Here is a 125,393-nt window from a genome sequence, read left to right as displayed (position 1 = left end):
ATCTCCCTCATGACGAAAACTGATTTAAGAAAAAAAAAAATCAAAACCTTGACCACTCCATCGATTCAAAACAGCTTACAGTATTTTATTTTTCTTTAACCCTTAACACAGATCATTTTGGCTGCTTTTTTTATTATTTTTTTAAAAATTATTATTAAGATTACTTTGTTAAAACATATACTGTGTATAAATAAATACAATTAGAGAGTGTCTTATATCCCTTTTTTTCAACACAACCTATAGGCAATCTGATGAAAAACTCCACCAGCTATATAAACACACCTCTGCAAAAAGTACAAAAAATGTTTAAAAACTGCATTGAACTTGTGACATTTGGAAATACGTCACAGTTCAAAGTTCACTTGGCTCGTTTTTATGAAGAAAAAGAAAAGAAAAACACGTCTATTTTGGGACTTCTGCACAATTACTGCTACTTTATATCACTACTAAAAATGAGACATAAAATGAATCATAACTTTGACTCAACAACACATCAGATGATGAAACCCAACCCCAGCACTTTTGAAAGCCAGAATATGTGACTTGTAAACACACACACACCCAGAATGTCCATATGAGGAGTTCTGTATTATTCCCACAGCTATTCACCATGGGTGCACCTGCGGCACAGATCTGTGCCGTGTGAGCAATAAGGGTTTAATCATTTAATCAATATAGAGAGAAAAACAAGAAAGCAGAGGTAAATCAAGGCATATGTGACTGTGAACTGGTTTGTATTTCCAGAGAGGAAGAGGAAGGTACTAAACAAACGAAAACCAAACCACGAATGTCTGAGACAAATGCCATTGTTCTCCATCGAATATTGCAGAAATCTTTCACTCTGGAGCAGAGTTGAACCGATCGTTCTGCCACGACTACAACAAGGCCACTAGCATGGCTAAATGTCGGATGAGAACAGAGAGGAATAGAGCTTCAAACAGTGCAGAGAGAGGAAGAAACGGGGAAAATGAGAGTGAGGCCCTTCTTCATTGTGCAACAGAGACCTGTTTTAATAACAGCAATCAATCAGCGGTTGAGCCCTGCGTGGATACAGAGATACAGAAATGATGGCGGGAACATAAGACAGATTAAAGGAAATAACAGCACAAGGGGTGTAAACACAGGAGTCATGTCACAGCACAGTTTTAAAATGCCTCCGTTTTACTGCTGCCAGATGCTCAAACAGGCTCCAGAATACAAACAAAACAAAAGCGTAATTTATTGTGGCCACGGCCTTAAGTATTTACTTCATCAAAATAACAATCAAACGCACAGACTCCATGTGTTGGTGTATTACAGCCAAATGTGTATGTCACAGCTAAAAAGCATTACAAATTGCACATCTCATAATAGTCTAATTAACAGAGAGTAAGCAAGTGCCTCTGGAGGAGACAATGCATTTCCATACATCATTTGTGCTCAGCCCTTGTTTAATTGAATGAATAGTGCTCGTCAGCGCCGTTATGATGAATGAGCAGTAGCAGCGGACGTCCTGCAGATGGCAGCAAAGGCATTTGAGAAGAGCCTGTGGTGTCACTTCTTGGGGAGAAGCAGGTGTTCGTCAAAACTGAAGATTTACAGTGTAATGATATTGTAAAAATGATTTTCACTAGCTAGGATCTTGTGTTTTCAAATGGTTTAAATGTGTATAGTTTATCTGTCCATTTATCCTTCGATCTATTTTTTTTTTTTTTGCTTGCCTTTGCCCATCAGCGTTTCACCAGCGTTTTACGTCCCGCGCTTGAGTCATGGTAGTGACATTCAGTGATAATGATTTGACGGGTAGATGGAGTAGATCCATCACTTTTACTTGGAAAATAACCTAAAGGTAAGAACAGATCCTGTTGTCCTGACATTTTATTTATTTATTTATTTATTTATTTATTTATTTATTTATTTATTTATTTATTACAGCTCCTCTGCTGCTTATTTACAACATGATGATCTCAAGTCAGAGAGCGGCGCCCTCCTCTTGTGAATCAGTAGGCATGTGGTGTCGTGGTGCCCCCCCCCCCCCCTCGACACCTTTACTATTCTGGCAGGAGTTCAAATGTCAGTAAATCTCTTATTAAAAAAGATGGTCATAAACACCTAATGGTCTGTCATGAATATTTTAGAGCCATGAATATCCAACAGGAATGACCTCTGGAAAAACCACAACCTTAACAAGGCACATCTCAGACGGATAACCTCCACAGCCCCACCGAGGCCCATTCTCTCTGGTTCTTTCTTTTGGGCTTCTTTGTGGCATGATTGGACTGATTTGTCATTTTGCAACTGAAAGAGCTTGGCTATGGGGCTGTGAATAATCCAATTTATCGCTTTGCCATTTATTACACATTTCTGTGGCTTTTGGGTCCACTGTCACATTGATTCGATGATTGCTTGCTTAGCTGGGTCCTAATGAGCTGATGTCTGAATCACTGTATAATCACCGCTCTAATTCACTTCCTTGCCTTCCCCCTTATAGTCACTTTGCCGGCGCGCCACGATTACAAAAGAATGGACTGAATCCTTGAAACAGATCGTCACTCTTGCTGTATTAACCTGAATAAATGATGGTCATCTTGCAACTTGGTGGGGACTTTTTAACATAACATGCTCGTATCACCTGAAGCTGCTTTTTAGTGTCAAAATTTCTATTCTTTAAAGGGTATTGAATGTCCGTTACGTTCAAGCCATCGCCAAATGTATTGTATAAATGTAAGATTTCACTGCTAAAAAAAAACCTGGTTGTTCAGCAGATGAAATAAAACCTTAAAAGAAGAACACGACCAATGTCAAAGACAATGTGAATAACCCAACCTTACTACTCTTGTTGGGTACACACTGCAGCTTGAAGCCAAGGTTGATCTTAAAATCTTAAATTTGATAAATAAAAAAATACTGCTTTATGTTACAGCCTGTAACTACACCACAACCACAATAAAACCAATTCATTTTACAGTCTTCTGCTTTGTCTTAATTGTTGTATAACGTGACATTAAAGGAGTCATATTATACCCTATTTCTCCAAGTTAACCTAGTTCCCTGGTGTCCTAATGAACATGTCTGTGACATGATTTGGTCAAAATACCATAAGGATGAAGCACCACAGCAGTTCAATCACCCTGTTAAAACAGCCCTGTTCAAAATGCTCTGTTTAGTAGTATCTCTTTAGGTCCAACTTAAAAAAAAAGTAAAACAAAAGATAAGGGACAGGAAATGACATCAGCCACAGAGGCTACTGGGAGCTAACAGCAGTTAGCATTTGGAAAAGTGATCATTTGCAGGCTCTAGCAGGCACATTGCCGTATATATCATATATAACATGTATCCACTGGACAGATAAATCATCTGAGGCTGGAAGTTTGTGTAGGACTCTGTGCTGCACTGTGGAGCCAAGAATAGAACTTTTTGCAGACTTCGTGGACTTCTGGTTTTCGGATACGTGGCCCTCGCCAACACTCTTGTGTGTTTTATGGACAAAGGGAAGCTCCGTGAGACAACAATTCCAGGAATTTAGCGCATTGTATCATCCCTATGAGTGCGGAAGTCAACATTGCATGTATTATCTCCTGTACTTAGACTGAGGAGGACCACAAAAACATGAGTGAGTCATCTTTTTTCACACTTTTCCGACTGATAGGACCTCCAAGAGTCCCAGATATAAGGATTTAAGATTCAAGATTTAATCATTCTTTAAATGATTAAAGAGTTGATTTTGCATAATATCACCCCTTTCACAGCCGCTGACCTACTAGATTTCCTCATATAGGCTTTTCAGGGACAAGAAAATCTCCTTTCTTCCTGGTATACCTGCAAGACAAATACAGCAAGCATTTAAGTTTTAAATTATAAGTTGTCTAGGCAGCACTGGTTGAGGATGATAGACAAGAGAGCAAATGCCACCAGGTGAAGGTTTGCCTCTCCACCAATGCGGACACGTGGGTGGCATTTATCAAGCTCAAGGAGGGCTTAAGGACACACTGGGATGTGTTTGTTAGGAGGTCGGTGGATAAATAAACGGTGAGGGTAATCAAGGCATCCATCAACAAAAGGAGTGCACCATTAGTGCGCTTCAGGCTCTTGAGACACACGAGCGGCGCCTCTGAATGATCACACCTTGAGAACTCTCGCCAGCAGCAAGAATCACAGGCAAAATGACTTTCAGACAACATTTCTTTAATACAAAGTCAACATATCTACATACACAGTGGCTTTAAACCAATTATTGTTTCAGTTTAGAATGACCAGTTTGAAAGTGATATCGCTTGGCCCTCATACAAAGGAAAAACTGTTTTGCTGAGTTTGGATTCTTTTTCATTTTGTATGTATGTACTGTATATGTTTTTCTTTTTTTTCCCCCCATCATTTTTTTGTTAGCGATGTTTTTTTTTTGTTAGTCCCACCCCTCCCCACCCCCCGAATATTCGGCATCATATTCCAGTAAAATTGGCTGCTGTTTTCAAAATTATAACATCTTTACATGAAGTCAAAAGAGTAACACATTGCACAAGCTTCCAAAGACTTCCTTGGTTTCAGTTTTGGCTGTGGGTCAACAGTCTTTCAGAATTGAGTTCCAGAAGTCCTTGGTTCAGGATTTCAGTTCATTCTGAAACAGTTCCCCACTGTTCAGAAGTGATGTGCTGAAAATGTGATTCTGCAGCAAGTTTTTGTTGTGTGTTTTTTTTTTTGTCGTAGTTTTTTTTTTTTTTGGTTGTATCGGTCTTTCCTTGGTTGCACCACACTACTGTATTTCATTGAGTCCCCATTTCTTTCTGCATCCCAAAAATGAAACATGGTTGAACAAAAACACAGAGTATGAGTCTATACAACTGCAAATGAGCTACTTCTGGCTTTTAGCATAACTGCATTTGTCCATCAGCCATTGATATATTCATGGATAACACCTTGGCATATTAGGCAGTTGAGCAGCTGGGCATCTATAAGGGTTTTTCAGGGAACACCCATGGGTGCTGTTGTTTCTCACAGTAGTGGGGGGATTACACACCCTTGTAGTTATTTTTAAAGGAATTTGGAAGTGTCATTTTTGAAACACAACCGCCTTTTAGACCAGTCTGATTACATTAGTCCCGTTGTGCAGAAAACTTAAGTCTATATTTATATATCTATATTGTATATATATATAGACTCATGCCAATGCCAGGGCAGGAAAACGTTACTGTCCCCACTGAGACTGAGAACTCAACAGAACCTTCAATTGATGTTTGATTAGCAACAAAAAATTATTAGTTGGTCGACTGATGTCTCAGCAGATCACTGATTCGAAGCCTGTACGGAGGCTATAGGTGTCTCCTAGTTTAACTGCAAATAAGTTAAATTAAAGGCAGTAATACAAGCCAATGGTAAATGTAAAAATCCAGGGAACAGGGCTGGAGAAAGGAGGAGGAAAAAACAGGGCTTTACAAACATCAGGAGGTCAGATCGGAGCAGAACCTCAATCTTTGTAGATCTTTACCCACTACAAGTACAAGATCTTGAGGGTCAAATGATACAAATACATATAATCTATATATTTGTTTATTTACAGGTATGTTCTAGATCATAGTGTACATTGAACAAAATGAATGAATGAATGACCACATTATGTCTGAAACGAATAAAGTAAACAAAAATATAAAAGAACCTAAGAGTTTCTTTAAAAGCTGCGAGGGTCATAGTCTGCATGTGATCACTCAAGGTGCAGTACGGTTAAAAAAATGGTCAGTTATGAAATGTATGACTGATAATGTATAACTGCTGGAGATCAGTTTATGAAAAGTCAAAAAAACAATACTAATGCCTACAAGCTAATGATAATAAAGAATCTCAACAAGGTTTAAAAATGTCATCTCCTCATCGGCACATGAGATCTACCTGAGGGTAGAAGAAATTTACAAGGTTTATAACGAGGATTACAAAAAATAAACTCACAAACTAAAGAAAATAACAAAAAAAAAAACATTCTATTTTTAAACATGAGCACTGGCTGGTATAAAAAGAAAGATGATGAGGATAAAACTTGAATTATACTAAGTGTTTGGATATATTTTATATTCTGCTTTTAAATATATATGCATGTGTGAGTGCACATTTATATATCTATGCATACGGCGATGCATACATACAGTACATATATGTGCACACGGACACACGCAGACACGTTATACTTAACATTTCTACAGTGAAAAAATAGAATGTCTTTTAACGTAATATGAACAAATAAGCATTTCTCTTTTCCTGCTAAATTTTAAAAAAATGCGATATAACGTCTCTGTTAAAAAACTAAATGAAAAAGAAAATAAAAGGTCAATTATGTAATGTAAATTAAGTTGTCATAATACAACATTAATGTTTAATAATGTTACAGTAACAATAAGGCTTTTTTGGAAATAAGAAAAGATTACACACAGTTCTGTCCATTGCTCTGGTTTTTGTGCAAACCCACTGGAAACCTTTCACAGAATCCGCACACGTCTTTAAACCAAAGCACTGATTCCAAAATAAAAACTTTTTTTTTTTTTCTTTTTAAATTCAGACATATCCTGTAGTGCGTCAACCTGCAGTTGTTTGGGGGGGGGGAGTATTTGTTTCAAGTTTGTTATGTTTTTTTTTTTACTTAGGGATGTGCAAGTAAAAGTAATCTGTACCAAAGAGTTTCATTATCACATCATGGCATTGAGATCCAACATGGCTGCCTGGTATGACTGTGTCACCCACAGAGACATCAACCTAAAAAACAGAGGACAAAAACTAAAGCATCTACTTTGTTTCTCCAACTGTTACCAAACAAATACGTTAGAACTAAAGGCCAATTTTCTTAATCACATGAAATGTAAAGCTTTGTAACTGCAACAGGCTTTTGCCACTCTTCAGTGTCTTTTACAATGAAATAGATGATTATAGAGGAGGCTGGAAAAAAAAAGAAAAAAAGGAGGGTTGGAAAAGACCGGTGGACAATGATGGCATGATTTGATGCATTTGTAGTCATGTCCATCTGGTGGTGAGCAGGGTTTAGCAGAGCTGGCGTCTTTTTTCCTTCCGTCATTTTCCTCACCCTCGAGAGTCACATGTACAGCATACACAAGAGAAGCAGCATGTTTGGTTTTTGACAGTAAAGAAAACAAAAGAATTCCTCATGGGACAAAAAAGTTCTGAACAATGATGAGCATTGGTCACTGTACACAAGGAAGGCTCCGAGTATTCAGCAATCCTTGTTTGGTTGTTCCATTTCTTCCAAGGCTTTTCGTCCACCAGGTTTTCTCTCACTCATTACGGTGGTTGTTTAAGCCCCATGATGCAATGGTGCCAGAGAGAAAAAAAAAAAAAAAAATCATGGGACACGGTTGCCATTTCTTACACGATGACTCGATCACAACTTCTTGCAAAAGGCCAGATTTTTCTCCCAAATTCTCTGGTGAGTTTTACTCGTACATAATGTTTCACTATGGTACAACATCGCTGTGGCTTCCTTTGTAGCTTGAGATACTGATTCTGCTCACAATTCCGTTCACAATTCATGGCAATAACTAATCTTAAGATATGTGTTGCCGCTTCCTTCCCAGCAACTACTAAGAGTGCCTCCTCCAGACGTCTTGCTGCTTGGGAACAGATGGCTATGTGATGTAGACTTTCAGTAGTTGAGTCTCTTTCCACACGTGCTACGCATATCATTAGTGGAACAGTATAAAACTTTCAGATTTAGTCGATGCCAGATGGGAGCATTCTCAAGCTAGTTTTGTTTTGTTTTTTTCTTGTCCTGTCCTTGATTTTGGGTGACCAGAGTTTGGGGAGAGGCGTTTGTGTTCACCAAGCAAACCATCATTTGGTAATTTCTCTGGGTATCAGTCACAAAATATGTTGGTAGAAATACTTTGAACTCCTTTTACATCCAGTCTTATATAAAAAAAAAAAAAATACACGAGAAAGTCACCCCATCTTGGCTGCATCCATTTGCCTCTCATTGGTTTTTTTTCCCCCATTGCCTTCTCCTTCATCATCTGTTGCTTGTTACCATTGTATCACTTAGATATTTTTGAAGAAGAGAAATGTCCACGAATGTTTACAGTGTCCTCCACATTGAAACACTTGAGGTAAGGTAAGCAGTCTGACACTTTGATCGGTTCCCGCCCCACAGCTTGAGCCACAGCTTCTGGTTCCTCTCCTGATGAGGACGTTCTTTTTCTTGATGATGGGAAATTTTCCTCGTTTCCTCATGAAGGGTCTTTTTTTTTGTATCGAATTGGAATTAAAATCTATCCTATATATTTGGGGCGTGGTGTACGATCGGATCCGGTTGGTGAGGGAATGAGCAGTGGTGTTATCATTGTCTGCTGTCGTCGTCGTCGTTTTTCAAATTGCAAAAGTTACTATGGCTCAGGAGACTGTTGGCAGGGGGTGGGGGGAACAGGGGGGGAAACGGGGGGGCGACGAGATTCTGGGGATAAGAGATGGCTTTTTACGTTGCATAGTGATCAAAGCTTCCTAAATACTCCAGAGCCGCGTGATAGCAAAATTGGTACTCATCCTGCAGGGGAGAGAATGGACAAAAATGTGTTAGAATGACTCTCCGTTTAAAGAGTTTGTGGAATTTATTAAAAAACAAATGACAGTACCTCAGATCAAATGATATTCACAGATGCAAAGATCTAACTGCTAGGTACAACATTCACTACACAAATGTAACTTAATATAGAAGTGATTTTGTGTCTGTGTGACTTCTGACCTCTGTCTGGACCATGGCTGGCCTCTGTGTTCGGAGCATCTTCACAGTCTGGAAGATATCAACCACACCTTCATAGCGCATTCTCTCCAGGACGATACTGAGGGTGATGAAGACTCCAGTCCTGCCGACGCCAGCACTAGAAAGACAGAATCCTAAATTGAGCATGTCTCGTTGGTATACAATGTCTATATAGTGTCTCCCACCACCAATATTGTTCTGTTTTTCTCACCAGTCACCAACCAGCAACTTCCCACACAGGCAGAAAGAAGACTGAATCGGTTTAAAATGTGAATAGAAACTGGTTACAATGGTGTGGACAGAGTCTGCATGTGAAAACTCTGTGAATCCACTTTAAAATGCACCCACATTCTCACACACAGACACTCTACATATTGTGCACACAAACACCCAAGCAAACATTTTGTTTCATTAAGCCCCACCTCCCATGTGTTTAAAAAAAAAAAAAAAAAAACTCAGCCTGCTGCTACTCACCAGAAATAGTCTGAGTCTTAACTTTGATCCTGAAATACTTGAGAGCTGCCTTCCTAAGCTGCTTTGCTGGGAAATGATTTCCACTTCAGCAATGGAACAATAATTGATATGACAACAGATTTATTTAGGCTTCTTGCAGCCTCTGACGCTGTGCTGAATGAAGAGTGAAAGTGATGGCTGCTCGCCGAGACTGTTGAGTTCACGCGCGAGCGTGCCTACAAGTGTGAGAGTGTGTGTGGAGGACAAAAGATTTCCTTTATCGCTGGAAAATAAATTAAATGACATCAAATACAATGTTGGTGAGTCTAATCATGCAGAACATACAATCAACCCAGATACACATTCTGAACACCCACAAGACCACCCACAATCAACCCCCCCCCCCCCATGTAGCCGTATCTCTCAGCCCACCCAAAGCCTCTTCCTGAGAGTCGGTCACAGCTTGTCACTTAAACTCCCTCAGAGCTCCCAGCTCTCTCTATCTGTATTTTCTTTCTTTCTCTCTCTCTCTCTCTCTGCAAGAAGATAGACTCTCCAAGTCTGAAGGCTTGCCGGGCTGCTGCTGCCGACTGAGAGGATTTGGTGTCCCCATTCACAGGACGTAATCAGGCAATTAATGACATAAAACATGTGGGTCTATTAGATAGTGGCTGAGGTGGAGAGTGGAGGAGGAGGAGGAAGAAAAGAGGGTGGGCATAGAAGAAAAGAGGGCTGAGAGGATGATGGATAAAAAGCTGTAGAGGAAAAGAGGCAGAAGTGGAGAGAGAGAGAGAGAGAGAGAGAGAGAGAAAGGTTTATGAAATAGACAGATGGATGACAGATGGGAAAGGCTTGACAGAAGACGAAAGAGTAAGAGAAAAGGAAGACATAAGCTCTCAACTCGTAGATGACAAAGTCTGGAGGAGGAAGGAAGAACGAGAAGGAGGAGGAGAGGGAGGAGTGGGAGGTGACTCGGATTCTGCAGTTACAGACAAATTGAAACCAACATAAAAAGTAAACCATTGAAAATGACAGATGACTTTCTAACACAGGTTTTAGTGATCAATTTTAAAGATCAACCTATGTTTTTGGCTAATGAATTTTAATGAATCTGAATGTCATTTTGATTTATTGTTTTAATGCCCCCTTTTGTTCATTATTTCAGGACTGCTAAACCAGACTAATAAGAAATGGAGGGCGCCCAATATGGATTCATCTATGGCCAATGCCGATGTTAAGAAATCAGGGCAGCAAATGGCAGAAATATGACGCTGATTATTGTTGGCAGATACGTTTGGCCGATTTTCTTTTTTCTTTTCCCAACCACCTAACAAAATAAAGTAGGTTTATCTTACGATCAGCTTCTACCAATATGCCTTCTTTTGGCATGATTACATCACATGGTAATCAAAAAGTTTTTTTTTAGTTTTGTTCTTAGACTTGTCCCTCTCCAGGGGTCACCACAGAGGATGAATTGCAAATTTGATTTGGTTGAGATTTCACACCTGGTTCCTGAGGCAACCTTCTCATTTATCCGTGCATGGGACTGGTACAAGGTGGCCCACTGTGGCTGGGGTCAATTTAGAGGGTCCAATTAACATTGAGAAATGGGGATTGGGTACCTTGCTCAGGGGTACCACAGCCCTTGACCTGGCGGGGACTGGAACCAGCAACAAGACAAGGCCAAGTTCCCTTTCTGCTTGGCTATTGACTGCCCACATAGTAATTTTGAGAACAAAATGTGTACACTTACATAAGTGAATTCATCAGCCAAGTGGTTAAATAATAATTGGCTGATGCCAATTTTGTAAAAAAAAAAAAAAAGATTGTAAAAATCATCCTGACTGTCTCCCTCCTGTTTTTTTCACTCTCACTGATTTGGTTTCCTCTTCCTTCTGAGACAAGTTGCACCAGGTTCAACCATTACTCTAAACTGGGTCAGGTATGACAACAGCATGGCAGTGGTAGTGTATTTCTCCAATGAACAAACATTTGCATTTAGCATTTACGGTGTCTATTGATGTGTCACACATCATATTCCGTTGCTCTGACTTGGTGAAGATCTATCCCAGTATTTCTCAGTCCCACTGCCCTGCATGTTTTAGATGCTGCCCTGCTCCAAAACACCTTCAAATTCGAATGAATGTGTCATTATCAGGCCTTTGCAGAGCTTGATGAAGAGCTGACCATTTGAATCAGGTGTGTTGGAGCAGCGAAACATGTATAACAGGGGTATTTTGGCATGTGACCACTGATAAAAACCCAAAAATGAGTGGTGAGGTTAAAGAACAATTTGCTAATGCCAGTTGGTCTGGTGATGCCAGGCTATTCTTCACTTTAAGTCACATCTCTTGACCTCGAATAATGGCCTCATAGAAAGGAGGAATAACTCAATCTTATTGGAGCTTCCCCGACACGTCTTTAAACTCCCAGAGGGCCATTTGATGGCTGGTGACATCATTGCTCTTTAATACAGGAGAGGTGGTGTCATGTTTGATGATGTAATGGCGCCTATGGGATAGAAATGTGGGGGGAAAAGTGGCTTTGTTGTTAAAGGAAAAACATGTTTGTGAGACACAGTAAATTATTCACTGTGTGAGCACCTTTTGCTTGTTAACACAGTCACGCTCAAAGGTGCAATCGCATTTTTAGAGGTTTTTCCTCAGTGCTAATCAAACCATGATAATGATATATGCGGGATCACATACAGGTAAGTGTCTTCTTTTTTTTTTTTTGGATGTGCAGCTGAAACAACGGAGCCATGAATGATGTCCACTGTGTGGCTACAAAAGGTAACAACTCATTCAGATGGATCTCACTCAAGGTCTGTCCATGAATAATTACCCAAGGTCTTTAGTGGCTACCACTGCCAAATATCAGTTTCTACTTGAGTCCAGCATGTCGAGTTAATGAAGGTTACCTTGGAAGCTACACCCACGGTGATAAAAATGCATCACAGAGCGATCATAAAAATCAAAAAGAATGACTGTATCAGTTCATGTGCCTCCTCTCTGCAAATGCCAAGCTGCATCTCAGCTTTATCAATTATGAAGGAGATGGGTCTGTGGAGATACAGAGGGAGTGTGCCTCGGTGGCAAAAAGGAGAGGAGGGATCATTTCTGATAATGCTGTTAGAGATGCACCACAGGAGGAGCTGTGCCTCAAAACAATAACCACCTTAGAGGAGATATAATCTCATCTTGACACTTAAAGCCTTATATCTCTTTCAGAAGGAAAGTGTGTCTTTAGAGTGCAGTTTGGGGTGAAACACCAGGCAGTCACTTTTAATACATCACGTCCCTCTCGTTCAAGGCGTCGTTTATTAAAATACGCGTACGTGATGTGTTTAGGTGGATTTTGGACCTTGGTTATTTAATTGCAGCAAAGAAAACATGGTGCAAAATGACATTAGGATGCCTTACCTGCAGTGAACAGAGATTGGTCCATCTTGTCCAAACTGCTCCTTGGTTTTATGGACCTGGCCAATAAAATCAATGAATCCCTCTCCAGATTTGGGCACGCCTTGCTCTGGCCAGTCAGTAAACTGGAACTGCCTTACTGTCCTGGACTGGCCGTCCTGCAAACACAGAGGCGAAGATGTTGAGAACAAAGGATAGAGACAGTAGCTTGGTTAAGAGGTGGAAAACTATGAGCAAAACAAAGCATCATCTGTCTGTTTGGGGTTTCACTTCCACCAAAGCTGTCCACACTGTTAACAAAGCAACATAAATAAGATCTTTAAGGGACTAAAACATTATTAATTGTTCATCAACCTGCTGGTGCTTTGTCTGCCCGATGTCAATAGGATAGATACACAGACTAATATAACACATGTCCCCACTGAAGGACAGTGTGTCCTTCACTCTCACACCCCAATCCTCTACCGAGTGTCTCTATTTTCAATCCTGTCATTTATTTAGTGTGTGCGCGCTTGTTTGTGTGTGTGTGCGTGGCATGGGCAGGTCCTACTTAAACCTAATCAATAGTGTATCTGCCATGAAAAGCGTCTTCTCCAGGACACCATGTTGAATAGGATAATCCTGCCACGCGATCAATAACGCGACCTGATGGATGAGCAGCGCAAGGGAGGCGAAGAAGTGAGAACGGAGGACACATGAAGCAGGAGGCAGGATAAGACGACACAAACTCAAAGGAAAACCTCTCACACTTTGAAATGCCTGCTACACAAAATGTCAGTAACAATTTAATTTCACATTGATTCTCATAATCTTGTAGAAGAGGTGGGAGCTTTAAGATTACTGAACTTGCTTCCACATTTTTTCCACAACTGGGTGGAATCACAGCAGGTCGGGGGTGTATGAGTGGATTTTCCGAGTGCAAAAAAAAAAAACGGCACTGTCGACGCTTATGTCTCGTTTGAGAGCACATTTCTCATGAAAGTGAGCCATGAGGAGCATTTCTGCATTTTGAGACTGGCTGTCCGCTCAATACCAACAGTAATGAAGAGAGCCAGGTGTTCATTTCTCCAGATGACTCTCATCTCAGACTTCAGTTAAGACACCAAAGTGTCATTCTTACACATTCACTTCCCATTTCATCATACAGCACAGGCACAATTAAATGACGACTTGGTTGGTAAGTTACTTGTGAGTAGGGAGTAGCTGATAATGATTTGGAAAAAAAATAAAAAATATGTACAAAGTGACTGGTTAAGAATGACTGGAAACTGTGCATTGTATAAAGGGCTAGATGCAAGCAACCGTTCCTAATTCTAGTTTGTCTCTGCAATTGGATTATTTCAAACGTCGAGCAAATGGAAGAGCTATTCTGCACTTAAGAATTAATCATGCTACTGATTATCACAGACTGCCCACTGCGACTGAGTAAACACCGCTAATATTGTTCCATTGTGGCCGGTCCTCACACATTTGGTAATTAGTGATAAATACACGTAATGTCCTCACTCCTTTAATAGGGCAGTGGTAATGGTAATGCATCAATTATACTGTATAACGTATTAAAACTGAAAACATACTTCAGGCATCGTCTCTGTTGTGGCTTATCAAAAATAACACTCATCATACTGAGACAGGTAGTAGTATTTGTATTCATGTAAACAAACACCTACGGGTCTGTATCCATCATGGATGAAGGCTGGGTTGTCATGGTGGCAGCGCTACATTAACGTTCATTCATTGCCATGAGCTAACCATCCCCCCTTCTACCGCTAACAGGCCAAATGCAGATAGTGACTAAAGACTGAATGTTACAGCATGGCGCTATTATATTTTTTATATATATACTGAGTATAATCTGTCGATGATATGAATCTGCATCGCTGCAGCCAAGACGTATTCTTGCACTTTTATTTTATTTGACAAATACAGTGATTTGGATTGCAGTAAATTAAGCTCTTTTTGTACAACATATCACGTCTCTTCCCTTACTTCGTAACGCTTTGCATATTTTCTTTCTTTCTTTGCCTTTGTTTTTCATCTGAAAAACATTGCGCCTCAGCAGGGAGATTAAAAATGAAAGAGGGGCAAAGGCAACAAAACAATAAACCAGGCACACTAGAGAAAGAGGGAAAGAAGGAAAAAAAAGAAAAAGGGAAGAGAAGGAAAATTTAACACACAACCTGAGGGCCCACGCAGCGTGTCAAATTGTGTGATTAAATACGTGACTGGCTCAATAGATGCGAGTGTTGAGGCGTGGAGTCTGTGCTATAACTGTGCAGAGTCAGGCGACACGCACACATGCATGAATGAATGCAAGTGCGCGCAACACAACATGCATATACATCGAGTCGACTGTGTGACACGTGGGGTAAAACCTAGTTTACACATCCCCTCACATGCATACATCAGCCGCAAAATGGGTTTAAAACCTACACATCTATACACACATGCATATACTAATATAAACATTGACATGACTCGGCTTGGCACAACTTGGTTTGGTATCAGGAACCTCGTTTTCCATTACTATAGTACCTCCTCAATGTGGACGGGGGTCGTCATAGCATGGCTGCACGAAACTGCTGTGACAACATTTCATATGTGACACAAGCACAGTGTTTTCGGTGTACTGAATCATTGGAATCAGCTAATTTAAAAGATTAGGACAGTACGTCTTGCAAGAACGAAGCACAGACTCCGTTTGACACAATCACTAAAATAAAGAACGACTGAATGGGTCGTGATTCGGTTCATGGTTTTGACCGAGACTCCACTGTTAAATATTGAGATTTTACGGCTGCCCTTGCTAAATGTTGAAGATAAACGCATGTTTTCAGGATTAATCCTGTGTTGAACGTTGCCCTCATAGTAGAGTCGATCTGAGTCGTGCTCGAAGTGTAGAGTGGAAAAGCTATTACTAGACTTCTACTTTTACTCATTAAGCACGCAGCGTTTTCATGGTGTGTATACTGTGTTATTATTGTCTCTCCGCTTCGCTTTCTTGGCACTGATATGATCCGACGATCAGTCTGCTTGCCACAATCGTGTGCCTTGATGAGTCAGTTTCCGCACAGTGCACTGGCCAAACATGCAAGATTATTATTTGTCCTTGTGTGTTACAGCATTAAAAACCGATGTAAAAAGGGAGAAATGTGTCTCTTCGCATGCAAATAGTCTTTCAGAAAGACTTTTTGCTCATAATGCACTAGGTTATGAATGTGTGTTTGTATGTGTTGGATGATGTCATTATAGCTTTATATCCGACTTCCATAGAGTGGATTGTGTGTGTCTTGTGTTTTGATACGAGTATGTGTGTATATATATATTTCTGTGGAAGTTGTTTTTCTTTCATATCAACAGTGTAACTTGCTCACGGGCTGCCACACCGTCTGGGGAATTGGTTGAATATGTTCGCCTGTCTGGCAAAAAGAAGGATGCAGTTTTTAAGTTTTGAGTGTTTTCCCTGCGCTGTTTCTGCTGCTACTTAAAAATTGTTCAAGCCTAATTGGGCAAAAACAGAAATCCTGGGATTCTGGGAATCTGTAAAATCACTCTTTTATATTTAGAATCTGACGGACTGAAGTCAAAACAGTGCAGATAACAATTTTTAAATTTCATTACTGTTTACCGGTACCAGACAGCCAAAAGGTGGCAATAAAACACTCGCAGCAGGCATCTCAAAATATCTCTTACCCTGGCATCTGTAACCTTGAACTCTCGGAGGATGTACTGGGGCATGTTGTACTCTGCCATGGGATCCACTACAAAGTACTGATACCTGGCAGACCGCTCCGCAGGCCAATACTGGTGACATTTTTCCTGTTTGAGCAAAAGAAGGAGATATAATGTGGAATTACTACTTTATTAATCATTTACTCACCAATTCCAATCATTTTATTTTGACTTCCTTTGTATCTTTATGTATGTGTTTAAGTCTTACCCGTCCCATCTCTCTCAGTTTGGTCAACATGACTACAATGGTCGAGTTGTTCTCCCAGAGCATTCTCCAGAAGTCTTCTGTGGTCTCTGCCAGAGGTCCCTGTGTGGCGATGTAGGCTTTCTGTTGCCTGCATACACAGTGGAATCACATCAAAAACCCTGTTTGGCTTGCATGATTAAACAAAACCATTTTAACACCACCGATGCCAAAAAAAAAAACGTTAAAAGTTTGCAGACGTGCTGAAAGTCGCTCTCCCATTCCCTCCTCCCACAAAGCTGTTTCCCATTTTAAAAAGAGAGAATGAGAAGCGTTCCATTGCCACGCTCAGGAGCTAGAAGTTCAACCACAGTTCTAAATTTGAAAATGTATAGCAGTTGGAGTGTGAATCACTTTTACATAAAAAGCAAACAGCAAAAATCACCTTGTGTTGGTGTATTCTTCTTACCTGTATCCATCAATGAAACTCGAATTGATGTAGTCAGATCCTTCCAGGCCTCTGATTGGCTGCAGGCAGACACGCGTGGTCTCGTAGGGCATGATGTTGACCAGCCGATTCTTGAACTTGTTGCAGGGAAGGTTGGCACTGATGAAGCGTGACGTGTGGGCTTTGGAGTTGGCCAAACGCTGAGGGGGGGAAAGGCAGAGAGATTAATGGATGCAAGGTAGGAGGGAGGGGAAGAATGGCACAGAAAAGGGATTTTTTTTTCTTTTTTTTTTTACAAACTAAAGTTTTGAAATAAAAGGAGGATAAAGAAAGATGACAAGAAGACAAGCACCAAGTACATAGGTGAGGGGAACAAGAAAGGAATTGACGATGGTAGTTCCAAACAGGAATGAAAATGAGGAGAAACAATGAGAAAACAGAAGAGGATGACCAAAAGAGGAAAGGAGGAGGGAGGCAGGGCGGGTGCAAGATAGATAGATAGATTAAGAGAGGAGACTGTCAGTGACAGAAAGTAATAAAGTGCACCCAATCTTATCTGATCTTTCACACAGGTTTAGCGATGATGCCAAGACTTCAAAGGGACAATACATATCAAGAATATTTATCGGGTATTAACTCAATAACTTTATCTCTTTTTGCTACTTGTGGGGTCCTGCAGGGTCAGAAGCAATGATGGAAAATGTGCCGCACACTCCGGATAACAAGCTTCTGGATTACGACTGAGCAAAACAGAAAACTTGCTTAAAAGTGGGTCACCAGAGCCTTTGATAATAGCAGTGTGCATGGAACACAGACTCACTCAGAGATGTTCAGAAAGACAAACGTACACACACACACACACACACACACACATAGCGCATAATAATCAAAATGAAAAGCTGTACTGCTGGATCATCTCATCATTGTCAGTGGGAGTTTGTGGGTCAGCAAGTCTTACAATCTGTTGGCTTCAATGCCTCAACAAAGACGTTTGTATGTGTGTGTGTGTGTGTGTGTAGGCTTGCTTGTTAGCATTTGCCGGCAAATGGAAAACACCCAGGTCTGACCATCAAGGACTCTTTCTGACTGAGAAAACCATGATGCACTGACACTTGATACATCGCGAAAGGCAAGAGAGCGCAAGATGAGCGGCCAATTACGCAAGGAATGAATTGTGTGGGAATGAGAGTTTTATTTCCTGAAACTTCTCGTCTCTCAACAGTTGTCAAAAGCCCTTCACCTTGCACCTCCACGATCTCCTATTCCCCATTAGTCTAATCTCAATCTCTGGCTACTTGGCGCCTACCAAGCCCGTGTCATCGTCCTCCTCTTTCTTCCTCCCTTGCCACCGTCCTCCCTTTGATCCGTGTTATACAACAGTGCCTGGAAAGGCTTGAGCTGGCCTGGCACTGCTAAAGAGGCCCTGAGCTCCACCACCAAACACCACAGAAGGTTCACAGAACAAAGCAAATCCAAGCAACCCGTCATCCAGAGGCACCGACAGTATCTCTGCTCACGCCTGCTGCCACTTTCTTCCCATTTATATTAAACCGTATTATCTCTTCAGCTGGAAGATGCATCACATACTTTAGTTGTGTTCCACCACAGCGAAGATTATCATTTACGGCGCTGTAGTCAGGAACAATGGCTTAACAGCAGGAGATGCCAACTTAGTGGAAAGACACAGGAACAAAAATGTGTTTATCTTGTATGCCTCGACTTTCAAACTAACTGCATCAATACATCATTAAACAAATATTTGAAATCACATCATTATTCATAGTTTTCGCAGAAGGCATTGTGTTGTCAGCATCACATAATATTTGACTTAATTAATCATGTTTTTTTAAGGCTGTTATTTAACAGAATGGCTTGAAAACTTCCTAAAACTAAAGAATTATTCATCCTATAACTCTGTAAACCAGTCACAAATGTTTAGTTCATTGTTCATTTGTCAATTAATAGATTACCGAATTAATCGTCAACTATTTTGACGATCGAGTCATTGGTCTGAGTGTTTTTTTCAGATTCTTCAGCTACATAAATGTGCTCAGTGTAACAAAGAAATCATTAAAACTGAATCATTCTGGTTGGTGTTCAAAACACGACATTTGAGAAAATCATTTCCAGGTTTGAAGAACACTACTGAACATTTTATGGACTGAACGATTACTCGAGAAAATAATCAATTATAAAAATGAGTTGCAGCCCTATTGTTGGTTGGTTTCATGCATGAATAAGAAAAACACTTGTCTGACTCCAGGTCCGTCTCGTTCTTCTTGGTTCACACTGCAAGTATGAATCCCTCGAGTCACAACTTAACTCACGATGAGACCGTTTCCAACCTGCAGACAATGGTGTCCCACCACCATTCCTATCACGCTGCATTCTGTCCAGTCACTTACTTTGTGCCAAGTTAGCATACAGTCGTTCCTTTGTTCATTAGCCAAACATTCCTCCCTCTACTTGCCCTGCCATCCACCTTCATTTGTCATCATCAAGTATTAATTACTGAGCTCCCCCCTCTTCACAGACACCTCTCTTCTCTATCCTGACTGTAGTGTGGACATTATTAATTCCTGATTGACTCCTGGCGCCAGCTCAGCACTATCCCCGTTACAGATGGCCGTGGTGATTTCATCACCATTGTGCTCCAGTGAGGAGGGGGGAGGGGGGGAGTCAAACACACCAGCACAGTTATTGTTTCTCGTTGGGAGTTGATGAATGACGAAGGGAAGATGACCGATGATACGAGTGTGAGCGTGTCTGCGATCCAAGGTCACCAGATAGTGATGCACAGCGGCCCGAGGTAAGTTTAGAAACTTGATGATTCTTGAGATCTTTAATGGAGATCTATGTAAACACGTCATCAGATTGTCTGCTCTGTCGTGAATCTCTCTTAAAATCATCAATTCACTCTCTCTCTCTCTCTCAAACCTACACTGCAGGTCTGTGCTGCAGCCAAACATCCTTTGTCTTACGGCATGGAAGATTTTGCAAATTCTCAAAAAACAACTCCACCAAAGCAGTGGGCATTTCATTTTAGTGGCTTAATAAATTGTGTGAAAGTGGAAGAGATTAAATTACTGAAGTAAGCCTTTGCTTTTTGGTCCATCTTAGATCCAGCATATAAACAGACAAACAGCTGCCTTTTAATAAAGGCAGGTTTAATCTTTATTCTACTTACCTTGGGTTGAAAGGTAGTACACCTTTATCTAAAATGCTGAACTCTGTGTGTTCATTTAGTGTTTCCATTATGTGTTTATGAGCAACAAACTGAAAGAGACACCTGAGCTGCCTCCTGCCTCATACAAATTCAGTCTGTTTGGTTAGGTCTAAGGAGTTTCTTTAAATCACATCGTAACTCCGATAACATTCCGATCTCACTTTCTTCAACCACCTTCCATAATCATCTATTTTGCATCTTCCTCTGTCCCCTCATTATGCTTCATAGTTTGTTGCCAGAAACATTTCCTGGTCAAGAGCTATGAAATGCATGATTACAAATTAAAAAAAAAAGAAGTAATTACCGCATCTCACCGTTAAATACTCTACAACTAGATAATGACGGTAGAAAATACGTTAAAGGCAAATTAATTAAGTGTGCTAATTCATATTAATTTAAAAAAAGGTTTATAGCTGCTTAACGGGAGGTGAAATAACCCTTAGAACCTAGCATTTATGCCTTAATTATTTATTTATGGTTAATCTAATCTGATCCGATCTAATTAGCATGTTGTTTTTAAACATCCGCTGCTTCAGATGAGTTCAGTCCGTCAGGTACGCTTTCGGAGAGCTGTCATTTCCAGTTTTAATGAATGCCTTTATCAGTCAAAACACAAAATGGGGTCATCTACAAAGTACCACAGGCGAGTGAGTTCTATAATTTACACGTGAGACCGCAGAAGAACACACAAACACTAAGTTCCTTTCAAACACTTTGTCACACACTGTCAGGGTTTATTAACAAAAGGAAGAAGCAGGACTTAAACTCTGCCCAAAGCCCTGTCATATGAATTATAACAATGTACCCGTTTATTTATATATTTGTTTACCTTAAACTCCAGCTCCATGCCAGTGACGTGCTCGCCACTCTCCACCTGGGCCAGCTTCTGGATGTAGGAGTAGAGGCTCCGAGCCGCGACCTCAGTGTTGCCGCAGGCCACTGCCTCCAGCAACGCGTCGTGAATGAAGCTGTACTGGTCCTCCGTCTGCACCATGTAGTTCCGCTGCGACCGCATCAGCGTCACGTGGCCGTAAATGTCCACCGTCTTCTCGTGCTTGATGCGCTCAAGCATGGCATCGATGACGATGAAGCAGCCCGTCCGCCCGACACCCGCACTATAGGAGGATTAAGAAAGAACATGATGCGTTTTCGTCATTGTTCTTATTTCTAGGTTGTTTTCATTGTGCTGCTGCAAGGAATAATTGTTGGCCAAATATTAAGCCCTTATCAAATTTATGTTGTAGGGCTTTACATTTAATTCACAGTTCCCCTGCTAAAATATTTAAGCACAAGTTGATTATGTATGTCCAGTAATGCTTGTAAATTTGTTGTGGCATTATGGTTTAAATAATTGAGTAGGCGAGCACAACAGAGAGATATACTGATCGCTCGAGTGAGAATAGAGAACAAACACAGAAAGATGCATAAAGAAACAGGACAGAGAGAAGAGAGAGTGAGCTTTTATTCTGCAGTGCTTTGCGCTCACGTGTCTCCTTATCCCGGAAAAATGGAAGGTTTCAATTTGAATAAGCCATTTTAGAAAATATCACTTGTAAAAAGAGGAGGCGTTGAAGAGCAAAGAGGGAAACGGCGGGGGGAAAGAAAGGGAAGGGATTACCGAGAGATATTTTATGAAGGGGGTTAAAGAGGCAGGTGGAGGGAACAGAAGAAGGAAAAAAAAGAAGAGTGCCTTTAAAGAGAATTAAGATGTGACCAGAGGAGACCAAAAAAATTAAAAAGATGGAGGTTGGGTGAGAGAAAGCGAGAGAGATGTGTTTGTATCGTGTGTGTGTGTTATGTAATGTATAATAGGAGATACACAGAAAAAGACCTCTACCATTCTGTTTGCTCATGAGTGTGTGTGTACACACGAGTTGAAACAAAAACGGATTACCATGGGGAAAATTATGTGAGAGCAAGAAACTGGGCAAAAACAGTTCCAAATTTAACATTTATAATCACCTGCAGTGGGCTATGATGGGTCCAGCATCAGGAGGGTTGCAGGTCTTCACTCTACGGAGGAAGGCCAGGAAAGGTGTCGGGTACTCTGGTACGCCATGGTCAGGCCACGCCGTGAACTGGAACTGACGAACCTCCCGCTTCTCGCTGGAGCCATTCTGGGGAAAACGAGATCGAGGGAAAGAGGAATGAATAGGACACAGTTGGGACTCATTTGTGTCACTGAATACAGCAGGTAACCTGCTATTCTCATTTACAGACACAATCACTTTCCAGCACTGCACTTAGTTATTTACACTACAGTTTGGGGTCACTTAGAAATGTCCTTATTTCTGAAGGAAAATCTTTTTTTTTTTTTTCAATGAAAATAACATTTAATGAATCAGAAATGCACTCTATTCGTTGTTAATGTGGTAAACGACTATTCTAGCTGAAAAAGTCTGATTTTTAATGGAATACGTACATAGGTGTATAGAGGCCCCATCTCCAGCAACCATCTCTCAAGTGTTCTCATGGTACATTATGTTTGCTAATCACGTTAGAAGGTTATTGGATCATTAGAAAACCCTTGAAAACCCTTGCGCAGTTATGTTAGCACAGCTGAAAACAGTTTTGCTGGTTCTTTGACGAAAGCAAAGTTTGAAGGGCAAAATTATTATTTTGAATAAAAATCATTATTTCTAATCTTGTCAATGTCTCGACTATATGTTCTATTCATTTTGCAACTCTTTTGATGAACAAAAGTGTTACTTTTAATGGAAAACAATTTTTTTTTTTATTGGTGACCCCAATCTTTTGAACGGTGGTAGTATGATTTAGGCAGTGACTGGGCTATTGTGACTCATAATTCCAGCCTCCTTACCCGGGAAGTCACACTGCTCTGCATTAAAAATAAATGCAGATTTGGTGCAGTATCGCTAAAGATAGGGTGTAGTTTTGCTTTGAGAAACACTTGCAGCTGATCAGATAGAAAGATAATTTCTATACAGCGCAGGTGCTTATATCTTCGTGTTCACACGCTCCTGCTGTTCCATGTCCTAAAGACGCATGCAGCAAACCCCCCTGCTCCCTCCAGCCGCTCTGAAGTCATACACAGCACTCAAAGCATCAGCCGTACAAGCTGAGATTCAGAGGACGGTTTTGAGGCGGAAGGGGAGGAAGAAAGGAAAAAAACGTTTCCTTGCATAAGTCGTTCCTCTCCTCTCAGAAGAAGCTCTAATGGAGGTAGTGTTTGCATTTCAATGCAGTGCTTCTGCTTCCCCAGCAGAAGGGAATGTTTTCCTTGCTGAATAAATGAATAAATGAGTGCGGTAATTAAAAGTAAACTGACCCACTTCTTCCCCCTCCCTTTGTTTTTTTCTTTTCTTTTTGGACATTGCCTGTTTTTGCTTGTGGGAGGTTGTGTGGACTATTGCGTGTTTCGGTTGCTTTCTTGAAATTTGATTCTTCTTCATTTTTGGCGAAAGGACTCATTAGCACACAGGGTGCAAACTTCATACAAATCCAACGGAATAATTTTTCTTTGAGATATGAAGTGAAAACAGCTCAGTGAGACATCAGAGCGCAGACTGCAGTCATAAGGAGGAGGGGAGAGGATAGAGATAGTAAAAAGAATCATATCAGTGCGTCTGATGAGGGCTGAGAGCTGCAGAATGTAAATGGCCCTGAATGTCAAACCGGGCTCACTTTCAAGCACCTCATAGCTGCTGGTATTGTGGTATCTTCACCATCACTGCTTTCCTTTGTTGTTCCTTGCTTTGCTGGCACATCGACTAAAAAGTCACGGGTGACTTTAAAGTGGTGCTAGCAGGTTAACAGGAAAATTCTGGCAACATCTTATTGATCCCGTGGCTGTTTATGTGCTGCGTCCTCTCACAGCTCATATTATCACTTCTGTTTGCTGTGAGGAGTGTGATTCAGTGACTGACACTGCTGTGCTGCGTCTGTGTGTCTGCATTTACATGCACTTTAATCACGTTGTATATCTGTGTGACATCATATTTATGCATCTGTGCCATGGTATGTAAATACATGTATTGGATTTTTTTTTATGTGCACGTGAGCTTGCATACATACAAGCAAAAAGCTTCCTTTTATGAATATTTCATCTCTGTGTGTGTGTGTCATGAAAAGCAGTCTGCCAATTATGTATATTGAGTTTCTCTTCTGCTCAATTTAACTAAGAGTTCTAATTTGGCAGACGCACATAAAGAGATGATCTACTGAAGAGTTGAGGGATGGACAGGAAGGACAATAACGACAAGATCTACACATATTTTTATATCAAACGGTTAAACTGCACAACTCATTTCATAATTTTTGTTGCTTTTTTCTGGCTTGTTAAAAGCTCTATACAATTACACGTTACTCGAGTGTTTTATTTGAATTTTTTTGAACATGTTTGTGATACTAAATACCAGAAGCTACCCGAGTATAGTTTTAGAGCTCTTCTCTCATGCCTCCCACTGGCATTTTACATCAGCGAGCTTCTGATTTTCTTGGTGTCGCACAACACAAAGTCAACAACAATTTAATGGAGTGTGTCCCACTACTCCAGCTTTGTAAACCTAATACAAATCAATGCAAATGTCAACAGTCAATCATGTCAACTGCAATAAGCCAGATGATAAAGGTCTAAATGGCTTTGTATTTTTGAATAAAACAATTCTCTAATAATAAAAAAAAATGGGCTGTTGGTTTCCTGACATCAAACAACTGAGCAGCGTTTCCTTGACTTCTCTCTTGCAGGTTTCTTGCTAAGCCACATATCGACCACTGTGTTGTGTTGTTGATGAAGCAAAACATAAGATTGGATTGTGGATCTGAGCAAGACATGCTAAAGGCAAATAAAGACATTTCTCAATATGGGGCCGTGCGGACAACATGAAAATCTCCCATTTAACATCATGGGATCTACAGACAGTATTTTATTCGGGAAAAATCATCCTACCTTGTGCAAGGAGAATGTGCGGACGCAGAAAGTGGCCAGTTCTATTGTGTCCAGCAGTGTTACTTGGGTCATTCCATAGGTTTCCGTGGCACGACTGGGCCAGTACTGGTCACACTTAATCTGAGATGGAGCAAGTGAGAGAAACAGAGAAAGACAGACAGAAGGACAGATTTAGGTATTAGCTGCGGCACATTATATTCTACTAACTGGTATCTCATCTTGTGAACACAATCATGCATATAAATGAGGAAGTGCAAACCGTGCTTTCCTTCCACGCAGAATATATTGTGCTCATGTGCTGCTCATAAAAGCTAACCCTCCTGTGGATTTAAACACCAGGTGGTGTTGACAGAAAAACCAGGGTGGCATTTCTTTATTTCACATCTGAGAAACAACACGGTGAGCAGACTGTCGAGAATTCAACAGCGAATCCACCATTATAGCCTAACTCCATCAACCTGAAACAAATCCTGTCTGCAGCCTTTCCTAAATCAAAAAAAAGTTTATGTAAAAAATACAGCATGTATCAGCTATACTTGGAATTTAAGAAACATAATCACAAGACAATCAATTTTTAATTCAGTAGCGGTCACAACAAAAGCTTTATATACACCATATATTGTATTATATATTATATTACCATTATAAGATCTCACACAAACAATCTCCCATTCCTCTGAAGAATGGATTTTTTCAGAAACATTTTCATTGCACCCGCTTCCCCCACCAGCCCACCCCTTCCCGCGCACATAATAAAGATTTGTTCAATATGGGGTGGGACTTGCCAGCACACGGCTGATGAAATGTGACAGCCAAAGAAGGAGATGAACTGCATCTGCAGCTTTCTCTTCCATTTCCTGCTCAAGCTGACACTCAAGTTCTCCCAGCCGATAATCCTGATCACGTTGAACATCACACGTCAGGACGGGCGGACGGGTAAACAAGTGGAACGGGAGAGAGTGAAAATGAGCGGAGACACCTGGGGTGAATGTGCCTGATGTTGACACGGGTTTCAGTTGACAGGACGAAACATCGGAGCCGGTTTCTTGACATTTAAGTCCACTCCTTGAAAGCAAACCATACTTTCCCCAGTAGGTGTATCCGAAGCGTGCACGCCATTTCACTTTTTCTCTCTCGATAAAACTTGTCTCAATGTTAATCTTACTGAGAAATATGTATGACAGGTAGCTGAGTATCCTACTGTTCTTTCTTAGAGTTAGTTGTGCGTGGAAATCACAATATAAGACATATATTACAACCTTTTTTTATTACGATAGGACTATTGAAGCCGATCATTTCCACCTTAATGGGGAGCCCCTCGGAGACAATACCCTTCCAGCATGTGTGCACTCTAACTTTCAAAAGATGTAAATGTATAAAAAGACACACACACACAAAGAGAGGTAGCATAATTACAGCCTGACATCTCAGTCTTTCCTCTGGAAATTCAGTATTCTCTTTTCCTCTACCTTCCAGAAGAACTGGTTTCAGGTGCAGGAAAAACTCGACACAACTCTGTCAGCTTATACTTAATTTTAGCTTCCTGCACTGTGTAGTCTGAGTTTTTTTTTTTTTTTTTAAGCTCACAGTGAGAACATGCACCGGCTCAAAGTTTCCACTGCAAATAAAAAGAGAAAGCCAAGCCGACTGTGCTGCCAATGACATTTAGGTATGCAACTGGGGAAATCAATAAAAAGGATGTGCCAATTTTAGCAGCTGGTTATTAGACTAAGTCTCGTGAAACAGTGGTTTTATTTTTTGAGGTTGTTTTAAAGCCAATGTTTAAAAAAGCAGTTTGTGAGGTCACGGGGGAGAAAGCTTTGAAAAGATACTGTCTTACCCGTGATTTCTCCTCAAGCCTGGTCATCATGACCACAGTGGCTGCTCTCTGTTCCCACACCATCCTCCAGAAGTCCCCAAACGTCTCTGGTAATGGACCTTGGGTGGCAATGTAGGCGTTCTGCTTCCTGTAGCCGTCAATGTAGTTGGCGTTGATATAGTCACTACCTGTGATACCTAGATACAGACAACAGGAAAAAAAGAGGACAATGTGGAACAAATTATGATTCGTGGCTTACGTCCTCTTTTGATTCTGCCTTGATTCATTACTTTTTCATTATTTGACTAGACTCATTATTCAAACCCTTTTGGTTTTGTGCCATCTGCCTCAATAATGCAGAGTTTGCATAAAAAAACTCACACTGACCCCATTTTCCAAACAAATATTGGATTCAGAGCAAGCAACTTACTCATGTAATGAGTCTTCACACTTGTTTGTGATAACTAGCTGAGATCAGGTCAAATTTAACAAGTTTCAGGAGCTATAATCTTTCAACTCAACTTTAATTAAAAAAAATATTACAGGTATTCTTCTTTTACAATGTTTGTAAGATATTGTTTTTAGAGAGGAAAGACAACACAACATTACATTAAAGGTCCCATATTATACCCCATTTCTCCAAGTTAAACTAGTTCCCTGGTGTCCTAATGAACATGTCTGTGACATGCTTTGGTCAAAATACCATAAGGATGAAGCACCACAGCAGTTCAATCACCCTGTTAAAACAGCCCTGTTCAGAACGCTCAGTTTAGTAGTATCTCTTTAAAAAAAAAAGAAAAAGAAAAAAAAAAAGAAACTTAAGGGACAGGAAATGAGCCACAGAGGCTACTGAGCAGGGCGCTAACAGCAGTTAGCATTTGGAAAAGTGATCATTTGCAGGCTCTAGCAGGCACATTGCCGTCATATATAACATGTATCCACTGGACAGATAAATCCTCTGAGGCTGGAAGTTTGTGTAGAACTCTGTGCTGCACTGTGGAGCCAAGAATAGAACTTTTCTCGGACTTACGGTTTTCACCGTTCACCGGTTTACAACGCACTCTCGCGTGTTTTACAGACAAAGCGGAGCTCCGCGAGACAACAATTCCAGGAATTTAGCACATTGTGACGTCCAAGTGAGTGCGGAAGTCAACCCTGCGTGTTTTATCCCCTGTACTTAGACTGAGGAGGACCACAAAAACAGGAGTGAGTGATCCGTTTTCACACTTTGCCGACTGATAGGGTCTCCAGAGACCCACATATACGGATTTAAATTATTAAAAAGTTGATTTTGCATAATATGGGACCTTTAAAGGAGGAAAGACAACACACAATCTAATTATACATTAAGGTTTCATTTGAATCCATTCAAATTGAACTTTCTCTGCTGCACCTTTATCATTTCCTTTTTGCACCTTTGTGGCCGGGATTTCTGCAGATATGGTTTAACCTCAGTCTGATTTACCACCACCAATGCCGGAGTGTGATGAAGGAAGATGGAGGATGGTGGGGAGTATATCAGCCACTCAGGCCCTGTAGCCGTGAGGTAACTCTGGCTACCATCCCTCTGAGCATGCCACCATGCTCTGTTACACATTGGTTCTGCTAAATCTAGCCATAAGGAAACCCGCTGCATTGCTGCATAGACGGATGTGTGCTGGCAAAATTTTAATGCGAGGGATGGTATATCGTTCTCGTGTATAGCTCGAGAGCAGAATCCAGCTTCCACATGAGTGCGAGTAGCCGTCAAAGTGTTCTGTAGCATCCTTTCATTTGTCTAGAAGAATAAAATAACACTTCAAAGATAAGATGTGTTGTTAAATAAAGTGCTGTCTTAGTCTCACCATGTATAGTAAGAACACCGTTATTATGCTCAGATCTGTGAGAATCAGTGTGTGGCAGAGTGCATTATTCTTTTTAAAGTCTGTGTTAAGCATGAAAAAGATCATTTGAGAATGTCGAACACATGATGTGATATAACAAAACATCACACTTCTTAGTTCTACCATGGTGTCAGTTAAAAACAGACCCCGGAGTGACGGCATCTTTGTTGAAGAGTCACATCACTCTCTCTGAAATGGCGTCGTCTTCACTCAAGCAAAACAACACAACACTTGACTGGATTCATTTAAGAGGTGAGGGGCACTACGAGGGTATACAGGAAGAATAGGATGAAAAAGGAGGTAAAATAATTAAAAGAGAGAATTACACACAGTGAGCTACAATGAAGAAAGAGAGCGCAAACTAAAATGAATAAAAGAACAGAAAAGAAAAGGTGGTTAAAACGCAAATGTCATTAAAACGGATACCACATAGCACAATCTGACAGTACTTGGCTTTAGTCATAGCCAAGTGAACAGAGAGCGTGCATGAATTGTTCTACTGCTGCAACTAATGGCAAAATCACTGCAGTGTAAAATAGAAATTTCAGACTTGATTAATTTATGTATTTATGGACGAGGCGTTTTTTCCCCGGGATAATTTTGTTATGCATATTGTTGTACCCTCAAATTGGCCTGACTATTACGAGATGGAGGAAGCCAGTAGGAGCCGTTTGCTCGCACAAAAGGACAATTACTGTGTGGAGTTTGTGACGAGTCGGGTAGATGTTCTGGTGATGGAACACTGGAACAATGTCAGCAGTGAAGAGTAAGTACCTCTGACAATGTCCCGTGGATTTTTCAGGCCACTCTGAGTGTGGGATATAGCTGAAACAAGTCCAATTCACCTCCCCAAAAAAACGTTTTTTCTATAAATACACAATTTCCTGGCAATCAAAACAAGCTAAACTCACTCACATAATCTAAACAGTAAGTATAGCGCTTTTCACAGATAAAAATCAAGTGCTGTGCAATCATAAATAAAATACTAAATCAATAATTGATTTGGATTTGTTTCTATGTGTTGACTCACAATATTATTATGAAATCAAACCTAGAAGCTTTGAAGCTTGTTCTTGCATTTTCCATGATCTAGTCCAGTCTAGTTCATACAGCTGAGATATTGAATTTCTGTTTTAGATTGGTCTTCGCTGTCTCGTCCCATCTGGTGTAGTGTATCTCTGTTCAGTACACAATTGTAATTACTCAAATTAACTTGGTAATTACAAGGATTTCCCAAATGACCCATGGAAAAAGCTGAGCTGCACTCAGAGGTTGTGAAGGGGCAGACTGTGAGGTTTGGGCGAGCCTTACCGTCGATGGGAGCCAAGATGACACGGGAGTGGTCGTAGGCGATGACGTTGGCGTAACGATTTTTGGGCTTGTTCACCTCCAGGTTGGAGTGCTCCCAGGTGAACTGCTGGCCAGGATCGATGGACTGATGTGGGCAGAGACGGACGGAACACGCACACATAAAGAAGAAATCAGAAGAGCTGTGAGACGAGCTGAGCAATAACAAAACAAACTGAATGTTATCATAGGAAAAAGGGAAAGGGGGAGTGGGGGAGGAAGAGGAGATTGAGTGGGTGATTTTCCCCAAAGGAAAAACACCATGAAAAAAATATCATGAAAATCTGCTCGCTGATTCTCAGCTGCACATAATCCTTGATCAAGATCATTATTGTAGTGGGTCTATAATGACAAATAACAATAATGATGAAGGAGGCAGCTCTTTCCCTTGAGGGGGGAGTGGAGCGAGGCCTGACACGAGACAAATTCAGCAGCCTCTTTATAATACAAGACTTCCAGATAAGTATTCTGTTCCCTTATCGACATAATTAAATATTCCATTACGATTTGTTGTTTGCTCAGAAATGTCAGGCACGCTGCTGGTGTGGGGACAAAGGCTTGAAGAATACGTGTATGGGTGGGGGCTTTAAACAGAGACAGAAGTCCCAACTGAAAATATGATATGATACCCCCTCTTCACTATTCCTCCTTTTGTCCCCATTATTTCCTTATCTGCATCTCTCAATCTTCAAAGTCTGGCACATTCTTTTTTTTTTTTTTTTTAATCCATATTTCTTTTTCCTCTTAATAGCATTCTCCATCTCCCATCTTCCCTCTGATGTTTACAGTTCCTCTCCGTCACCCACCTTCTACCTTACCATTCTTTCTAGATTACCTTAAGGCTAAGAATGTGTGTGCATATAAAGATTGGGGTCATTTCCCAGAAATATCCCTTTTTTCAAAAATTGAAAACCACATCAAATGATTTTTTTTTTTTCTTAAGTGGACTGAATAATAATAATAATTTCAACTATTTCTGCACCAACTCTCTGCCTTCTCCTCCCTCCTGTGATCCACCATGATATTTTTGAAGAAGAATGACAGCTCCTGTCATGAGGACTGGGTTTCCGGACATGGCTGCTCACTGCCTCAGAACAGAAAAGGCTTCACTATCGTCAGGTACAACTCTGACTACTTTTTTATAGCCGTTTGTATGTCGGATTATCTCCTCTTCATTTTCGCTCTCCAGCTGTGATGCTCTGTGCTCTCTCCTCTCACTGAATCCTCATCATTAACCAAGGCTCCCCACCACCATCTCTCTCCTCTTGGCCCTTTTCCTTCCATTTTTCCTCCTCCTGCTCTCTCTCACATCCTGCCTGGCTAAAAACCAATCAGTCATCAAGCCCCGTAGAGCAGTGCTTGGCAAGGTGGGGTCCCCGGATGAGCAGCCATTCATCAAGAAAATAACAAAATTAAAATTACACTTCTCCCATTTAATTTGGTCATTTATTTTTCCCGTGAGGGTGGTTTTGTGAGGGGACGAGGGGGACACGGACAGAAATGAAAAAAAAAGCGAGAGAAAAGATGAGCGGGCAGTTTAATGCTCTCTCAAAGCCAAGTAATTAGAAGTTGTAGTTGTAGCACAGCATCAACTCTGGTGTCACGGCTCTTGCCTCTCTCTCTCTCCCTCCGCACTAAATTGAACAAGCTTGTCCATTTGGTACACAGCCCGGATGTGGATTTATGAATAATAGATACCCAAGAAATACTGGATCGCTATGAGAAGTCATTATCCACCAACATCCACCAGCAGGCATGATGACGGCAATCTTTGCTGGTGTACCCGTTTTCCCACCTTAGCCTGGCGTGCATCGAGGCGACAGGCACAGTGATTTAGGGACGGCGAGGAAGGGATATTGCTTGTATGCAAACGAGAGCTGATTCAGCGCTCCTGATTTCTAATCAACTCTGGTGTCATTTATAACCACTGCAGTCTCAGAGCTCAGACAGCTCAGTTACTCCTTCCACACACACACACACACGCGCGCACACACAGACACACACACACACACACACTGATGTAATATGTTGAAGCCAGTGAGCTATTCCCCAAAAACACATTAGTGGAGTTGTGCTTCAAAACAACAAACTATATCTCAATTGTTGAACAAAGTTCTGCATTGTAATACTTATTTATCCCCTGCTGAGCCATTTATTGTATTTTTGGATGTAAATATATACATATTTTTTAAAAGCCTCCAATCTGTAATTTAGTTTTGGGTAGAAATAATGAACTTCTTTCCCCCCCCCCCCCCCATCTACTGTATGTTCACTAATCTGAGGAAGTTGCATTAGGGAGTTTTAACAAACTCACTGTGATTAATCGTTAATTGCAGAGCCTCCCATTGTTGATATGTCATAATTGCAAAAACACCAGCAGCAGCTTGTCAAAGAGCAAGAAAGACAAACAGCAATTTTCCTGGAGGAAAGAAGGGACTCGAGCGTCCCTTTACAATGAAAACACAATCAGACATACATCGATATGCCGAAGAAACTTTGAGCTTTGAACCTTTGGCCAACTCACCTCATATTCCTGCGAGAGCTTGAGGTTGTCATTTGCTTTTAGGAGCTCTGTGTGTTCAGCCAGCTCTGAGATAGGAATGGGAGGGTGATTCATCATACCTGTTTGCAAAAGACGGAGAGAAATGTTCACAAGAGAGGAAAAAAGCGAAGAGCTGGTAGAGCTCAAAATTGAAACTTAAATGGCACAAAACATTTGTGCGTGAGGGCAAAATCTTGCTTACACGACAATGGGAGGAGGGTTTTAGTGGTGAGGAAGCTTGTGCAGAACGTGGTGAAAATCACAAAGAGCAAAATGTATTGACTGGTGAAGTTTTGGGCACTCAATTGGACCAGGTCAGAGCTCACAAATAGCTAAGTTTGTCAAGCATGACTGATTGAGCATTTTGCCAAAGAAGCCATTAGTTTACGCCCACAGACCAAACAGTATTTTTGGTTGTCAGGATGCTGACAGATACAGATGGTGGACCAATGGCACCAAACACAGAGAAAAACACAGAGCAATTATGACTCAAACATTCAGAGGCGTGAATTATTTTGAATAGCTTGGTAAGTGAGTTAAACATGACAAAAGATGACAAATTTAAGGTTTTTACGGTGACATAATAATAGACGAGAAACATGGCCCTTTTTCACTATCTGAATAAATGGAATCGTTATGTCATCAAAAGCAATGTTTTCTTTATTAAATTAGTATTTAGGGATAATGCAACATTAACTTAATCCAACCCAAATCTGCTTTTACACACATCTTTTATCTAAAATGCTCGTCTTGGGGCTGTGTTTTGACTACGCAAAGTTTGACCAACTTTTACTGTTGCCTCGAAAAAAAAAAAAAAAAAGACCTTAAACGGAGCCCTGACCTGGGGGATCATGTGAAGGGAGGTGGGAGGGGGATAAGGAGGTTTAGGAGTGTGAGTGATGCCGAGTGACACAGTAAGCTGCTCCATTCCAGCCAGCCGGTGCAAAGCACGCAATCTGCCATTTCTACGCTTTATTCTCTCCAAATCAGTCAAAGTCGACTCTGGAGACAAACACTTCTTACCAGAAAAAAACAATAATAATTAAAAAAAAATAATAATAAACATTCTCAGTTGCAGGTCCAATATGTTCTACTACCAAATCCTTCTGCCATTTTATCTAAAGACGTTCCCAGGAAGAATTAGCCCTACTGTGCACTCTGTTTAAATGTTTGCTGAATTAACATTATCATGTTTTTAAAGTCAAGGTGCATTTTTCAACTCACTATCATGATAAACTAAAACTTTAGGTAACAGTAAGTATTTCAACAACAAGGTTTATTTTACATCGAATTAATAAAGCATGCATATTGCAGTGGCTCCACTTGGAGTAGAAGTTATTAATCACTTTGAGTAGGGGAAATTCATCATGAAAAAAAGAGGAAATATTGAAAAGTCAATTTGGTTTCCAGTTTGCTCGCCTTCAAATTGGAAGGGAAAAGGTATCAGAAGCTGCAAGCAAAATAAGTAAATGTGTATGCAAATGAAGGGCTCTAACTTAAGAGAGTAAGAGCGGGAGATCAAAGAACGTTTGTGAGTGCAAGCGTGCGTGTGTATTTAAGAGTGTGTGTGAAATACAAATGTACTCAAACTCTATCAGTTCCCTGCAGTTTGTGTTTACTGACCACGTTCCAGAGCGCATATTTAAAAACCTGCTACGGTTAGAGAGACATATCAGGTGTTTACATGTACAGCCAAATAAATCATAACGCATGATGGGGCTGAAGGTCACACAAACCAATATTTTGCAGAATGATTTGGGAAAACGTGGATGAAAACAATTTGAGTTACATGAAATAGTAAATAATTAAATCTCACTTTAGCCTCTGTAAGCACAAGCTATGTGCTTTTCCATCCTCACTCGATTGTTGTGTTATTTAAGGCCGACTTGTTGTCATATTCATCTGAGATTCATAGCGTTGATTCAAGAAAACACTGAATTTTCAAAACTAGACTTTGCCATGACCCTTGCAAAACCACTGAAGGACAAATTGGTGTTATCCTTAAACCCCCAATTCCTAAGCTCACATTTAAACCAAATGCCCCTCACATAGAACATTCTTCCTATCTGTGGACAGGCTCTTCCTTTCCCCCCCGCAATCAATCAACAGTGTGATCAATGAACACAGAAAAAATAAACTAGCCTCTAATTACACATTTCTGTCTGATGCGTGTGAGAAACATAACGATTCTTTCAAATAAGTCAAAGCAGTCTGTCATCAAAAGCTGATTTATAGTCATGTATTTCCACATAAAAGGGAAGATGTTCGTCTCTGGGCAAGCAAAGAAAGTAAAGGGGGGGGAAATGGGCTAGGTGAGATCCAGAAAGTTTGCCTTTTCTTTCTTTTGATCGTTTTGAAGGGAGCAGGGTCGGGGGGGGAGGGAGGGTGATCTAATGTTGAGCCGTTGTTTGCCACAGCTTTAATTAATTCTGCTTGTTACTGTTGAGCATGGAGAAGAACCTCTTAGATCAGAATGGAAATGGAGCAGTGGTGGTAAAGGAAGAGAAGAGACAGGGGAGGGAAGAACAACAACAAGGTGGTGAGGATGGGAAAGGAGAGAAATGGGGATAACAGACATTGTTCCGCTGGAAAAAAAAACAACAAAAAACCGAAACACTTCTCAACCATCCCTACATCAGCAGAAGTGATCAAACAGGTTATTTATGCGTGGTGGATTAATGCATAGCCAACAGCCCAAGTGAATATCGTGACTGACATCCAATTAAAAGAAAAAAGGAAACCAACATCAAATTAATTAGAGCTAAATTTTGCTGCATCATGTGAAAAAACAAACAAATGCAAATGATGTATTTGTAAATGGAGGCAAGCGGTGCTGGGAAGAAGAAAAATAAATAAAGAGAGCTGGTACGCAAATGCTAAAAGCATAGAGACTAACTTTCATAGTCAAAATCTGCTTCACTCTGAGGACTGCTTAGACCAGAATCTGTAAAGAACAGCAAACAAAAAAGGAAAATGGTTTCAAGAGGCTTTGATGCGACAGAGAAGGTCCTGTGAGAAGGAAAAAATAAATGAAATAAACAAAAACATGCAAATTATAAAGGACCAAAAAAAAAAAACAGGAACAAGACATACCTCCACCAAGGACACAATATCCTATACATGTCTGTGTAGCCAACAGAAAGAAGTCGTCTGATAATCTGCACTATTTTAAACATTCAAATCCATACATGATGAAAATTTAGTTTGGGTGTCCTGCTAAAAAAACAAACAAATGTATATTGGGTAAAAAAAACAAACAAAGAAGCCTAATTTATAGAAGCAAAACAGAAAAAAGGCTGCATTCATCATATAATCACAGTCTTCCTTGGATCAGACTGATGTATGTCACTTCTTGCTGCCATAACGTCTTTTTACCAAGATCATCAACAGTCTTAAGTTACCACCAAGGATAATTCCAGAGCGACACAGTGTAGCCAACCAACCAATAAATAAAATAATAAATTCAGAAAATGCAAGAGGAGGGACGCAAGCCAGTAAACACTGCTGAGCACAGACATTATTTGTTTTAAAAAAAAGAAAAAGAACAAGCATTGAAGCCACAATCTCTATTATGATACAAATTGACAAATTCTCTGTCGACCAATCAACAGACTGCAGTGTCTCGCTCCACCCTGAAGGTGTTAACCCCAACGCGATGGTGCCAAAAAAAAGTAGAATTGTAAGGATCAATAATTGTTGGCAATCTAAAAAGAAAAGAAAAGACCAAACTGAAACAAGCTGCTGTACCAAACCGCTTGGTGGAAATGTGGCTATACTGTAAAGATTCTTTAAGCTTTCATGAACACCAGTTTGAAGACTCCTTTTGCAGGAGTGACAAAGAGAAAAAGAAATGAAAAAAACAGCTTATGTTTCCCAGTGAAAACCGACTGAATGAATTCTTTGTGACATGGGGCTGAGGCATTGGGAGCGAGAGGTGTGGGGAAAAAAAAAAGCATCCACATTCCCGGCTGACGGCTGCGGAGACGGAGTTGATGGGAGTCAGAGGTCTGAGTGCTGCGGCGATGGCTCAGCGTCTTATCAGCTACACAAGAGAAGTCCTCTGAGGCCGCCGCCAAGCGATGTTACGTCCAGGTAGATTCAGGTCTCTTTAACAGTTCATGCAGAAATGAGCCATCTGCGGCAGCAGTAACTGGCCATAGAGCTAAGAAATGCGAAGGGAAATAAAGAAATCACAAACTATAATGTGATGTTGTTCAAGCCTGCTGATTTAAGATCTACTGTATGTCATCATTAAGACATCTCAAGGCTTTTTACTGTTGTTTTACAGATGTCTCCACGAGAGGACATCAGGCCAGAGGCACCAAATAAGTGATGAGAGATGAAGACATGGAGCATCACCCCCCCCTCTTCCTAATTGATTCGTGACAATGACTAATTAAACCTAGCAGGGGGTGCTCTGATCCACTGTTTCTAAATGTCATTCATCACAGCAGGTGGGACGCACGAGCATGTCGGATTGCGTTTACGGGCACGGGTGTGCTGCATGTTTTTGATAGAGCCTGTTCCTGAGGAGGAGGGCACAGTTGTTACAGTCGCTGTTGTCATCTGGAAAAACAAGGAGGCCGCCCACCCATGCGGCTGCCTGGTTGTCCGTGGGTTTGTGCAAGTTGTTCTCTGCCGTGAGATAACATTTACTTTTCCTTTGGACACGTGAGAGACATTTCTCACAGAATTGTGGAGGTGTAAGTGGCATATGTAACACCGCTCCGGAGAGACAAAGATCGAGATAGCGTGAATATAAATCGCATGTTTTAACGGAGAACCCAGTTCTGGCTAATGACATAAATTCATATTGCTTGGCACAGCGGGAAATTTCAAACTAATGATGATAATGTGAAGATAGAGTACGCTGTAGTGCTGTATCATTTTGATGATGACCAGCAATAGTTCCCCAACTTTTTAGCTATGATATAAGAGAATTAGTAAGAAAACACACTTACTAAGAAAATTAGTAAGTGTGATAAAGATAAAGGGAACACAGTGAATAAAAAGCTGAGAGAAAAAGAGGCCCTTTGGCGGCGGGTTTTGAGGGGGGTGATAGACAGCAGATATCCACTGAGTCGTGCAGCTTCATTACTTTGGCCCCATTTGCCAGTTTAACCCCAGGCACCAATGAAGAAAATGACAAAACGGACCACTCTGACACACGCACACACTCATTTTTTTTTTTTATAGATCCTTTTTTTTAATATATCCAAATTTATTAGTGGCAATTACACTTAAGCAAAGACCCAAAATTCACCCTGGACATTCCTGGATGTGCCAATCTGAAATTATTAGCCATATTAGCCAGTCAAAATCCCATTTTCTGTTGCCCAGCAATAGGGGTCACTGAGCATACGTTGCCAATATGCTCTGTTAGATTGCATATGCCTGGGAGTATGCTCATTTGAACAATGGCTGCTATTAGCTAATGGGGGATTTTCTCAAATGCTCACCGGTCCACTTAATTGGGCTAAAATGTCCATTCAAATTAAATTCCCTGGGCGCGGAGATAAGAGAATCGCTTAGTTCAGTGAACAACAGCATTGCTGTCAAATGAGAATGCTTGCCATATATATATATATATAAAAAAAGGCGCAATGTGTATTGGTAAACGTAAAAGAGAGCAAGAGATTGTAACATGAACTTTTCTTATTAAAGGAAGTCAGAGAGACAAATTGCGAGAATGGCCATTACAGCCTTGTCATTACAGAGGCACTGATGGGGCTCTGAATGCCATGGAAGATAAAGAAGAGGACAGTAAATTGAACTTCCGCATTTCTGTATCCGCTTTCATCCTAGTATCTCTCGCTCTCTTCTCCTCTGATGTAAAGACGACAGTTCTTTGCAAGATACAGACTAAAGGCAGCATGCCCATGCTCCCAAAGAAGCTGAAGATAAATGCTCCATTTTGAAATGTGAGCCCTTTTGACAGAGCCGAAACAGGTCGTGGATGACAGATGGATGCCTGAGAGACGCCCAGGCATGAAAACAGAAAGGTGGGAAACAAAAAAGGAGAAAAAAAAAATAGAGCATACTGAAGCAATGGTGGTGTTTATTCCTCCTTGGGAGAATGAACTTGAATGTGACGCTCACATGGCCACATTTTTCCATTCATACTAATGAGGATTTGTGTCAGCTAAGTGTTCCACATGTTTACTCAGTCTCACATTCCATTTCTGCAGGTGATTATTATTATTATTATTATTACTATTTAAAAATGATTTTTAAAACGAGAAGCAGAGCCATCGGGGGTAAAATAACAAGCAGAGCTCTTGTGTTTGTAGAATTTTGGCTGACAACAAAAGTGAAGGACAAAAACATGAAGGACGCGTGGCCACTCGATGAGAATAGGACTGAGACTGGGAACACAGTACACAGCAAACGCCCATGGTTATCATCTTCATTGTCGCCATTTTCTACGACCAATGCAACACAGCCTGGGAAGGGTTAAATGAAGTAAAATCCTGAGCTGATCTGAGTGTCTGCACATGATCAGTATATAGCATCAAGGACACGGGCAGACAATGACATCTTCGTCATAGTTTATAATAGTAGACCTCAGCGGAGTCGTAATTTGCCAAGTATGAATCGGCAGAAGAGAACAATGTCATTTAACTATATATATATAGTGAAAGTCAAAGAAGGCTTCTTTTACAAGGTTAAATGTAGTTGAAATAAAAAAAAAGGTTTTAAACTAGGCACTTAATTAAAACAAATACAGAAAGAGCCAAGGAGTAAACGTGGATTCATTATTCAAATTAAAGCACATCCGAGATCACCAACTGTAGATGTCATAATAACTTAAATCACAGGAGACTGGATAACAGAAAGGCAGCCGAGTGATAATGGATTTGAAAAGGAGGAAGGAGGAAGATGCCAGACAAGGTTTAGATGGAGAAGCCTTAGAGAATGAGTGTAGGATCAAATGTGCTCTGTTGTTAACACCAGGCTTTAGTTTGGATGAACACCAGAACAAAAGTAAGACAAAAGTGGAAGCAGGTAAAAATCCTGGAGAACTTTAAAACAGGATTTGTTTCCGAAATAAAAACACTGAATGTTAACAGCAGGTTTGGAATTTTTCTTTTAAAATCAAAGTATGTACAATGTATAATTGTTAAGGATTAGGGTTGCAAATAATGCAATAAAGAAATATTATATATATATATATATCTTGTTTTCCTGGTGTGCTGCGAGTCGTTTCTGTACCTGGAGTTTGGAAATTGATGCGTCTCATCTCCACGGGGTCTGTAGGGTGGTGGGGCGTAATGTCTGCGTTGTTCAGCATACACTTTGTGCGTGGCTCGGACTCTTTTCTTTTGCGGCTGCAGAGAAACACAGACGCAGAGTAGAAAAGATAGGAAGATGTACAACAAAACAAAACAACAGATTAATGTTTTTGTGTACTCTCCCGCCAGAAAAAACACTCCCCCCACTTCCACTAATGACATTTCCTCATCTCAGCTCCAACTGACACATGGGCTGGGAACGCAAGGGTGAAACCACGCATGTGCATCAGGTACACAAATCTCCCCCATTCACCCCCATACTAATTAAAGGCATCAGTTTTGCTGTGGCTGGCTATTTTGCTTTCCCCCTACAAAATGCAATAAAGTACGGCTGAGCCTTACCTGTCAGGTTTGCTGCTTCCAGAGAAAGCAATAGGAGTCAAATAAATATATAAAGATGGTGAAAACACAACACACAAGGAGAGGAGGAGAGGGGGAGGCAAGAAGAGAGATAAATCAATAGAGAGCAGTATAAATTCACAGGGGTCGCTGCTGGGCTCGCAAAAAGGCGAGATGAAGCTGATCAGCATTTGGAGAGGATGTGTGCAAATGTATCATTGCATATTCGATGAAATGTGGTTGTGTAAGCGTGTTTGTGAGCCTGTGTCTGTGTGTGTGTGTGTTGTTATGTGTGTTCACAAAGGCCACGATACAGAGGGGAGGGGGGGCGGGGGTTGGTAGGGAATGTCAAGGCCAAGGGCAGACTTGGGAAACACTATTCACCAGGGTAAGATGGAGATGGAGCTGGGAGAATAAGGTGGACAGAAAGAGTAGAGAGAGAAAAAAGAGAGATCCAAGGAGAGATGTTACTCTCCCTAACCACCAAGACGAGAGGTCAGGCAAGGTAGGGATCATCTGACAGTACGAAGCTAAACTTTATGTTGCTTCCACCAGCCCTGCCCTGCTTCTTAGATAATACAGGGATCTTCCCTGGAACGTCAGGGAACCTTTTACACCCAAGTTCAGTTGGGACATACAGTCACTGTGTTTAATTTCATTTATTTGTACTATTTGTGCTGCTATCTTGACCAGGACTCCCTGGAAGAAGAGATCTTGTATCTCAGTGGGACCTCACTGGCTAAATAATAAAAGCTATTGCAGAACAGGGGGAAATATTGATTATAATATAATGATCCAAAGATCCAGGGACAATGAGTGTTCAGGCATAAAAAGCTTGATGTATGATAACCCCAAACTGCAAAATAATTAATAGCATTCATTTCAAACTAATAATTAATATTAAGGCACAAGAATAGCATTAGAACCCTATAGTCTTCTTTATATTCTAATACATATACAGTATCGCTTCATTGACAGCTAGCCAGGTCATTGAGCGCCATCTCATCCTCTCTTCTTTTTCCAGCCCTCTCACTTCCCACAACCACCTTTTACAGGAGAAAAACTCTGTCATAGTTACATGCAACAATGTTGCTGGGTGTTTGAATATTACGATGCTTTCTCCATGCAATTAGTTCTCGAAAGCCCGATTCCCCAGTTACATTGCAAACAATAAATTCAACCTCAAATGACAAATAAAATCAAAATAAACGAGTTGATACTACTTGATAATACTTGAGACATAAAAAGAGAAATGTATTTTACCCTAATTCCTCTAAAAGCACAGATCACTATTCTTTCATCATTTGAGGTTGAATGTACAAACCTACGTCCAACTGCATTCACCACAAAAACTGCCATGCTCAAGCCAACTCACTTTTTATAGAGTAGAATCGCGATGACGATGCAGATGATGAAGACCACAGCCAGGACTGGGCCTACCACCCATATTAGTCCATCACCATCTATTGGTAGGGGGTCCACCACTGGCTCAGGAGGAGTCATAACTGTGTCAGTATAAGGGCTGGTGGCAAATAGTTTCTGAGCAGAAAAAACACAGAAGGCAGAATTTAAACATAGTTTAGTTTTTTTTTTAAAAGTGAATACATAGACAGCATCTACACTTGGGTGCCTTCACTTACCAGTGCAAACTGATTAAAAAAAGTATATATTGAGTGAACTCATCCAAAAAGAATCATATTATATTCAGTAGGCCTGAAGTGTATTAGCTTCAGATGAACAAGTGTGAAGTCAAGCGCAGTTACGTGAACAGAGCTAAATTAGGAAACCCACTCTATCAAAAAGAGCAAAAAAAAGAAACTGTGCTGAACTGGTAACTCACCCCAGTGGTGGCATTGAGCTCAGCCAGCAGGAAGAAGACATACTCCTGGCCTGGTTCAAGAGGCTTGTTCTCACAGCTGCTGTGGCCGTGATCAGATCCCACTGTGAAGCTGGACGGCAGCTGCCTAAAGCAGGCTGTGATGAAGGGCTTCCTCTGGTCAAGCTGTGCCAACTGACGGCGTGAGCGTCGCTTTGGGGTCACCTCCCGTAACAGCTGAATTTAAGGAGAAGGGCATTCGTTTACTTTTGCTGTTCCTTTTTAACTTTTCCTCAGATGTAATACCTATTTTTTTAGTGGCTGTCAAAGATTTGTTTATGATGCAGGGTGAGTTAAAAAGCTTCAGAGATGACATTAAGGATAAGTATTTTATTATTGAGTTGTCAGAACACTGTGGGTGTTTAAATGATTGGTGAATGCTACAACATATGTAAGCATAAGAATGCAATGGCGCACACATACAACCAAATTAAATGAAGTCAGTGCTGGACAGGATTGACAAACTTAAATAGCAAAAAGTGTCCACACACCAGCTCTGGCTCCGAACATAATGTTTTGTTTTTTTATGAAAACAAAATGTTAAATATATATTGTATATTATTTATTTTTCAAAAAATAACTTATAAAAGAAAATGTGAAATCAAAATGTGTATTTATTTTATAAAAACAACTACTGAGAACTTAATATAACCTTAGTTTATTTAAAACCCCACAAACCTGTGGGATGACCTGTCTCAAAAAGAAGTAGTCATACTTTGCACATGTCAGAGTACGCACAAATTGGGTAATGACAATTCCCACACAACCTGAATATTTATCTTGTGCTTGATTAAGCCTGTGCCACTCATGAATTTGTTAAAAGATCTTACCTCATCCATGTCTGTTTCATCAGGGTTATTCAGGTTTTTAACAGTCCCAGACGTCCTCTTCAGTGGTACTACCACAACATAGATATTCCTGAAATCATAGCAGCAAAAGTGGCTTTTTGTTGATATTGCGTGACTGAATACTTTCAAGACCTGAGATGAGACCTCGACTCCCATTTCAACACATGTCAAGACATCTTGAGATCTCTAAACCCTTAAATAATCCAACCCCGACCCATGTGCCAGACTCACTTGACGAGATGACCGTCAATCGGTGGGAAGGACATGGTGAGCATGTTGTCGGGCTCAGCAAAAATGTCCAGCTTGGGTTTCTTGACCAGGACAAGTGGCGCGGTTCTGGCTACCACGCGATGCCTTGGCCCACCGTCCATGCTTTCTTGGCAGGTCACCTTAAACTCATAAGTGGTGTTGTGCCTTAGTCCAGTGATGACGACCCTCATTTGCCTGGCATCCACATCCATCTTCTGGCGGCTGTATTCAATCTAGAATTTAATAAATGATAAAGTAGTTGAATTGAAAACAGGTAAAGGCAATAGGTGGAAGTGTAATTAATCTAATAAGTCAACAGGTTGTTGGCTGAATATACATGGAGGGAAAGGGATTGATTACAAAAAAGGAAAGGAGTTATTATTTTCGAATGAGTGCGATTGGGAAATTAATTAAACCACTGAAATATGCAGATAACAAATACATAAATACTGCAGCCATGCAGTTATTTTCAATGCACAGCTGAAAGATTTTGTGTCGCTGACTTACCGTGCATTTGTATGGAGATCTGCTTTCAGAAAACTTCCATGCAAGAGCCACTGTGGACTTGGTGGCCCACTTGACAGTGAAATTCTTTGGGACGTCTGTTGGGCGGACACATTGAAGAAACAAAGACGACAACAACAAAAAGTGTATGTTCAGTGACTGAAACATGAATAGAGACCAAGAAAGGAAAAGCAAAACCTTTAGTCCAAAAACCAAAACAAAAACACTGCTGTTTCTCTGGAGCATTCCTCTGGGTTGGAGAGTGAGTGAAACGGTGAGCTGTGATTTGCTGTGAGAAGGGCAACACCATTGGTTAAGACACACATCACGTAAGACTCATGGATGACAAACCCACGGAGCACAAGGGTGCGCCAGCTGGCTAGCTATCGTAGGTAGTGCCAACCCTGCCCACTTCTGTCTTTAAACCCATGACCACTTTGAGATTAACAACTGAACCATGTAGTCACAACTGTTCACACACCTCTCTATTGAGTGTGGGTTGGCACTCCCAACAAGCCGCCGAGCAGGCATACAGACAGACCCAAAACACATCATGCCAACAATCCTCAGCAGTGCATCTGGAGGATGCCATGCTACAAGCTGTCCCCTTAAGAGACAGAGGAAGAGGGGACGGAGGAACTGGGAGATGAAGGGGGTTAGGAAGGGAGGTATATCTTAAAATAACAATAAAATAAAAATAAAGAACCAAAATCAGCTTTACTCTAAAAAAAAGTCCAAACATAATCTTGGTGTGACGGGGTTTGGTTGAGGTCCTACCTTGTTTGAAAACTGGGGATGTGAGATGACATTAGCTGCGTGAGTATGCTTGGCACATGGCTGCAAAGGTGACTGATAGGAGTGTCTGATCGAACGGCACTTACCTTGAAATTACATGCTGATCCCCTCTTTCTCAAAATGACTGACTATAACTTACTGACTTACTTTTTTTACCCTAATTGGGTTAATGAAGTGAGTGTCCCAGGGCAAACAATTTTCTATTATTTTTTCTCTCTTTCTTGAGCACAGGTGAAGCTGGTTGAGGGAGGGGGTGTGGCTGTTTTCATTGTTGTGTTGTTGCACATAGTTTTTTTTTTCAAATTCCAACCCCCTGTCAACTGGGCTGGGAAAGAAACAGGCGAGTCCTACCTGCTGGATCAAAGGCCACGGTCCGATACTGGATAGGAGGGCTGTAGGGCCCTGGACCTACACTGGTGTGTGCACGAATTTTCACATCGTATGCTGAGTTCGGTTTGAGGCTGTTGAGCACGTGGCTGGACAGGTTGGGGGGCAAGTGCAGCTCCTGTGGTGCTCCTTTGGCACCAGTTTCTTTATAGGCCAACGTATATTCTGTGATTACGCCATTCCTCTCTGCCAGCACTGGTGGAGACCAGGACAGCTGCACAGAGCAGCATGTCACATTGGAGCCCTCGTTCATTTGAGGGTATCCCCCTGGCATATTCTCAGGCACGTTGAGTTCCACAACAGCCTCTTCCCCAAAGCCCCCCTTGCTTTTGGCTGAGATTTTGAAGAGATATGTGGCACCCTGGTGAATGTTGCCCACAGAATACTGCCGCTCTTGGGGAGCAAATTCCAGTGTGGCCAAAGGAGAAACATCTCTGCGGCCAAACTGGAGCCGGTAACCCTGCAGGTCCATGCCATTGATCAGGTCTGGAGGGTCCCAGCGGACAATGGCTGATGTCTCCAAGTCCTGAGCCACTGACAAGTAGGGTGGACCAGGCACTGTACAGAGAGGGACATAAAACGAATCTTAAGTTTCTGTGCTTTTCCAGTTAAATGAGAACATTTTAATGTTTAACACAAAAATCTTGGTCACAAAGTGAACGAATACCATGGCCCCTTTCAAACAATCCATAATGTAATTTAATTGAACCAACAGCATGTTAATGAAAAGGATTTTATTTAAAGGTGCATTATGTAATAAACCTAAAGCAACTGATCATAAAATCCTCCTAATATGTCACAGAGACTCAGGAATAATGTTCATATAACACAATGAACTCACAAACGACAACAGTACAGCCAAAATATTTGCATTAAAAAATATTTTGCAGACTGCAAATCTTGTTTATGTTTTGAAATCATGTTTTGGCATGTGGCGCCACCTACTGCCGTCTACCTATCATTGTAGTTAGTAGAGTCTCAGCTGCCGAGCAACCACGGATTGCCAGTTACAGTACGTCTAAGCTACAATGGCAGAGAAAACGAAACCTAAAAGACCTCGGTATTTTGAATTTGAGTGTAGTAACTGTTTTTGGCCACATTCTTACATATGGTGCCTTTAAAAATCATGAAATGTAGTCTTTGTTCCTTCTAATGTTACAGGAAATACTGAAATGTAGCTCAGAGACAAATATGTTTAGAAATAAGTTTAAGAAATACTGCAGTGACTTCATGTATACAATTTAAATGGTCTTTAGAAAAAACACAAACATGGTTTGAAGCACTGACTGACTATTGCTACTGTTGCATAGAGCCTATAGTCTACCGCTGAAACACTAATCTGTAAAACAGATACCTTTAGCATACCTGTCCTATTTTATTGCATGGTAAAAATTAACTATTTCAAAAGTATCATATGGATAATATTGGCAGTTCATAGGAAACGCACTCATACTTATAGTTTAATTTTAGCCATTAATCAGTTAACATCGTTATAAGAAGAGCGTCAGGTTGTGTTGGATGGACTTTTATGTGGAGGACCTTCAGAGCCTCTAAATTATTCAGTGATCGCTATACCCAGTTAAAATCATTTATGTACTGCAAGACGTCACTAAAACTTCAAACATACAACAGTTCCTCTTTTGGCCGTTTAGAGTCACTTCTTGTTGTAAAATAAATGGTCTACACTTCTGGTCTAGACACCATTTTTCAGATTGGCCCACTTTTGCTTGTCTTACTGATGACATACATTTCAACTTAACCCTCATTTTAAGGCCTCATCGGTGTGACAGAGGCAGCAGCAGCAGCAGATACTGGATATCTTCACTTCTAAAATCAAGTCCCTTCTGTCTGGAGCGAGATTAAATCTTGACTGACTTCATTCTCAGAAATACAGGGCACCGGCAGGAAAGTGGTAAAAACAAATGAGTTGACATATTCAAATTTATAACATAAATGCATGTGTACTAAATCAAAAATCCCCATGTTATTGTTGTTATTTTTAACTGTTTAACTTGATGAAAAATGTAGCTAATACAACAGTAAAGTTTCTGGTACCAACAAAAGTCCCATTTTAGTCAGACAATAATTCAGTTTTCTTAATGTCATGTAAACATGTTAGTCCGACTAAAAATCAGGTCGTCTTAGTCGGACTAACCTGGATAATGTGACACATAGTCTGACTACTCCTGCATGTATACTCTTTGTCAAACTGGAGTTGGAATTGGCGTTCTGCGCATGCACCAAACTATCCATTCCGGTCTTTGACCCGGAAAATGAACGAGACGACATAATGTATTGACTGCGGTCACATTAACATAACATACAGAAACATAGAACCACACCACGATCCATCTCACCGTCTTGCCGTTCGTTTCTCTGTGACGTAAAGGTCAACAGGAAACTGATTCAATACGCACTAGGTTATAGAGACCTGCAGTGACCTATAACGGAGGTGGAGTGACCCGTACACCGCCAATAAATCAATTTTCGCCTCCACATGTATAGTCAGGCTCGGCAAATCGCCCAGTTGCCCGTCTTAGTTGGACTACAGCCTTTGCTCGATTCAACTGTGCATGTAAATGTACTGACTCACTGATCTCTGATTTCCATAAGAAAAAAGAATATCTTGCAGGCTGGTCGGCATCAAATTGGAAATTTTTCTCGGCGTGAATCAAAACTCCTGGAACAAGCTCAATGCAAATCATTACCCATTTACTGTGCAACTCTAGTTTTCTGTGCATTTACCTTCTTTGTGTCTTTACAGGAACATTCAAAGTTTGAAAAATGTTTTTGTAACATAGTGTTTTACATATACTGTGTGTGTGTGTGTGTGTGGACCTAATGGACGGACATGCATGTGATTACAGTAATGCTATGGTGCTCTTGCAGCCAGTCCCAGCTCCTACATCACAATTCCAGCTGCACACAGAGCTGTTTGGCTTGTTGCCCAGTATGGACTTAAAGTAATTTGGAGAATGCTAACATTAGTCTAAAGCAACAGTACTCCCTCTTGGTGGAATAGTATAATTGCGCATGTGTGCATTTTTTTTGTACATGTTCCAACACATGGGATACATTTTTTTTTTTTTTTCCCAGACGCAAGTCTTTTTACACACAAAACAGAAAAACACACACACACAAGGCAATCCACTCTACACAGCCTCACTCCTCTGCACATATTATTCATCCCTGTCTGCTTAATGGTTCTTTCTGACGACTGTTGCTGGAGGAAGACGGGGGTGGCTGGCTAGATGGTGGCCAGTCAGCTGAGCCTTTGTCGGTAATAAAAAGGCAGGGTGGGGGTTAGTATGAGACGAATGCTCCTCACTTACATACTATAGCTCAGCTTGGTGTCATTTAAAAAAAAAAAACCCACTCTGCTTTTATATTCACCACTAATCAAGGAAACATAGTCAGCTACAATGTGCCAGTGATGCCTCTGGAACAGCGTTTCCAGAAGTTCCACCGAATGTTACAACCTTTGTATTCACGAAATTGCACGATGTACATGGAAGAAAAAAAAGTGGCCTACTGCACTCTGGGGAGGGGGTAACATGACAATTGCTCCAGCAGATTGATGATGGAAGGAGGTGGGACACGGGGCTTCATGGCGTGCACAGCATGTGCGTACGTGCTTCTGAGGGGTGTGTTCAGAAAATGAGGGCATGTGAATGAGGGATGATGAAGGTGACGGGGGACAAGGAGCAATCTGCCACAGAAAGTGTGAAAGAAATGTGTATCTGAGTGTGTACGTGTGAGACACACACACAGAGAGACTCTGAGGTTCTTGTGCACCCTGATCGTTCCTCTCACCCTTGTTCTTTCTTTCACATCTCTCCAACTTTTTTCTTTGTGCCTCCTCAATAACCCCCCCCCCCCCACACACACACCCAAACTACTCCCCTCCCCCTCTCTATGTCCATTTCAGGGTCGATCCCAGCTCAATCCCTCATTCTGGGTCCCCTAGCACGCTTCCCATCAGGCTACAGTATTAAAAGCCTCCTGTTGACACTCAGCCTGATTGAGAAGGGGCAATCAAGTTACCTTCTCATTTCCTTCCTCTCTTGTGCATGCCAGGCATGTGTACACACACCAGCATGCATACAAATAAACACATTACATCTGTATTATCCGCATGAAACGAGGTGGATTTACAGTATATATGTGCACTTTCAGATTAGATTTCAGCATGGATATAAGGTTCTCTACTCTACTACCATGGTTTTGACGACAATAAAGATCTACCGATTCACTCGTGGCTGCAGCTAGATAATGAATAATTAAATATTTAAGGAAACGGGTGCAATAGGTTTTTTTGTTTTGTTTGTTTTATCTTTCACTGTGATGAAATCACGCCTGTAATTGGTACGGCAGAAAATGTCATGGAGTCAAATCTAAGAAATTTTACATGTTTAATTTGGGAGGCAAGAGCAATTAAAAGAGCACACATTAGAAGGAGAGAGAGAGTGAAAGAAGGAGAGAGATTGAGAGCGAGTAGAAGAGAGAGGACCATTACATCAATGTTTTATTGCAGGATCAAAACCCTGATAAGGAAGTTACTTATCATGCACCTGCGGGGATTGGGGCCGATGTTTCAAGCCAGTCGTCTGCATTCAGCATAGAAATAAGTACCTGACCATTTGGAACACACAAGCATGCATTATCCGTCATCCTTTTACAGGATGCAGCAATCCCAATAAAATGCTATGTGGACGGTGATGTGTGTTTTCAAGCTGACACGATGCTGCAAGGGTAAGGCATAGTGCACTAATATCTACAATGCTAATTTGAGAAGAGCGCGTCTTGAGTTCATTTAAAGTGTAAACACGGACTTGCAATACCAGTCAACTAATAATTCAACCACCTTAACATAGGTGCACAAACCTCCCTCCACATTTAACTTCACCTAACCACCAATCACCTGCAATCATTGCATCAATACCTAACAGGACAAGTGATAGACAGTATAACGGACGTCTCTCTTCATGACCTTCCATTTTTCTAAGCTCTCCTTCTCCCGAGTCACAGGTTAGTTGTGGTAGATGCTACAGCACCTATATCATGTCATAGTTTGTTGAAGTTAGCTTTGCTTATAGATTTGGAAAACTTTGTCATAATACAGAGCTCATACATTTCTCACCTAAAGCAACCTTGAGCAATAAAAGACAATCATACGTTTATGGATTGCTTCACCTTTTAGCCATTTGAAAAACTTTTTCGAGGGGCCAATTACAAAGTAGAACAACACTTGCAGACAGAAACATTTGAATCTTTTGTCAAAAAACCTTACTTTAGGCCCTCTCACATACAGTACTTTCCCTCTCAATGGTCATGTTTGTTCCTCAAAGAAAGAGTTTGGAAAGTATGAAGAAAGGCACTTTTTAAACCTGGCTTCCATTCAGTAAACAAACAGTTCCAGCTAAAGAATAAAAGTTGTTTGTCACTGACTTACAAATAGGTGTGCAAAAATCTATCCTGAGATGAATTCTTCTGGCTGCTCTCGGGTATCCCCAAACAACCAGAAAGACTTGTTAGAATGTCTGTGATAAGAATAGACATGGCCACTGACGTGAACTGAAAACATCTTTTGTTGTGATGCTCTTTATTTATGTCACTATTCAGTTCTTCATGTTTTCAAAAAGGGTTATGATGTCACAAGGCTCATAAGGCTGAAGGTAGTTGTTGCCTTTGAATGTGTTTTTTTTTTGGTGCTTCTTAAAAGTAAATAGATGAATTAATGTGGCTGAATATGTCTTTCATGTTTGTTTGCATGTTTAAAACTGTGTTAAATGATGGGATCCATCGGGATATAATAATGATGATGTACGAATGATCAAAATTGGCAAGAAATGTTAGAGGAGCTAATAGTCAAAAATGGTCAATACTATTCCGATTCCTAATTCCTATTCCTTGGGGACTGTTTCTCTGTGTAATCCAGCTTCCTCCCACAATCCAAAAACATTCAGATTAGTATCTGAGTATCTGAATGAATAAAAACTACGAGTTGCAAATTTTTGGCCGGTACACTAATAGCAGTACCATACATAAGACTGGTGTGTGATCTATGTGACACTGTTTTCAGTAGAAAACAAATAAAAAATTAAAGAATTGTTTTATAAAAACACTTCACTCCGTTCACTGCCAAAAACAGATCTCAGGAAATTCATTACTTCATAACTAAAGAGACCTGTAGGCTACCCTGACATCTCATAGAGCGAAGGCAACTGTTTTACCTCTAGGAAAAAAAAAATGCTGCTGTTTACCTTCACCCCACCCCAACCCTTTGCTATTTATCTTTCCCCTATGGCACCAACCATTTCTTTACACTTCAATAACAAAAAAAAGAGGAGGCTTTCCATCCGAGGGGCAGACTGAATGAAATAGACTGGCATATCAGTCAGCTGTGCCTGACAGGAGGATGGAGAGTGACAGCATTCACTCAAGCCCCTTTGGCAGTGTCACACTACCTGACACACATCTGTGAGAGGGACGGGAGTAGACGAGGAACCCACAAGCAAGGTCCTAGTATACACTGCCTTTATTGCAACACGGACAACATCTATCATGTGTTCTTGCACTGACCTGCTCCTTTTGTCACCACCAGCTTGGGTTTGCTCCGGGCTCCATCACCTTTGGTGGTGTACGCTGCCACCGTGATGGAGTACATGGTGTCAGGCTTGAGTCCTCCAATGACCATTTCCTGTGAAAAACAGGGAATCGACAGAAAAGGCAAAATGTGACTTACATTTTTTGACAAGTTGACCCCATTTAATGCAGCTCAAACTGCCGTATGCAGAATGTTAATCAGAGTGAAACGTCGCCCGGTTCCCATTATTAATTCCAATGGGCCTGACAGGAGGATGGAGAGTGGGAGGGAGGAGGGACATTATAGATGTAAATGGAAAGTCTCTCCCCCGTCTAATTTCTTTAGCAATATTCCAATCAACAACTTAACTTTGTGATAAATGTATGTTGAATACATTCTAAGCATTTGCTGGTGGTTTCTAACCTCAGCCATTAAGTTACCTTGAGTCCTCTTCAAAGAGAGGCTTCCAATCAATTCTAATGAATCTTTCAAAGGAGCAGGTTTGAATGAACGCAGAATGTGGTTTTTAACAGGCTGGTTGGCAGAGTGATGGGAGAGGTCAATAAAGGTAAATGAGGCATAAGTACTGTTTTGCACTTGAGATGGAATTCACGTAATGCAGACAGACTGAAGTTTCACATCTGGGTTCAGAATGAGAGCACTCTTAGTTGAAAAAAAAAACAACAACAAAAAAACACCCAACAACGAAACAAAAAAACAAAAGAAACAAAACAGTTATGAAAGACCATAAGAATGAGATGAAGGTTTGTCCAAAATATCCAGGATCATAATCATTTCAGCTACTGCCTCAGAATCTTCAACCACACAGAAAAAGTCAAAACAAAGCCATGGCATAACAGTAATTCTAAGGTACCACACGGAAAAATAAATACAAAGATTTAAAAATCACACACGCATACAAAAAAAAAAAAACAACCACCACCACAAGACAAAACATACTATATCAGCACACAGCACGACAAAAGGAGAATTTTCATTCCAAGCACATTGCTGCCCAGTGGATATTGCATCAGGCCTAAATATGTAGAAGCTGGATGGGGATGAAATTTGTCAAGATTTTTTTCTTAGTGGTAAGGTAGAATCGAGGTTAGCCGGCCAGACAGCTGAGGTGAAACCCTCGAAGCCACTCTGCTCTGCTGAATAAAGACTGGAGGGTCTGCATAAACTGTCAATCCAACCAGGTTGATGCAATGCCCGCTGTGCAGGCTTTCAGATACACAAAGCACTCGGGTGAAAACTTCGTACTCACATATTCAGCGGTATCGTCCGTTTCCCACTAACCCCCCCGCCAAAGAGGAGAGCGCAGGAGAGAAAGCAATGTTTTTTTTTTTAAAGAAACAGAGAGAGAGAGAGAGAGAAAAGGAAAGAAATAGGATTGTGAGAGAAAGAGAGGCATCAGAGGTTCAGGAGCAGAGCGTTGCTATCAGAAATAGGTCAGTGGTTTGGTGAGGTAAGGAGAAAGAGTAGCTGCTGAAGTTATAAGGAGCAGTTGAAACAAGGCTGAGAGATGTAAAGGACTGGCTGTGGGGCCTGGATGTTACAAACCCTGTCACTATGCAGATAATCATAAGTTATCTCAGTATTAACTCATAGACGGTTACTCGTCGTGACATTCTTGGGTTCAAGATGAATTGCTTTTTCAAAAACACGAACACAATAGACAACTTAAATGATATTTTGCCTGGCACTCTTAGATGCATAGCAGATTTGGATCTTATAATTAAGCATCCAAAATAACTTGGACCTTACAATGCCAGTTGTTTATGCTCACTCTATACTTGACTCTGTGCGTCAGCTGAATGCCAACAATGTAAACGTGATGCTGGTGGCGTTTTTGTCCTGAACGCCTCCTTTATTCACTCGCAAAAAATAGATTTTTTATTCATTCTCCCAAAATGAAGCACTGCATTTGATTTTTTTTCCACTTCTTTCTATTTTTTTTCCCTGTGTTGTTTACCCTATTGCTTCAAGGCTATAATATAATGATTGCTGCTGTGCACAACAGTCCCACTTTGGCAGGATTCATCTACCACTGTGTTGTCAGTTTTGCAAGTTGTGTAAAAAAGAAAAGAAAGAAAGAAGGCCATTATAGAGGGCTCCATTACAATTCCAGCTGTCAGCGGGGGATGATTTTTGGTGAAATGTTTTCATGCCAATTTTACTTTACAAGCCCCAGGCACAGAAAACTATAATCAGCGTTTTCTTTGAATATCTGCATTTTATACAAGCAGAGAATCAGACATTTCATGGTGGATGTTGCCATAAAGCAGTGGTCTACAGGGTTTTAATAAAAGCGAAGGAGGAAGAAAAGGGAGGTCTCGATGATTGAAGGTTTGATTACAGTTTTTGTTGTGTGCTGAGAGGAGAGGAAATGACAGCAATACTGCAATATTTGCACAGCCACAGCAGGGTAGGCTGTTTCTATCATTCTTTCTTACTTTTTTCATTTTGAATCATTACATGCATTCTGCTTAATGAGCGAATTAGACTCAAGGGCTGATGGGGACAACATGTGATTTAATGTAGGCTAAATCTGGCTCTGGCTCTGTGGTCGGGTTTGCATTTTCTGATGAATGAGTAAACTGTGAGATCCTCATACCTGGGCATCAGCCAGCATGACGTCCTTGATGAGGGGCAGGCCCCTTGACTCGCCATTTTCCACCCGCACATAGTGAACCTGGTAGCCACGGATCTGACCGTGCTGCTTGCCTGGCGTCAAGGAGCGCCACATCACCTTTAGCGCCGTGGAGTTGAGGACCTCCACCTCCACCCGCCTTGGAGGAGCCCCCGGAACTATGGGTAACAAGACAAGAGACTTAAAATCCAGAATTAAAACTTGCACATCATCGTCTGGCAAACACAAAAATAGATGCACAAAAAACAAAATGTCATGGCATTATTAACGTCCTGACACAGAATCAATGATAAACTGAAAAAAGGCTGGAATTGTAACATATTCTAGCTTCACAGACACACACACCAATACCATTTCCCCCATCTGCTCTACCTTTTTTTTTTTTTAAATATGTGTCAGCCACGTCAGTCTGTCATCACTGGCAATCTCATCTCTCAGTCGTGATGACAGGTCTTTGCCTTCAGGCCTTTTTGATGTGCCATGAACTGGCTTTGTCAAAGAAAGATGTGCCAGTAATAAAACCCTTCCACTTAACAGGCCCCCACTTGCTCCTACACAAACACTTCAACCCCGTCCTCCCTAAATCAGAACCCCATTTCCCCAGGATCATCACCAATCTTGTTTACAGCCAAAATCGTGCCTGCCTTTTAGCCATTGCTCTTATTTCTTTATCTACACGTTTTTATCACCATGACGGCAGGAAATTTACTATAGCTTTACGGTGCCTTTTAAATGAGGAATAGCGAAAATTTAAGCTCATTGTACATCAGTGGCAACGAAAGCATAAAATGGCACCGCAACCCGCCGATGACTCAGATGTTCTGTGCCATTCTCACATCTTTACTCGTCACTTTATGCATTTTACTGTTCAACTTATTCTGCTGTCCAATATTTTTCTTTTTTTAGAATGTTCTTTCACATGTTGGCCTTTTTGTCTCTTGGCAATTTTGTTGTGTCAAGCTTGTTAACAGTTGTAGCACACCCAGAGGAATGACGAGCTTAAAATGGAACCTAAGATCTATTTATGGGTATATTCATGAGAAATTAGTGCATTGTCTTTTTCCAGATTGGCAGTGAGCGACACCCGTTACTAGTTTCACTAGTTCTGGATCAACACAGAGTAGTTAAGCCACTAAGTGGATATAGACTTGCATTTTAAACTTCCTCCCATTTCCAGGAGTGGCCTTGCAGCGTACAGCATCCCTACTTGTGAACCTCAGCTGAGCGATGGGATCCTGTTAAAAGCATTCAGATAGTGGCAGGATATGATATGAGATAGCTATTATGAATTTGGCTTGTTAATTTTTTTTTTTTTTACATTGTGCAATTGATATCTCAAGTGCATTATGATTTAATGTTTGACTTTAATGTGGTTTACACAGCTTTGAGTGGTCACTGAAGTTGGCACATCTATGAAACCGTACAAATATAAAAACGTTTTGAATACTGACTAAAGTGTGACGCATATTTTTTGTAAGGTGGCCACAAACAATAATGTAATTAAGTTTAACTTCAAACAAAATGGGGATTCATGTACCGTCTTCATCTGTACGACAGATCAGGGACTCGCTCTCAGGGCCTGTCCCAACCACTGTGAAAGCGGATACGGTGATCTGGTACTGGGTCCACTTCTCCAACCGCTGCAGCAGCACCTGCTCTTCAGTGGCAGGAACTGTCGGCTCCTCCATGGCTTCCATGTCATCACTGCCACTTTCTGATGGGCCCACAACCTGGTAGCGCACCCTATACCCTGCCAGGACACCGTTCTGACTCTTCAAAGGCGGGGGGCGCCAACTTACCAGCAGGGTGGTGGAGCTGGTGCTGCTGCACTTTATGTCTTGAGGGGGGTCTGAGGGCTCTGGTGAGGTGGAAAGGATAGGAAGGGAAGGGGGGTCGAGGATGAGGAAGTCAGGGGAGGAAGGGTTGAAAAACAAAAAAAAATAAAATAAAAAGATGGGAGAGATAAAGAAAATGATAAAATGAAAATTCAAAACTCAAATGAAAACAAGAATAATTCCAACAAAAAAAATTGCAAAAACAAAAACGGAGGCAAATGTGTTTAAAGAAAAATGAAATTATCAAGCTAATGTTAACAAAAATTGTGTAAATGGACACTGACTCAAGCTTGTGTAATAATGAGCCTGGTTTATGGTCTCAAGTTCTAGTTTGTGGTAAGTTTCAGTTATTACTGCTACAGAGGAGTTCTGTGTTAAACTGTTTCTGACTTTGTTTAGACATTAAAGTGTGAATGAAAAAAGTAATTTACACTATAAACAAATGTTGTATAAGTGTTATCACTGAGAGGCTGTTGAGGGTGGTGTGGCACCATGCAGTAGGTGGGGATGTGAGACAAGTGAAGATAACTTGCTCATGTCGTTCTAGTAAAAGCCTTTAGGTAATACCCTAAATCCAACGTTATTCGTTACCTACAATCAATACTGCAGTGCCATGTTGACAGAGATAAACGTATCCGTTGAAATATAACACTGAGAGCTGAGGTTGAAGTCATTAACCAATCTGGCACTCAGGTAAACATGGCAGTCCTGAGCACTAAACCCCTAATTTTCCCCATAAATGTCTCTGCAATTATTGCCATCCTTTGTTTCTTTCTCCTTAGCTTTTTTTTTTTGTTCCTTGTTTCTGAAGTGTGCTCCCAAAACACATTAAAACCTACACATTTGTAAACTTTCAAAACTAAACTCAATGCCTTGCACGTCTAATATGTGCCAAGCTCCGGCAAGGAGCGATAAAACGATTTTATTAAAAGATTTTTAAAAGAGTTTTAATATTCCATGTCAGGTATTTCTGATAATTCAGCTAATATTAATCGTTTCCTCTACTTTAAGTGTGTACAAAGCCAGTTCATTATTACATCTTTGTAAAAGAATGTGTCTGAGATGACAAAATGAGGCAAAAATTGGACCAAATTAAACAGCACCAGCAAAAAAGGCATGCTTATCCACAGAAAATTAGGAAAAGAACTCAAATGAAAAGAAAGAAAGTTATGAGGGAGGGTATACTAGGGAAATTAATTTCTCTGTAACCCGTGTGACTTGAAAGAAAGAACCACGACATCAGTCTTGGTTCAAAAAAAACAACAACACATGAGTAAAACACACTTAGCAAAAACTGAAAATATGAACATACAATACAAAGAAAAAAAAAAAAAACACAACTGAAAAACATACAAAAACAAAATCACAAGTATTCTCTGCATCATACGTACCTTGCTCCCATATATATCACATTTTTAAGACTTTCTTACCGCCAGCACCTGACTACAGAGTGTGCTTACTCTTAAGTCAGTGAACTGCAACACTTTTCCTCCCAGAAATGATGAGATCCCATTTGTAATTATTAAATCAATGATTGTTCATATTACCAATTTAGATCACTTTGAGTTTTGGACCCGTGCAATGGTTACTGGGAGGTGAAAGAGTTGGCTCTGTGCTGTAGCCAGGGCTGTATAATACTCGTGTCTTTTGGCCGGAGGGTCCACAAGGTTGTGAGAGGGAAAACTACAGGGGCGAAAAATTGCTCTACCAATTTATGATATTCTTCTGCACTTGGCCACATACACAAAGATCTCCCTTTGGTAACAATATATCCAGATGAATCCCATTTCATAACTCTCATAGCCCTGTGTGCCTGTGTGTCTTCATAAAAAATATGATTTGCAAAACCTGTATTTCTGAACTCATAAAATGTATGTATAATGTATACTGGGTAATGTATTCTACTGTTCTGACAGAGGTCTCACTTTGGCTAGAACAAAAATAAAAGAAACAACAGGAGTTTTGACTATCAGAGAGGCCTCCTTTCAGTAAAGACAGAATGTTCCAGGACACAAACAAATAGAACAGAACCTCTGCCACAGTTTCCAAAACCCCTCTCTGTGTCCAATGGGCTTATTTACTTATGGTCTTATTGAATTTCCTTTCAGCCTTTCAGCTTCTTTCCTCCGCTCCTATTGTATTTGCAAACTCTCGATGTCAACAGTGAACGCTCAGTACTCAGTACTCAATCTTTGCCGTGCAGAAAAGGACAGTGGATCTGACAGCGGCCAGGCTATCACAGTGCTCAGGCATCCTCATGCCTGATAACAGTTCAAGAATGAGCACATCCCATGAAGGCCAGTGGTAGGATTATGGATACTAGAACTATACAACCACAAAAGAGAAAATTCAGCTAATGCTTCACTTGAGGTTCTTTTGAAGCCTGAAACCCGAAAGGGTTCTCAAAATGCTTTCTGACAAATAATTAGTCATGTCTCTGTTCATATCCTTCTCTCCGGCTTTAAAGTCAGTTGTGATATGACTCGGAGCCCTGAGAACAAAGTCTGCAATGTCAAGCACTGGTGGCACACCTAATCACTCTGACTTCCCTCAGATTAAAAATGCTTTTAGCGTGGCATCTTTTGTGAATATACATTACACACAGTTAAGCTATACAGGTCATTACTCAATGCCTGTTGTCAACAGCGCCAATGCTTTTGCTGTCAGAATGTAAACGCGTGTCATGATTCAAAATGTTTTTTTTTTCATCAGAGGCCTCCAATGATGGGATGTTCGCATTTGCAGATCATTATGGAATTAATCCCGATGCCAAATGGCCATGCTGTGGCTCACACAAACACACCAATACATCTAAAAACCTCCCGCAATTACAGAAAGTGGGGGGCTAAACTGCTTGTTTAGCTAAATACAGAGGATTTAGAATCTGCCACTTTAATTTGAGAGATAGCACTTGAATGATCACTGGCAGGTTCTAGGTATAATCTAAACGTGTAACAAAGCCTGACAATCCCGGGGCCGCCTGGCTCAGAGCTCATCTCAAAGCATGAAATTAATTCTGACGCTATGAAATGGGATTCTTATCTTCTACTCTGAGGGCTTGTGGTCCCCTAACACCCACTCCCACGGTCCGTCTTTGGTCCTGTTAGCATGTGCTGCAACTGGGTAACAGTTGGAGAAATGCAAGGGAGCCCTCTCGCATTGTGGACACACTCCGGCCTCGTCTGAAAGATCTCACAGTAATGGTCTCTCAACCTGATCTGACTGTGGCAGCATACCCCAAGAGGCTTTGTTTCTAAATGAGGGCCACTCTTGCTTGTGATATCCATTTCTGCTTGGTGTAAAACCAACTAAGAAATCCCAATAAAATGATTCCGATTTTTTTTTTTTTTTTTTTTAAATAACATTTTAGCAAACTAGTTGAGCATTAAGTGTTTTTAATGCCTTTTCACAAGTTCTTGACAGAATGGTCCTCATGACAATAGCCCCTGGTACTGCTGCTTGGACTGAGCGCAAACTTCAACAATCGGCAAACATTTTGTACCACATGTAATGGACAACAAAGCAAACAGGTAAATCACATTGTCTGTCTTACTTTTTCACTCAGTGGCAAAGGGTTTCAGTCTGTTGTCTTGTATGACACAGGTGATATAAAGAGCTCCTGCACATAAATTACAAAATGTGCACATGAGCCTTTTTTAGTTGTTTTTTTGTTCCAGAAGTCTGGTCCTTGTAAGATACGGTTGAGTAAAATTGCACACATTATTGTATGCTGGCTATGTGGGTCACAGCGCTCTTTAGTGACTCGGAGCAGCCTGAGCAGCCAAACAACAAACACGTCAGTTTAATATGAAACCGTGTCATGGATAAAGACTGTTGGTGTTTCCAAATAATTAAGGATGTCCCCGACAGGTTTTGGTCCTGACAGAAAATGTTGCCAGCAGACTGGATCCCTGTACCACACGTTCACTTACCTCAGAGCATCCAAAAGATCAAGTAATTTATAGTTTTGGTGATGTCGGAAATCATTTGTGCTGGACTGACTAGTTTATGACTTCTTTGACCTGAGTAGTGGGAACCCAAGTGTTATAGCTCACATCTACTTGAGTGGGGACTCTTGATGAAAAAGTCCATGAATAGTCCACATCGACAACAACCCATAGAAATAGAATGAACAAAATAGGTCAATATTGGTTTTAGAATTAAAATGACAGCCCGGGAATATTTGATATTCTGGTCATGGAAGACTGAACTTAAAGTGAACATAATATTTACAAAGTTTATTGCTGCTTTGAACATAAATTGATGATTATTTCCAATGAAGTGGTATCACTTTTCTATGGTGGGCAAATATTCATTTTGTCCATTTTAATTATATGGATGAAGCAGTTCAAAGGAAGAGTCCCTCATCTCAAGTAGAGACATGAGAAATGCTATCAGTCAAACTTAGTTATTCTCCCCCATGCTTGCTCAATAGGAAAGAGTATGTCAATGCTATCAGCATGTGTTGCTTTGCCTGCTGTGTTCGAGTTGCTTGTGGCTGTGTTGGGCTTGGGTTCAATAAAAAACCCAAACGAAAATGAAAATAGCAGCAAGTCTGGAGTGATGTCAAACCAATATTATTTCAGATAATCCTGAAAGTAATATAAAAAATGATAAAAAAAAGAGAGAAAATATCTGAATTCTAACTTCTATAAAAACTCAAAATAACAGGATAACAGGAGGACAAAAAGTGAGCAAAGAGATGACAAGCCATTCCAAGGAGAGCTGCTGTTCCATTGCACAAGGGAACGAGCGGTAAAGAGAGGAACAGAGCTGGAACAGGGTGATGAGAGAGAAAGTAAGGAGTGTGTCCCAATCCATTCAGCTTGTGGTTTTCCAGTTAAGAACAAATGCAAAATAACAGAAGTAGTCACAAACACACATCGACAGGTGAAGATGTGCACACACACACTTGAGAGACGCCAAGACAGAAATGGGGCTGGATGAACGTAAAGTACATTCATGCCTGGACTGATCAAAGATCAACAGTGCAGTGACAGGTTCTCAACAGCACCCCAGTAGGTCGGAGTGAGTGTTGCATGCAAACTGGCGCTCTCCGCTCAGTGACTCTGCACTGTCAGTGTAGCTCTGCTGCTGAGTGGTAACAAAAAAGAACAGTGAAGTGGTTGTTCCAATGCCCCCACAGCCCAGATGTGGGGGTACAGCCAACAAGTTGCACTGGTAGAAACAGAAAATGTGTTTAGAGAAGCCCACCCCCACCACCATGGCTCTCCTATGTCCCAGTAAAATGTACAACGAATGAATACCCTGCAGTTAATTAAAAATAATAAAAAGCTTAATGGTGAATGCATATATGTATTTTTTTTCCCTCTCTGTGATTTTTATTAATTCTGCATTATCAAAATCCACAGTGGTCCACCCATAATCCCACAAATCCAGCTTAATTGTCCAGGTTCTTTACCATTACTGTATTACATGTCGACGCACAACATCTGTGTTCATCTTTGTCTGCTGTGTTAACCCAAAACACATGAATTTCATATCATGCCATCACAACAGTCCCTGTGTATATATGATTGTGAGCGTATTGTTTCTATCTGCAGCATGTACTACTGTGCGCTATGATATCACTCCTGGTATTTTTAGCAGGCTGTTTTAAATAATTTAGTTGTGCTCCTGCTATCTTTGAAAGAAAAATAATCAGTGCAGACCAGATATACAGGAAGAAAATCCAGCAGTGACCTGATAGTGTGTTTCTTTCTTGCATAAATTAAACTCAGTATTCCCCATTCCCATTTTGAATATCGTTCATATGAGAGCCTTGGTGGTCTTAAGAGGAGAACTGACATTTTTTGTGTCTCAGTCATGTGGAGGAAAGTGCACTTGCTGTTGACAAAAGGAAAAGCAAATATGGACAGAAGTGAAACGGAAATAAAGAATCTGCCAAAACTCCTTAGTCTACAGACTTGATTTGTTTGACAATGCTGGGTACACTCAAATATTTGGCACAAGAGCTAAATTAGAAGATGAGATAAAATGAAAAGATTGTGAAATCCCTCCCCACCCCCAAAAAAAACAATCAGTTCACACTGCAAACACCATTTTACCTGAGGTACAAGATATCATCGTCATATCGCTGTAACATAGTTAACAAATATATGGACAAATGATAAAATATGAAACCACGTGTTTCAGTAAGAGTCAGGCAAGAAAGTTAGTTATGTAGTTCATGTTTTCCGAATCACAGTTCAAATGATGCAGTAGAGAACTCACATCGGACATAAACACAGCCTTTTAAGAATTCAATCGAGTATCGGTCTACAAAAGGCACAAAGTCATTTCACTGCTTTTTCTGGGAAAAATCTCTTTGTTAGCCTACCCACTAGTAAAACATGAGAGATGACTCAATAGAAGGGTTTACATACTGGCTTGCAAGGTCTTCTGGGATATGTCATTTGTGAAGGCTCCAATGCCTTTGTTTGAAATAGCTGCCAGGGAGAAGTGGTACTCAGTGTTTGGGCGGAGCCCTTCCACAACATATGAGGATGTGGGTCCAAATGTTTTCTTCATCTGTTGTTGGACAGAGAAAAAGGTTATGGGCAAGTCTGATCTAAAACACTTGCACATAAAGCAAATGTGTTGGTTTATTAGGATATGATGTAGAACTCATAAGTGCACTAAACAATAAAAAAATAAAAAGAAAAAAATAAAGAAAGTTCTTACTTGGGTGCCAAAACTGCCTTCAGAGTAGCGAAGTTCATAACTTATTATTCCTTCCTTTTCATAGGCAGGTTCCCAGGTCAGTTCAATGCTGGTGTCAGACACAGCGCCTGAGCGGAATTTAGATGGTTGCCCTGGAACTACAAAACACAGAAGATCTTGTTAAAGAGATACATTATTATCATACTCATCAATTACCAAAAAAGAGAGAGAAAATAATGAAAATGTGACAAAAAAAAAAAGATTAAATCTCAGTCCGCGAATGAAATCTGATTTTTTTTTTATCTGGCATTTTCCGTAAAATGATAAAGAAACAGTCTCCTGGAAAAGCAAGATACGACTGTGCTCGATTCTTGTGGGGTCTCTGATGCCAGGAGAACCTCGCACGTCAGGAAGAAGAGTTGGCAAAATCCACATTCAATTTAAAGTTGTATACAAATATTGACAGCTGAACATGTCCTTCAATTGATGTAAAATCATTTTCCCCAAGCAAAGGCTGGAGAAAAGATACACATGAAGACTCATTTAACAAGTTGGTATCGATAATTTTAACATTGCGCAATCGCCCACTTCATACACAAGTGCCAAACATGAAAAAGAGATATTTCAAAGTCAGCACTTCATCTAGTTGACACTAACAGTCCTCACCTCCAAGCAGGACTTTCACATGGATGGGCTCTGAGAAGGGTCCGTCTCCTACAGAGGTGAATGCTAGCACTTTGATTGTGTAAGTCTCCTGGGGAACAAGACTCTGGATAGTAGTGATGATGCTGTCCTGGACATTATGGATCTGCCACAGGCTCATGGGCTGGGAGTCGTCCATGGTGTAATAAACCCGGTATCCCTTGATCTGCCCATTGGGCTCCTCTGGCTCTTCCCAGCGCACCATCATGGTGTTTTGGGAAATAATCTGAGCTTGAATGTTTCGTGGCGGACTAGCCGGGGCTTGTTCTCCGGTCCGAGTTTCTACTGGCTCACTGGGAGGACCCTGGCCAATCGTGTTGACGGCTGACACACGAATTTCATACTCGGTGTTGGGGTAAAGGCCACCGATGCTGTAGCGTGTAGTGGTGATGTCATCCACTGTCTCGTACTTGCTGTCTGGAGACTTTGCCCTGTACTGGATGATATAGTAAGTCACTGGGTCAGGGTTTCCTGAGTCCCAGGTAATGGTCACGCTGGTGGCAGTGGTTTCAGTAACCACGGGAGTGCCTGGCGGCTTGGGGAGAGCTGTTAATGTGATGAGACAAGAAGGAGGAAATCATTTATAATGACAGAGAGCAATATATCAACATATTAAATATTTTAAATGCAGTGTTCTGTACAATTCAAACGTAACCGAAGATGATCTTCTTTCTAAGCACCGGTATCTCTTACATTTGACAGTGATCTGTGCCACAGATTCAATGATGCCAAGGCTGCTCATGGCCACGCAGGTGTAGTTGGCTGACTCACGAACACTACTCAGTTCGAGAACATTCCTGCCCACTGGCATCTCATCCTCTGGCGTCAAGTCCTCCGAGTTCAGCATCCACTTGACGTAAGGCATGGGCGACCCCACCGCTACACACGTTATGTTCACACTGCCACCAGGCATAATTTCCTGACTCGTCGGTGGAATGGAGAAACGAGGAGGCACCCGCCGGACTGCGAGAAGGCATGAAGAAGGGGAGAGGATGACAAAAGAGGGCAAGGGAGTCAAAAAAGAGAAAGGGAGAGGTAACAAGAGAGGCCGATGAAAATGGACCCTTCTCAAGAAAATGCTCAACACAAAAAAGGTTCAACATGGTAAAATGTGAACAAAAACACAAAATAAAAAAGTAGACTTTTAAATAAAAATATACAAATAATGAGAAGGAACTAAACTAACAGAACTGCTTCAACAACAATATAGATTAACAATAAAGCAACGATTCATAGCAACAAGGTTCCATTGACCAATATTTGACCCATCACAGCACAATTAGAAACACAAAAATCTATTACGAGTTTCTCATCTTTGGAGCTGAACTGCTGACATAAATGCAATTATGGCATAATCTGATCACCAACCACAAAAGAGTGTAGTAAAGGTTGTGTGGTGATGCTATCACATGAGGTCAAGACAGCAACCTGGAACTTCCTGTCCTCTCCAGCACGAGTGCCAAACAGGAAGTAGGCCATTGCAGGCTTCTCCCACAGCACAGGAAGTGTAGGGTTACGGAGCAATTGACCATCTCTACAAAGTCTCTAAACACCTTCTAGTGCAAGGTTCCATTTGACACCTGTCTTTACTTGCTAGATATCTTAAAGATGAGAAACTTTAATCAGATTTTTGTGGTTTAGGGTAGATCCACTGGACAAAGCCTTATTAAGATCTGACACGGTTCCATTGATAGATGCAGCTATCAGTTTCACAGACAGCATGCATAAATAGACCGAGGTAAATTAAGAAGTAAATGATAACAAAATCAGATATAAGAATTGAGATAAAATGCATAGAGGAATATAACTGAAGGGTCGCTAGCATGCCCAGACAAAAGACGATTGGAGAGGAGAGAAGAAATACAAGATAGAGGATAAGGCATCTGAGGAAAGGATAGAAAGAAAGGGACCAGAGAAGCACAGAGTGACAGAGGAAGAAAAAAAGAAGGGAAGGTTGGAGGAGGATAAAGGGGAGGTAACCCTCTTCAATGCCGTGTGAACTTTTGTTTTTCTTCAGCTAATGTGACAAAATGTGATGGTGGCACATTGTCACATCGCAGTCCCAGTAAAGACAAAATAAGTACTGAGGAACAAGGAATGTGCCTACAAATACACAGAGAAAGAACTACGGTTGTAACTGGAGAATCTAGTATCACAGTGTGTTGGAGTCAGAGAAACAGAACTGGATAAAAGGAGGGTAGAAATTCAAGAAACTAAGAAAAAAAAGAGAGAGGGGAGAGAGAGAAATAGATGAATAAGGGCAAAATGACGGCTTAGAGTGGTAGATAGGGAGAACCTCAAATGGATAGGAGTTGAAATTTAAGTGGAAGGAGGTTGATAATGAGTCCGACACGCGAAGGCGTGAAAGGCACCATGTACTTGTGTGTGTGTGTGTGTGTGTGTGTGTATGTGTATATACACAGTACAGATGTATATCTATATAGAGCTCTTATGTGCGTTGGTATAGACATAGGCGCGCATGTGTACAGTATGCAAGAGTATGAGTTAGCAAAAACACTGTATGTTCATGAGAGGGCATCCCAGCAAGCACTTGACAGATAATGACATGCAAGAGGTGTTCAACTCTAATTCTGAGCACACACACGTTCCTGTACAACACAGATGTTTCCTTACCTACGTAAAACTAAGGTAAGCGACTCTAGTGTTTATTTAGAAATCCTAAGCCCAAATGACTTAGACGGAACCTGTGCTATTTAGATACTATCTTGCATCCAGCCACAGAACAGCCACCGTTTAGGTACAGTTATTAGAAAATAAAATGACAGTTTAAACTACTCTCAACAGTAACAATTGAAATACATTGTGGATTTACAGAAAAGTTAAGGCAATAGCTATGGACATCTACATAGGACTAAAATGTTCAATATCGAAGCAGATCACAGCATATATACATATACGTATATGTATGTATATATACATATATACGTGTATATATATATATATAAATATATCAGATATCGAGATATATCAAGATATATCAGTATCAAAATGTTTGTTGGGATGCACAGAAGGTCAAAGAGAGAGAGAGAGAAGGAAAGACATACGGATGTGGAAGTAAACCATCATAAACTAAATGGAAGAGATGACTCAGAGACAGAAAGACAAGACAGGAAAGACAGGGATGAGGGACAAGACACAAGGCAGAACAAAACAGACTCGAGCTGCAAGACCGCAAACGAGAAGACAGACAGAGGGAGACGAGCAGACAGACAGTGACGGATGGGTACAGACATACTGTGTACAGTACGCAGGTGGGGGGAAGGGGTTTGGGTTGTCGCAGAAAGGGAAGGAGGAGGAGCAGGAGGAGGGCATAAGTGGGGGATAGAATAAGGAGACTGTGATTTTCAATTCAAACAAAACAAATAAATAAATAAATAAATGAAACATGACTCAAAGTGGGTTTGGAGGTCTCACACACTGGGGCTTAAAATCAAGAATCAACTTCACGCCCCCTCCTCCCCAACTTAAACTCCTCAGAACACCTCAGTGCAAATGCATCTTGGGAAGTCTTGGGTTGGGTGGATGTGACGTTTGTTTGTGTGTGTGTGTGTGTGTGTGCGTGTGTGTGCTGTGGTGGTGGAGGGGGCTGAATGAGTAGGAACTGAGAGGGAAGATTCAGAGGAAGAGACTGAGGGACATGAAGGATAGGTAGCATTCCAAAAATAACACCGTGTCGATCCAAATGGGATTCATAAGATCGTTGCATGGGACGGTCTGAAAGACAAATATCACCTACACACACTTTGAGGGATTTACACGAGAACTGACTTGTACTGACACATGGTCACTGAAATGCTGCTCACATGTAATTATGGGCAAAGCTTTCCAGTACATAAAAACAGCCGTATTAACAGCTGTTTCATATGCAGTCAGAGAAAACCCTGCGATTTGCTTTATGTACAATGAGATCACAAAATCCCCAGTCATAATTATAGTTGAAATAAAACCAAGATGGAACTTTGAAACTAAACTTGTGATTTGCTCTCCTCTGAACTACTCTACATTCTCTCAGTCCTCTAATTTGCTGTTAATGTCAGTTATGTTGCTACCTTGGGCAAGAGGTGACCTAACCTTGTTAAGAAAAAGTTCACTCCTGTCATCTGAAGAAAGTAATCCTTTGTGGAGGGTATTGTTTAAAAAAAATATCCAAAGATATCCAAAGATAATGACAAAAAAAAACAAAAACATTACACCCAGTTACACCCAGATATGGCTCAGGAAAAAATAATAATTTGTTCTGCCCTGGCCTTCCTAAGAAAAAGTGTCTGAAACAACTGAGACAGATCATGTTTTGGTTGAGATATCACATTATCCTGCCCTGAGAGTTATTATTGCATAATCATGATGTCCAAATGGGAGATAATTACAAAAACATGTTGAACTAGAAAAAAAAGGGAAAAGCCCACCATTTAGGGAGAGAAAAAAAAAAAATATTTCTGCAGTCTAATTTATCTTACTACACAACAAAGGTGAAAGGGCAGCCCATTCCTCACACAGACATGCATGGGTGTGGCTATGGCATGAGTGACATACAGGATATAGGTGCACCTCCATCCACTTGGGCACACACCAGAGAACCAATACAATCCAAAAAAAAATGTCACCCAAACCCATCCAGGCATGCCATTCATTCCCAAATATAGCAATGTTCCTGACACACACACGCACAAAAAAAAAAAGAAAAATCAAAACTGGACAAATCCACAAAAAGAACTAAGTCCAAACAGCATAGACAGTACCAGAGTGCAGCTGTGTTCAACAAAGAGGTATGCATCAATACTATTAGATGTTTTTTTTAACTATGGTTTGTCTCTGTCTGAATTTTGCCTCAAATCGAAAAAGAATGGATAAGGCAAACAGGGCCTTGTTTTTTTTGGGGGGGGGGGAAACGTTCAATGGAAGTTAGTCTGATGCTGCTCTTCTCTCCCTGGGGCTCAGGTCAGCCAATGGACCGGGAGCTGTAGTGGCTGAGTGAATGAGGTTTCCCCACAGGAAGATATCTCTCTTCACCTTTTGAGTACCTACACCGTCAGAGCAATATGGGCAATACAAAGGTCAGCCACATACCAAATGCTGGTCATTTTGGGCTGGAAAGTGAATTCTGAAAACTTGCATATCACTAAGCCAAAAAGCCACGGGAGGAGTCTACAAGGTCAGGAGTTCAAGGTCACGCGATATTAAAGCACTTTACACTATAACCGTGAGAGATTACATAAGAAATCTTAAAATCGAGAACAATCTTTGGGGGAAAACGTTAACTAAATGTCAGTGTCACACGCAAAATAAATCACCGCTGTACAACTAGACACAGGCCTGTATGATATGAGTGAACGCAAAATAGGTCATGTCAATGGTCCGGTAAGATGTCACAATAATGTATTTGTGTACCTACAGTACATTATATGTGTGGTCTCATATTCTGCCTTTAAAATGTAGTGCCAGGGAAAGAAAATAAAGAATCCCAATTGCATGGACAGGCTCCTCATTCACAGAGACCAGGAGCCCAGCCGGCCCATTTGGAATTGAGAGAAAATAAAACAAACATGTACCCTTCATTGGAACTACTAACAACATATACTCTTGTTTCAAGCCCCAATGTGGAGAGAAAGACAAGACGCCTCACAATGGACGAGGTGAAAAGCAGTCGAGAGAGAACGCCAGAGTACTGCACTAACTCTAGTAGTGGGTGGTGTTGTGGAGGGATTTGTGCCAAAAAACAGAGGTCAGAAGGTGGACATTATCGGCCATTTTGGTGAGGCAGACTTTGCTGCCCCAAAATGAAGGGGGAAGCCAAAATAATGTGCAGCCTTTAGTGTCACCTTGAAGCTGAGATTACACCCTCTTTCCGCCTGAGGACACAGGCGCAGTAAGAAGATCCTTTAGACACACTTGCTGGGTGAGGCCAATGGCATTTACATATAAGCTGTAGGGGTCGGGCCTGTATTAACATACCTTGGCTGTGCCACTGCTAAACAGTCACTATGGGCGGCTCATCAAAATGGAAATTGTTACTTGAAGGGAAGTGACAGGAATCCTGGCAGTGGTATCTAATATTAACAAGCAGTGAATTGACGGGATTTCATAGCGTGTCCCTTTTTTCTGTTGTCTTACAGATAGATGACAAGCAGCCAAATCATACCGCAGGTATGTTTCATCATTGTGCTCATGCTTTGGAAGTGGATATTCTCAGGTGAGCATTAGGGAGCGTAACCATGGATTTGCATTAGAATGAGAGGTAATTAGTGCAGTTCTGATTCAACGTCATTTGAGAGGTGGCTATTAAGTTCAGGACTCCTTGAGACAAACATCTAATAGAGATGGCAGGGTTTTGTTTTGGCCGGTTAAAAAACACAAGGTGTAATCTAGCTTTCTTTCCCAACGTTACACACAAATGCATATAGCAGGGCATGCATGCACATTCAAAATCAGGCAGATTCCATTGAAGAAGGCCACACATGCACATGCAAACATAACAGTCCAGTCTTCCTGCGTCTGTGTTATTCATAAGACTCAGAATTAGGTAGAACCACCAAATTTGGACATATGATGCTCTAGTTGTATTGTGGCAAACTTTGTGGACACTTTTTTTTTTTATGAGCAGCGATGAAAGAGTCCAAACAGGGGTATTTTCATCACAGACTCTGCTGTTAAAATTACTAATATAAAATGCTCTTTAGATTACTTTCCTAAAGAACAAATTAATTGAAATTGATTTACACCTATACTCCGCATCTTCTCAAAAGAAAAAAAAACTGTCAAAATCAATTAAAGAATGATTATATGTGGGTTAGTGTAGGCCATTAAACTCTTGGGAAGCAAAACAAAGTTCTGCTGTTTTCCGCAAGTAGCCAAGGAAGCATGATCAGTGCCAACTTTAAAGTCGACTTGTGCATTATTTGGTCAGTGAATAATAACAATAGCTAAACATTATGTTTGGGCAGACACTTGTTTTAAGTAGGCAGATTCCTAAAGTGGTTAGATAAAAAGTGCTGCTTTGGTTTCTCTCAGAAAAAATCTAAAGACAAATAACAAAGATTAGACTTATCCCCTAAAGATCAGCTATTTTTTATAGGTGGTGCTGTAAAATAAGCAGGCAACTTCACCACAGCAGGGGACATAATATTCAATGTAGATCGCAAGTTAATGCTCGTGAGAAGAGATGGGCTAATGCTGTTCTATTAAATCTCAAATTAAGTTTGCCCCTTTTTCTTGCTGTTGTTACTCGACTGATTCACTCTGTGTCTTGTATTCCAAAAGAAAATCAGTTATTTGTGTGTACATGTGTGCACATGCAAACTGTAGGTGCTACCATGTGTAAACAAAAGTATCTTTGAGGACCCACAATGCAACAGTAAATGTGATGCTGTTGTGATTATATCATGATTGATCCACAATGGCTGCCCGAATCACCATACATCCCAATCTGGTCCAATCAGGTCTATTCTTTTTTGGTAATGGATTGCCGTAAAACAAGATGACAGGAACACTGGCTGTATACACACTTATTTAATTCGGCATTTGCATTTGCAATTCGAGACTCAAGAGGCAGAGCAGCATCATTTTTGAAAAAAAAGAAGAAGAAACAACTCACACAAACAAATGACACACAAAAGACAAATTTTTAACAGAAATGTAAGTTGAGGAATAGAACTGAAACAAAGGAAGGAAAAAACACACGCACACACAACACCTTAATCACAACACACAAAAATAAATAAATAAATAAATAAAGGAAATCCAAAAGGGTTGTATAAAAAAAATAGCTTGTTAAAAAAACAACAAAGGAAAGAGAAATAATCAATTGAACAAAACACAGGGAATGCATAAAGAAAAAGACCATCATGGCTAAAGGGATTCTATACAGGCATGCAAGCGCAGTTACATTCTCCCATCATGCAACAGGTGCTGTTATTTCCACGTGCTCGGTTCATGACAACATATGCAAGGAAGCTTTAAGGTGCAGAAGCAATACCAAAGGATGCAAAACGAGAAAAGGCCCCACAATGCAAACATAAAAGTAAATTAACAAGACCCGAGTTACTCGGGTTTGCTTTCATCATTTCTTCCTTGAAAATAAAGAAAGATTTTTTTTGATAATCATTTAGCAGTTTGGTTTAACTGTTTAGTGTTTGTTCAAATTAGTAATGAATCGAGCTCTCTAATAGGCACATACAGCTAAAATTTTTCAACATGTTGATTTTTTTTTTTTTTTTTTTCAAATGTGGGTTAAAAAAAGTAAAAAAGAAAAAACACACCAACCTTCTCGAAGCTCTGAGGGATGTAAAGGGGTTGATGCAGAACACAATGACATGAGGAGAAGAGAAAAATAGGGGAAACACAGAGAGAGTAAAAAAAGCCACCTCAAGGTGTTTAGCTGCAGCTACATTTCCCTTCTCTTTAATCTTTTTTCCCGCTCATTTTCCCCATGTCCCTGCTATCAGTGACACGTGTCTTGAAAGTACACTTGCCTGCCCCCCCGCCCCAACTTCAATAAACTTTCAACCAGAACAATCAGATTCACACCAGTGGCCACATTGTTGCCTATGAAGAAGAATATAATGTGGTGCCACTGGAGTCAAATCAAGCGTACCATACTCATAATTCAAAATTTCACAAGCTCCTTATAGCCACAAGGATGGGCTCCTGTGGCGGCTGCATTTGCTTTTGTTAGAGAAGGAAACCAAACAAAGAGAAAATAAAGAAAAAACTAATGAGAGATAGAAAAGAAAAGAAAAGAAAAAAAAACACACAGTTTGGTGTGAAATTAGCAGCTGCGGTTTAAGACGATTAAAGTTAAAGTTGGTCAAAGCCAATCAGTAACACTAGGCATATGGATTCTGTTTGATTCTGTGGTTGTCTCAAATTGTCCTGGTGCAGGATTTAGTTTTGGTAGGGAATATTTCTTCAAATGGCTCCATACCACAGCTGCTAATCTCGAGTGCATATTGCTTTGTGAAATAAAAAAAATAAAAAAAACATAGTCAACATCAAGTATCAGATTCGATTGCCAAAGGTTAACTGAAAACAGACAAAGGTGGACACCATTAAGGCATAACAAGTGTGCTAGTGTAAAAGTACCCGAGCAATTATGACCCTCGTGTGCTCTTTAAAAGCATGCCAATGGAGCCAGTGTTCATGGAGACTGCATGAATTGTTGGAAATGGTATCAAAGTATCCGTGCGATTTTTAAACCATAGACGCTACTCTACATCCCTGTGCTGTGTCAACAAAGTGTTCCCAGTACAGTTACAAACTGATTCCTGTAGAGCTCTTGATTATAAATTGCATGAAACCCGTTCATTTCTATCTTGCATATGCACGGGCCGAGGTGCAACAGCAACCTGACGTTAACGAGTTACTGCATGACAGTGGAGACGGCGTGAGCCTCCGCAATGAACGCGGGCGAGAAGAGACGCTGATAAAGATGAATAATGAAGCCTTTTTCTACCATCCTCTACTCACTGTTGAATTTTTCCTCCCTATGCCGCTACCTCACGGGGTATGATAATAGCAATAATAATGAAAAAGCAGCTCCCTGACCCATTTTATAATGTCAGGGTAGTGAATTATTTATTGGGAACAAAGTTATTTGGTACACAGCAGAGGGAACAAACTGAGCAGATACCATCTTTATTTAATATGCACAATATAAATAATACATGTCGAAAATGCATCTGCTTCAATTTAATAAAACTCCCTCAACTGGGATTCACTGTCATTCAACATTAGTTGGAGAGGGTCAGCTTTAATCTTAATTGCCCGTTTCCTATGAAACTCAACATCGCCTTCAACTGAGTGTTTTTTCACATCTTCACTTTGCCGGAACACACCAGCCAAAACAACTGACTGTTAAAGATAACAACCCCAAAGCAGAAATGGGGGAATACTATGGATTTATGCTCCAGAACACCATGAGGAAAAGTAGAGGAAGTGTACTATGTGTAATCTATCGGATAAGAGCATTTCTTTCTATATACATATGTACACATTACAGAACAGCTCACTCTGTTCATTGTTCCCTATTAATTCCCCACAAGGAAATCTTTTTCATCCCCAAAAACTGGAGAAGGCTACAAGGTTGAGATTTTGATTGGTCGGCAGTAATACCTTGCCATACAATCAAAATCAACACTTACCGTACTGCTCCTCTACCTGAAAGAAATGTATTAAAAAAACAACATTGACTTTTTTTTGGCGAAGTTTGACGAAGGGATAAACATCGGGCAAGAGAGTGGTGTCTCACAACCGATAAAGTAAAGACATACGGCTTGTTGTGCTACACATTTCCTTCCGAGTGAGTAAGGGAGGGCATTGAAAGACAAAATGGAGCAAAACATCATAACAGAGAACATTAGTTGGTCAATTATAGTTTTACATTTGGGAGTTTCAGTGCATATGAAATTACACTTATGGGCAGGCAATACTATCAATGCTAAAAGATTTATAATTCTATTTAGCAAAAGACATTTTGCGTATACATCTGAGCTAGAATGGAAGCAATTATCATTTGTCAAGCTCAACAGTAATGCCACTTAAAAGCTGAGCTGCAATGTACATTTTAGTTAGAATGGGTGGGTGTGGGTTTTTTTTTTTATTATTCTCTGGCCTGGCTCTGGGTTGCTCCCTACCTCGCACATAAAGGTTAGCAGGGGACGAGTAGCGCACGCCTTCCACATTAGACGCCACGCACTCGTACTTCCCCTGGTCCGTCTCCTCGCTGTTCTCGATCTGCAAGGCACCTGGGAAATGATACCGTCCAACAAAGACAAAAAAAGAGGGATGGGGTAGATTGAAAGGAGGGAGAGACAGAGAGAGAGAGAGAGAGAAAAAAAAAAGAAAAAGCAGGGAAGAAATTATTAGTTGACCTTTCAGTGACAGTGCATGAAACTTTTCTTAATGGAGAGCATCTTCAATTTCTCAAGCGCTGTTTCTCTCTGCAATGACAACAAAGACTGCAATGACAAGGCTCCTCTTCAGCCGCGGCCATACACACACACATACAACAAGGAGGAATTCATTAATTTGTAGCTGTGTTGGTGTATGCAGCTCGTGTAAGATGAGAGAGCCCTTTCCCAAAAAAACAGCAAGGGCAAAAGAAATGATGTAAATGTGACGAAAGCTAAATGAGGGAACGGCGGGGAGATCGTCCGGCAAACTGAGTAAGATTTTCTGATTCTCCTTTGTGTTAGGACTCACCAGGGATGAGCCTGTGTGTGTGTGTGTGAAGAGGGACGACAATCCGTGGAAAATATCCAAACATACAGGCCAGCCCTATTGTAGTTCTGCAGATATATACAGTGATATGGTTGAGTAATTTGTTTATTATTCGCCATTTAAGCTACACTTCTCTTTTGAGTTGTGACCCTAATGTAAATGTATAAGGGTATTACAGTGTGTTTCATATAAACGCTTGAGGGCAGTCTTTATTTTTTTATCCCCATCTTCAGATTTTTATCTCTCGTGTGTGTGTAAATGAAGTTCACCGGAATGCTATCGGAATAAAAATGGAGAAGGGGCGTGGGGAATAGAGGAAGGGAGGTGAAGCAACGGGCGTCGGATCATTCCTCGTTAGAGGGCTGTTGACGGCACTTCCTGATGATATCATTAGGCCTTCTGGCTGGCTCAGCAGACAGATTGCAGCCTCGGCCTCCCTGACAAACACAGCACCAATGCTCGTTAGCATTTAGCCAGGAAGCATCAATACGCCAGCCGCTGCCCAGGACGCTTTGTAATACACCAGAACCTACTCCATCACATCGGCAAGCGGCGTGAAAACAATGTTGTACACGGCCACTATTCTGGAACATTGGTTTAATAACACTTTTCAGCTGTGCCACAAATGAGCACATCGATCCTGCTTAATTATAAAGATTAGTCACGCTTCCACCTTAAACATAAACTAACACTATCCGAGTAATTTACACCTAGGAGTCAGTGCAAAGATATCCACTTCTGAAGATAGAAAATCCATTCTCTATTTTCTTTTCAATTCTTCATTTGCCTCTGCAGCTCAGATCATCGGCAGCCCCCCTGAGGGAGCTGTTCCTGGCACATATACTGTATCTCAATGAAATGAAAAAACGTCCACCTGCAGTGTGCAGGTGGTGGAGTCTTAGCACTGTGTTTATGGAGGGATCTGATTTGGATCTGTTTGATATGTGCTTGGGAGAGCAAATGCAAGCCTGGTGGCAGGTGGGTGGAATGTGCTCAGAAGCCTGTGCCTCAACACTGGGGAGACCACAAAGTAAGGACTGTGCGAAGTTTCCCTCCACGTGGATGCTTCCTGAAAGCTCTGCCAGAGGCTCCTCCTCAAACTTGGTCCCTGTGCTGGGTTATAAGATATTTGGAACACTAAAGCTGAAGTTGGTGCAGGTCTTTTTTTCACCAATGCTTCATAAATAGTAATGTAGTCTTAGAGTTTGTGCTGGGCCACAACTCCCCTTTTGTTGACCGTTCACAGTTAGATCACATGTTTTTCATCTTATATCTGTCTGCTGTAGAGCTGAAATTCTTCCAACAAATAGAAGTGTTCTCATCTAAAAAAAAAAGATCTTTCACAAAATGCCATCTGAAGGTCAACAAAACAAAGACACCAACATGCAGATGGCTGACAGATAATGAGCCAAACATTAATTGGGAGCCAATTAAAACGAAGCACTGTGAACTGTTCCTCCTGGCATAAGAGAGAGCAAGAACAAAAAATAGAAGTCTTTGAAGGGATAGAGAGAGACTCTCATCAATTCCCGCCAGCTTTGGTGGAGGCTCCTTGCTAGGTGGTGTTATCTATTGTTTCCAGTTTCCCTACTGGCTTCATTTCCTATTCTTGCTATTATTTCAAAGAGGAATTGTGATGAGCACATGAATACTCCCTCCACTAGTGGAGCGCAGGGAGAGAGTGTGAATATGTGTGATGAAGAAGGGGAGGAGAAACTCCTAGAAGGACTCATAGAAAGGAGACATAAAGGCAGCAAGACACAATGGAAGAACAATGAGAGACGGAATAAGGGAAATGAATTATTATTTTTCATATATGTTTCTTGTTCCTTGTGTCAGTCCTGTCAGTTATTGTTCATCCTAAAAACGAGGGAAGAGGGTTCACTTTGGATTCACTTTGTCACAAATTGATTAATGGTTTTATGCAATTGTACATAAAGTACTAGATCACATTAGAACTACCTTCACCAAATGTTTGGGAAGGAGAGCTAACGGCAGAGGAAAAGCAGTTACAAATTCTCTCTTTTTTTAGAAACCACAAAGCAGTTAATTGAAATGAATCTATCCAATTCATTTAATTGGATTTTTTCTTAATCACAGAAAGAAATTAAACGTACATGCCTGATAATATTTGAATTTCAAGACATTTGTTTTAAACAAACAAAAACAATTCCAAATGCGCACTATTTGATACCAAGGCATCAACTAGAGAAGCAGCATGTAGATCTGTCTCAAACACAGGACAAATTCCACCCTTTGAAAACCCTTGTTCCCAGCATGTGTCTGCTTCCTGTCATTTGCTTTCATCTACTTCTCATAATTGGAATCTGTCTATCCTGCCTACCTGCAGCTCACCAGAGTGCGAGAAGCCACTGGCATTTTTTGTCTTTTTATCAAGGGAAGAGGGTAAAAAAATTATACAAATGCTAAAAATGTTCTTTCAGAGGCAAATACAAAATGTGGATCCAGTCTGTTTAGAAAACACTTAGAAATAATTATAGTTATTCAGTGCTTATGAATCCAAATATGCAACACAAACAACTAATAACTACCACAAATGTGTTTGTTTACTTTATTTTATTAGAACATTGACTGTGATATCTGATTATTTATGACAGAAAACAACAATAACTCCACTCCAATTACAGCAGAGAGGTTTGTTAAAGAAAGTTCTTCTTCATCCCTGTTTAAGAATAATATCTAATGTTCTTTTACTTAATTAGAGAAACATTTAATCTTCCACATGTATATTACTGAGACATTAAATTAGGTATTTGACCTCAGCTGCACTCTACACACTACACACAATTATTTAATGGGTACTATACTTGACTTGATATATCTTGCTCAAGGACACTTCAAGGGACACATTCATGTTGGAAACGTCTGAAATGTAGCAAGAAGTGCATCTAAGTCCAGACAGAACAATTGCTCACACAGTACGATGACCACTCAGAGAAAGTGTCACCCCTGCTAATTCATATTTATCTGGGTCTGGTGTAAAGAACAAGTCTTATTCTTAAAAAACAATATGCATCACCACGGAGATCCAAACAGAAGAACAAGAAAAAAAATGTGGCTCTAATTTAATCAAATCAAGTTACTGATAAGAAAGAAATATATTCAGGTGGATCAATTAGTCTCCATTTAAGTCAAAGTGATCCTTTCTACCTACTAACATTCAAAACTGCCAAAGCACTGCTACAGCTCCTGGCTGCATGACTGCGTCACTGCCTTCATCTATTCAACAAAGGAGGCTGTAGTGGGTCTGAGGTTGTGGCAGCCTTGACAGGTGCCCTGGTTAAAGGCGCTGCATGCTGCAGGGTGTTCTGTGGAGCGCCAAAGACGCCAAATGTTGTAACACCAAATAAGAATGCCTAACCGCAATGAAACAAATGGATCAGGTTCTAGGATACTTACTCTTGTACTGGTGCTGTATACTTTGTGCCAATAGTTTTCAGTTTATTGAAATCTCACTATTTTTCTTCATTAGGGTTTGCAAGGGTTTCGATTTGTCACTAAAGCAGGGCTTTTTCTCACTTTTCAACGGCTGTAGCCGTAGATGAGCTACAGCCATTGATGAGCATGAATCACATCAGAAATCCAAATTCAATTTTGAGAAGAACATCTATATTTAGCTTTAATAAAGACTGATATGATTGGAAAGGGAAAATACAAGGGGGTAAAGGTATAAGGATGGAGGGGGGAGGGGGGTGGAATGAGAGAAAGAGATCCGAGAAAAAAACAACAACAAAAAACAGAGGGGCAAAATCAAAGTCGCATCAATAGAAAGTGCAGTGGACAAAGGAGAGATGAAGAGAGGGAAAGAAAGAAAGAGAAAAATCAGGACAGATGAGGGGATAAAAGAAAAGCAAGGCATGGATGATTAATTCCACAAAGTGCCTCAAGCCGTGGTCTGCCCACCCCGGCCGGTGCTTTGTAGCAGCTTTGTCATGTCTGTGCCCCCCCAGTCCCATTTGTGTAATTCAATTAGTGTGCTCCAGCGGGCCTTGATTGATTTGTTTAGGCGATCAACAAAATGGCTGGCCCAGTCTGACTCTTTCTTTTCCTCCCTCTTGCTCCATCTGCATCCCACTCGGGCATGTTGGTGGCACACTGTTCTTTTCCCGCATTTTACCTCTCGTTTTCAGTTTACACTGGTCATTTCTCATCTCCTCTCCTGCCGTTTCTCCTCCATGAACTCATCACAACATCCCCTCATTAAGGCTCTACTACAGTGCAATTAGCAGCCACAGTTAGCCCCTTACTGTATAACTTGATAATGGTTCATTATTAGTTGATTAATTGCCGCAAATAATTTAACAATTTATTAAATGATTAACCGCCTGCGTCTGTTTCCCAAAGTCTGTATTAGAGCGTTTCCACTTTACAGTTCTAGCATTACTCGGCGCGGCTCCACTCTACTCGGTTTGGGTATCAGACAGGTCGTTTTCCATTCACCATAGTACCTCCTCAATGTGGACTCTGTTTGACACACTCACTGAACTAAAATAAAGCGGAAGGGGTTGTGATTCGGCTCATGTTTGCCGGCTTTCGGCAGTTCTGTCGCCAAATAAACCAGACTCCTCTGTTAAATATTGAGATTTTAGACATTTCCTTGCTAAATGTTTGGAGATTAACGCATGTTTTCTGGGATCTACAGTACGGCTCGATTCCTGTGTTGGACGTCGTGCATCGCTAGGATACAATACCAACAGTGTTACAGCTCACTACATATTATGATTCAAGAGCAAATGTGCAAAAACATTTTTGTTACTACATTACTGGGCTATTGAGAAAGGTTGTCAGGCTAACAACTGAACTGGCAAAAGTCATAAAAACAAAATAAAAAATAAATAAAAAAACAGCAAGGAAACTGGAAGTAACATGTTTCACACTGAATTCTTATGCATGACGCAGAAAGATCGAAAGCTCTGTCAAATCCCACCTCGCTGATGATTGTGTTTGTCAAGTTTTGCAGCTGAATATAATACATGCAACTTTCATTCTAAGAAGACAACCAGAGTGACCACTAGAGTAGACACTCAAGTCTGGACCTGCAGTTTCCTCCCTCTCCGTGTCCTGGCTGTCACTCGTGAACGCTCTGTCACCACCCGAAGGTCATTACACTGTGATCGCACCAGCATGTGGCCCCATGTGTGACGCCATTGTTGTCAGCGCCCATCTGGTGGCTTGTAACGCTCCCATGAAATCAGTAATAAAGCAGGTAGGGAGTCGAGCTACCTTTATACCTATCGCTTCCCCCTAGGCCAGCACCTGGGTGGCATTGTATGGAGGCGAACTGAATGCAGATTTTTACATAGCGTGAATCCGCGCTCACGTGGAGTGATTGTAATATGACTCGGAGGCAGGACAATCGTGGCTTACCTAAAACTTCAAAAAGCTTCATTTTCTGGACAAGAACAGTGTGCTCAAAGCAGATGAAAGTCTGCATCAATGTGCGAGCATGCAACTGTGCAAACAAAGTATTCCTGTCCTTCTCAGACACCTTGATCTCAATTATAGAACGTCGCATCTCTCTCCAGCTATGAAATTGGTTTTCTTTCTACCTAAGCGCCATGCACTCCTGATGGAGTTTCAGTGTTCTCATGTGGTAACGTGGTAGAGAGAAATCACTTTTTTTTTTTTTTTCAGGCTATTTATTTCATTATGCAAATGAAAAGTTCATAAGTCACGGCTGCTTTTGTTCGAAGCGATGTGATAAATGAGACCTTTTATGCAGAGAGTGCTGTTGCTATGTTATGTTAGTGAGAACTGAGGGTGCTAAAAGAGTGAAGGGTAGCGTAAAGATTTAAAGGCCACTGTCTAGAGATGTCAGTTTGTTTGTGAAATGGTTGAGGATGGAGGACTTTCACTTTAGTGCTCCATTGTTGTAAGGGCTCGTCTTCAAAACCTCAAAGATTATTATTCAGTTTCCTTGAATACACGGCAAATTGAGAGTTTCACTTACCTGCTCAACCTGTTGAACAAAAACATTTTTACAACAAACGCAATCAACCACATTTGATCCAAATGGGAGAAAAAAGCTTCAGCAACACAAAACCTGGTGGGTAATTAAAGGTGAAAGTTAAATTGTCTGAGAAAATCAAAAATATGAGAGGATGGATTATTTTTAACAAAGTCTTCTGTGTAATTCATCACAGTCCCACTCCTTTTCCATTGTCATTCCTGCCCCCTTCTTGATGTCATAATAAAACATGGTTATACAGTGGAAAAGTAAATATAATAACCAGTCGGCAACTAAATTTGATTTGCTCACTGGGGTTTCCGACACTGATGATGTGGAGAAGATTGTAGAAAGAAACAAACACGGAATGCCCCACAGAGGTTAACGAACTGCACATTAATGATGACATGGGACGGTGAAAAACACACGCTATGTCAACACCCACAGACATGGTGACACAGTGCACAGGACACAAACATGAATGACAAATAAATGTTAGTGGTAATGAGAGGTTTGTCATTTCTATGGAGGAAAAGGCTTCTTGGTATTCCCCATATTTAGTCAGTTGGGTGGAGTTAGGGAGTGGTTATGTCTGGTTATGTATCAGTTTAAGTATTTTTCGTTTCCCCCTTTTTTACTGTGATGGCTCTTACCTCGAATTGGGGTACCCTCTGGAGGAGACACAAAAACGAAGACACAACATCAGTTTAATTCAAGGTTAAGGTTAGTAATAGTTAGAGGAGTTATTTGGGTTGGAAGGAAGGTCATAAGTAATCAATTTTCTTCATTGAAAACAACAATACCTCTCACTGTTGGTATCACAAAGGAATTGGGAGGTGTATGGTTGGCACGCTTGCCTTGTAAGTCACTTTCTATCCTACTTGCCATAGACTTAGAAACAAAGTGTTTCACTGACAGAGCAGAAAAGGCCTGAGGTATTGGCATGAGTTTTATCATGGCTGCAACCTGTGATGATGATAACGCTGAGAGTAAGAGTTTTGACCTTTTATTGCCATGGACTGCCTCAGTGGCATAAGCCTTTCCCAGCCAACTGACCTTGAATAAGAGGTCAGTGAAACACTTAGGGTCTTCACTATTCTCTGGCAGATATTAGTATGGAACATACTTGCCGAGGGACAAATGGAATCTCCACTGAACAAGAATTTCAGACTGCACCCTCAGGCAACCGCAAGCAAAATCAAACAAATCGATATTGTTTCTCATCCTACATGGTAAACCTGCTTAACTGAGACAGACAGACTCTTCACCTCAAGCTTTACCCATTCTTCCCTGTTCACTTTGGTCCTTTCTGAGTTGCAGTGCATGCTTCACAATTCTTTGTTTATTGTGAGCCTGTATTGTATTACATGCTTGACTGCATGCCAAATGTCCCATTAGGGACAATAAAATATTGAGCTTATTCACTAGGGTGGCTCGTAGGCTTTTTAAATGTAGCCCAAGATCTTGGTACAATATAAAATGCATACCTTATAGGGAGATATTAGGGCGTGGGCAGGCGCGGTAACTGTCCTTTTTTCTTTCGCATTGTTTTGCATCAGTTTTTTTCCCCCCCAAAATCCTCTTTGCTTTATGTTACTTTCTCTGTCAACATCCTGCATTGTGTTTGTGTGTATTTTAGTCTTTTTTTTTAATTCCTCCCCCCCCCTTGCCTTTCTCTTAGTTTTCCTCTTAAAATCTACGGATGACTCATGGCAGCAACATGCCCTTGGCCATCCCTCGAGAGTGCCAGCAGGGTGGCGTCAATCCAGGAGAGGTGGACTACTTAGCAAAGACAGCCTGCAGGCACAGAGCTGAGGGTCAATGTCATGCAAATCCCATTGAACCTAACTTTACAGACCCAGCCCTGGTATGCAACCATCCATAAATACAATATATACCAACACTTTATGCTCAACCAACAAAACAATATCTCTCCTAGAAATAATAATAATAAAAACAATTCAAGATGGACTAGTCATTTCCATATGTATGGTTGGTGTTTAAAGAAAAAAATTGTCTGCTAGTTGTTACGTCTCTATGTAAAGATGCATCCTTTGTGATACCAGCAGGGAGGAGGTAATCAGGGAGTTTGAAGCTGTGCCTGGTTTGCAATGCACCTACATGGATAATGTGCACTTCACCGTGCTTTATATGCATTGCACAATATATGGATATAGTATTTGGCTAAATATTTAAAGGGTACATATTTTGGTAGCAACCAAAAGCATACAGTATACTCCTGTGTAAATAATATATCACAAATGCTGTACATGTTAAAATAGAGTGATTCAAAAAGTTTTTAATATGAGTTACACAACTTAAAATGTTCTTCACTTTTTCTTTTTGTTAGATTTTGAGAAAGAATACGAGTGTAGAGTACCCATAAACACTGCTCTATACACTTACATCTACTACAGTCATTGGAAAACCAGGCAAAACAACAGTGACATTGTAATTATTTCTGCAATGATTTTGGAGACCACATAATCATAGGTAATCACAAAACAAAAGACAAAAGGGTTGTGGGAAGGTTACAGTGTTACTGAGTTAGAGTTTGATTAGAGGCTGCAGGAAGCAGGTTTATTTAGCTTTTGCTGAGATGAGATTTTAGTTGGGGATTGAGGTTACTTTTTAAAGGTTAGGTGAGGTTTAGATTAAGGTTAATGTGAGGGTAAGGTTAAGGTTAAGGTTAATAAAGCGGGTTTATAAAAAGAGAGGCCATCATAACGTGAATCATATAAAATACTGAGGGACAAAAGGGTGACTGAAAAAGAGAGGAGAGTAATGAGTAGGGTGAGGTTGAAAGGCAGATGGTTAAGTTCAAGGTCACTGGTTTAACAAAAAATAGGAGAAAATGGTTTAAAAATAAAGCAGCAAGAAGATATAAAAATAAACCTTATCCAAGGGTCTGACCAGCCAGTGTTCAGCAACAAAGGCAGATTCACTCAACATTTGGACATATTACTCTCATTCTAAGCTTTGGTCAGTGAGAGGTTGATGAGATTAGATCAACAATGACCTAAATAAACCTCATCATGCCCCAGGCTGCCTCACGGTATCATTGGAGCATTATCTGCTCTGCAGAACATCCCAGCTGATTTGTTAAAACAATTGTCTGAATATGTTTAAAATATTATTTAAGAATGTATTCTGGCTCGAGGCAATTTGGCCAGAGATCTTGCCCATCTCATCATGTGAGGCGCACACTGGGTTGCGTGATTGGTCGACACAAAGTCTGACCACCCTCCAGAGGGCGTCTGGCTGACCTTCTCATCACCGCAGACACCCATATGGGATCCTGGTGAGGTCACAACAGGTCTTAAGGAAAACTTGGCTGTTGTTGCCACATCTGCATCGGTCCTAGCCACTCCCTGCAGATCAGCTGTGACGCCAATAAATGTGAGCACAAGAGTATTTATAATGGAATGTGCACTGAGTATATCTATGAGTAAGGGATCTGTCCAATGTAAGGTCATTGTTGAAAACCTTTACATAACATGGACAATGATATTTATAGATATGTGCCCCTCCCCATTATCTCACTGTCTATCTGCCCTCTGTTAATCTGTTCTGGCTAACAAGGCCAGTGAGGGGCCTGGGGTCTGCTGCCAGGGGAGAAATGTCAGGCTCCCTCCACACCTCTAGATGAGCTCCTCAGGGAATCCAGACCCAAATATCACTGCCCTGTGAGCACAGCATGATCTGGCACAAGAGAAGCAGCCAGGCAGCAAGTCAGCTATCAAGCAAACAACGGCTTCAAAACCCCTCTAGACTGTGGCCTTGTTCAAACCTGATATTGACATCTGTCTTGAGTGATCCCATCACAAGAGGACATTTGTTAGTTCACACCTGGTGTATGAATGTGTTTTCACACGTGTCTGCAATAACCAATCTTTTATTCCCTGCTGTACATGCGAATACACACATACAGCACAGCATACAGTTTGTTATGATCAATGTTGTTAGACAATCTGATTTGGAGAAAGTATGTGTGCTCTTGTATTTGTTACTCGAATTCACACTGACCTTGTCAGGACTAGTCATCCTCATGGGGACCAAAAGTTGGTCCTAATAAGGTAGAATAGTGTAGTGTAGAGATAACACTATGGAAAGGCTATTCAAAGTCAATGAGAGTCCTTAAAAGGATAGCTGTGTGAACGAGGGCGTATGTGTGTGTGTGTGTGTGTGTGTGTGTGTGTGTGTGTGTGATTGTGAGGGAGAGGTAGCGAGATATAAAATCAATATGTGGTAGTCAATGTCAATACTGTTGTGGTGGCCAAGAATAAATCGATATATGGGAAACGCTGGGAAGCGTAAATATATTTTTGGTTCCCTGTGAAAAAGGCCAGAAGACATCGACTGTGTAGGCCATCCTTAGCCCGGCACATTTTGTCTACAAACTACAAAAGGAATGTTGTCATCAGTGATCCATAGCACTTCTGAATGTGGTTTAAGAGATCCTCCTCAATGTGTCTTACGTTCACACCTTTACAGCGGTTTACTTGTGATCACATCACCTCAGATGGATGTTAATACAGGCCTAAACACAATCTAGTTTACTGCTGGCAAAAGATACTCTATTTTACAATTTATCTAAGGGAAAGCATCCTTCCGTCTCACAGTTACCCCCCTTAGGCTTAATAGAGTGCCTGAAGCAAGAGAGCAAACAGGTAGCACCCAGGAGTTGTCAACAGCAATCTGACCAATGGACGAATTGGAAATTCTTCCCCCAAGAACCTCTACCTTTGTTCTGTTTAGGGCACTGCGTTTATCTTTGTAGAACACAGGACAAAATACAAAAATCTTGAGACCCAAGATGGCATCTTGAATTGCAGAAGACATGGGAGGATGGCAGCCTGAGGGGCTTGAGAGTGCAAGCGGTTTTCTCACCAGCATAAATCTTGCTGAGCTGCTGAATGCGCTTTCCATCAGAAGGACTAAAAAAAGTAAGACCCCAAAGCTTACATTACTTTACGAGAGTCTTGGTACTGGAACAAGGAAATGGTCATTTACATTCCTGTCCTGGTATAAATAGTGAACTGGATTTAAGTAGTGGGGCTCACAGGGAATTACAAAATGTGGCCAAATGTAACTATCATTTGAGCCCTCACCCTGTAGCAACAAGGAACAAACCATAAGCTAAAGATATGTAAGGCAGTGAGGCTGTGGGTCAGCTCAGTGAGAGCAGAAAATGTTCTCCTGAGGGTTGACCCAGCCAAGTGCGGGATTTGGAGGGTGCGGCCATACAATGGTCCTGAAGTGGCCTTCACCTGGAAGGAACTCAAGATCCTTTCAGACCCCATCAAAGCTTTGTGCACTTTCCAAGGTTATGCTGAGACAACAAAGCTATCACATTGAAAGCTGTGTTTCAACCACTCATATATTTTAACAAGAAGTTGGAATGACTTTGCCTTCACAGGGAGAGTCCAATTATGCGCTCTAAGCCTCCTGTTTTACAGCACAGCAGAGAGAAAGAATACGATGTGACAGGGGACTCTGCAATAAAATATGGATATGGTCAAGAAAAAGTAGCTTCAGTAAATTTGTTGCCTCAAAATACTTCCACATACAGTATATTCTATACAAAATCTGAACTGAATCAAAGTGGACAGTGGTGCCTATCCACATTCTCAAGACATGGTGATATTTATCCTTCATTTGCCTTTCTGGGCAGGTGAAAGAAAACAAAATTGGCATCAGGACAAGTGTGGGTAAAATAAAAGTAAAAGGATAAACAAACCATAAATAACAAGTGGCAAAATAGGACAAGAGTAAGGGAGAGCAGGGGATGCATGCATTTTGGATAGTAGTTTGAATATGCCATCTGTTTCAAGGAGAGTGGGTGGGCTTGCTAGGTTTTGCAAGACACTTACCAAATGTTTCTGGAAATGACAAAGCAAAAGAAAAGTAAATAGAAAAAAGGGAAAGAACAACAAAGTATTTTAGGTTAAGGCTGAAAGTGACTGCCACCCAAGAATTAAAGGTATCCCATTTAAGTATATTAGGAATTCTCATTATCATTAGATATCACATGAGTGATGAAGAACTGTACTAATTATAGGCATAGTCTTTGTAAAAATCACATCAACACATCAATGCCAAAGATTTAGTCTTAGTTTTTGTGGTGTATTATTTTGGTTTATTTTGATTTATTGATTTTTTTAGTTTTTAATTGTGTTATTTGTCACAGCCCAATGACATGTGTTGAAGACTCTAAAATGTGCACTCGGACACATTAGAGTTTCAGACACAAATGCAGGCAAAAACACACACACAGACACATACAAAACAGCCGTCTGTTTTAGTTAGACAGGACACACACACAGAGACAATTGAGGAAATCATGAAACAGACAGTAACACACAAAAGTTACAACAGATGGGACGTTCTTTGTCCACTTCCTTGTCCATTAATGAGAGAGATTCCATGCCAGGTTACAAAGTTACCTGGTAAATCTAAACATCTAACACATATATTGGTAGCCTTCGGTCATTGAATGTTTAAATATTAGACCTTTGCTGTAACATTTGCTACTATAAGCTGAATTATATCTGTTGAGGCTTCTTGAATGCATCTTTAATATGTATCAACATGACAAGATGTAATGATACAGTAAACTACAGTCAATCTTCAGGAAGATAGATAATACATCAGATACTCTGAATCATTAATGCTGTTACTGCAATAGTCATCTTGCATTATTTGGTATACCATGCATCATGAGCTGCAATGAATCGGAGTATGTCAATTAGGAGTAAAAGAAAAAAGATCACCAAGAATGTGCAAACATGGGAGGCCCATGTTGTCTTAAGTGAAGAGTCCCCTCACTTATGGAGGCAAATGTAATGCCAAATCAGCTAACCAGGGTAGATTCTGTACAAGATCATATGGAAGATGAAATACAGCTAACCCTCACAATTTGGGCCAGAAAAATGTGAAATCAAATTTGAAGTCAAAGGTCCACCATAGACCTGATGTCAATATCAATAAGTTAGGGTTACATGCATGGATAATGAGATAACAACTTCGATTATTTGGAATATAGCCCACAAGAGTCACAACTAGGGCAGGAACTCAATGGCAACAGACTCTTTATTTGGTGGTGTCCACCCTGATTTACGTTTGCAGTAACAAATCAAGTAGGAGCCATTGGATTTTTCAAATGGTGACAAATCATCGACCTAAAATATCTACCCCTTATTGCCGGAGGACACTCTAGGGTCGGCACTTAATTAGCTATATAATTAGACTTTGCTTTACTCGGCCTCTCAGTGGAGTTTAATCAGTTGGAACAAGACAACATACCCAACGTTGACGGCTGTGACAGTATAATGTGGACTTTGCTCTCATTGTGGACGATGACACACTTCTGGGATGTTGTGAATTATCTGACCTCAATCAGTAATGCTGTACTCTTAAATACAATTGACTGTTTTCAACACATATACCAGAATTGACACCTAATTTACTCATGTCACAGCCTAGAAAGTGTAGAAAGTGAATATACATTTGTCTTATTTGCATCTATCCTGCTTACTTATTTAATTTTTTTGGAATCAAATTTTATGTTTGCACATTCCTTTGTGGTTTGAAAGAATTATCAGGTTTGTTGGTCAAATGCAAACCAATTTAGATCACTGGAACAAAGCCATGTTCATTCACTTCAAATCTAACCGAAATAAAATAACAATAGTTTTATGAGGGAAACGGTAATGTAATCATTGCCAAACAATAAGTGTTTGCACAGTGAGACTATGGATCTGCTGAAAAGTTCCTGAGGAAAGATTGGGTACTGTAGCCACTTAATCTGCAAAGCACAAAAACCATGTTAAATATGATAGATATTTCCTGAGGAAACAAACACATGCTTGCGTTAGCAAGAAGAGGAAAGAAACATAATATTTTGACTCTTCCTTACCTGAGCGCAGCTGTTTGATTCTTCCATTACTTGCACTAGGATCAATGGGCAGGAAGTCTTTGTACCAGGTGATTTCAGGGTCAGGGTTGCCGCTGGCAGCACAGAGCATGGTGGCCGTCCGAGTGCGCTCCACCACTTTCAGTTGAGGGCCCATGTCTATGTTAGGGAAGCCTGGTGGGAGTAGGTCCTCTGTAAAATGAACAATAAAAGAGTGCATTTAAGTCATCTGACTAGAAACGCCAACAATTACAACTTCAACGTGAAGTTTTTGACACAATCTTGGTCTGCTATATAAATAAAATGACACTGTACTAATAAGATACCTTTAATAAAATAATAAAGCAGTGGATAAGCCTTCTCAGATACCTTTTTCATGAATTATTATGTGGGTAAACATGCTAAACATAGCCAGCGTTCCCATAAACCATGAAATCATACATCTTGTCCTGAAGTGTAAAAAGCACAACTACCACAGATTCAAGAACAGATAAATGCATAACCCAAGATAAAAGGCTAAGTATACATATACGCTATTTCATTAAGAGTCTGGCTCACCCTTGGTCTGGTGTGAAGGCACTGGAGACGTTTAAGAGCAAAGAGCGAATAAACCGTATACAGTGCTTTCCTTGATTTCTTCCTTCTCAGATAACGAGATGGCTTTTTAATTGTTGGAAAAACCATCCTGTAACCAGATGCTTGCTGATTAGACAGCCATTCCCACTATCTACTTGTCCATTAAGAACCACGTGTCCCGTTAAAAAGCCTTTACAAAAGACACTGTATCTTTGCTTTTATTATTGTATAACAAGGGGTAAATAAATGGCTATATGGTTATAAAAGCAAAAGCCAACAGGGGAACGACTATAATGAAAAGTAATGCCTAATAGTTTAGTGGAATAAATGCCACTAGCCATAATCTGAGGTGAAACAGAGCCATACAAAATAATTTGGTTGAGACCCAGTATAAACCAGACATGAGATTTGCATTATTGCTATGCTAATTCAAGAACACTTGTGAGTACGTGTCCATTTAACAAACACTGTAGTTATCCTACAGCTAATTATCATGATTGTGCAGTCATTTCACTATTCAAAGATGACAGGGCATGCTACGGCCATTGCTCTCCTCATACAGGCTCCCTTGTCCTCTTGGGGCAATTAGTTCCATTGGTCAAATTGTCTGACCTCTACCCTGACTGGAGCCAGAGCAGTGACTCATTCTAAGATGATGAGAGCCGAGGGGAAGAACCCTAAGGTGTAATATACATCAGAAGCTCAAGGCCACATTACAACTCGCATAAGATTCACTGACTAAGATGCTGGCCAGTGACACAGCTGAGGTCACTGTTCATCTGCAGAGCCAATGACCTCATATCCACTCTGTAGACATCGTGGTGGTGTCGCAGACAATTGGGGAGCACTAAATTATAGGATATCCGTGCAGTTTTGGATGCACTCTAAAAGCAGGTTCTGTCCGTCTGCCTTTACTTATTTGGTAATACATTTTTCCATTTTTGACCTTCACAATTAAATAATGCTAAAACTACTCATTCAGAATCTGTGGCCAAGGTTGTCTCACATATGGTCATGCAATTTTTTAAATAAAAAATATTGGGGGGGGGGGGGGGGAAATAGTGTACTTGTAAGTCCTTAATATTTTTATGTAATTTCTATTATATCATTGTCATGAAAACTGCATTGGTTTGTGCACCAGGACTGTGTAGAGATGAAGGGACATGGAGTCACAGGAAGCCACGTTTTGAAAATTGAATCTTTAAAACTTAACATACGGGAGAACAGAAAGAAAACTAGATGGTCTCGAACCAAGTCCAGACAGGTTACCTCCAAGTAAGGCTGACATCGGTGGAGTGCAATGAATATTTCAATGCTAGGTTCAACAAAGGACAGGCATTTACACAGTTTTAGGCTCTGTGTTGTATCTCTACATCGATTATTAATGATCACCTCGGTACAACCTCTTCATACAAATCCACAGGCAAGAAAAGCAATGGCAAGACCACACTCACACAAGTAAGAGCACTATGTTCTTCCAAACTCCCTCTTCTCTACGTCACAAATGATCCATGTATAAAGGTGCCACAATAGGTGTTGCACTCTTGTACCTCCTCTAGGTGACTCTGTTAAGGAAGGGAACCTGCAAAGGTTAGGTTTGACTTGTGGCAAACATCAATGTAGAATATTCAAGCACTGCACTACACAGAGGCCGATACAAGCTGAAAACACACACTCAGTAAGTGAATTTGAGGCTAATAAAATCAGGCAAAAGACAGAGGGAATCTGTCTGAAGGAGCAAAGGAGGCCAGGACAAGTAGAGAGGGGGAAAAAAAGCAACCAACCACAACAGCAGTAATCAAGACGAAGGTAGATTCACACAAAGATTATGCTATCATTGCAGCTGAACTGACCTGATACAGCACCGACAGCCTTTTCTGAATAAATGGCATGTATGCTGGTCACTTACTTCCCTAGTAATAGAGTCTGATATCATCTTTCACCCTGAAGCTTACAGACTCCGTCGATAAAGGCGGCCATGCAAAAATAAATAGATCACTCATCGAGAGAGTGTTACTCCAGGGTTATCCAGGCTGACTGAAGAAAAGAAGGCAACCAATGACACGGGCTGATAGTACCCTAGAATCCCCAAGGGCCATTCCCCCGTAGTAGCGTGGCAATTGCATTTACGTGATATGTACTGAGGGTTCTCTGTGGTGAGAAAATCCAGGCCAAATACAACCAACAAATGTGCTCTATTGGTCACTGACAATGCTGCTGTTTATTTTGCCAAGAGCAACCTTTGTCACTTCAGCCAGTAATCATCATGCTTCAGAGCTACGGTACACATGCACACGTTATAGCCAGTATTGTGCCAGGAATTCAGGCCTTGGAGTTGCCTTCGGTTTTGTTTCCTGCAGGAACCAATTATTGTTTATTTTGCCCTGACTGTTCGTGTCCGCGAGGAGGCATTTTTAAGCTCGGTCTGACAAACAGTCCACCAGATGAAACAGCCGGCATGATCAGCATGAATCCAAAGCTTAGTCTCCTAAAGTATTTAGTTTACCTTACTGATGATGATTTTGTGTTATTCTCTGAGGCTATTTTTGGCTTGAGTACCATCATTATCCATAATAGTCTTTAATTTTGCTACACCATTTAATATCATTACACAAGTGACAGGTGCAAAGCCTTTAATCAGCCTCTGGTCAGCTTAGTCATTGCCTGGTTGTTAATCTGCCGACTCATGCCTGCTGTTGCATTCTGCTTTCTATCATGCTAAATGTGGTCCTCTTAAAAGGTCTGTCCTTTAGACTCATTAAATTCTCCCGACTAATCCCATTTCCACAAATTCACTCTTACCAAACTATCACCTTTTTTTGTCTGGTATAGAAATTACTCTACAAGCCTACAACAGTTCATTGAAGACAACATTTGTGAATTTAATATACAGCTGGTTGAGGTCTTTCCCTTACACTGTCACTGCCCATAGCAAGAAAGTATCGTAAAGTAAAATAATAAAGACGTAATATTGGTAGTGTAAGCTTTTTTTCCACTAGATAGCAGCATAATAACATATAATTCACTATCTCTCGGTGTTGTCTGTACCATATTTCCTAATGTATGTTCTTCAGAATAAACAGTAAAGACAATGTATCTACAACTTATTGTAAATTGTGTGTAAAGTTGTAATTCTTTTGTGGCCCTTAAATACTACATAAGCTACAGATGCAAATGAACCAGCATTGGTGAGGACTTATTTTAAACTGCACATTTTCATCTAGCGTCAAAATCTCTGATACGCCGGCTTTAAAGCTGCTTATTTGGGGTCATTAATTATCTCACAGAGTGGAGAGAGAGAAAAAGAGAAGCAAAGAGGTAAAAACCTGACTGTCAGTTTTACTGAGACTGAAGCAAATTGCTGTGGGGTGCTCCATCCTCCGCACCTATTACTCATATTATTATTTTCACTTACTGAAATGATTTAATTTCATCAGCAGGATAATCAGGTTAACTGATTACCCAGCGCCACAGCATAGAGACACAGGCTTTAAGCAGGTTTGTGTAATAATACCACAGAGGAACTGCTGGGAGACGGGCAGAGTGAGAAGGGGAGAGAGAGAGAACGGAGAAGTAAGCTGGGGTAGGAGACACAGAGGTTAGGATTAGATGCTATGCATGTAAAAGCATAATAAACACAGTGGGAGACGATGAGGAATACCAATGGAATGCCCTCATTTTTTTTGCTCATAAATGTGGTTTGAATAAACAGATGTATAAGTAATGACCATACTCAGCTGCACAACAATGCAGTTTCCTTTTCTACCACTAGCCCGACTGCACTCCATAATGTATACATAGTATGGATAATAGAGTAAATATATGCTTATGAGTTTAATTCCTTTTCACCCTACAGGTCTTCTGCACAAGTGTACAGCACTAGTTGGTTGAGGACTCACACTCCAAGTCACGGATGTGGATGATGAAGCGCTGACTCCTAGCAACTGGTTTAAGATATTTCTGTACTTTTCCTGCCTTGCACCTTTTTCCATGACATTTCCTGAAATGTATGGCCAATAGGATCCCTGTTGAATTGCTTGAGATGTATACAAAGGAAGACAGGGGAACAGTGATCCAGGGACAGAGAAGAATAGCAACACAGGGAAAATCTAATCACAGTGTCTCCAGGCCCAGCACTGATAGCCCTCTCCAGATAGCCATCTCAGCTGAATAATGGTTATTATAGGGCCAGCACTCACCCTCTACCCCCCTTGCTCCGTTCCCAGAAAGATGTCTAATGCCCCATTGGTATTCCCCTCACCTCGTGCATCTAGCCACGAAGGGCAATATTCAGATCTGAGTCTCCGAAAAATACAACCCAAGGGAAACTGTCTGAAAGGCCTGATGAGAAAAGGGGAGAGAAGGGAAGAGCTGAAGAGCAAAAAGTGACAAAGGAAGACAGGAGTCAAAGAGATTGAAAAAGTATAGCACACAGGCAGAAGTTTGGAGCTAAAGAACTTCAAGGCTCTGTGAGATCTTTTCTCCATGGCAGTATGATATTTACTTTTTGTTTGCTGCTACCATCTGCTGCTATACTGTTCAATAAGTTAGTTGACCATATATTGACTATATTTAATATAAACTTCTGAGACTGTTATATCACAGAATACAAGAATGAACTTCCTTAATTTCATTAACCTACTGGGACTGGGTGAGATGTCTCTATGCTTCCCCAGCAGCAGCATTTTTAAAAATGTGACCAATGAAATGTCTCATAATTCTTTTAAGATAATGTTAGGATTTTTTTCGTTACTTCCTGGTGGTCATTGTCCAATGTTCATTTGTTTAAAATCAATGCACACTTAAACAAAATACCCGAACTGTGACGTTAATAAAGGCACCACTTGCTCCCAGACATATCCAGTATTCAAGGCGTAGTAAAAAACTTACAGTAAATGTTTAAATATTTTAATAAAATGTAATGAATGCTTCTCTGTGCTTCAGAGATGGGTTTTACAATTAAGATGTCTCACATCTTATTGGGTTTAGAGTTATTTTTCTTGCCTTAATGATGAATGAATATAACAGCAAAGGCTTTTGGAGAATAAAGAAAATGTATTGCTTTTATATTACTTTCATCACTCTTTACTTGTTTAGAAGCACATGCTTTTATTTTCTGCGGATCAGAAAGCTTTCTTATCAAGTGTCTCTACTGGGTTTAACTCTGTCAGCTGGCATGCTGCCTTTGCTCTACCTATGATTTCCAACACTGCGACCCAGGGTCCAGTGTTTGATAGAAAAAAAAAAAAAAGTACAATATAGATTGTTTCCCTGATGCAGTGAGCCAGTGTGATAGACACAGCACAGACAAGAGAAAGGGGGTAATTGCCAAGGACAGCTCCAACAACCCCCTGCTTGTAAAGAGAAGAGGGAGATTGAAAAGTAAAAATATAAAAGGGAAAAAAAAAATCTGTTTATCTATTTCAGCTGGTGGAGGTTTCTCTCTCTCTCTCTCTCTCTCTCTCTCTCTCTCTCTCTCTGTCTTGTCAGGCTCCTGAGGCGTCTGAGGTAAGACAGGCGAACTCCAAGGGAGACAGTAGATGAGGCTAGGGCCATTAAAGAAAGTGCCTCTCTGTAGAGAAACGGCAACCAGTCAGGTCCGGTTTAGTGGTGGGTGGCTTTGTTTGTGTGTGTGTGTGTGTGTGTGTGCGTGTGGTTTATGTAAGTATGTGTGCTTGTGTATGGGAAGTAACTGGACTGTGTGTGGATATGAAGTGGGCAACCTTCAACCCTGATGTCAGTCAGACTTCCACTACTTTTCTCTTGCTTAATTCGTTCAGAGTTGTATTGAAGCTAAAGTAATATTGTAAAATCACAACAGCTGAGCTTTATTACCAAGAACATACAACCTTCAACCAAAGTAAGCTGAAGGCAGGCAGTGAGTAAGTATGTACTGCATCTATGACATTAAATAATGTTTTTCACAGTGGTGGTTGGTGTTCTTTGAAACGGGAAGCGCTGCAAAGTCTGCAAACGAACGACTAGAACACAATAATTATGTAAAACTGAAATGATATCATTTTTATTTACGGTGTATATACAAATGGAAAAAAATGGTCTATATCGCCGCGCAAATAACACACAACGACCAAATATCTGTCTGAAACACTTCCTTCACTAAAACCACACAGGCCTGAGGCAGAAAAGTCTCAGCTGTCGTTTATGTACTTCTGAACAATCGAAAACCGGTTCCTCCAATCATCATAAAGCCGCCCACTGCTCCACGACTCCCAGAACAGACGAGTTTCCCCGGAAGTGATGTTTTTGCCGCATTTTTCGAGCTCAATGCAGTGAAAAAAAAAACTATTCTGTGTGCCGTCCAACAGAGAACAGTTGAAGCTGAGCTTCAAGAGGTTGTAATGTGGCGGCTGCTACGGTAATATGACAATCACATTTGACAATCTATCATTCACGATAAATAAACAACGTTCTAAGCGCGTTCTTCTTTTTCACAAGAGCAACTCTGGAAATTTGCTTCAACGTGCACAAGTTTACATTTTGTAAGTCATAATTTAAAGCATTCAGATGAAAAGATGAAGCACTTAGCAAATAATGGAATGGAATACATGTCTCGTGCTCCCCCATGAAGACAGCAGTTTTACATTTCACATTTGGTTATCACTTCCCATGTTAAAATGAAAAAATAAAACACAGTCACTGCCAATGTCTGGTTATGTAAAAGATGCCGTGGGTGTACTGTACAACTTTAAAAAAAAAAAAAAAGAAAAAAAAGAAAATGAAGTAAAATGGTCAGTATCCTTCAGAAAGACAAGTGTAGGCAGCATATTTTTTTCATGCCATATCTAATTAATGGTGACACTGATGAGAACGTGCACTTCGGGGTGTTTTGACAGCTCATTGAGGTGCAGCACTTGGCTGTCAAGTCATAAACTTTTTTTCAATGGCAAAATAAGTTTTAGGATTTATCATTTAACAGAGTGTGATCATTAGGAATACCCTGTCAATATTTCAGAGCTTACCAGACAAAAAAAGATGTCCTATTAAAATAGTATTGTCATGTGTGACAAAAGTGAGCTTTTTTTTTTTTCAAGTGGAGATTAGTTAATTCAACAATAATTAAGTTTTAGGTCCTCGATGATAAATGTGAATGGGAATTAAGATTTCCTGACGTGTGGCGCCAAGACCTCTAAGCACCAGGGCTAAGCACTGAGCAGCCAAAACAACAATATGTAGAGGGCGTTGAACTGTTGCACTGTGCCACTGCTGCCAAAGCAACTAATCCAACCCAAATAAACACCAAAACCCACAAACAAAGACTGACGGTAATTGCAAAGGGGGATTTAGAGGGAGGTGGACGGGTGGAGCTACACTTTGAAGGCCATTAGCATAGTGCAATTAGGCCACTAATGACAGGTTCTGAGGCACCTTTGGTTAGCAGAACAACAATCATGAATATGTGAGGGGTATAAATGAGCAGAGGGGCCAGCCACATGACTGCCTGGTAATTGCTCAATGTCACTTAAATATGTGGAGGTGACCAGCAGACACGGCAATAAGGGGTCACACAAAATGTGCCCTTCGCCTGGGAGAGATAAGTTGGAGTGTTGGATAAATAAGTCACTTAAAAAAAATGACAAGATCGAGAGGATGCGAGCGGAATGCTGATAAGCGGAGTAACAAACAGGATTGTTCGGAGGAAAAGTGGGCAGAAGACTTCAGCTACAATTTCACCATCATTTACTGCTGTAGCCGCATTTGACAGACCAAACTGTCAAACGTAACCATCTGTCAAAAAGGAAGGAAGCAAGAAAAATGGAAATAAAATGAAACACACAGTATTTCAAAGGAAAATAAACAAACCAAAAAAAAATCATTCAACAGTCACAATCCAGGGACTCGTCTGTGCACACACAGAAATGGGGCTAAAATTGAAATTGAACTATTTTAAATGACAGGATAAACGTGGGTCTGCAACGTTTTGGGTAGAGGGGGTGGACAGGGGTTGTAGCAACACATGCAGGACATGAAAGTGCCCTTTAAGAGCCAAAAAGCATACAATTATTTAAATATGAACAGCTGTGGTTGAATCCAGTTGGATACTCCAGAACACAAGCTTTTGTAATCCCCCCAAAAAACCTTGGAAAGCATCTTCCAACTGGCCTTACTATGGTTCTCACACTGTGATGAGAACATTGATTGTACATATTCAAATCTTCTAAAACCCAGCCCTCTAATTGTTTATGACGCTATGCTCGAGACTTTTACACACATTTATGGTAATATACTGTAAGTCTAATAATCATCATGCTATTAAGATTTAATATTCTTCTACAGGTGGTGTATGCAGGGCAATTGTGTAGCAAGCAGGACTCATAGCATGAGCTTTGCTAATCTTTGCAGGGCTCACAGCTCGACCTGGGTATGCACGTCTTCAGTCACCTGGGCTGGTGGCTTATGTATATGCATGAAGCTGATGGTCAGGGCCATATCCCCTTGCTTTTCTTTATGCATGAGCTCAAGCACATCTTTCTCTCTCATTCTACGCTTCGGCGTGCAGTTAAAAAGTGCTGTCCTCCAATGCTTTGCAAGTTAATTCTATTTCTCCATATTATTAATGTATTCATATCAGAAATAAATTAATTGTATTTTTGTCCTCTAAAGCGAATTACAAACATTATAAGCAAGCAAGTAATCCCTGTGTCTATCTGCTCTGATCATCCAACTGCATATCGATATGAATACTGCCCTATTACCAGCAATAATAGTCAAACTAAAGAGAACTGATTTACATTTTCAGTTCAGCTATCTAAGGTGTATGGGTCTAAAATACTCAAAAGAAATAATGATGATGGCACCAAGGACTTGAGCTGATGCTACAACTTATTTCACAAATTCGACTCGATGTGCAACAAAAGAACTGCTGGAAACAGAGGGATTTACTCAGACTTTTCAGTCTTTCCGTCATTAAACAAAACTCACGACCACAGGTGAGGGTTGGAACACAGATCGACTGGTAAATGAGAGCTTTGCCTTCCGGCTTAGTTCCAACTCTCACCTATGGCCGTGAGCTTTGGTAACGACCAAAAGAGTGAGATTGCGAATACAGGCGGCTAAAATACGTTTCCTTCCCAGGGTGGACGGGCTCAGCCTCAAAGATAGGGTGAGAAGCTTGGGAACATCCGGGAGAGGCTCAGAGTAGAACCGCTGCTCCTCCATGTCAACTGGAGCCAGCTGAGGTCTGAGGTGGTTCGGGCATCTCGTTAGGATGCCTCCTGGACACCTCCCCTGGGGAGGTTTTATGGGCACGTCCTTCAGGGGGGAGACCCAGGACATGCTGGAGGGATTATATCTCTCGGCCTCTTTGGCCTGGGAATGCCTTGGGATTCCCCCAAGGAGCTGACTGGAGTGGCTGGGGAGATGGCTGTGAGGGCTGCTGCCCCTGCGACCCAGATCCGGATAAGCAGAAGACAGCGACAATGATTACTCATTAAATCCAATGAATGCTCCGCGCTGTCACATGTCTCTTTCTTAATAATCTTTCAATTTATTGGGAAATATATGCATCTTATATCTATATCTGTGATGACTGATCCTGCCTTTAAAGGCTGTTGCTTTGATAACCATCATATTTATGATATTGAATAGATTTGAGAAATATGGAACTGATACATTTATATTTTTGATTTGTGTTATAGCACACCATATTTATAGCCAATTTCATTGTTTCCAACACACCTAAATCTCATTCAACATTCAAAAGCCAAATAAATTAACCGGGTATTAACTGAATTGAAAGGTAATAACTGTATTTTAAACATGCAACAGATCATAAGCCTTGAGTGGATTTACAGTGAATTGTCACTCTCCTTTTACAGAATATTGAGATAATATTCATAAACTATATTGTCCAGCCTTATAGAAATATTGATTTAAGTTGACCATTTAATATCAAATGATATTAAAAAAAAGATATATGGTGAAAAGATTGTTTCCCATATAGCCCTAATTTACTCCCATGATCAAGTCATTATTGTGAGAAAGGAGCAATTTATATGAACCTGTCTCGCAAGTAATAAACCAGTCAGCCAAACTGTAAACCCCCCCATTCACTTACTTACTTCCTTGCCTCATCAACTCTCCTTTTTCATCCCTCCTTTATACTTTACCCTAGTGTTGTATATTAGATGGGGCCAGATGTCTTAGAGTGGGCAGGGTCACTATACTAGAGCAGGAATTATATGAAATTGATGGCAAAAGTTCAGGAGCCAGCCACCCTTGGCTAGAGGCGAGCTCTTTTCACTTATCCCGCTCCATCAGCACCCCCTCCTCTTTTCTCCGTCTCTCTCTTTCCTCTATATTTTTCTTGCTACCACTGAGCCTGTATACCCTCCCTTAATCACACATTTATACTGCATTAAAGGTGCTGAGGATCACAGTATTCAGAGGCCATAAACTCTATAAAACAAGTAGTAAAATTAAAATAGGTCTATTTTTCTCTAATGGTGAAATGGTGACACATTTTGAAAGTTGTGGTACCACACTGTCCTCAGGGACAGTGAAAGGAATATTTCTGTAGGAACAATGATATAAACACAATGCATCCTAACCCTCCAATAAGAAATCGGGAGCATGAGAAGAACCGCTCTGGTCAATTTTTGCCTATTGATTGTGTCAAGCCTGACCTCTACAGAACACAAATAACACCAATAACAGTTAAGGTGTAGCACCCCATGATGGCCACACGAAAACGAAGCAATACAAATAAGATGCACGTGCAATTCTCCCCTCAAATCAAGAGCCAGATAACCACAAAAAGAAAAAACAATGTGTGTTATTGTGACTGTAAACAAACAGAGAGCATATGGTTCATCATTTGCAAGTACAAAAATGGCTAGCACTGACTTGCTAATATAATAAGTGCCTCATGCAACGGTGGCTTCAGAGTATAACCGCCGCTGAAGGGACTAGATCTTAACATCACAATACAAATGTATTATTTACTGGTGGAGGCTGTGAGTGCATCTTGAGCACAAGAATTGCCTTGTTTATCGGGGACAAGGTAGAGCTAATGCAGTTGGCAAAAACAATTGAGAGTATGGCAGTAGCTCAGTGTGGACTTAAACTCCAATAAGGTCTGTCAGTGGTTAAAGGCCACATTATACTTCTCCGACTGCGTATGCGCTATCCGTCTGCGTCACCACGGAGACGCCTCGAGCCTTTATACTTCTGCGTCGTGGTGACGGACACGCGCTGCTATTTCCCGCCCGATCAGTAGGGGTCGCTGCGCAAGGTTGTTCTGCTTCAGGCTACAGTGAGCAATGGCGTCCGAGAAAGAAAGAGAGAGAAAGACTGTTGTTGTTGAAACAGTGACCGTTTCTCACTTCTCTGTGTGACGGAAGGCAGTTTTAAGATAATTTGAGGCGAGAAATTGGCCATTTAGAGTCTAAACATGTGCTGTGTGTGTTAAGATATGACGTATTTATAGTTTGGCAGCGGCGTTATCGGCGGGGATCAGCTCCGCGTCTGTAGACGCTCGGTGCGACTGTGAGCCGGCACAGAGCAGCTTAGCTCGGCCTGTCCTGAGGACCAATCGCAGCTCTTGCCGTCTCCATTGTCCCTTGATGGAGTGACGTACACTTAAAAAATATTTTGTGCAGTCGGAGACTACGTAGAGGCTCTTCGTCAGGCTCTGCGTCGACGCAGAGTCTCTGCGTAACCTACACAGAGCACTTTACGCAGAAGTATAAATTGGGCTTAAGGCTCGCTTAAAAACGTCATCACCTCTATTCTTGTTACTCTTTATCTCAGACACGCATGTTGGTGTTGTGGTCACTTCGGTAAAAATGAAAATTTTTTTCTACTTTGGTTAGAAAATGTGTGCGCCAAACACACCTATACTTGCTTTTTCAAGCAAGTCACGCAATACTAATAACTACCCACTACCTGCACTGGAATAGTGGGGAAAGCCATCCTTCCACAATTGTCTGCATACATTTCCTGCTCTCTCCACGGGTGTTGGAGAATACGTGTGGAAGAAAGGGCAAAGGTTAGTGCAGAGCCAGGCAGAAGGAGCGAAAACATCCAGATCTGTTGATGATATTGCCACCTCTTCAGTGTCTCAGTACAGCAGCTGCTGTCTGGCTCCGTCTTACTTTATCTCCCTCCTACTTTATCTCCCTCCAATCTCTTGCACACATATACAAACACATTAGAAAACCAGAAAACTCCTTTTCCTGCCCCATACCAGAGACTCACCTTTGTCTCTAAAATATAAAAACAAAAAAAGCTTGACATTAGCACTATGAGGGGGGGGGGGGGGGATCTTATAAAAAATTATATAAGAAAGTCTTAATTTATGGGTAAAATTAACATTTTTTAAATTGAAAGGAGATTTTGTAGTTTCCCTTTAACAACCATATGTGAGACGATGTCAACTGGAGTTTCAAGAGTTCACAAACCCAAAGACGTCAGGAAAAACAAACCCAGTGGAATCCTTTGACAATTCCAAACGTGTACTGTGCGGGTGCTTTTTTTGATACATACAGGAGATAGTGATGAAATAAACAGCAACAAGAAAACACTTTTTACCCAACATCCTGCCATCATTTCTGTTTTCGGAAAAAACATCATGTCTGCTCCTGTCTCAGCTCTGACTTTCAAAAACACAGGGCTACTGTATTTTGAAGTCAGATTGCATCACGTCGAGATAAAGCACTATTCCTTCTATTCTTTATTTTAATCTATTATAAACATATTCACACTACAAGCTGGAATCAGTTTTACCTATTACCTAATATGACCTTATTCAATCTCACCTCTGGATCTCATTATAGCCTAGTTACCATCCTCGCATTTGTGAACACAGTTGTTATTTTCTGCTGTAAAAGCAACACAAATAGTGTGGCACTTGTGATGGTGAAACAGTATCATTTGTAGCATGTGCTGCTGCAAGAGATACAGGAAAAGGTAGGAGAAATCAGATTGACACAAAATAAGGAAACTAACTCTAACTTTTATTTGAGTTTTACTTCCATTCATCGCTGCTCAGCGGACGTTTTTCTTCTTCTGCGGTACAATGTACAACGTGTAGTGCCCGGAGCAGGAGGATCCGCTGTTCAGGAGAAATGCTGTTTACGTAACCGGACCGGGTTTTTTCATAAATCTCTGAGATTACAATACAACACAGCGTTCTCAGCGGTGGCTGAACTGTTTGTTTAGAACCTTCAGGGCTTCATAAACGAGGTAATGGCGCAGATACACCAAAAAAAACAGCTTTAATTGGAACTTCCGTTCTAGGTCCGCTTTAAGATTGTGCCCACTTCTCCCATGATTCACCAGGCTTCAGTGTCCATGTACCCTATCAGAAAGAGAAATAAAATCCAATCTTACCTCTTTCTTCCCAAGATAAATGCAGGGATATAACAGAAATCACACTACACCTCACTCCCCTTGAGGTAACAGCACTCTGTGGTAGAAGTGTCGAGCAAACTAAACTGTACAGGCCTGGACCAAATTGCACCATGAGTAAAAGAAACACAAACTAAACAACGAAAGCTGCCATGGTCTTCCACCTAATGTGACTTGATGGAACTGAATCAATAAGGCAGCGGTGCTGCATTCTCTTGGCCAACAAACGTAAACTGAGAGCAAAGTTTTAAGTTACACACACACACCAATATTTACCTTCCTCTTGGACCTTATTAACCTCAACAAGAAGCAACAAGAAATAAAGAGGAGGTAAACGTAGGGACTGTGGACATAAGAAAGGCTTGATTTGATCGATTTCACCTGATTGGCAGTGGTAAAAGAATAGGAAAAAGTATAAGCGAGTGCATGTCTCCATGTCTGCAAACAGGTGCAAACAAAGGTCAGGGCTCCGTCTGGTAATGTGTTGTGATTATCCATATTTAAGGTCAGGCCTGAGAGCTGAAGTGCATGTGCCTGTGTGTGTATCAGAGGTGAGTCTGTACTGCCTGTGTGTTCATGAAACACAGTGAAAGTCTGTAACCAAGTACAAATCTGTGTCTAATAACTAAATAAATCAATTGCAGCTTCGTGACTTGCCACCAGTAAGGTGTAACTCAGCCAACATGATTATTTCCAGCTCTAGAGCAGCTCCGTCTTGCTGTGATCGCTTGATGGGTTTCCCCAAACACAGGGATAGACACATAATATTAGCAGCATTAAAACAAAAGACCAAATCTCATCAATCACCGCTTTAGTTCTTTCCGAAGCCTCAGGGGAGAATCCATTTGCAACAGTAATCACAAAGACAAAAGACGGCAGCCATGTAAAAGACATGCAAACAAAGGAAGGTAACACCCCACGATCTCCTCACAGCAGCATGAGCTGACAGTATCCCAGTGGCAATGTTGCCTTGCTTCTGACACTCTAAACACTTGCCTGAGAGGAAAAAAGCAGTCAAATCCAAAACATTTGAAAAAAAAGTGTTCCCATGACAAAAACCCAGAGCAAGCCGTTAGTTGTGTCAGATCTCAGTAGTATGCTTCGCATACTTGTCAGTCCCTCTGCAAGGACTCCCAGAGGACTGTGTGCAAATCTTAGAGGGAGCCAGATGGCCCCCATCTTAGGTATTCATCAGAGGCAGTGAGGCAACAGCCAAGGAGGTGTCACAGTCTATGTTAAAGGGATGCTGCCATTGCCACCAACATACACAAGCACAGCACACACAGTGCAGTTGACAAAAGAGTTGGTGGGTTTCTGTCGTTACCATGGCGCAGGACAACAATGACTACAAAGACGGAGCATGCGGTTCGACTCCATTTCACTTTGTATGGATACATGGATATATGGATTTATGAACTCACAGTATATTTTATCCTGACATACATGCTTTTTTTTTTTTAAACAAATGTTTAATGGATGTAAAATACGTGTTGGATGTAGTCATGTGTATGCAGACTGCCGTTATACATATTTATGCTTTTTGTATGCCTCATTTTACCGGAGAAGAAATGCAGTTGATCAATCCTTTTCCAACTCTGAGCCCAAACGCTCGTACACTGCTCACCCATTTTGAGTGTGTGCCAAAACACTTAGGGAAAGCTTCTTTTTCTCACTCAACTGGTCAGTCTTTGACATTTTTCGTCTGAAGAATTACAGGGATGTGCAAGTTATGCTACTCTCTGTGTGCGTATTTGGGAACATCAATATGTGGGTAAGAGGGAGCATGCAGCTGTATTTTCTTGCAAATGTGTGCCATGGCTCTCTGGCCAAGTCACCCACTGTGGTGACCCATTTTCTGCCTCTCCACATCCCAGACCACAAACCCTCTGTTTACGGCAGATGTGTCCCTTGTGCCTTGTCCCATATCCACCTAATCCATTGCCCCTGTTCCAAAACCCCATATTTGCCCATTGTCCTCCTCACCTGTTCTACAATGCCAATTGTCCACAACACCCCCTGTTGTCCCCCTTTATCTTTGGCCAGCTTTTCTTTATTTTCCTATTTGTTCCTCCTGGTTTGGTCCACTTAAATCTTACCTTGCACTCTCTGACTAAACCACCCACTTTCTTTTTCTTGGTTTCTTGGTTTAAGACGTCTCTTTTATTCTCCAATTTTCTGCTTATACGCTTTCCTGGACTCTCCCTAATGCTGATGGGTTAATGAGGTGAGGCGCAACCTCATTAAAAGGATGGAAAACTACTGTTGTCTTCCTCTGGGGCTCAGGTTGCACCTTCAGCCCCCACCATCACACGCTCCTCTCTCCTTTGAGTGGTAGGTCTTGTCTGGGCAGGAGGGTCGTTGTCTTCATTTGGGCTCCGAGCAAAATCATATCATGCTTATTCTAATAAAAGCTTATTTTCCATTTGTTCCTGTGGAGCAGAATTTTGCTTTGTGCTTAAACAGCTATGATTGCATGCTCACATGCACACGCCAGAGTTTGTAGTTTTAGTTGGCTTGTTCAATACGTTGTCTTATTCAATCTGTCTGCATGTTTCCTGGACTTGATTTTCAAAGCACTCCATAAAGCCCACAATAAATTGAATTCTGACTATGAATAGGAAAGCTAATATAAAGTAGCACAAACAAAACTCATAATTTAGAGCATAAAACAAATCATTAAGTTTGGAATGGGTAACCATTCATAGCGAAACAATCTGCTACCTGCTCGTTTACTGCACACCTCTTTTAGACAATGAAACATATTAACAATGTAAATCATTACTATAATGTTATTTCACATTTGTATATCAAGTTTTGAAGGGCACCAACATGTTTCCCAGGATGGGGGTTTGTTGCTAACAATAAATAAACCAGGATGCTGGGCCAAGCTTCCAATCCCAGCTCCAGCATGCATTCGACAGCCAGGAAGACCGAGCCCATGTGCTGCCAGGCAGCCTGCAATAGCTCAGCTCCATCCAAACTGGAAACATGGCAGATGGTGACAGGCGAGAAGAGAGGGGAAAAGAGAAGCTGTGTGTGTGTGTGAGGCAGACAGGTAGAAGGAAAGAAAAGGATGTGGGAACATGTGACCACATGCCTGTTCGCCTCTGATGCCATTCTCAGTGACCTCTATGCTGCAGCTTTACAAATAGTGTAATATCTTGGCAAAAAAAAAAAATTGAACTAAACTCGCACCAGGAGCCTGTGAGTAAGGTTCCACATAATTAATTCTTCATTGATTACATCTACACATCTCAATCTATCTTAGTTTTTGTGTGCGCGTGTTCGTGTGTCACATCTGTTATTTCGCTGTGTAACCAATCAATCGTTTTCATGCAGGCGCCCTGTGGGTTTTCATCATGGCTAAATAGAGGGTTCGGCTCTTTCATGAATGGACAGTTGATTAGTATCATCGAAGTGATGAACACTTGATAAACAGCCTTCATACTGTCCATCTGTTGTAAATTAATCTGATTCATTTTAGGCTGCAAAGTACACCTGGAGTGATCCTCTACATTTCATTTTAGCTTGGCTTCTATGGTGTTTATTCCTGTAACAATGTTAATGTGGCTAATGTATTTTGAAGACGGTGTGCATTACGTTACATAGGTATTTAAGAAGAAAGGAACTTTATCGTCATTTTACAACTGAAATTGCGAGCTCAGATTGAGGGTTGATCATAGCCGCTGCATCAACCTGACCGAATGTGTTTAACATGACTGCAAATAAAGGTTTGTAACAAACCGACAACAAAACCGACTCCCAGACACACAATACTGCACAGCAACAGAAATTCTAAGCTTAAAAAGATTTCAAGGTTGAGCCCTCACCAACTGCCAAGTGCAGTTAAGATACTTCAAGGCAAGTTGCCACCATTAAAAAAGCCAAGCAGCTTTCCACTTAAATGATTTATCTTGTGGCCAGAGCTTTGCACATTGTTTTATAATGCGGGACTCACCTCGGATGATGGACAGTTTGGCATTGACTGTGATCTCGCCCTCGCTGTTCTCAGCCACGCATTCGTAGATGTTCTCATCGCGCGGTGCTCGCAGAGGCTGGATTCTGAGTACAGCGCCGGCGCCCTCGTCAAACTCGATGGTCTGTGGGGGGAAAGATTATGGTTCAAATGGATTAGACGGCGATATGATTTGAACACACATGCTAGTATGGAAGTGAACTGGTTTAGGTGAGCTTTCACAGGGAGCACCAGAGATTCTTGGAAATATTATAATTAGTGTGTTGTCAGTAATGTACAACATAACATGTACATTGCTTAACAAATCTATTAGATCTATTAGACCACCTGTCTAGGAGAAAATAAATACTTTTGAAAACTTGTTGATATTCACCTTTTTATACCCACATTTGAGCTGGCTCACTGGGCTTCTTCAGAAATTAAACAAGCAGAACATTCAACCACTAAAATATTTTTTTTTTTTTTTTTATTCAGGCATACAATTACATAACTATAATTCGACATCTTAATCAAGAAATAATTATGTGTTTTAGTATTTTCTCTGTTTTCCTTTTGTAAAACAGCAAATTTGAAAATTTTACCCAAAGGGCAACCATTGGGTGGTGGTCTTATAATTTCGTTAAGCATGATGCATACTTAGAAGGGAGGGTTTCTGGTGGATCATCATATTTAGTCCTCATAAATACAGAATTGTGAGGTAGCACAGACCACAGAACTTGTTCAACATTCACACAGACTCTCTTCATCATATGGTGTTTGCTTTTCTTATCACTTCACCCCACGCAGTGAGAGTGAATTATTGTTTGTGTGGCTCTGTGTTTGTGCTTCCACACTTGCCAGTATGACCAACAGAGGCCGCCAGAGGCTTGTTGCGTGAATGGGGTGAAGTCTGCCATATCGGATTGCCTTGTTTCTATCTGTAATTCTCGACAACCCCTTTGTTCTGAATGTTCTTGAAAAAAAACAACCCAATTTAAAACATCTTGAACTTGCCATTAACTTACATTTTTATTTAATCAAAAACCATTTTCTGTCAAACCGGCATCTGAAAGGCAACGGCCACATATCAAAACAGTGTGAGGCTGATTCTCAAGATTTGGCGTAAATGATTAGAATTTAAATAGTGAGATGTCTGAGTCAGTTACTGCTCAGAGATAGCTATTTCCAAAATGTATTCCATTATCTCTAATTTCGGATGGGTGAAGTGTTAGAGCCTGTCTCTCAGTCTCACTGTAAACCTCTTCCCATATCTATCCTTCCTCAGATGAGCTCACACATCACAGTGAGGGGTTCACTGCTGAGACGTCTGAGTAAGGCTGGATTTTGAAATACAAGTACAAGACTTTAGCAGCCCCGCTGCTCCACTGCTGCACATCTCAGAGCTGAGCTGTTAATTAGGCTAAAAACACTGCAGAGCACGGCATCACGATCAATATCAAAGCAGCTGTCTGGAGGGCAGAACAGAAAAGAAAATCATAACAACTTCAAAACCCTTTCACAGTTTTTTCTTGCTAAACGGAGGAAAAGAAGAAGTGTCCGTTCTGGCAGGCTGCTCCGTGCCCTTGGCATTGTTTCCCACTTAGCATGCAAGAGAAGAGAATGAACAAACACTACTTGTCTTTTTATTTTGTCCTCCGTTGAGATTATGCTTTTTCTCCCTGTTGATGTTTTTTTTTTGTTTTTTTGCTTTTTAGACTCCTCCCCTGTGGTTGTCTTCATGCAGCAGTGTGTGTGTGTGTGTGTGTGTGTGTGTGTGTGTGTGTGTGTGTGTGTGTGTGTGTGTGTGTGTGTGTGTGTGTGTGTGTGTGTGTGTGTGTGTATCGGTGCATTGTAATCATCTTTAAAGAAAGCAACTTTTTAATTAAGAGACACTGAGCATCAATCAAGACTTTTAGAGACGCCATCTGGAACGCCTGCTGAGAACTGAACAACAAACATCATGAATAACAAACAAAAAGACACATTCACCCAGACAGGGTTTCGCATAGGAAAAAAATACACCAGCACACAAGACTGTGACAGCTGCAGAGCCGAAGGAATGACGGAGCTCTGAATTGGCCAATGGAGGACCTGTAGGTTACTTACAGACTTGCACGGAAACAGAATGTTAGCTGGTTTTGTGTGCAGAAACTAAGGGAAAACATCCTTTTGAAAAAGCCAATTGCATTAGAAGACAGGGTTTGTAATGTGAAGCAAGGTTTACATTACAACATCATTTCAGCTTTGTGCTTTCTTTGACTTGGCTCAGGATTATAGAATTATATTAAAAGGCCTAATCTTGTCTGTGTGATGTCAAAACTATAATCAGAATCAGAGATATTGGTCTCTCTCTTATTCTCAATCTATGCCCCAAATGCCCTTTAACCCTTCTGTTACCAATTTGGCATGTGTAACTCGTAGACTGTTTGTGATATCTAGAAAATAGAAAAACTACGGATTGGCGATCTGTCCAAGGTGTGACCCCGCCTTTCGCCCTATGTCAGCTGAGATTGGCACAGCGCCCTCGCTCATGTGGATGGATGACGGAAAGCAGAGAAACAGAGCTTTGCACTCTTACACTTGTCATTACGGTAGACCTCAGGACTTCCACGCAACGACCGTGCAATCACAGACATATCGAAAATTAAAGTTATCTTGGAAAAAGGGGCAGAATGTTCTTTTGACAATTCTACAGCCATAAAATCAATATGAATCCAGGCAGTCTGTTTATCTTGATTGTCAAAAGAGGTGTTAAAGATAGATGGTCAGGGAATATCATGGCAAATTATATTAAGTTACAATTAGTTTTTGTTCATCACTTTACAGAATGAGTGACCACTTTGCTGCAAAGGCCTCAGCCGCCTCAACAGCAGTAGAGCTCAGTAATGTTACTTTAATATCCATTGACTTGCATCCATTTCATTTGTCTTTGAATTTTGCAAACCACAACGCCGGAATGGCCTCCACACACACACACACACCGCAGTGCACAGCAACGATGGACTCACCTCTATACGCTGGGAGTTGACCTTCTTGCCTTTCTTGTTCCAACTAACTCTGGGCTTGGGGTCACCTGTCGCCTGGCAGACGAAGGAAACCACACCCCCCGAGACGCCAATCTGGTCGACAGGAACTTTAGTGAACCGTGGTGCTGCTGAGAGGGGAGACAGAGAGGGAGGGGAAGAGACATTAGCACGAACAGTGAAATAAACGTTTTGTTTCTTTCAGGACCAAATTAAATGGGTGTAATTCATTTCTAGAAGTGCAGACCAAAACAAAAAAGACAAAAATCTGAAGATGAGTGTATGCACACACACACGAACACAAATGATCACACACATACTATATTCTTATTACACCCTTCTGTATCTGTATTCCATCGTTTTTTAAAACTTAGACAAACAGACAGCAGTTGGAAATGTAAGCAACTTTGAAAAGATGCAACCTCATACTCTTGGGATTCGATGGCTGTCGCATTGATCGAACCTGTTGCGTTTTTTTTTTTTTTTTACTCCTGTCATTGCAACCTCTTTATGTGAGCAATGTCAGCATAATGAATAATCCCCCCACAGTGCAATATTTAGCTGTATTAAATCCCCACACTTGTCCTGATACCGCAATTTTTTAATGCTGTGTAAAATTGTGACTGAGAATTTATGTGTGGACGTTTTGCCAAGATGATAATTGAAGGTGATGTTTATTAAATAAATAATACGACGCCATATGGAAATGGATGAATGGACATTGAGAAGATGAGTTAGTGAAAGCGATGTTTATTTTAATTAGGCATATGGATTTAAAAGTAAGAAGTGAGTATTACACCAACACTAGTGGTGCAATTCATACTTTAATTATACAGTCACAGAACAGAGACCCTGTGGTTTAACTGTTTATCCCAAATGCCTTAGTCACTATAGCTTCAAGACAACAAGTTTTGATATAAAGAAAGAAAACAAGTCTCCTGGAGAACTTGTTAAATCATACAGATATGTGTGGATGATCAAACGGTCAGCACATGATGTAAAAACAATAATTAAGGGACCACAGGATGACACTGGTCTCCAGACAAAGCTAAAACCATGTTTAAAGTAGAATTCCTGCATTCAATACTGATTAAAGAGCAATAGAGTGAGAGAGAGAGAGTATTTTAGAAAGAACAAAACAAAGAGAAAGGTAATTGATGAGGGACCAGGGAAAGGAAAGGAAGACGGGTGAGTTTACTACCTAAGACAAGCAACCACCCACAGCTATCACCCACAATATGTCTGATGAAAACATTACAAGATAAACAAAATAACGAGTAGATACAAATAATCCTAAATCCTCATCACCATCACGTCTTCATCGTGCCCCAACGTCAAACAAATTTAACTTTGATTTTTTACGAGCTTAGAAGTCTGTGGCTGCATCATGTTTATCACGTCACCACTGATCAACAGAGATTAAACAATGGTGTCAAACTGCTGGTGTTGTTTCATCCCGAGTTGCTCTCAGGTAGATGAAAAGTCACACTTGCTTTGATTTATGTCTGTTTTATTATCCTTTATGGAGGTGTGATTTGGAGCACAAGGGGTAAACAACGACACTAACTACACGGTTAATATGGTCTACCTGAGTATAACCTTCAGGATTTGGCAAATGGATTAACATATAACAAATATAGGATTGTCTGTCATCTGATACATTTGTATTATAATTTAATGGCATTTCTCTTGGAAAATGGTACTCTTTAAATAATAATAAACGATAGGCAAATAAGGCTGTAGGAAATGGCAGTTGGGATGGTCCACGCATTATGCAGCATGGACAAGTGCTGTAAGTGCCTGTCCCCTTTTCCAACCCTGGACATGTCTCCTCCAACGTCACTGAAAAAACTGCATGTTTTTACTTCAAGTGGCATACTGTACATAGCAGAGTAGCTTGTGGTTGTTCTATGCCATAAGCGATGGAAGATTCCATTCATTCATCCATCCATTCTCTTTTGTTTATCCCAGTTTGGGTTGTAGTGGCAGCAGTCAGTGCCCAGAGGACCTCCAAAGAATCACACTCAGAAAGCAGCTTGTTCATTCAGACGCTCTATCCACTTCAACTCCTGGCTCCTTTCTGCACAAAAGACCAGCAACTATAGTCTGAGCTCCCTCTGGGTATCCAACCTCTGAAACGTAGCCGAACCACTTTGAAGAGAATTGTGTTCATGCTCAGAACTTACAAACCGACAAGCTGAGTTTATTGGAGATTTATGATTTACGTGAATCCGTGTGAGCTGTAGCTGCAGCACAGAGCCCCACAGTTTTCCAATGTAATGTTTTTAAAATAATGAATCGCTGGCGGTTACTGCGAAATGCAGATAGACCATGATGTTGTTGACAGGACTCGTGACCGTTTGCCTGTGTTGTTGAGTCAAGTCAAGCCGAGTCTCATTGTGTGTATTGTTATGATACAGATTACAATAATTCACAAAACATAGCAGTGACTCATTGATCTCGAAGACATTTCAAGTGATTGCTGACCAATACGTAGATTTGAGAACTACTATGTAGTCCTACATGTAATCAACTGTTTAAGCTACAAGTTAAGCTGTAATCAACCAGTTGGACTGATGATGGACAGTAGAAATAAACAACAACATATGAGCTTTCCGCTAAGGCTCCCAAAGACCGGAAGTTCTAATTAACACTGTTTTTTGGCATGTATCTGCACCATTACCTCGTTTGCGAAGCCCTAAAATTTCGAAACAAACGGTTCAGCCACTGCTGAGAACGCTGGCTTTTATTTTATTCTCAGGCTCTGCAAGCGGTCTGAAAAAGCCTGGTATCGTTACGTAAGGACACTCCTGAACACTAGACTGGGCACATTTGATTGCGTACATTGAAGCGCAGAAGAAGAAGAACGTCTGTTGTGGAGGCGTTTCACGAGCGACGTCTTCTGACTCTGGGTCCGACTCCGGGTCAAAGGCGTAAAAAGGACTGCGATGGGAAGTCGGCGGCGAGACCATTTTTAAACATTGTTTAAACAATGTTTTGATAATGAGTAGCAGTGCATCCACCGTTACAGAGGGGGAGCTGCGCTTCTGAGAGCGGACGTGCTAATTACGTCACTTCCAGGTACTTGAACAGTTGGGAAAGCTCTCGTTGGCTGGCCAATCACAACACAATCAGTCTTCTTGGGGTGAGATTTCAGTCTGAAACAGCGCGGCTGACGAGAGCTTCAGTGAGGAGAGATTTTGATTGGCTCGTTTGCAGCAACTAGGGTATTTTTTTATCATAAAAACAAATTAATGTATGCCAGTAGACCTCCATAACTCACATATATGTGCAATATAAATATTAAATTCTATGGGAGCTGTAACACCATTATGTATGATACATCTTTATAGCATGCATTTGACACCGACAGACAACAAATGCCCCAGCCATGCAGGGATCAAAATCTACTTTTAAACGGTTGTGTTGTTGGCCATAATTTAATATTACAAGTATGGATTTCTGCACTTGTGATGTTTCAAATGAAAGCATATTGATTGTTGCTTCCTTCACAAATATTTCCTTGGCTTCTTTAAGTCATGCGTCTGATCTGTTACCAGAACCCATTTCTTAACTAAATAAATCACACATGTATGTTTGTAAATTAGTGGGTGAGTGAGACAAAGACACAGAGAGAGAGAGAGAGAGAGTGAGAGAGAGAGAGAGATAGTGAGAGAGTGAGGGAGGGCGAGGGCATGCATATAAACATGAGAAAATAAATCAATATCCACTGTGTACGGCAAGGAGTAAAGGTTGTGGAATGATATAGGCATTGCAGTTTTTCACCAAGGAACGGGTCTGCTTCATCTGCTACATACAATAATCCCTTATGGCATTTTATGCTTTCAATTTCCATTCCCAAACTACACTAGACAGCTTTACACAACTCTGCTCCTCTGCATTTGACCTCCTTTTACAATGTGCCCTCTGTCAAGACAGTAGAAGGATTTTCACAAAGCAGGCCAATGGCAGTGGTTCTGCTGAAGACCAACACTCTTTGATTCGTGTTTCCCCTGGACCATTAAACATTAATTTCCACCCAATTTCTGTCTCTCTCTCTCATCCTCCTTTGCTCCGTCGGATAACAGCGATGGTGATGCTTGAACCATGTCTGAATTCAACTCCTGACTGAATCAGATTGTTCTCATACTGTATCAAATGCAGAGATTTGAAGGAAGAATAAATGATAAAAAAGAAGAGATAGGGTATGAAAGAGCTGATTGGTGAGGAGAAGGTAAACCAGCTATAAACACTGATTATTTGATTTAAGAAAAGAAAATGTGTTCTCTTCTTTAAGATTGCTTCTTTTTATTTACAGTCTTTTTACTGTAACTGTAATGCAAAATGTAATGTAATTTGGTGTCCTGTATGTAATATTCTCATTACCATGTGTAGGGATAGGAATTGGTATCAGTGTGATAATGGTCAAAACCACTGGATTGGATATCGGGCAGATAAAAATGTAAAATCCGATACAATCCAAAAATCCTATATATCGCATGATTCTCTATGCACAGACTGTAAAAAATGTAAATAAAAATCAGCAAAATCATTTTAGCCGAGTCGTGTTTGTTTGCTGTTTATTTCTTCTTTTTGGGAGAACAATATCTATTAAACATTTGAAAAAATTGTGTCTTTGAAATAAATCAGCACAAGTGTGTCGTTAACGGCTTCATGGTTCATAAATGATCTAAAAATGGTATCGTTCCATTCCGTAACCATGTGTTAAGGCAATATTTCTCCCACACAGCACGACAACATAACAATTAAAAAAAAAACTTAGGTAACATCGAGGACAAACGGTAATAGTGATACCTTTATATATTTACAACTTTATTTCAAAATAGATTTTTGGAGAACAGCTAGAACTCGTTAAAAAAAGAAACAGGGTGTGATATCATTTGTGGCCACCGTGTCAGCTGTGAAGCAACATTTACAGCTTCACAAAATCAGAGGCAATGGAAAGGAACTGTATAACTGCTTATACAAGCTTACAACTCTGATTGTGTGTCAAGATAAGGTGCAGAAAAATGACTGCGCAAAATTATATTATAAGCACCAAAATACTTTGTCACATCTTAAACTGAACTCTATCATCCTCGCACATAAGAAAACACAAAGACTCTTAGACTATTCAGGAAGTAGTAGTGCATTCAATTTGTTTGAGTATTATCCACAATATTTACTTATCAAACCAGGCTCTGTTAAAGGCTAGTGATGTAATGTTTTCTTTATCGAGACTGACGCCCACATTGATTTAAACAAATGTGCTGTGTTGATTTGTAATGAGTAGAGTAAGCACACAATTAAGTGCGTTTACTATACAAAAATAATGTCTCAGTGTCTCTATAATATGTGCGTGTGTTATAATGATGTTTAGGTTGTTTTCATGCATATGCCTTTAAAACAGCCCTCTGCCACTGGCAGTTGGCCAGTGGTTGTCGACAGTATTTCAGTGCAATTAATTCAGGTATGCAGTGAGTGATTATGTGAACTCTAAAGAGTGTAATTAACCTTTTTTTTTATTTTTCTATTTCCCTCAACTGTGAGCCTCTGGGCCTCTGCTGCCAGTTACTGTTGACTTTGAACCTTTCTTATTCGGGAATTTGAACCTTGCCACAAAGCCAGAAAATATAGTAAAGTATAAAATGCTGTGCTTAAAGCGCTTTAAGAAACCCCCCGTGATGAGTGATGATATGATCACACCATATTATCAACAGGTAAGCTTACGCACACTGAAATGGCTACGTTTTTACATCTTGAACACAAGAAAAAGCCCTTTACCTCCCTCAACACAGCATTATGTTTCTGACATAGAACATGGGGACGCACAATATGGAACTTTTTGCAGATATATCGGGAGTGTTTGGGCTGATAACCGATATATACAGTATATACATTTTTCCCTAGGCCCAACCTCAGAGGTCATTTTGTCTCTTCTGTTGTGAAATTAACATTGTATTTTTCATACTTATGTCGCAACAGATGTAGATATAAATTGTCTTCATTGAACAATGAATAAACCTACATAAAATAATATTTGTAGAGCTTTGATATCAAGGAGGTGGCGGCCTATTTAGCCCACTGTTGTTGTCATTAGTCATATCAGCAGATCTTGCTGTGTTTGCCGATATCCCATAATCCACATTAAAGCAAATGATCTTACAATACTGATATTGTGCATCCCTATGGAATAGCATATTTTATATTCAGTGAAACAAGCATCTTAAGCTGTTTTCAGACATGGACTCAAGTCTTAATGTTTTTTTGGAGATTGACTTAAGGGGATGTACTCCAGAAATACCCAGGAACTTCTCCCTCTGGCAACGAATGTGTGTAGAGCAGGATTTGGTTCCCACAAATACCACATTATCTAGAAATGTATACACTTTTTTTTTTATTTAAGGTACAGCCGGCTACCGTATGTGAACCTCTCTAAACACTCGTATGTCAGCGGAGGTGACATTGAAAGGATGTTTGCGTCCACAGTGGCCATTTGTCCCCCTTTGCCCAAGTCTCTCTGTATTCCCAAAGCTTTCCCTTCAGACAGACGGCGGGGTATAGTGCTACCCCGATAAGCACACCAGACCAGTCTTTATCTGCCTGGCACAAGGACATGGTCTGAGCCATAGGGGCCCAACTATCTTCACAATCTTCCTAATCTTCACCATCTTAAACACGACCGGCTAGCATAAGATAAAAGGAGGAGGAAGAAGAAGAAGAAGAAAGGGAAAAATGCACTGTGCATACAGTCATTTGCCATCTAGTACTGGCCACTACCTCTGCTGGACCCGATAACACACACACACACACACACACATATATCTGTGTATATATATATATATATATATATATATATATGTATATACATATATATATATATATATATATATATATACCAACACTGTGATTATAAAGTGTTGGAGAGTGGGAGGTGGGCATGTGAATATGAGACCGCTCCATTTACAGTACTTTACTGTTGCTGTTTGGCAGAGGGACTGTTAGTGGGGAAAAGGAGTGGCTCCATGGCTAATACAGTAATTGATGGAGAAAAGCTTCTCCAGTCATAAATAGGATCCATTATCCAGTGAGTTAGCAAAGTGGGGGGACAGAATGACACACAACCATTTAGTGATTTGCAGTGAATGCAGCAAAAGGGCACTTGTTATCCATCTTGGTACAAACAGGTATCTTTCACGGTCCAGAGAAATTCTCTTTCCCCACTCATGTTTAAAAAGAATGTTTCATACTAGTTTTAGAGGTAATACAATAGCCTACAGTTGAACAGTTGCTCTAATAGCTGCTTGAAATACAAGCAAATAATTAAAGGTACATATTCTGTTATTAATTGCTATGACAATACTTATTCAGGAGAAAAAAATATTTGGATTATCTTTGGATTATGACATTATAATCGTAGATAATGTTTTTTGTTTTTTTTTAATAAACGTGGAGTTTTCTTGGACATGAATCTACCACTCAAAATATATGGATCTCATACACTGTCGTACAGTGAAAAATATAATATTTGTTGACGTGTTTACAAAGTGGAAGGAACCAATACGGAACACTGTGTCTCTAATTTGACTTACTGGATTTAGTGAAGCTAATACTGATTGAGATTAAACTTAATTTTCATATTAGTCAAACAGCAGGCACATGACACACACAAGACTGACTTTTAGAAAACAAACAACAGACTGGAGCAAGTTGGCGTCTTGAGTTTCCACCATTTAATTCACTGTGGAATTATATATTTATTATGGATTTACTTTCAAACTTTTCTGAACTTGTGTTGATTGAGTTATTAAACAAGTCAAGTCAAGTAGAATACAGTAGCAGCGCAGATCCACGCTGCCGACATTGAACTCCAGCCATGCAGACGTCTGAGGTGTGGCGATTTACTAGATTGCAGTATCTGTCTAACAGCTATCCGTGCGACTCAGCAGGTTGCCGAGCTGCTACAGCTGGCTGTCCACCAGTCCTGGATCAGAACTAAAACCCACCCAGTCACCAGAGGGATACAGACACGAAAAGATACCAGGTAAATACAGGTAGACTCTATCTGTGCATGTGTTTCTCTGTAACACACAGAGAAAACAAACATACAAACTGTTCCTCACTCACATAGAGCATAAACCCTCTCCTCCAGGCCTTAACCAAGTCCCATCAATCAGGACCAATTCTCGCAGGCTGCTTGAGCAAGTGCCATCGCTATGGAAACCAAGCTTTTACTTTGAACCTGTCTTGCTTTGTCTTGTCTGGAGGTTTTGACACGTAATCACTGGCATCAAAGCCCGACATACTGCTGTAAGAAAACCTCGACCTATCCAGAAATGAAGAAGGAAAGGGAAACATATATCTATAATAAACAGACTAGCATCAGAAGTTTAACAAAACGGCAAATAGAAAGAAAAAGAACATTTTCTGATCGCTAATTTGGTGGATTCAGCATATGTCAACCTAAAAGAGGCAAGGATTTTGATATTTATGACAGGATTGACATTTCTTACTGAGTAAGCCTGTGTCCTATAGAAAAAATATAATAGAGTGCACTAAATCTATCAGCGCCCGTTACAGTCTCCAAACATAGATCAAAGAAGGAAAACAATATACTTCTTTTTCTCTTTCCCTTGCTGTCCAATGTCCTCTTGAGCAGTGCACTTAACTTAAAATAGTGATGTTGAAAGAGAAAATCGTGTAATGCTGTGATCGTGTTCCTGAGCTGTAATCTTCTGCACTTATGGAAATGTGTGCTTAAAACGAATGTGCCGGCTCAGCTGCAGCCATTTCAGGTGAGGTTCCGGGCCCTATGTCACTTTGGCTCTGCAAGTTTAAGGGTTAATGAAACAGTTGCTTTTCCAATTAAAATATGAGGAAGAAAGGCTAATAGGATTCACACTTGGGGCAGCTAGCGTGTCTGGCAATTGTGGATGTAATGATTCACGGAGAGAGGATTCTACAGCCACTTCCCACAGTGGAAGATTTCCATTTTGTCCATTTTGTATCGTGTCCTCCTTTCAACAAAAAAAAAAAAAGGTTATTATAGGAATTAACTGCAATCAAACTCTTACAAAGAGTTGAATCCAGCAAATCTTACACAAGGTTGGTTTTAAGATGATTGTTCTACCTCTAAGATTGCAACCTTCCATTAGAATTATTTGGCTTGTTTATAGGAAACACAAACAAATTACGAGTGAAGTAAAAATGTATGTTTTTGTGCAAAGCCTTCCCTGTTGCATCGTGCAGTGTGGCATCTTTGTAGACTGACCCTCAAACAAACTCGAGAGGCGCAGCATTTGCAGTCCATTAGGGACTTGTGGCAGGATGTGGGACTCTAGTATAAAATCAGTTCTGGAGTGTGAGTACACGGAGGTGAAAGACTTTGCCCGTCCGCACAGCTGTAAGAAGGAAGCTGTATTTCTAAAAGAGTGGCACACTTGTAATGTGGCCAAATTGGTCCCAATGAAACCATTGTTGAAAGCTAAAGAAAAAAACTAAATGATATTAAGTATTTTTCAGCCCACTGGAAACAAACGGACTTGATTGCTCAGAGAGAAAGGGGACATTAAGCATGTGATTTTAAAATTGACACAATTATGTGTCATTTAGTGACTCACTCGAGGCAACTGACACTTAAATGATGAGGCCATGTCCGATTGCTGAAGGTGTGTTAGGTCTGATGAAAACATGCACAAGCGCAAAAAAAACTTTTTCAAAAGCATTGCTGCATTTATAAATTATAGAGCAACCTTTGTGGTAAGTTTCCTCTGCTGGAAAAAAAAAAAACACATTAAAAGAAAATCAACTTTCATGCTGCTCAATTATTTGTATTAATCCACGTTTATAATTGCGCGAGACAACCGCAGCGTTAATCTCTGCAGATGCCGCATGCTGAAGAAGCAGCCACAGAGGCGTTTATGCTCGACGTGTGACGCATGAATATTATGCTCCGCATCACAATTAATAAAGTGGTCTGGATAAACAGGAAGTCGGGTCTGCTGATTGCTACTGAGTGTTACAGAGAGTGAAATACTCTTTTTTTTAAAACACTCTAACTTCACAGTTTTGAACAAATAACTTCTTCCTTGTTCCACCTTTAACACAATGAAATGTTAACTTGTTTTCTTCTCATTGGAGAGAGAGAGAAAATTGGACTAAAGTATGTGGATAGGTTATGCAACAGTAGGGTGTGCGTTAAATTAAATTTGACAGAACTAACTCGACAGTGTTGGCTTCAACATAATTTGTACAGATGAGGAACCAGTGAGGGTGAATGACAAACAGGGAGAAATGGAAAGAGAGGAGGACAGAAGGTGGAGTAGTAGTGAACAAAAACACAATTTATATATATATATATATTTTGCTTTACATACATACTTGTGTTTAGCTTAAATGAGGAAAATAATAAAACATATTAAAAGAAGGGGCAGTAAAGGTAAATTATTACAGAGAACTAAGACTAGTATTTTTTCCAACGTGTGAGAATTCCTCTTGTTACACTTCTGTCAACTCCCAAAGGTCAACAACAGAACACGATTTGTTCATGGTGCCAGAGCTGACACATGCAGGGTCGCAGAATCTGATGCTGTGTGGTCACCATGGCAACTCTTTATAATATATATAATAATAATCATAATACAGTACTAACAATAATGATAAGAATGCTTGGACCCTAATATGAAAGAAGAAAAATAAATTAAAGTGTAAGTAAACGCCGTTCTCTGCCTGATTCTGAAAAATGCTTAAAAAAAAAGAGACCTGAGTGAGGGAGAGGAGGAAGAAGAGGGGGCGTGGTCTGGTGGTGAAATATGACACGGAGCATGAAGCTCGTCGTTGGAGCTGCAGCTACTGAGCTTCATGCGGTGAAGAGAGAAAGGTGAGGGAGCATCGGCTCTGGCATTCAACGAAAAAAAAAAGGGAGGAGTCTGGGACAACGAGCCTCACACTGATTAGACAAGAGAATGATGAAAGGGTGCACCAGTGATGCTGGTAAACAAAACAAAAAAAAGCCAGTGGCATAATTTGAATGCAGTAGATGGCGTTTGACCAGAGATGCTCACAGAAAGTAAGCATGTGTATACTAAACTGTGAGGATTTGCACCTAAACCAGCAAATAACACTACTATATACTGGTTTTCACCTGAAAAAGGTGGTTTAGGGGTTTAATAGATTGAACTTAACTGATAATTCCCCACTGAGAATATTTTGTAAAGAAATGCTCAGTTCTCAATTCTCTCCCTTTTTTCTAACAATTCAGAAATGCAATCGATGATGGTTTCAGTAAAATTTCAAGCACACCTGTTATCTGTTATTACACTAAGACTTTCTAGTAGTGCAGGGTCTTTGTTTGACACATCCTTTCTATATTGATATTGATAGTGATATATATACTTCTTTCTATATTGAGATAAAAGCCATCTTGTTTTCAAATTTGCAGAAATTCTAATAAGAGTTGACTTGATTCCGTCTTTAAAACCACAGCAATCCTGTCACTTGTCACAGAAATGTTCTCAAGGATATTTGCCTGATAACATTACAGTTGAAAACAGAAATGAAAACACAACAGAACAATCTGGGTTTTCTTTTTTTCTTCTATTGTAGATTCAAATCTTGCTCAATATGCGAAAGCCACCTATGACAAATCACCATTCTCAATAATTCAACCTTTGCAAGCACACTCACGCACAGCGTGTGTGTGTGTGTGTGTGTGTGTAACTGTGCACAAATTGTATACAAACATGCAAACACCTATACAGAACACAAACAGGGAGCCAAGCATTATTAAGGCTGAGGTGGTGCAATTTATTGAGCCATCTTTCTTTCTCTTTTGATTAAAACTGTCTCCTTCTCACCGTGATTTATGAGTGCAAATGGAAAGGGATGAAGGGCAGCGAGAGTGAGCGAGAGTGAGCGAGAGAGAGGGAGAGAGACAGCAGGAGGGAGGGATGTGATAGGAAAGGATGACATCATGCTTTCAGCAAAGCATTTCTGCAAAAAAAAAAAAAAAAAAAGGGCAACTTCTCTGTGGGTGAGAGAGAAAGTGTTGATACAAGGTGGGGGTCTGTCTCTTTGCCCACCACACACAAACACACACGCAAACACATCCTTCCTATCCCCTCAGTCTGCGAGGTGAGAGTGAATATAATTGGACAAATGCACAACCAGGCTGTGTGTGTATGTGTGTGTGTGTGTGTGTGTGTGTGTGTGTGTGTGTGTGTGTGTGTGTGTGTGTGTGTGTGTGTGTGTGTGTGTGTGTGTGTGTGTGTGTGTGTGTGTGTGTGTGTGTGTGTGTGTGTGTGGAGATTTGCAAGCATGTGTGTGCATGCTGGCGTATCAGAATATGTGAACATTATTTGTACATCGTGCAAGAGAGTTTTTCTGCGAATATGTAAAAAAAATAGCATTTTTAAAGTGTAAAGAATGAGTGGATGTAAAAACGACATTTGTATCCACAGGCAGAGCAGACAAAGGCGGTTTGGTAAATACTGTATGTTTATTCCAGCGGATAAGTGAAGTGAAGATGAGAACATGCAAGTGACGTTGGCACCTTCGCTTTACTTCCACTCTATAAATTAGTGTGTAAAACAAAAAGGGAGCAAATGTATTCTGTATGAAATTTACATTTTCAGCCAGCTGAGCTGAAAGACACTCAGATTGTACCGCACACACACACACTCAAAACCAAGCAGCTTTGTAGCAACACAAGAAAAAAGTCCCCTCCATGTTATCATGAACCATTGATGGTACATTCACAGAATGTCACAGTATGAGAGGAAGGAAACAATACTACTGGGAGATCAGAGTGAAATTTATTATCTCACAAATTAGGTGAGCCAGACAGAAAATGATGCACGAATCAACTTCTATTAAAACGTCTTAATCTTGCAGCTCAAGGGGAACAGTATGGACTAAACGTCACATTGGTTGTGTTTAAGAAATATTTCTATTCTATTCTGATTCGCCCTTCTTCAATAGAAATAGCCTGATATCCTTGTGTCTCTGCAGAACTCATCATTGACATCTGCACACGTGTAATGCACAAAGAAAAGTACGCTTATGAAAGGCTCTTCCCTGCATTGTGGAGTAGCAAAGACCTTCTGAACTTAAAATAATTTATTTTGTTCTGTCTGATTATTTTTTTCTCGCAGTGAGACGCAGGCAGAGCAGAAAGATATGATTGGATCCCATCAGAATGAGATGACACCGTAGCCCATTAAAAGGGAGTGTATATGTGAGTGTTTATAGGATCAGCGAATAGACATGCAAGCATGGACTTGACACTGACACACACATGTCCACAATAATAAGACTAGCACTCATTCGCCACTTTATACATACACACACACACACACACACACACACACACACACACACACACACACACACACACAAGATTCATAAACAATGAAACCCATGAGGGAGCCTCCCCACCACGCAGTTTCTCTGCAGAGCCTCCTCATTGTTTTGTCTCCCTAATGCCGCTCTAAGCCCATCTTAACGGGGAAATGGTGCAGAACAAATCCTGAACAGAAGTCGACAGGGTGGGATAAGAGACTACCCAACGTTCCTCCTCTGTTGCTAACTTGGGAACTTTGCGGAGAACAATTTGTGCAGATAAAGACCAGAAATTAATGGTTATTATTTTAAGAGAACAATGATTCTACGTCTCCCTGAGCAGTATTAGTCTGTACGTTTCCATGTACAGTTTAGTCGAGCTTCAGTTGAAGCCCGATGTAGCATTTTAATAGTTATATATCGGTATACATGCACTCGAGGAGAATCTGAACGAAGCGCGTCTGCCGTCATGAGGCTAGGCGGCGATTCGTATCATTCCACTTTGAAATATTCAATATTTGCACTGTGAGCACGAGTTTGGTCACCTGGATTTAGATGTTGTATTTGTTGTGGGCCAAAGGCCCGGAGTGACAACTATGGAGCATATGCAGAGCATTCAGGCCAGATTGAAGTTAGAAGTTATAATGATAAGATAAGAAGTTATAATGGGTTATGTTGGTATGGCTTTTTTTTTATCATTTTGCATCATAAATACATTTATATTGTCAACTATTTATCGTTCCATACCAAAAAAAAACACTTTTATTTCAAAATGATGTGAAATATATACCTTTTTTTCCCCACTTTACTGGCCCCCTACTGACCAAACCAGACATTCAGTGGCCACCAGGTCATTTGAGTTTGAGATCCCTGCTATACATGGAGAAGTAATTTCACTCCCATCCAAGTTCAGACTGACTTTTAAAAGTCCAGTTTTATTTGGACAAACACAATGATTAACATCATGTTAACATTCCAAGTCAAGGCCTACGTGTTCACCCGCTGTAAAAAATATGACAAACAAAAAATGGTGGTGCCATTCTTACTTCTATACATCTATAAACGTTGATCGTCCACGTAATCTGCAATGTGATATGAATGAGGACACTGAACAGGGAATGGCACAAGAAAGCTGAGAACGACTTACATAAGGCGTGTGCACTGGTGAGCAGCAATGATAGCAGCAGAGTGGCGACAGGCAGCAGGAGCGGCAAGGAGAGACGAAGGGCACCGTTGGTGGCCATCTTGGCTCCGGTAGGGGGAAGGGGGGGGTGGGGGACAGGGATGGTCGGTGCGGGACTGATCCTTGACCTGGCTGTAGAGCCGGGGGCCCCAGCTGCACAGGGAGGGTTGCGGTCTTCACACAGAATGGTTTGGGCACTCTGGAAAAAGACACAATGAAAGAAATTCTAAGTATGACATGAAACACTTTAAATATAGCATTTACAATCAGAAACAGTGATGCATTGGTTTGATTGCTGGAACAAGGGAGCGGAAAATAAACGGTGCCACAATATAGAAATGACTTCATCGTCTGACAGGATAGAGCCTCTCGAAGTGAAAAGGTAGTAGTTCTGCCTTTTGATAAACATAGACTAGGCCACTGAGCTTTTCACAACCACTCATTGCTGTTGACACATAAATGGATGCAAGGTAATAGGTTGTCGGTGACACTACTACGTTCACAAATCCTGTAACCTCGCCATCTCTCAAACTGCTGCTTCTCACATTCCCTTATTAGCAGGGGAGCCACTGTTTTATTTCCTCTTTTTTTATTTTGTTTATTTTTTAACTAATCATCTGATCTTGTCATTATTTGTTTATCTCATTGCCTTGTAATTACACAGGCACTCAATGATTCCCTGGGCATTCTCTTTGTTTTAGTCAAATTGCCATTAATCACACAGTAACACACACAACAGAGCAACAGAGTTACCAATATGTACAGCATCTACACCGAGATAAGCAAAGATGTGTTTTTGATTAGCTTTGAAGACTGCTTAAGGACACTTTAGCAAAATAAAGATCAACTCCCACGATGAACATTACAACACAAGGGTCCAAACCCCTGTGTCAGCCCTGATTCAGGGTCCTCGAGCAAGACACTAAACACCTCTTTTCAGCAGAGCCTACATGAGGGGTGAGGGTGACTCTCAAGAAGTGAGATTAATTACCTGCACATTGGGTGGTTAACAGGGCACAGTAGTGCAGACTGTGCAGACAGTGGGCAGCTTATTGTGGATGCCCTAAAGCAACGCCTTTTTTCACAGGTAACCAGAGGTGAAAGATAATATTCTGTCAGCACAAGTTTAAGGTTTAATCCATGAACCAGCCACTGTCCAACAGTCATTGAGCGCTTCATAAAATCAGTATCTGCTGACTCACGGCAAGTTGCTTTTGACAAGACTGTCAGTGGATATATTGTCAACTGAATGGACTTGAAAACACTGCAGCACTGACAGGAAGTTAAAACCACTATCTCTGAGATGCAATGGGGATCAAACACGGCATACAATTCACCATTTCAAGTATACCAGTGGTGTATAAGATATCACATCACTAACACATGCAACTAAAACATTATGTAATTACGCAG

At 40.7% G+C, this 125,393-nt stretch overlaps 1 protein-coding gene across 1 annotated transcript; it reads right to left on the bottom strand.

Annotated features, from left to right (window-relative positions):
- Positions 1 to 8,381: 8,381 nt before the first annotated feature.
- Positions 8,382 to 124,047, bottom strand: ptprsa (protein tyrosine phosphatase receptor type Sa). Its single transcript, XM_083888060.1, has 35 exons — positions 123,945 to 124,047; positions 109,445 to 109,590; positions 106,440 to 106,581; positions 88,541 to 88,729; positions 81,276 to 81,293; positions 74,069 to 74,179; positions 64,113 to 64,382; positions 63,384 to 63,965; positions 62,739 to 62,875; positions 62,441 to 62,585; positions 55,757 to 56,077; positions 54,184 to 54,377; positions 52,834 to 52,860; positions 51,560 to 51,677; positions 44,942 to 45,535; positions 43,799 to 43,893; positions 43,274 to 43,524; positions 43,025 to 43,112; positions 42,159 to 42,371; positions 41,694 to 41,857; positions 40,322 to 40,336; positions 39,900 to 40,015; positions 35,584 to 35,631; positions 32,670 to 32,767; positions 30,110 to 30,233; positions 26,937 to 27,112; positions 25,097 to 25,216; positions 22,150 to 22,304; positions 21,017 to 21,302; positions 16,983 to 17,161; positions 16,538 to 16,664; positions 16,291 to 16,416; positions 12,601 to 12,755; positions 8,708 to 8,843; positions 8,382 to 8,509 (listed from the first exon to the last, which is right to left on the bottom strand). Exons 1-35 carry the CDS (start codon positions 124,039 to 124,041, stop codon positions 8,441 to 8,443), a joined length of 5,832 nt encoding a protein of 1,943 aa, XP_083744186.1. The 5' UTR covers positions 124,042 to 124,047; the 3' UTR covers positions 8,382 to 8,440.
- Between the last annotated feature and the right edge of the window lie 1,346 nt (positions 124,048 to 125,393).

Source organism: Microchirus variegatus, assembly GCF_963457635.1.
Source record: "Microchirus variegatus genome assembly, chromosome: 4".
Lineage (NCBI taxonomy): Eukaryota > Metazoa > Chordata > Actinopteri > Pleuronectiformes > Soleidae > Microchirus > Microchirus variegatus.
Note: the sequence above shows the minus strand (reverse complement) of the source record. Positions and strands in the feature narration are given on the sequence as shown.

Bases quoted from the DNA above. Each gene is read 5' to 3' on its own strand.
- ptprsa (XM_083888060.1), bottom strand. From the start codon at position 124,041: ATGGCCACCAACGGTGCCCTTCGTCTCTCCTTGCCGCTCCTGCTGCCT. The intron at 54,378-55,756 runs GTACATGAATCC...TGTTACCCATAG, and splicing joins CTGTCGTACAGATGAAGACG to TTCCGGGGGCTCCTCCAAGG. The intron at 35,632-39,899 runs GTACAGAAACGA...TGTTCTTTACAG, and splicing joins CATCAATTTCCAAACTCCAG to ATTCTGGTCTAAGCAGTCCT.